This window comes from Malania oleifera, chromosome 1 (genome assembly GCF_029873635.1).
Source record: "Malania oleifera isolate guangnan ecotype guangnan chromosome 1, ASM2987363v1, whole genome shotgun sequence".
NCBI classification, from domain to species: Eukaryota; Viridiplantae; Streptophyta; class Magnoliopsida; order Santalales; family Ximeniaceae; genus Malania; species Malania oleifera.
In genome coordinates this window covers 127,876,640-127,984,666 of record NC_080417.1, presented here as the reverse complement: position 1 = coordinate 127,984,666, position 108,027 = coordinate 127,876,640, and the positions used below count along the sequence as shown (strand labels likewise).

At 36.9% G+C, this 108,027-nt stretch overlaps 2 protein-coding genes and 1 pseudogene across 7 annotated transcripts; 1 reads left to right on the top strand and 2 right to left on the bottom strand.

The window, feature by feature from the left end:
- Positions 1-1,013: 1,013 nt before the first annotated feature.
- Positions 1,014-58,667, bottom strand: LOC131151142 (gamma-glutamyl hydrolase 2-like). Of its 5 annotated transcripts, XM_058102388.1 has the most exons (10): positions 58,078-58,666; positions 51,097-51,183; positions 43,630-43,719; positions 42,731-42,825; positions 33,986-34,046; positions 33,090-33,179; positions 32,926-32,988; positions 15,168-15,256; positions 1,427-1,519; positions 1,014-1,339 (listed from the first exon to the last, which is right to left on the bottom strand). In XM_058102388.1, the coding sequence occupies exons 1-10, from the start codon at positions 58,546-58,548 to the stop codon at positions 1,306-1,308; spliced, it is 1,173 nt and encodes a 390-aa protein (XP_057958371.1). In that variant the 5' UTR covers positions 58,549-58,666; the 3' UTR covers positions 1,014-1,305. The 5 variants fall into 5 exon arrangements, with proteins under 5 accessions (XP_057958371.1, XP_057958400.1, XP_057958387.1 ...); XM_058102404.1 differs by lacking the exons at positions 1,014-1,339; positions 1,427-1,519 and adding an exon at positions 6,044-6,444; XM_058102417.1 differs by lacking the exons at positions 1,014-1,339; positions 15,168-15,256 and having other exon boundaries at positions 58,078-58,665.
- LOC131151125 (uncharacterized) lies at positions 20,379-24,309 on the bottom strand (annotated as a pseudogene).
- Positions 58,668-66,882: 8,215 nt separating the features above from the next.
- LOC131151124 (uncharacterized) lies at positions 66,883-73,580 on the top strand. 2 transcript variants are annotated; one of them, XM_058102344.1, is made up of 4 exons: positions 66,883-67,796; positions 72,553-72,670; positions 72,812-73,064; positions 73,175-73,580. In XM_058102344.1, exons 1-3 carry the CDS (start codon positions 67,054-67,056, stop codon positions 73,028-73,030), a joined length of 1,080 nt encoding a protein of 359 aa, XP_057958327.1. In that variant the 5' UTR covers positions 66,883-67,053; the 3' UTR covers positions 73,031-73,064; positions 73,175-73,580. The 2 variants fall into 2 exon arrangements, with proteins under 2 accessions (XP_057958327.1, XP_057958338.1); XM_058102355.1 differs by lacking the exon at positions 72,553-72,670 and having other exon boundaries at positions 66,895-67,796; positions 72,820-73,064.
- Positions 73,581-108,027: the final 34,447 nt, after the last annotated feature.

Below are 108,027 nucleotides of genomic sequence, written 5' to 3'. Positions count from 1 at the left end.
TCAGTGCCCAATGGAGGTGCCAGGGATAATATATGTTAGTCATTGAGAAAGAATAAGCTAGAGATAAAAAATTCTTAATCAAAGTGTATCCTTAATATTCATACCATAAAGAAAATTACTCTTTGCAGATTTTTCCTTGTTGGTATGGGCTGCAAATTGAAATGCTCTATAGAAAAGTCTCTTGTTGAACAAAAAATTAGGTTCTATGGAACACTTTTCGAACATTTGTATAATTGACATCACATACATCATCTAATTTACATTTGTTTTATTTGGAATTATACTTATTGAGTTCTCTCTCATTCACATGAAGTACTAAGAGTCCTTGAGAATTCTTAGAAGAGGGGGAGTCCCTTACTTTAGAGCCCTTTAAATAGGAGACTTGGTTGTTTCTTGGTACGGGTATTTAAAAAAAAAAGGCATTCACAATCAACATATCACAAGATGGATCAACCCCAAGACTGAAATAGCATACACGTTTACATTAATGCATTCAGATTTCATACTTCAAAATATATCGTATTTTGTGTAATGTGCAACTGTCTAGGGAAAATTTTTGCAAACATCATGCCTATTTTTGCAACTTGAACAGACTGCATGATATACTGAAATACTTTCTAATTGTATTTGGAAGCATAAATTTCAACTCTTGGATTTGAATTTATGTAGATTTGGATGAAACTTAATATAATTTTATATTGCATTTTATTCAACTCCACAAAAATGCAGATCTAAAATCAGAATTCCAAGCACTCAAACATGGGGTCAGAGAGGTTTTAACAGCAACAATACTAGTGATATGAAATACCGGTTGAAAACAAGATAGAGGGGCTGCTTAGATGGTTTGGACATTTTAAATGCAGGCCTAATAGAGCACCTGTGAAGAGTGAGTTAGTTATTGTTTCTAACATGAAAAGGGGTAGAAATGGACCTCAAATAACTTGAAATGAGGTAGTGAGAAAGGATTTAATAGTCCTTCATCTAATAGAGAAAAACACTCTGGATCGGGTGAATTGGCGGGAAAAGATTCATGTAGTCAGCCCCACCTAATAGGACGTAAGACTTTTTATTATTATTGTTCTTGTACAGATAGCAGTGATATGCAAATATATCAATTACATTGAAATATGGAACAAGCACAGCCAGTTTAGAATCCTGTGGAACAGGACCCAATATATGAGCATTTGTATCAAGTTAACAATAACAGTTGTTGCATTTCCAAAGTTTTACATTAACAGATTGGAGTTGCTAGGGCAACGCGTGTTTTACAAATAGGAAACCCTAACGAAGATTCAAGGTATAGGTTTATGAAAAGATATAAACTTCATCATATCCCCTCCTGCAGTTGGACAAAATATGAAACCAAGTCAGCAAAATCCACCAGCTAAAGTAGTAATAGTCAATGAAGTCTGGCCTTAGTCCTTACCCAGCCTTTCCGCAGTAAGTGGGACTGTAATTGTAAATGAGATTTTCAAGCACATCCTGAGCAGGTGGCCTGTTTAAGGACTTCCTAGCCTCACTGCACCACAAAGATTGGGAAAAAAAAGGCCCAAAAACAAGGGAAGTCGGTATAAGTTTGCTCAAAGTCTTCAAACTTGATAGGGCTGGAGAAAGAAAAAATAGAGACCTGGGTACTATCAAACATACAGATGAATGAGGACAAAAGTGTTTTACTTAAAGAAAGAAGAAATAAAATAAAGATGGCAAGCATATTTTCATAAAAGAAGGCCTACACTTGTAACTGGAAAATGAGAAAGTGCCAAATTTGTGAGATATATCCACAAAATTGGAGTCAATGAAGTTAAAAATGCACCAAAAAGATGAACTATTGAAAAGCTGTAGGTTTAGATGGCATCCCTATCAAAGTGCAGAAATGCTTAAGAGATACTAGAGTGATATGGTTAACAAGTTTATTTAACAAAATTTTAAGGAGCATAGCTGTCAAATTGATATTCGAATTGTGAATCGAGATTCCGAATTTGGGAATTGAGAATCAATTCAAACTGTAAGATTCAATACTCTTAAGGATTGATATACATTGTTGGTCCACAATCTAATAGCTAAAGCATTTGGGTAAAGTGATTAACTTGGTATTAGAGTTGGTTACCAGGAGGTCCTGGGTTCTTGCCTTGCTGCCCATGTTCAATGTGTGGGGTTAAAAAAAAATTATATTCCTTTGATGGGAGTTTTTGTCATGTGTTTATCTCCCCACATGCCATTGGGTTGCATATGCAGAGGAGTGTTAAGGCTTGATATACATTGTTGGTGCGCAATCTAATAGCTTAAGCTTTTAGGTAAAGTGATTGTCTAACAAATACAAGTTTCCAAAATCAATTCTAAGTGACATGCATATATTGAAATATGGAACGAGCAAAAAAGTAAAACACACTCAAATTCTAACCAAAAAAAAAAAAATCATTTTCGTGTGTATGCTTTCCCTAGACAAATGGAAAGTATGTGAATGAGTCAAGAAATATTCATAAAAAAAATGAGCGTTATGTTGCTTAAGGGAAGGAGTCGAGAAAAAATAATAATAAAAAAACTGAAATTTTGGTGTTTATCAACAATTAGAAAAGATATTTCATGCATATTCCTTCTCGAACTAAAAGAAAAAATAACCTAAAAAATTATAATAATTAAACAAACTAATAATAAAACCAACTCTTTGAATCTTAAAAACACAATGAAACATGAGTACCACATGAGAGTTCTGCCCCGAACACTACATTCCTCCAAGAGTGAAGAATGGTTTTACAAGGCAACATAGACATAAAGTTCTAGTTTCTCCTCTTTTTTATTGCAAAACTGACGTAGACCAGGAATGAAAGTTAATTGGGTAAAAAAAAAAGCACAAAAGAAAAAAGAATGGGTTTAATATTGCTTGTTTCCAAGATTGTTGGGAGGTTGTTAAGGGTTTACTGAAAATTTATACAGAATTCTTTGGTAATGGGATTTTGAGCAAGAGCATTAACCCTTTTATAGCCTTGGTGGCTAAAAAGTCTAGATCTATAAAGATTGAGGATTTTAGATCTGTTAGCCTCATCTCTAGTGTGCATAAAATTATCACTAAAGTTTAGCTTATAGGATGAGTGCGGTGCTAGTTGATACTATTTTTGGTGCCCGGAGGGCCTTTCTTTTGAGGTTGGGGGTGGGGGGTTAATTAGGGGCTGCTTGTCTAATGTGTGGTTCTCAGTGATTGTTAATGATGAGCCAAAATCTTGGTTTAGCGCTTCTAGGGGCACTAGACAAAAGTGATCCTTTATCCCCCTTTTTACTTTGTTCTTGCACTTGATGTATTGAGCAGGATGGTGGATAGGGCTGTGGAGAGGGGCTTGGTTAAAGGTCTAGAAGTAGGGAGAGAGGGAGTGGTGATTTCCCATCTTCAGTTTGCTGATGATACCTGTTAAGATTTGATTATGAAAGACCTAACTTGAATATCGGTCTCGCCCTCTATTTATAATACAAATTTAAATATATTCTAATGACAATAATACCCATACTGACTCTCACTAATTAACATACTAATACACTTAATAATAATAATAATAATACAAAAAGACATATATAACCTCTAACACTCCCTCTCAAGCTGGAGCATAAATGTCATAAGCTTCTAGCTTGTTACAAATGAATCTAACATGAGCACCCCACAACGCTTTGGTAAACAAATCAACAAGCTGCATGTCCGACTTCACATAAGTGGTTGTAATGAGTTTCTACACAAGTTTCTCCAAAACAAAGTGGCAATCAACTTCAATGTGCTTCGTCTGCTCATGAAAGACCGAGTTGGAAGCAATATGAAGAGCATCTTGATTATCACACATCAACTTCATAGGCTAAGAATGTGGAAAACCCAATTCTGCCAACATGTTCTTCAACAAGACAAGTTCACAAGTAGTGTGAGTCATAGCTCTATATTCTGATTTAGCACTTTACCTTGCCACCACAGTTTGTTTCTTACTTTTCCAAAAAACCAAATTACCATCAACCAAGATACAGTAGCCGGTGGTAGATCTTTGATCAGAAGGCGATCTAGCCCAATTTGCATCTATATACCTATGTATATAAGTGTGACCCTGATCACGATATAAAAGACCTCTCCTAGGTGCACCTTTGAGATATCTCAAGATGTGAATTATTGGGTCCCAATGATTTGTCCTCAAAAAATCTAGAAATTAACTCACAACACTTGTTGCAAAAGATAAATCCAGCTGAGTAACTGTGAGATAATTCAAATTTCCAACAAGTCTACGGTATTGTCAAGGATTAGGTAGCAGATAACCCATATCAGACATTAACTTGCTGTTAGGATCCATGGGTGTATCAACAGGTTTAGATCCCAACAAGCCAATTTCATCTAACAGATCAAGAACATACCTCATTTGTGACACAATAGTTCTGACACAAGATCTCGATACTTCTATACCCAAAAAGTATTTCAATGATCCCGAATCTTTGGTTTGAAACTTAGTCTGTAGAAAAAGTTTGAGACAATGAATGCCTTTATTATCATCACCTGTAATACAATATCATCCACATAAATACCAAGAAGGATCCTACTCGATGAAGTATGACAATAAAACATGGAATGATCCATAACACACCGTTGAAGACCAAACTCAAGTACTAAAACACTGAAATGATCAAACCATGCTTTGGGAGACTGTTTTAAACCATATAAAGAATTCTTGAGCCGACACACTAAGCCTGACTCCCCCTGAGTAACAAACCCAAGTAGTTGCTCCATATAAACCTCCTCCTCAAGGTCACCATGCAAGAAGGCATTTTTTACATCTAACTTATGCAAAGGCCAGTGACAAGTAGTAGCCAAGGAGATGAACAAACATACTGATAAAAGTTTGGCAACTAGAGAAAAAGTATCAGAATAATCCAAACCATACACCTGAGTGTATCCCTTAGCAACAAGACAAGCCTTTATACGAACCACAAAACCATCAAGGTTGACTTTCACAGTGTAAACCCAACGACAACCAACAACAAACTTGTCAGGAGGAAGAGGTACCATTGTCATGTAAAGCATTAATCTCTTCAACCATAGCATCCCTCCACCCTGAATGGGCTAAGGCTTCTGAAACAAATGTAGGAAGGGTAGTAGATGATAGAGTAGTGACAAAACAATAATAGGAGGGGTGATAAGGAGTCATAAGAAACATAGATGGAAATGGGGTGTTGAGTACATGTGTGTTTACCTTTCTGAACAGCAATAAAAGGATCAACATCACGGAAAGTATGATCATTAGACGAGGAAACCATAGGCGTGGTAGTAGAAACTAGAGTGGACTCTTTTCCTTGGAACCGCCGTCGTGAATACACTTACAAATTAGGATGATCAAGGAGATGAGGACTCAAACTACATGGAGACTCAAGTGGTTGGTTGGGCAAGGACATCAACGTAGAATCTAGAAGATTAGGTAAAGGAAGAGACTCATTGAGCTCAGAAGCGCTTAGTGACTAGGTGTAGTAAGGTGTAAACTCAAATAACTTGTAAACTCAAAGAAGGTAACATTAGCAGAAACAAAGAAGCGATGCAGCACAATACTATAACAACGATATCCCTTGAGTATATGAGTAGCCCAGAAAGACACATTATATATATATAGCACGGGGATCCACCCCAAGAGTTAGTTGATGAACAAAGCACACACACCCAAATATATGAGGAGGAAGAGAAAATAAAGGTGAATTAGGAAAGAGAATGGAGTAGGAAATTTTTCCACTAAGAATAGAGGATGGCATTCTGTTGATCAGATAATAAGCAGTAAGTACAACATCACTCCAAAACACTTTTAAGTACATGCATTTGATAAAGTAAAGTGAGAGTAATTTCAAGATGTCTATTTTTCTGTTTTGCAACCTCATTTTGCTGAGGAGTGTGGGCATAGGATGATTGATAAACAATACCAAACAGAGTCATATAAGTAGTGAATTGTGCACTGAAAAACTCTTCAGCATTATTAGTTCAAAGTATTCGAATTGGCAAACCAATTGAGTCTTTGTTTCAAAACAGAAGGCACAAAATACATTAAATAACTTAGAACGATCTTTTATTAAATATAACCAAGTCATTCTTGAATAATCATCCACAAAGGTTACAAAGTACCGGAAACCCAACTTGGACATGACCCTACTAGGACCCCATACATTTGAATGAACTAACATAAAAGGGCTTGCAGCCCATTTATTGAACTGAGAAGTGTAAGAAACATGATGGTGCTTTCCTAACTGACAAGATTCACAATTGAGACTAGACACATAAACTAGGAACAAGACTTTTTAACTTTTCCAATGAAGGATGAGCCAAGCAACAACGAATTTGGAAAGGTGTGCAGCAGTAGTGCAGGCGAAAGAAGGAGATAGCAGCTCAAAGTGATAGAGTCCACCAGCTTCACGCCCTCCGCCAATCGTCTTCCTCGTCTTCAAATCCTAAATAACCACAGAATCAGAGAAGAATGCCACTGAACAATTCATGGATTTAGTAATTTTGCTAACGGACATAAGATTGAAAGAAAATTTGGGAATATATAAAACTGAAGGAAAAGGAATAGAAGAAGTGGGATTTATAGTTCCAATTCCCTTAATTGCAGTAGTGGATTCATCGGCAAGACTAACACAAGGTAAATTTGCAGGATATTGAAGAGTAGATAAAAATCTAGGTATACTTGTGATATGATCAGTGGCAGTTGAATCTGTGACCCAAGGACTAGGACCATACTGTGTGCTTACCTGATTGGGCAAGAGATGCAATGGGAAGAGACGTTTGCTGTGACGCTTGATACTGCTAAAACTTGGACTCTTCCTCTGACATAGAGACAATACATTGCCCCCTACTCAACCCCAAAGGTGAGGAGTCGGTGGTGGCTGCATTGGCTGCCCCCAAAGGTGTGAAGTTAGTGGTGGCTGCATTGGCAACATGTGAAGGTCCGCCGTAAAGATTTCAACACTGCTCAATACTATGATTATCCCGTCCACAATGAGTGCACTTGCGAGCAGTGCCTTTGCCTCATTCGTCTCTACCATTACGACTACTAGAACCACCGTGATTAATTTGTTGTTGTTTGGTAGAGAACTAGAATCACTCTATGTAGCAAAGGCTGTCCTCTCAGAGCCAGATGCAAGAATAGGAGAATGCGTGCTAAAGGAAGCACAAAGGACACGAGAATAAGCATCAGCAAATGATGGCAGCTTGGCACTACTGACTAAGTATCTAGGACCGAGCTGCCTCAAACTCAGGTCTCAAGCTAGCTAGAACATGAAGAACTATCATCTACTACCTCTAATTCTGCATCTCACAAACGTAAGCAGATATAGGTTACACGACATTAAGCTCCCCATAAATACGCTTCATCTTTCCAAAATAATCTGCAATGCTCCTAAGTCCAATCTCCTTCTTGTAAGTTGTAACTGAAAGTACTCCTGAAGATAAATCATACATATGTGTAATGTTACTGAAGTAAAGAAGTTTGACATAATCCCAAATCTCCTTGCACTTATCCAAATGCATACACATTCGTGCAATCTGTGGCTCCATCAAATTCCATAAAAGGGAAATAATCAAGGCATCTTCCAAAACCCACACATCTTTTCTTTTCTCATCAGAAGACTCAGATTGGAGCAAGTGGTTAGATTTCCCTAATTCTACTAAATAAATTTGAACAACTTTAGACCATCGAATATAATTCTTTCCATCCAACTTTTGAGTTGTTATTAGCGACAGTGATGTAGGAAACAAATTTTTGGGATTCGTTGATTCCATCTCAACACTCACAAATCAGCAATCACACCAAAAACAAGAACAACAACTATGTGAAGCACCGACACAACAACAGACGAGGTGAACAACTCACTGATGGATATAGCGCTGCCACAGCACTCACAAACAGCAACCACACCAAAAACAAGAACAATCAATAATTAGAACAATCACAAACCATGTGAAGCACTAACACAACCATGGACAAGGTGAACAACTCACAGACGGATATAGCATTGCCAGAGCATCACAACTGAACATACGAACGCTGCCACGGTTCCAACAAACTCACAAGGAAGCCTTCACAAACCCTGAACAGAAATTAACGAAAAAGGTTGAATTTTTTAGAAAAAAACTGGACTAACAGCTTGATAATATAGTCTAAAGAAGGAATCGGAGCATGGCAAAAGAGGAAAAAAAAGAAGAAGCCACAACTGCTATCACAAGCCGGCACATGGGGGGCCCTCCAGATATGGGATTTTGTGGGGTGGGTCATTGTGGGGTCTGATTATGGGAATATGATTGGTTTTGTGATTTAGTATGGGATGGAGGTGATTTAGGGAAGAACAGCGGCGAGAATGGTGTTTTCCAGCAACAACGAAGGGAAATAGGGTTTAGATAGGATCATACTTAGATGCCATGTTAAAATTTAATTAAAAATGAATAACCTAACTTGAAGATAAGTCTCTCCCTCTATTTATAATACAAATTTAAATACATTCTAATGACAATAATACCATTACTAACTTTCACTAATTAACATACTACCACACTAAATAATAATATACAACAACAACAAAACCAAGCCTTAGTCCCACTAGGTGGGGTCGGCTATATGAATCTTTTTCCGCCAATTTATGCGATCATGGACCATTTCTTTTGATAGATTCAAGGATATTAAATCCTTACTCACTATCTCCTCTCAAGTTATTTTAGGTCTACCCCTACCCCTTTTATTGCCCCCCACGGTAACTAAGTCACTCTTCCTCACAGGTGCACTATGTGGTTATGTTGCAAGTGTCTATACCATCTGAGTCGTCCCTCCCTTATCTTATCTTCTATAGGAGCTACACCTAACTTATCACGAATATGTTCATTCTTTAATTTATCTTTCAATGTTATAACACTCATCCATCTAAGCATTCTCATCTCGGCAACTTTTACTTTTTGGATATTATATTTCTTCATCGCCCAACATTCCGATCCATATAGCATTGTTGGTCTTATAGCTGTCCTATAAAATTTTCCTTTCAATTTTAAGGGTATGCTACGATCACAAAGCACACTTGAAGCACTTCTCCATTTTACCCAACCTGCTTTAACTCTATGCATTACATCATCTTCAATTTCTCCTTCAGCATGCATAATAGATCGGAGGTATCGAAATCTACAAGTGCTATTTATTTCTTCAACATCAAGTTTAACTTTGTCCCCAATATTCCTCCTATCATTACTAAAATTACATTTCATATATTTTGTCTTATTTTTACTTATCCTAAAGCCTCTAGATTCCGAAACTTCCCTCCATAATTCTAACTCAACCTCTACTTCGTCCCTAGTTTCATCAATTAATACAATATCATCTGCAAACAACATACATCATGGAACCTCTTTTTGAATACTCTCAGTCAATTGGCCCATCACTAAAGCAAAAAATAAGAACTCAAAGCAGATCCTTGATGCACACCTATGGTGATTGAAAATTCTCTAGTTTCTCCATCTATAGTCCTTACACTAGTCATTATTCTATCGTACATATCCTTAATGACATTAGTATACCTACTACATATACCTTTTTTTTCTAAAACCCACCATAAAACTTTCCTAGGTATCCTATCATATGCTTTCTCAATGTCAACAAAAATCATATGCAAGTCTCTCTTATTTTCCCTAAACTTTTCCATTAATCTTCTTAAAAAATAAATAGCTTCTGTGGTAGATCTCCCAGGCATAAAACCAAATTGATTTTCCGAGACCTTCGTTTCTAACCTTAATCTTCATTCAACTACCCTTTCCCATTGTTTCATCGTATGACTCATAAGTTTAATTCTATGATAGTTATTACAATTTTGAATATCTCCTTTATTTTTGTATATAGGTATTAAAGTGCTTTTCCTCCCTTCATATGACATTTTCTTAATTTTTACAATTGTATTAAATAAATTAGTTAACCATATAATTCCATTATCACCTAAGCATTTCCAAACTTCAATTGGGATGTTATCTGGTCCCATAGCTTTCTCATTTTTCATCTTTTTTAGTACGAACTTAACTTCGTTAACTCTAATTTTGCGAATAAATCTCATATTTTTAGTTTTTTTCTTATTTGACAATTTTAAGTTTAAGCCTTCTATTTTATTTTCATTAAACAATTTATTAAAGTAACTTCGCCATCTTTCTTTAATATCTTCGTCCTTATCCAAGACAATATCATTCTCACTTTTTATACATTTTACATTTCCTAAGTCCTTACTCTTCCTTTCTCTAACTTTAGCAAGTTTAAATATATCTTTTTCCCCTTCTTTTGTACCTAATAGATCATACAAACTATTAAATGATCTATATTTAGCTTCACTAACGGCCTTTTTTGCATTTATCTTGCCTCCTTTTATTTTTCAAAGTTATCTCTGTTCCTACATTTTTGTCATGTTTTATACCAAATTCTTTTTGTCTTTATGATTTTTTGTACATCTTTATCCCACCACCAACTCTCTTTGCTATTCGAGAATCTTCCCTTTGATTCACCTAAAATATCTTTTGCTATCTTTTTAATAGAGCTAGCTAATCTATTCCAAAGAGTATTTGTATATATCCCATCCTCTATGGTCCAATCCCCATCTTTAATCATTTTATCTTTAAATTTTATTATATTTTCTCCTTTTAGGTTCCACCATCTAGTTCTCTTACATTGGTTTATTTTATCCTTCTTTTTCTGTTTTTTAATACATATATCTAATACTAAGACTCTATGTTGTGTGGTTAGACTTTCACCTGGAATAACTTTACAATCCTTGCATGATAAATGATCTACCCTCCTAGTTAAAAAAAAATCTATTTGACTTCTATTTTGTCCACTTTTAAAAGTTATTAAGTGTTTTTCTCTCTTCTTAAAGCAAGTATTCATTATACTAAAATCATATGACATAGTGAAGTCTAAGATCATCTCCCCAGACTCATTTTTGTCTCCATATCCATATCCTCTATGTATTCTCTCATAATTTTTATTATCTCTTCCAATGTGTCCATTTAGATCTCCTCCTATAAATATTTTCTCAGTCCTCGGTATGCCTTGTATAATACTATCCATATCTTCCCAAAATTGTCTCTTAAGATTTTCTGCTAAGCCGACTTGAGGAGCATAAGCACTAATAATATTTATTATCTCTTGTCCTAATACCATCTTGATTTTTATAATTCTATCCCCAACTCTAGTTACATCCACAACGCTATCTTTTAAGTTTTTGTCTATAATAATGCCTACTCCATTCTTATGTTTTTCTTTTCCAGTGTACCAAAGTTTAAATCCTGATTTATCAATTTCTCTAGCTTTTTCCCCCACCCACTTAGTTTCTTGAAGGCAAATTATATTAATTCTTCTTCTGATCATTGTATCCACAATTTCCATGCTTTAACCCGTAAGCATCCCTATATTCCAAATTGCTAATCTAATCCTAGTTTCTTGAACTAACGTCTTTACCTGCCCACGTCCAGAATGATGCAAGAACCCTCGCATATTTGACACCGTACCCGGGCGCCTACACGACGTGTCGCTTCATGGTGACGACCTAGCCCACCCTTGCACACTTTTCACTACACCTGGGTGGTTCAAGTGCAACGCATCACTCGTAGGGGACGCCCTAGCAAATATTCGGTAAGGATTCATATCATAGTGATCTGACAAATTTTACGCTGGCTGTCAGCTACCTAACGCAACCCTCCTCCTTTACCCGGGCTTGGGACCGGCTATGTGTGAAAAAATTAGGACATTAAGTGCATCACAGGCGGAGTTACACTAAATAATAATATACTAAAAGAAATATATAACCTCTAACAATACCATTTTCTCCTTGATGATCATAGCCCTTTCTTTAGGAGAATTTTGGGTATTCTTCAAATTTTCAAGAGGGTGTCTGGCTATAAAATTAATATGGGAAGAGTGGCTTAGCATCTTTGAATGTGCCTATGGACCGTGTTAGGGAAAGGGCTACTGAAGTGGGGTGTGGCATTCTAGATTGGCCTATGGACTTACTAAGGGGTTCCTTTGGGGGGAAATCCTAAAGCAATGAATTTTTGGAATCTGATATTGGAAAGGTGAAAAAAAGGTTAGACGTTTGGAAGGTGGCTTTTTTCTTTAGGATGAAGAATAACCCTGATTTAGGCTTTTCTTTTTAGCACTCCATTATTTTCCTGTTTTTAAGATTCAGATAAAGATTGCCAGCAAGCTTGAGAGGATTATGAGAGATTCTTTGTGATCTGGTCTTCTTTTGGGGTTGGGGAGAGGGGAGGAGGTGAGATTTGTAGGTCAAAAAGGGAGGGAGGGTTAGGTCTAGGGAAGTTGGTGTCTAAAAACACAGCTCTTTCAGCTAAATGGGTATGACATTTCCTTCTAGAAGAATCGTCCCTTTGGCATAGGTTAATAGGAAGCAAGTTTGGGTTGGATGAGAATTGGTGGTATACAAATGTTAATTTAAGATGTTCTCTAGGGAATCCGTGGAGTTCCATATCAGATTTATCCTTCTTTCAACCCTCACACTAAACTTGAGGTGGGGAGGGGTTCTCATATCCATTTTTGGAAAGACACCCTTGGCTGGGTAATGCATCCTTATCCACTTCTTTCCCCTGCCTCTTGCGATTAAGCTCTAAGCAAAATGGAGTCATATGACTCATATCATTCTTTGTTGGGGATTTGAGTAGCCCCATTGATTTCTTCGAATCTCCATTTTAGGAGACCTCTCGGATAGGGATTTGGTGGAGTTGTCTTCTTTGTTATCTCTATTGAATGGGAGCAATCTTTTTCAAGGAGGGATCTTCGGTCTTGGTCTTTGGATTAGTCAGGAGTGTGTTCTTGTATTGAAATCTTGATTCGCTTCCATTCTTCTTTATCACTCTATCGTATCATCTAGAAGGCCAAGGCTCACCCCCCCCCCCCCCCCCCCCCGGGGGAAAAAAGAAGTAAAGCTTTCACTTGGTTCATTGAGCTCAATAAAATTAAAAATAACAACTTGCTGCAAATCAAGAGACCTTTGAAGGCTCTCTCTCCCGCTGTATGTGTGCTCTATTACAAAAAGTCCAAGACAGTTTCTCATCTTCTATAACACTCTGATTTTTCTTGGAGGATTTAGAAGAAGCTTTTTGGTATTTTAGGAGAGAGCTAGGTATGCCCTTCTTCGGCGGGAGAATTGTTAGCTATTTCTTTCGCAGGCTTTGTTAGAAGGAAAAGGCAGTTCTATACTTCTATGGAAGTGTGGAGTACAGCAGTTTTATGGGGGCTATGGTTGGAGCGTAATGCAAGGATATTTCACTGGGAAGAAATTAAATTGGGTGCTGGTTTGGGATAAAATTCAGTACTTGGCCTCACTACAGTGTGCAGGTTTGGAATTTTTCAGAGGAATTAGTTTCCACAAGTTACATAGAGATTGGAGGAATCTATTATCTTGTTGATCACTTGATCTTCTCTATTTTGGTATTTATTAGTTGTCTTTTGTGGAATGTTCCAGGCCTTCTTCGGAGATGTCCCATTCTCCCTCATGTATTTATCTTCCTATTAATGAAAATTTCTTTTTCTATAAAAAATAAATAAATTTCTGTTTTTTGGGTTTTAAACAAGTCCAAAATTGTTTATGATGGGTCCAAAATTGTGTGAAATTGACTTGTTGCATTCACAAGTAAATCGACAGATTTGGCAATAATTCAGTTGTTTTTTGATTCACTAGTAAGTTTCCAATCGAAATGTGTAGAATTGATATGAATTGCCAATCATAAGATTCTGAAAATATGATAAGGAGTAGGAAAAAGCCAAATGAATAGAGGAAAAATGCACTTTAATATCTATATTGTTATATAAAAGAAGATATTCAAAATTATAGTAACTACATAGAATTTTATTTATAAGTCATATAATGAAACTATGAGAAGAGTAGAATAAAGGCTAATAATATAAAAGAGGGTGATCAACCATGGAGGTTATATATTTATTAAAAAGAATTAGGGAAAAAAATAAAGATTTGCATATGAAGCATATGGCAGGGTACATATTGGGGGTTTAGAAAAGAAGGGAGTAAATAGCGCATATATAGATGCCAATAAGGATATGTTCGATGAGGTGATGACTAGGATTAGAATCATACAAGAGAGTCTAGGGAGTTTCCAATCAGAATAAATGCACATCCTACTTTTAAGTCCTTATCTTTTTGCATTAGACATGGATGAACTTACTATACATCTAAAAAATGAGGTTCCATGGTCTATGTGCAACAGTGCAAGTGACATTATCCTGAGACTAGAGGTGGAGTACAGTCTTAACTGGGATTAGAAGTTTTTGAATCTACAGGTCTCAAGATAAGTAGAAGCAAAAAATAAAATGCAATTTTAGTCATTCTAGGAGGAATAATGAAGAAAATATGAAACTGAATCACAAAATTCCTAAAACTAGTACATGTCCATGCTCTATCTATGATGCAAGTAGATGAAGAAGTTGAAGATGTGATATATGGAGTTAAAACATATTAGATGAAGTACACAAGTGATTTGAGCATGTTGTGATTGTAGAACACATTCAAACTTAAAAATAAAATTGATAGGATAATTCTAAGACTAGCTATACCATAAGGATCAGAACTTCTGCAGAAATGAGAATGTTAAAAACCCTAAATATAATTCTAGAACCCTATTTAATCAATCTCAGCCATCATCGAACTAGTTTTCAGCATTCCTAGCCCCACTATGATAAATTGTTGGATCTTGACTGGAGCTCATCCTATCAAACTTTATTGGACTGTAATTCCTCTTATTTTCATATTTTTTTATTCCTGGTTTTTTGCTTGTTTCTATCATCCCCCCTCCCCAAAAAAAAAACATAAATAACACCAAAACTTTGCTTCAGCCCCTTATACTCCTTCGACATATTTTTACTAGAAAGTTGATAAGAAGGGAATTTTGCATTAAATTAAACAAGAGCGCTGCAACTCTTTCCTCCTCATTGTGCAATAAGAATGGAGCATATCCTGATCATGATATTTATAAAGGTTTGCAATAACTATTAACTACACAAGCATGTGAACCACAGTGCATGTGTCAACAGTCAATACTCGGTAATCTAAAAACACTATTTCTCAATGTCTTGAACAAATCTGCATCAAAAACTAATTAAGAAAATTTCAAATTAGCCAAACTTTACCTGATAAAAAAGTTTGCAACTTGTTGAGTCACTTGAACTGCATCTTCTGAGTGTGGAATCATTGATAAACCCCATTCGAAAGCATTTTTCTGCAGCATATTTAGTTGGTTTTTCAAATCTGGAACAGCAACAGTGGTATACCACAAATCTGGTAATTCAACAACAAGAATTAAGTCCCACTAGGTGGGGTAGGCTACATGAATCCTTCTCCGCCAATTCACCCGATCCAAAGCATTTTCCTCTATTAGATTAAGGGCTATTAAATCCTTCCTTATTACTTCATTCCAAGTTATTTTAGGCCTACCCCCTACCCTTTTTGATGTTAAAAACCATAACTAACTCACGCCTTCTCACAAGTGCTCTACTAGGCCTATGTTTCAAATGCCCAAACCATTTAAGTGGCCCCTCCCTTATCTTGTTTTCAACCAGTGCTATGCCAAAATTATTGCGTGTATGTTTGTTTCTTACTTTATCTTTTAATGTTAACCACTCATCCACCTTAACATACACATCTCAACAACTTTCATTTTTTGTACATGTTGTTTCTTAGTTGCTCAACATTCTAAACCATTAAGCATAGCTGGTCTTACAGGCGTCTATAAAACTTTTCTTTTAATTTTAAGGGTATTTTATGATCACACAGCACACCTAACACACTCCTCCTTGTTACCCAACCTGTCTTAATTCTATGTACTACATCTTCTTCAATTTCCCCTTCATCTTGCATAATAGATCCAAGATATCTAAATCTATCAGTGCTATTAATCTCTTGATTACCTAGTTTAATCTTCTCTCTATTGTTAACCCCGACCTTACTAAAATTATATTTCAAACATTGTGTCTTATTCCTACTTATCCTAAACCCTTTAGACTCTAGTGTGACTCTCCAAAGTTCCAGTTTAGACTCCACTCCGCTCCTACTATCATCAATTAAAATAATATCATCTGCGAACAACATACACCAAGGGATATCATTTTGGATATTCCTAATAATTTCATCAATTACTAAAGTAAAAAGATTAAGAACTCAAAGTAGAACCTTGATGTATACCTATTGTGATTGGAAACTGTCTAGAATCTCCTCCTACAGTCCTAACGCTAGTCACTACTCTATCACACATATCCTTAATAACCTCAATATATCTACTGCAAAATCCCTTCTTTTCTAATACCCACAAAAGTACTTCCCTAGGTACGCTATCATAAGCTTTCTCTAGATCAATAAAAAAATAAAAAAAAGTGCTAGTCCTTCTTCTTTTCCCTAAAATTTTCCATTAAACTTCTTAAAAGATAAAAAACTTCTATCGTTGTCAATAATAAGTAGACCTAAAACCATAAAAGGAACATACGAGTGAGCCTAAATCAAGAGAATAAGTTTGCATATAAATTGCAATCCATCAGACCTCAGAAACGACACTAAAAAAGAACTGAAATTTTTTAAACATCTAATTTAAATACTAATGGTCAATAACGTAAACATGAATCTCATGTTAGGAATGACAGTATTGTAAACAGCAGTACTGATTTTAAGGGAAAACTAATATGGAACTGAGTTGCCCGCACAGGAAGAAGAAGAGGTGCATGAAGTCTTTGACATAGAAGTCAATGCAATTTTATCCAGGGACAAAATATGTTGGGCTTCAAAAAGGACAAATATTCAATACGCTCATCATAATTCGCAACTGCCATAAGACAAATTAGGACACACAAACAAATTTTCAACTATAATGAACTGGCATCAAGAATCAAAATTGGTTCCTTCTCTTTCCATATTAGTGACACAGAACATGTTGCCATGCAAAGGACAGTTTGGAATTATTTGATATATTCTTTTGCATTGGAATAGTTAAAATCCACAGGTACCTTAGCTTAAATCAAATATTCCGGAATAGTTACAGCAGCAATTTGTTGTCAATGCACCAAGTTAATTTTCACATACTGTAGCATGGTTCTGTTCAAATCATTGTAGCAGTGAATTAGTAATGGCTTTTTAAACTTTTTGTATTTTCTTAATAATTAAGTTTCAATTTGACAGCTGAGATTAAGTTTTAAGGGCTAAATTTAGTTATTATTAGGGTAAATATTACATTGGTCCTACATATATAATTGTAATAACTCAATTGGAAAGGAAGATAATTTTGGAACCAATGAATTTTATTTTAATGCTAGAGCAATTTTCATTTATTTATTTTGATAAGCCAAAAAAGTGTGGTTAAGTTTATTGTTTTTAGGCTTGCCCATCAATTTTGATATTCGAAGATATGAGGATTTGAAATTAAGTAGAGTTGAGAAGAAACTGACCAACCAAAAGAGGCACTACATGTCTAACAACCAAAGGAGGATACTTTCATCAAGAGCACCTTGTCAAACTTTCCTGTCCCCTTTACGCCATAGAATGACAAGAGATTGGAAGGCATGCAAAAGAGTTCCAATAGTGGTCCACATGCATACTCACCAAAGCATCTTTGTTGAAGGCAAGATTGAAAATTGCAGGAAATTGAGGACTGGGTGGAGATGAGCCTCACATTTATTTTACTAATTTTTACTCACGGACCAGCTTACATTGTCAGTATGTGCACGTGTAGTTGATGGGAAATAGAGATTAGGAAGGATTTTGTTTACTTTTAGTTTATTTACTAGTGAAATTATCATCAATTTGTTGTACGCCAAATGTAAAAAAGCATTTTTCAGCATAGCACTGGAACACTGCTGAAACTGTGGGACAGGAAATCTGGGCTTGCAAGGGTGTTTCTACGAAGCCCTGTCCATGATCCCACTCACTATCTTCTGGATTGTGCGGAGAGAGAGAGAGATGCTAGAGCTTTTGAAGGAACAACTATTTCTCCCACAATCATCAAGGATAGATGGCTTACTACCCTTTCAAGCTGGTTTTGGGAGGCAACACATGCTGGGCATGTTTAATTTGTTATATTTTGGATACACTCACAGTGTGGATCTATCTTTTTTGTTTCTCTCCCTATTCATTGTTTGTACATGGTGACACTCCCTTGGTGCCCTATTTATGATATCTCTTTTTACTGATTTTTTTCCCCTTAAAAAAAAAGCAAAATAAATGAGCTTTCGTCTGTTAAACATTTAAGAAAAGCTTTTGCAAATTCAAATTTGACCCACACAATATCAATTTGAGTGGGTACAAATTTAATTATTTGTCAAACTTATATGTAATATATGAAATAATATTTTAAAATATTTTATCATTTTTTTGGGGCAATTTCCCCCAATCTTCAAGATGATATTGTTCACCTAAGCCATCTTGTAAGAATCTGGATGCGGCCTCACCTTTAAATTCAATTCATTCACAGCATCTTTAAAAACTACTTTTGAAAAACTGCCATGATTAATAACTGCAGTGCAAAGCTGCTTCTGACAAATCATATAAGTTTGAAATATACAGGTTCTCCCCCAATGTAAATTCCTTTAACCTCATGAGAAGATAGTACAAGTTGAAGTATTAGTGTCTTTTTCAGCCACAGTCCATCTTCATCCAAGTACCTTGGGAGTTGAGGCTTCCATCTTTGCTACAATCAACTGACTTTCTTCATCCGCTTCTTTTTCTGCAAAGATCATAACTTGATTAGGATAATATTGAGCATGATGTCAAAACCGTGGCACATGAAACACTTAACAGCTGGCTTAGAAGTTGACCCAGCATGGTCTACCTTCCTTGGAAGCCTGAACATCTTCCCCAAACTGCTAAACACTGCCAGTAGTCTTCTCAATCCGAAGGGTCAATACAACACAGGATGATTACAATATATATCTTCCTCTATCCGAGTGCCAAATTTGAAGTGCATCTATATTTGTAAAAAGACAACATGCAGCAAGTTTGGATGCAATAATTGGCTTCAAACTTTTCCCAGACCAATTATCACTTCCTCTTTCCATTCCATATCAAATAGCCAACTAACAAATTGACTAGCATAATTGGCCATAAAAAGTTTCTTGCTCCATTTCAACCCATGTTCTAATCTCTCCATACCCTCCAATCCCAAAGATCACTGTTGTTTAACACACCAAACCCAAGCAGTTGCCTTCAATTTCGATTCAGCTAGACACAACTTTCTCATTCATATCATACCACAGAAAATTCTTCTCCAAAGAATAATACCAATTCCGAAACTCATCAGGACGTCCCTAAAATCTGCAACATCCAATATAATTTCCTAATTTAAATGATCATTATGGTTTTCTTTCAATCAAATGCGTGGGGAACGCCACTTGTACAGTTGTACCACTTTCCTATTTGGTAGGAGATTCAAGCAGTTTCTTGCCCAAGTTTGCAACTTCAATTGTCAGCTTATGCTGTTATCCAAAGTATTAGTTATCCTTTCAAAAACATTCACGAAGTTTTATAGCATGTAGAATAACAATTTTAACCCTAATCAATTACTGTGTCTTTTTTTTCCCTTTAAAATAGTACTACTACATGCACACTCACATAAAAACCCTAAAATACACCCATTTTACAAACTATTCATAATACAACTCTAGCTAATTAAACAATCAAACACATTTGGGATTCAAACTCAGCAAGCCCTAGACCCCATTCTTCAAAGTCAACATCAGAAGAGGATCAAATTGCCATTTTCAAGATTCTCATCCTACAGCAAAAGGAGGATGGTTGGCAGGCCATTACCTCCAAGAAAGTCTGATGCAGGGTGATGCTCTTGCTTCAGCCAGAACCTCAATCTGGTGTTTCCTAGCCAAAAAATCCATACAATCTCACTCTTAACAATGAAAGGATCATGCTCCCATCATGATAAAACCTCACTACCAATCATTTTGGTAGACTGTAGGCTCAAAGGTTCTTATCTATGGACTAAATAGAGATGGAATTACAGTGTAATTTGCATCTTCTCGGACACTGTTAGCTGGAAATACATTTAATGCAATTGTTTGAGTCGGATGTGTTCAGATTTTTTTTTTTAAACAAATATATGTTAGTTTGCATTTCAATCTTATGTTTTGTTGCTAGAATTTTATGTAATTTGCAGTCTTCCTAGATGCTCCTAAGTCCTAACTCTTCTGCATCTCACCCACTGCTCCTCCTTCACAAAAGCATGTGGATATCCCATAGTAGTCAGAGGCGCGAGGCGAGCCGAGGCGCAAAGGGTCTTTGAAGCCAAGGCGAAGGCGCGCGCCTCACGAAGGTGAGGGGCACAATTATTAAAATGGTGTAAAATATCTATTTGGGGTAATTTATATATGAACATATGAATATCTAGTCATATTAGAATTTAAAATGTCAAAACATTCAATAAAAAAATTGGAAATTTAATAAAATTGCCAAGACAAAGCCCAAAAGCCTCAACAATTCAACATAGTTCAACATCAAAAGAAAAGAGTACAATAAAAGATTTCAAAATATAAAATCTAAAAATCCTCCTCAATCATCACTCATCACTCATCATCAACTAGGTCGGTGAAGATATCATCATCTTCCTCTTCATCATTAGAACTGTTTTCTCCAACATCTTTTTCCTCTTCCGTCTCCTCTGCACTATCCACTTGGATTTCATCCTCATCTACAAGTTCCAACATTGTGGTCTGACCCCTAGCAGTGGTTGCACTACTAGATGAAGCCCTTCCTCTTCCTTTAGACGATGATGGCATATTTGTACTTATTCTTGATCTAGTGTGATGCAGGGGGTTATTTAGTCCAGCGGCTCTAGCAACAGAATCCCAAGTCAAATTATCATCTTCAAACACAAGTTCATCATCCTCATCAGAATCACCATCCATCCTACCAATCAACCACTCATTACTATCATCAATGTCCTTCAGGAGGATGGGATCAATGGTGTCACGTTTGTCGTATCGACGCCTCAGAGTTCGATTATATTTCACAAATACCAAATCATTCAAGCGTTGCTGGGATAGCCTATTTCTCCTTTTGCTATGAAGCTGCAAAAAGTTTAAAGTAATATGGTTAATAATGATTCTAAAAAGCAGTAGATTGGTAGTTCTTGTTCTTTAATAATTAATCCATGATATACTAATGACTTACATGTTGGAATATGCTCCAATTTCTTTCGCAGCCGGTAGCACTACATGTGAGGCTAAGAATTTTCACAGCAAACTTTTGCAAGTTTGGAGTTGTTGATCCATATGCCATCCACCATTGCGCTGTTATAAAATAAATTTTAAATGAATACCTACTAGGTAAATAGCAAAAATAATTTTCAAAAATGAAGAGGTAGTACAAATGCCACTTTACCTGGTGCTTTTGTCTTCCTTTGTCTCACTGCCAAACTAATTCCAAAGACGCCACTAGCGGCATTGTATTTTTCCAACTCATTTGAAACTTTATCTTGCATTTCAATAGTTGGTAGTAACCTTCCAACACATTTGTACAAACCCGTCATAATTTATTCATCTTGCAAAATGTTGGGGTTTGAATAGAAAAATTCTGGATTCAAGTAGTGTGCAGCTGCATGCAACGGTTGATGGAGTTGGCATCCCCACCTCGTATCAATAATTTCAAATGCCTCCTTGAATTTATCCTCTCTCTCACCAAACGCCTTAGCTATGGCTTCCTTAGCCCTATCCATTGCTTCATAAATATATCCAATTGCAGGCTTCTTTTCCCCATCAACCAAACGGAGTACACGAACAAGTGGACCTGTTAACTTAAGAGCATAGACGTTGGTACTCCAAAAAGTAGGCATCAAAACAATAGTAGCTGCTCTTTTGCCAGCCGCCTCCTTTGCCCATTTAGTAGTATTCCAATCTTCAGAAGTAAACATCTTCCTCAAGTTATTCTTTTGAAGATGGATTGAACGAAGAGTGATGAAGGCAGTTGCAAATCTTGTAACTGCAGGTCTTAGCAACTCCTTTCCTCCAGTGAATTGTCTCATCAAGTTGACAACGCCAACACGATTATAGATATAGCCATTCAAAAAAATTGCCCTTTTCAAAGTTGCATGAATTGAAGGCATCTTCCCAATATCCTCCAAAATTAAATCAATGCAATGAGCAGCACACGGTGTCCAATATAAATGTGGCCTCTTTGCTTCCAACAATCTCCCTGTTGAAAAATCAAGGAATGAAGCCATTAAAATATTAAAATAAACAATATATACACTATAGAAAGTAGTTCTAAAAATAAGTTCTTACCTGCTGCAACATAGTTTGACGCATTGTCAGTTACCACTTGAATCACATTTGATTCTCCAATTTCTTCGACCATCTCATCAAGTAATCTATACATTCTATCTGCATTCTTGACAATATTAGAAGCATCAATAGACTTGATGAATACTGATCCCCTTGGAGAGTTCACTAAAAAGTTGATTATGTCCTTATTAGCAACTGAATCTCTCCAACCATCAGACATAATTGAGCAGCCATATTTTGTCCATTCCTCCTTATGGACCTTCAACAACTCTTTCATTCGACTGACTTCCTCCTTTAGGTAAGGAACTCTCACTTCATGATAGCTAAGTGGCTTTATTCCAGGACCATATTGTCCAATCGATTCAAGTGCCACTGCAAAGCTGCTCAAACGTACAGCATTAAATGGTATCCCAGCATCATACATCCACCTAGCAAAATCTCCCATTGCCTTTTTTCTAAGTTCTTTTTTGCACGCTTCATTTATTGATGTTTGCTTCATCTTCCCTTCTTTCCTAGCTTGAATCGCTTTCTTTGGATCGGGAGTAAAAAACAAGTCTATAGGCCCCTTCTGTTTTGGTTTCTTCAAGTTGGATTGGTATGATCTTTTACTTCCATCACTAGTAAACACTCTCTTGCCACGAATGTCAATTTCTTGAACTTCATCTTCTTCATCTTCACCGTAATGATCTATATCATCAAAGTCGGGCAATAACTCATTTTCCTCCTTTTCCATATCTTTCTTCAACATATACTCTTTAATCTCCTCACGTACATGAGTAGGGCACTTAGAGCATTCTTTCACATTTCGAAATCCTCCGACAATGTGTTGTTTTGCTCGAAATATTCCTCCCCTTGTGACTTTAGCACAAAAATTGCAAGTCAAATTATTTCTATTTTTTTGATCCTCCAAATGTGCATACTTCCATGCGGGATCTTTCTTTGACGAGGCCTCACATCCAGAACTAGAATCCATTTAAGATTTTAGACTTGGTATCCCGTATCCTAACTGAAAAAACAATGCATCATATATTTATAATTTAAGACTTACATAATGCATTTCCAAACAAATTAAAAAACAGTACCTAAATTTCAATAAAAAGAATAAATATTATGTATTAGTTATAATTTATAAACTTACATTAATTAAACTAAATATTATAAATTAAAAAACAGTAGCTAAATTTCTGTAAAAAAAATAAATATTATGTATTAGTTATAATTTGTAAGCTTACATTAATTAAACTTAATATTATAAATTAAAAAACAGTAGCTAAATTTCAGTAAAAAATATACATATTATGTATTAGTTATAAATTGTAAGCTTACATTAATTGAACTTAATATTATAAATTAAAAAACAGTAGCTAAATTTCTGTGAAAAAAATAAATATTATGTTATTAGTTATAATTTATAAGCTTACATTAATTAAACTAAATATTATAAATTAAAAAACAGTAAGCTTACATATAAAGAAGAAGAAGAAGAAGAAAAAAAGCAGGCAGCAGTCAGCAGTCAGCAGTCAGCAGCACGCAGCAAGCATGCAGCAGGAAGAAGAAGAAGAAGAAGAAGAAGAAGAAGAGAAGCAGCAGCAGAAGAAGAAGAAGAAGAAGAAGAGAAGAGAAGCAGCAGGCAGCGGGACGCAAGCAGCAGCAGCAGCAGAAGAAGAGGAAGAAGAAGAAGAAGAAGACTTACAAAGGTTCGAAGTGTTGAAGGCGACGTGACGAACTCACGTCGTGCTCGAAGGCAGTCAGACGAACTCACGACTGCTTCGAAGGCAGGCAGACGAACTCGCGAGGGCTCCGGCTGGTTCGAAACGAAGTTGCGCAGGTCGTGCTTCTTCAAAATGTCGAAGATGAACTCACGATCCTGGTCGAAGCTCGAAGACGAAGTCGCGAAGGCTTCCGGCTGGTTCAAAGGCTCGCAAACGAATCACGAAGGGCTTCGAAGGGTCGAAAGGGGCTAGGGCTCTGTTCGTTTGAGTCGAATAAGGGATATGAGTCTGGCTTGGGCTATTTGTCTCCTTTAAATGGCTTAAAAATACACAAGGCGCGCCTCACTGCGCCTCGCGCTTCACTGCGCCTCGTCTCGCCTGGGGTCGCCTCTTGCAGGTCGCCTCGCCCCACCTAGTATGAGGCGGCGGACTCATCGCCTCACTGCGCCTTGCGCCTAGGCGCGCCTCAGGCGCGCTTTTAACTACTATGGGATATCCCCATTTCTTTATAGGCTGATTCCAAGATAAAAACCAATGCAACCACTTTTGTCAATCGTAGGCCCACACTAAGCCAAGCATACACAACAGGAGGTAGCTCATCTCTCATTCCATACCCCTTCCTACCCCTCTAAGATTTGAACCTGAAACCTCCAAAATGGAAATCCCAAGCCTTAATTGAGGCGTCTCCTAGAAGATAATGTCGCCGCATTAGGAAGCTAAGAGCTTTCCACTCCCCAAATCCGATCAACTAAACACCACTAAGGCAAAGCTATAACCAAACAAAGTATATACAAGCAAACAAGCATTTACCATCATAGGACTAATTGACTAAACTTTAGAAGCCTCAAGTTAGAGCTCTCAGGCTCATTCGCAGGAAATGCCATCCCAAAATTTATGATGAGGGTGTGAGTGAGATACATGTACAAATTCAGGATAATGTTTAGAGAATCCTTTATGAGTCATGACTCAGGCATAGTCGATCTTTTCTGTCATATTATTATATAAGGAATCATATAAAATACAAAAACAATATTTCAAGAAACTAAGAATAAACTCTCCATCTCCCACTATCAGTTTTCCATTCTGTGTTCTCATTCTTTGTTTGCCTCTCTTCTCATGGTAATTGGAAATCAATATTTCAGAAAATTTTAGTGCTGTTTGGTATCACTTCTACTTCCTGCCTTTTTATTTCATTTTGTACAGTGAAGAAACATGAGGCAACAATGTGTTTGCTTGTATTACAAAATTTTCAGTTTCTGTCGCTCATTTTGTGCTATTGTGGCAACTAAAAAAACAAATTTGTTTAGGGGTTGTTTAGTTTCACTTCCGTTTTCAGTTTTTCGCTGCAATGCAATGAAGAAATCAGTGATATCAAAACATTCATTGCAATACAATGAAGAAACAGTTGATGTTGAGTCATGTTAGAGAGAGAAACTCTCCCTTCTCTCTAGAAGGCACATGACACTGGGTAGAGTTCTTGGGGCTGATTTCCTCGCTCAGCTTGTGATTTTCATACAATCCGCTGGGATTGGTGTTGGATCTAAAGGTCTTTGATATAATTGAAGGCTATAGACTGATTTTCAGCTTATCGTTGTTATCTGGAGTCATGGGAGTTGATTATCCGTGGGTGTTTGGTGTTGGTTCACTCCTGGATTTTCCGATTTCCCAATTTCTGCTGTGGTTGTAGCTGGATCTGATAAGTTTGAGATAAACGAAGAATGTTAAGACTGATTGTAAGTTGATTATCTACTCCTCTTATGTGACTCGTAAGCCGGTGGTTCAAGTTTTCATTTTCCCGCTCATGCGGGTAGTTTGAATTCTTGAATTTTCATCATAAAAATGGGGCACCAGAAAGCTTCGAGGGTTGCTGGGCGGTCCAATCGAGAGTCAGAAATGAACGAGGAGAGAGAGTATGTGCTGAAGTTCATTGAAATCAAAGGAGGTTCACTGAATGATTGGGTGAACATGAAAAACTCTGAAATCATGGCAGAGTTTAAAAAATTAGCTAGAATGGCAAGTCAAAGATGCTGTAAAGATAGGGAAGGTCTGAAGACATCTTCGGACTTACTAGAGGACCTTCGTGTGCAGAGTGGCATGCAAGGTATTCAGGGGTCTGGGAACGTGATGAAGGCAGTAGATGATAAGCAAGAGGAGGTGGGTGTTAATAAAGGCCTTGCTTTGGCCACCTTGAGGGAAGGGGACAAATGCAGCAACCAAGTAGGGGTGATGCTAAAGAATCCCCCTCAGCCCCCGAATGGCAGGTCGGATGTGGGTGAGGAGCTACATGATGACAGATTGCAACTCATGGATGAGGAACACAAAGGAAGTATGGAAGAAGAGTTCCATGGGAGTATTGAGGGAAGAAGAAGCTCATGTGGTGAGGAGATGCCTTCAGATTCTGATAGACACTCTAATAATTCAAGGGGTATTGTCGCTACAGTTCGGGAAGAAGCTAAGGGACGAATGGAGGAGAAGGAGGACCCTGTAGAGAGTTTACCTGCTCAGAATGAAAATGGTCAAGAGAGAACTATCTTAAGAAATAACAAAAGAGTGGCTTGGTCTTAGCTCTTTGATAAGAACAGAGACCCTTCTAACTGTGGACCATTGCCTGCATTCAAAGCTAATGGTGATAAAGCAAGAATTTCAGCTTCTGAAATATATAGTTCAGAGGGGATCTTTAACAAGCACTTGGTGGGCTACTTTACAGGGAAATTCCCTGGTAAGGTGGCATTCAACAATATACTCAAATCGTGGAGAGTCCCAGTGCAGTCAATAAAGCATGAAAAGGGATGGCTGGTGTTCAAGTTTTAGAAGGAGGAAGACTTACTCAATATATGGTAGAACATTAATACTTAAGAGAATGCCCAAGTACTTTCAGTTCGGGCTTGAGCAAAGGACCGTTGTTCCTGTTTGGATCCAGATGAAGGATCTCCCATTCGAATTATGGCATCCTATGGCAATTGGGAGAATATGCTCCGAAATTGGGAGACCATTGTGCATGGACAAATTAAACACCAACAAGACTCCAATATCGTAAGCTAGAGTAATGGTGGAGGTCGCTATAGCAAAAGAAATAAAATACAGTGTGAATGTATTGCTACCAGATGATGTTGAAATAGTGCAAGAGGTGGTCTATGAAGGATTGCCGAGATTTTGTAAAAAATGTAAGGCAATCGGTCACTCAGAGGCTTTTTGCATGCCAAGGGGTGAAGTTAAAAGGCCTGGTGGAGTTCAGTATCGTCCTAAAGCCCCTGTACAATCATCATTACCATTGAAGGATGTGGGTGATAACAGAATGACAGAGGCATATAAGGCTACTGAGAACAGAGACAATATGCAGATACAGGGTGAAGGAGCTACATCAGACAATGCAGAGATTAAAGCAGGGACTGATTCTGTCTTCTTTGAGTACACAGACCCTTCAGAAGATTTTGCAGAGGAAGGTGACAGGTCTCCTTCTTCCCAGTTACAGGGGGAACATATCTGCAGCTGGGAGGAGACTCAGGGTAACTTGGAAAAATCAGATGATGGCACTACTGACTGTGATGCACTCGCCCGTCCATTGAATGCTGGTCCTGGTAGTAATGGTGTCTTTAGTAAAGCTATGGAGACAACTGAAAATGATCAGATACCTGAAATGAATGACAACCAAGCTGGTTTGTTGGTTGAAGCTGAGAGATTGGGAGAGGGGCAGGGCAAAGAAGGGGTTAGGGAAAAGGATGCTGGGGATGCAGTGGCCAATAACAGAAATCCCCAAGAGGGAACTTTGAAACTGAAAGATAAAGGAAAGGAGAAGTTGCAGGAGTTCATTCCATTAAAGAAGAAGAAGAAAGGGAAGGCACCACATTTCAATCCTCTTGTGTTTGGAAATGGGTTAAACCCCCCTTCTAAATTAAAATGAAGGTTGCCAGCTGGAATATTAGGGGCTTTAACAAGCCCCTAAAGCAAAATGGGGTGGTTAGCCTCATTAAAAAGGAAAATTTAGATGTTTTGGGAATATTGGAAACAAAGCTGTCACTTAATAAGCTGGAGGAACTAATGAAGAAGAAATTTACTAACTGGAATCAAATTAACAACTTCAGGGACCACGCTGCTGGAAGAATTGTTGTGTTTTGGAATCCTCAGAAGGTCAGACTGGAGATGATATACAGTAACCCACAAGTCATTCACTGCTCTTTCAGTTGTCTTATATCTTCAAAATGCTTTTATATAAGCTTTGTATATGGATTGCACACAATAGTTGCGAGAAGACCTCTCTGGCACTCTATATGTGAGTTTACTAAAACTAACCCAGGCCCCTGGATTTTGCTTGGTGACTTTAACAATGTACTTACCCCGAATGAGAAGAGAAACGGGAATGTTGTCACTCTATATGACACAAATGACATAAAGGAATGTTTTATTGAATGTGGGCTTACTAATCTGAATTCTGCTGGTAGCATTCTCACTTGGTCAAATGGTAGGACATGGAGTAAACTGGACAGGGCTATGGCAAATAAGGAATGGTGTATGGCTGGTATAGGTGCTCAAGCTTTTTTTCAACTTCCAAGTATTTATTCAGATCATGCATCCTGTATAATCACTCTGATGGAAGATGGTGACCTGGGAAGAAGACCATTCAAATACTTCAATATGTGGGGTCAACACTGTAACTTTCAGGAAGTTTTGGGGTTCAGATTGTTCAGGCTTGCAATGAAATTAAGAGCTCTCAAAGGCCCTCTGAAAGAACTTAACCTTCTACACTTCTCTCATATCTTGAGTAGGTCTGATAAAGCAGCTAGTGACCTCTTGTCTGCGCAGCAACGACTCCATGAGGATCCCGAGAATGATGGTTTGCAGAAGGGAAGTGGGGAATTTGAGGGAGATTGCTGGGAGGCTTGAAGCAAATAGAAGCTTTCTTACTCCGCAAATTAAAACCAGGTATCTGAATAACAGCAATAGGAGCTCCAAGTTCTTCTATGCTTTATTGAAAAAAAACATAGCCAGGAATCATATTTCAAAATTGAAAAGGGATGATGGTGAGTTTACGGTTTCCTTATCTCAGGTGGCTGCTGAATTTCTTTCTTTCTGACTGTTGGGTTCTGAATTAGAGTGTGCTCAAGTTGATCCTGTTGTGATTGGCCGTGGCCCTATCTTGAGCAATGACCAAGCTTTGCATATAATTAGAGATATATCTAATGAGGAAGTAAAACAAGCCTTGTTTGATATTGGAGATGATAAATCTCCAGGACCTGATGGATATACCTCCAACTTCTTCAAGGTAGCCTGGGGAATCGTTGGTAGGGATTTCTCTGAAGCAATCAAGGAGTTTTTTGAGAAGGGGAAGCTGCTCAAGCAATTGAATCATACGGCTATTGTGGTTGTTCCCATGCAAATACAGTACATGACTTTAGACCTATATCATGCTGTAATGTGGTTTACAATGTCATCTCTAAGATCATTGCAAACAGAATTTGCCCTGAACTGCATAAGATTGTGAACCCTGCTCAATCAGCTTTTGTGAGACAAAGGTGTACGGTGGAAAATATATACTTGGTTCAGGAGCTTGTAAGAAGGTATGCTAGAAAGAGAATATCACCAAGATCCATGTTGAAGATTGATTTGAAGAAAGCCTATGATTCCATCTCATGGAAATTTGTGAAAGAGATGCTGACTAATCTGAATTTCCCTGTCAAAATGGTGGATTGGATTATGGAGTGTGTGACTACAACCACTTACTATCTCTGAATGGCAGTCTGATGGGTTTTTTTCAAGGGAAATAGGGTCTGAGACAAGGAGATCCATTGTCCCTTCTTCTGTTTGTTATATGTTTAGACTATTTATCGAGGCTGCTGAAGTCACTGGAGGAGGAACCAGATTTCAACTTCCATCCCAGATGTAAGGAGTTAAAAATTACCCACTTGGCATTTGCAGACGACCTAGTTCTTTTCTCCAGGGGTGACTACAATTCAGTTAAAATGCTGATGGATGCTTTAGAATATTTCTCCAAGTGTTCAGGTCTGAGATCAAATCCCTCGAAGTCTAACCTATTGTCTGCAGGGCTGAGTGATTATGAAGCTGAAAGCATTAGAAATATAACTAGGTACCAGCAAGGGTCATTCCCATTCAGATACTTGGGCATTCCTCTAGCTTCCACAAGGCTGAATGCATCCCACTATGTACCACTGATTGCTACAATTGAAAAATCCATTGGATCGTGGCCAGGGAAAGCATTGTCCTATGCAGGTAGAATGGAGCTGATTAATACTGTTATTCAGGGGATAGAATGCTTTTGGCTGTTCATATTACCCATTCCAGTGGCTGTGATGAAGTACATAATCAAACTCTGCAGAGTTTTCTTATGGGGAGGCAGAGTTAAACCCTTGGTGGCATGGAAGGATGTATGTCTTCCTAAAAATGAGGGTGGTTTGGGAGGTTTCAATTTGAAAATCTGGAATCGGGCTTTGCTGACAAGGACATTGTGGAACATGCATAAAAAGAAAGATTCATTGTCGTCAAAATGGATACATCAGATTTACCTCAAACATGGCAGTAACTGGGAGGCCACAGCAAAACATGATGACTCTCCCTTGTTCAAAAAGACTCTGGAGATAAAAAAATCTGTTGGTACAACAATGCAGTGGCAGGGATAATGCAGTGCAGCAGCTGGAACTATGGGTCTCTCGGGATGAGATGAGGTGTTCGAAAGCCTATGACTGCTGGAGGAACAAAGGTGCTAAATTGCCTTAGTATCCACTGATATGGAGGAGTGGGTGTACACCAAAATACTCTTTCATATTATGGCTAAAAGCTAAAAATAAATTGTTGACTAATGACAAACTATCAGATGAGGAAAAGAAGATGCCCTGTGCTCTATGTATGGCAGAAAGTGAGTCTGTAAATCACTTATTTTTCAAATGCAAAGTGGTTATGGAGGTGTGGAACTACCTTAGAGATTGGCTTGGATGGACTAGGAGAATGACAACTCTAAATGCAGCCTTAAAATGGATGAAAAAAGAAGCTAAAGGGTCGGGTTCAGCACCTGTGGCCAGGCAAGCTTGTGTGGTTACAACTGTGTACTGGATATGGCACTTCAGAAATAAGAAGAAATTTGGGGGTATATAGACACCGGCTGAAGCCATCATCAAATGCATTCAGATGCACGTGTATAGAGCTCTGTATGAAAAATTCCCATCTCTTTTGCAGCATGGAACTGGAGGTCCAGGTTAGACTACATTGTAAATGTACTTTCTGTTGTTCTTACATTTACTTTTGATGCTCTGATAGTGGATGAAATGAGCCCGTCTGGTAGGAAGGCCTTAAAGGCTTGCCTTTTTTATTGTATTGCAATGCAACTGTGATGGGGGTTTTGTATGCTCCTCAAGCCTGGGTACGCCCAGAGTATGTTGTATATACACACTCGATCAATATATTTACCTTTACTGACCAAAAAAAAAAAGAAACAGTTGATGTTGTTAATATGTTCGTCTCTGTTGCTAATTTTCATTTCTATTGCCAGTTTTCAATTGTGGATTAAATCATTATGCACACAATTTTTTAATAGAAAACTTGAAATAAAATTTTAATGTGGACTTAAAATAAATTTAAAATAAAAATATACCTAAATTTTCTGAATTTTTTTTAAAAATATTTTCAACATTATTCAAATTTCATATACACCAGGATTGTTCTTGGAGTGCTAAAAGTGAAATTAAAAATATAATAATTAAGTAAAATAAATTTTGATATAAAAAGGAAGATATATTAAGAGAGGAAGAGAATTATGCAAAATCCTCAAACAAAAATAATAAAATAAAATAATATTAAAAAAAAAAAACTAAGATTAACCAAGAAAACCCCTCTTTAAGCCCTTCTCATCATAATTCACTAAACAATTCAAATTTGTTAATTCCCTCTAACCCTTCTTCACCATAGATTTACCACCACCATCAAGCCAAACTTTATTTCCTCCACAATCAAACAATCCAAGGCACAATTTATTATTTATCCAACAAAATATGACCTTGAAGGCCCTTCTCAGCAATCTATTTAACTGGGGTGGCAATATTTCCTCACTGCCCATTTCCTCTTTAACCTTACCAGCCTCTTTAGAAGTAAAAATTCCCTCAATCCTTCTGTTGGAGGCAGCGGCACATAAGTTAAATACCCAAGACAATCAAAATAAGAGTTAGAAATATAGCCATATTGATCCCAAATCTCGTCCAATAGTAAACCACTACAGCACTACATTTAAAATAACTAATGGCTTCACTATCATCACCCTAGACATCCCCCTACTTCTTTTTATCTGGAAGATGCTAGCCCTCTCACCAATTGGCTCCTCCACTATTACTTAAAAACACCTGTTGAATTTCTCTTAAGAAATTTTTTTTTTTTTTTTTTTGTTCTCTCACCAAAAGATTTAATTTTCTTCAAAATGTTTCCCCATATTGAAACTCATTTGCACTTCCTTTGGGCTCCTAAAATTATCTACGTTTGGAAAATTCCTATCCTCCTTTCTTTGTAAGGATGAAGGATCTCTTCTATAAATTAATGAATTTTTTTCTTCTATCAAAGAAAAAGGAAAAAAAAAAACTGATCCAGAGGATGCCCCAATCCATGCCTTTGACCTCCCATAAAAAGCTTCCAGCTGATTCCCAACAAGATTTGTTTTTACAAGACAGACCATGCAACCGGATCCAGAAACAGGACAGGAAACCAGCTTGTATATGGCATAGAATTAGGTATGCGCACAAAGACGAGTGCTCCATGAGCCCCAATTTAAATGATTAGAAAAAAGTCAATGACAATGACCTAAACTCTCATATTAGCAAGCGGCAAGACAACAATTTCTTACAGCCAATGAAGAAAACACTGTCACATTAGCAAGTCATAAATACAAACTGATGTCAAGCACATAATGGGAATACCTCAGGATGCCACTGGACGGCAGTCACAGGATATTGGTGTGCTTGCACTGTTGAGACATAAACCTGATACAGATGGATGTTCAAATAATCTAGCAGACGGAAAAATCAATATGGACTTAATCTAGTCACATTTCATGCAAAAAAATGTTATGTTCATTCAATACCTTGTTATCTTTATCTGTGCTGGTTGTCAAGATCTTAAAGAAACTACAAAGATCCAGGTTCTCTTGAAGCCTTTCTGGCGATATGCCGAACTGTTGCATTGATAAATCAGATAGATTTCAGATAACCAGCTCATCTTTAAAAACTAAAAATATTTGCAGCATTTAAGATAGCATTCCAAAAGTAATAACCAATAATGTAACATCCAAATAAGGCTACATAATTTGACCTTTATCTTGAACATGGATGCACATACACCACAATAGTATCATCTTAAGGGCAACTTATCCTTCAAATGTATTTTAAATCATGCTTGAGTATAAACTGTTGGATTTGAAGTTTGGTTTTACATTGCAGTATATGAAGGGTATATGCATGAACTTTTAAAAGTTCTATTATCTTACCATGCATAATACTTCATCATAAATTTACATTCACAAAATATCAATGTAAAAATAAATCCAAAGAAATGGTAGTATAGCACTTAATTTAAAAATGTTACTCATTCTTGATTTCTTGGTTACTCTTGCAGCAGTATAATAAATAAGACATTCAATAGTATCTAACAGAGACAACAAAGAAAGATAAATAGTTAAACTGTTGATTATTTATTTTTCGGTAGAAAAAGAGTTGGAACTGTAGATTATTTCAAAACCAAAGAAAAGTAAACATATTTCAACACCAAGAGAGGGTACTCAAACACAGCATTTGTCCAAACTATAAATTTTACATACCATAATACCAAAGAAGCTACCACATTCTGCCAAACTATCAAAAGATTACAAGAAGTTCCAAAACAACTACAAATTTTGAATGAAAACATTAACATTGTGCGTACAAAAGTTAAATATTTTCCATACAATGATATCAAAGAAGCCAACAGTAGTTTAGAACTCACACGATGGTTTTGCATGACAAGACAATCAGTACTCAACTTTTTAAGCAAATCAGGAGGAAATCTGCAGGCAAATATAAATATGTTAACTTGCAAATTAATATCCAGAGTAATTAATGGCAAATCGTGCCAGAAAAAATCATAAAAAATAATCCAAGATAAATGTCTATTTACTTCAGTAAAAGATTATGTTATGGCATAGTATTTCTCTACTCTATTTCGTCCTATTCAGTGAGCATGAATCAACCCATAAACACACACACAAGAAAGAAAGAAAAAAGAACCACACATACTCTCTCGCTCTCCGTCTCTTTCTGTTTCTCTGTCTCTGAGTAGCTGACACCCAACCAATTAAGAAGAAACTAAAATAAGAAATATGAAAAATAAAAGGAAAAGAAACATGGAATTAGGGTTTCTCAATTGTCAATATAGGTGCCTAAGAACAAGAATACTCTATCAGCTCTTTCAGTCAGCAAATATTATTTTTCTTACCTCTATAGACATTCTCCTTTTCAAATTTCAGAGCACCAACATCATAGATACAAAGGTAACCCGTCAAACATGGTACATATTTTGGTAAAAGAATGCACAATGTGTTGCAATTGCCCATTTAAATGGACACTGAACAAAATCCATAAATTGGCAGCAGTATTGGCTATCCAGGCAACTCTATAAGTCTAGGGGTGTGGATGGGACCTAATCTTCAACTATATAGCTCCTTGGACTCCACATTCATCGAATTATCTCCATGCCTCACAAGCTTGCAAAACCACATTTGACACAAGCCTGAAAGATGCAGGGATGCTTCCATCCCTCAGTGTATTCCTGCAGTCAAAACATCTCATGACATTGCTAGGACTCGAAGAGTCCTCCTCAAAACTATTCGCTTGGGTCAAGCAGTCCAAAGGGTGTAACTATTTGGTCAAACCTCCACCGTGATGTTCCTCACCCTTGTGTAATATGGATAAGGGTGGAGAATGTGAAGGTGTGTAACTTCTAATTATGAAAATGGAAATGCTCTTTGTAAGAACTCCTCCAAGGAGTTCAGCAAGAACCAACACTCTATTCTGTTGACTAAAAATATAATTGGCACTCTGACAAGAGTTGTAGCTTTCTAGAAAAGCTGTCATCACAGACTAACTAGGGTTAAAAGCAAGGACTTAAATTTCGGTCGAAATGTCGAAATTTCGACCGAAATTTCGAATTTCGAGGGGTCCCGAAAGGAAATTGAGAGACAAATTTGATTTTGAAAAAATTCGACCGAAATTTCGAGCTTTCGGAAAATTTCGTTCGAAATTTCGAAAATTTCGGCTGTTCTTCCGAAATTTCCTGGAATTCATGTGGAAGAAAAAAAAAATAAATTGGAGGGAGGATTTTCAGCACTATTCTGAGTATTCTCAGATTTTTTTTTGCCTTTTCCCACGTGATTGTACACGTTGTGAAACCCGTGAGCTTATACAGTGAAAAAAAAAATCTCGCAGAGATACTCTGCACTCTGCAGATCCATTATTCAAACAAATAATTCCATCGACCACTACACAAATTATTTCTATAAATTAACATGCATTCGGATACATACCTCAAGCTCAAACTCTCAAAAGCCTTCTTCTTCTTCTTCCATCTTCAAACTTCAAAAAAAAAAACCCCAGATTCCAAATTTCTGCTGCCTCCTACCTCCATCTTTGAAGTTCGAACTCCGAAAAGCCCTAGCCTTCGAATCCCCTCCTGCCAGCCCTTCGAGCCTCTGCCTCTAGCCTTCGGCTTCACCCTCCACCTCCATCGTTGTCGGCGTCACACACAGTCGCAGCCAGCCGCAAGAACTCCAGCCTGCACTCTTCCTTTCTGCCGAGGCCCTCGCTGAGCTGCGAGCAAGAAACCGAGAGAAGAGAAACGAGGGACGAGAGTTGGAGCCTCTGTCGCCCCTCCCTCCACGAGCAGCAGCAGCCAGCAGCTCCACAAAATAAAAAAGGCTGCCTTTTCAGGCTGGTTTATATTTTAAATTAGATGTCTTAACACTTAAGTTTTTACATTTACTCAAAATCTCCCTTTCCCCCAATATATTTACAGCAATGCCCTCCTCTCTCATTTACTATTTACCCCTTAGTTAGTGTTACTAACTTACTAGTTACTAACTTACTACTTACTACTTTACTAGTATACTAAATAATAAGTTAGTATAAATGAATAATAAATAATTAGTTAATAACTAGTAAATTTAATAATTAAATAAAATTAGAATAATTTACTATTATTGTCTTATTATAGTATAAATTAAAAAATTATTTCATTTATTTAAATATATTCATTTTAAAAATTTATTACTTAATAATAATTTTCTAAAAATTATCATTAATTTTGTAATTTTAATTTAATAATTTAATATTTCTCTTAGTAATTAATTTATCTTTATTTAGCATCGAAATATTTTTATTTTAAAATTATAGAGTAACATCCAAATATTTTTTTTTTTTTTTACAAATTTAGAGTAATTTAACATCTAATCAATATAGTCTAGTAATTAAATAAATTAAAGTACTTATTAGCTTAATATAGTTTAAATTATTTCATTTATTTGACTAATTTAATTTCCATAATTTATTGGTAATTTTGTACATTATCATTAAATTTTGTAAATTTAATTTAATATTTTAATGTTTGTCTTATTTATTGAGATTATATTGATAATAAAACATCTCAAATAATTTTCTTTTAAAATTGTTGACTAATTTAACACCTAATTTTTGATTCATTGTTACCTTGTAGGAAAGTAAAATTATCTACAAAAATGTCTGAAGGAAGAAAACAAGATCCAGCATGGGAACATGGATACCCGATGCCCAATGTCAAGAATGGATTTATTTGCAAATACTGCGGAATACAAATGAAAAGTGGTGGTGCAACAAGATTAAAAATGCACCTAGCAAATTACGACCCGCAGCATAATATAAAATTCTGCGACAAAGTACCTCCAGAAGTTAAGCAGGAAATGAGAATTGTTTTAGAAAGAAAAACAACAGCTAAGGCCAAAAAAATAGAAAGAATGGATCAAATAAAAAATGAATTGCGTGGGAACTTGATGCAATCACAACAAATTGATGAAGTTGATGATGTTGACGATATTGCATACCCGCCTGACATTTCTTCCTATGAAAGGTCTGCATATCGTCAAGCATTCTATGCTTCAAAACAGACGGAATGGGAAAGAGACCAATCTCGTAGGTTTGCAGGTAGGCAACAAGGAGGCAGTTCAGGGGCTGGTAGTAGTGCAGGGCAACCTCAGATGAGGCGATCTCAAAGTGTGAGAGAGCCAGAAATAGAGCCATATATTTCAAAGCCTTCACAACATTACAAGTCAGATGCAGCAAAACAAAGAAACTTGAAAAATTTATTCAAAGGAGGTAAAATAAAAGAAGAAATGAATAGGTTGATTTCGAAGTTTTTTATATATGATAATGTTCCACCTGAGAAGGCAAAATCACCTCATTTTAAAAACATGGTATGGGGTTGCCAATCAGCTGGAACGGGAGTCGATCCACCGACACCCTATGAAATCAGAACAAAATACCTTGATTTAGAGGTAAAAGAAATGGAAGACCACGTACAAGAAGTGAAGAAAAAGTGGGCCACGTATGGCTGCACTATAATGTGTGATGGATGGACAGGCCCTACAAAATTATCCATCATAAATTTCATGGTTTACTCGAAAGGAAGCACAATTTTTCTAAAGTCGGTAGATGCTTCTGACAAAATAAAAGACCATGAATACATATATTCCTTATTAAAACATGTTGTGCAAGAGGTAGGAAAGCAACATGTTGTCCAAGTGGTGACCGATAATGGTAGTGCCTACAAGAAAGCGGGTCTAAAATTAATGAAAAAATTCAACTTGTATTGGACTCCTTGCGCCGCTCATTGTATTGATCTCATTTTTGAAGAGATCGGAAAAAGAGAGGCAATAAGCATAGTGATCTTGCAGGGGAGACATATCACTAATTTTATATATAATCATGGATGGTTGCTTGCTAAAATGAGGGAGCACTGTCAAGGGGATATTGTGCGTCCAGGGGCCACACGATTTGCTACAAACTACATTGCACTTGATAGCCTACAAAAAAAAGAGTAGGTTTAAAATCTCTATTCACATCTGATGAATGGGCTGAGCATGCTCTTAGTCGAACAAAAATGGGTAGAGAAATTGAAAGTACAGTTCTTAACCATCAATTTTGGGATAAAGTGGCAAAAGTTTGTAACATTTATGAGCCTATATATCGAGTATTGCGTATAGTTGACAGTGAAGTGTGGCCAACATTAGGAGTTGTGTTTGAAGCAATAAGGGTGATGAAAGAGGCCATTGAAATAGGTGCAAGAAGTGCAAGATGGGTTCTCAAAGTCATCAATGACCGTTGGGAAAGAACCCTTGAACATCCTCTTCATGCAGCAGGTATAAAATATTTATAAATTTCAAGAAATTCATATATCAAAATACTTATTACATATTTATATTTTACTTTATTTAATTGGCAGCTTATTTCTTAAATCCAAAATGTCAATACAAAGAAGGTGTTGGGGAAGATCCTTATTTTCTTGATGCAGTTCACAAAGTTTTTAACACCCTTGAGCCACATTCCTCGGGCCTGGATCAAATTGGAAATGAGGTATATTTTTAAATAAAATAAGTCTTAATCCATGTTTAATTATTCAATAACAATATTTTTTTTTAGATTATTATATTTAGAGATGCTAAAAGAAGCTTTGGAGAAGCAGCTGCTAAAGCAGCTAGGGCAACCATGGCACCTGGTAAGTATTTTTATATAAATGTACAATACAAAGTAACAAACTTCAAGTATAATCTACTAAGTAGTAAATACTAACTTGTGTTCTTAAAACATCTTGCACAGCTGATTGGTGGATGATGTATGGATCAAGTGCTCCAATCCTAAGAAAGCTAGCATTGCGCATTTTGTCACAAACGGCATCTTCATCAGCTTGTGAACGAAATTGGAGCACATTTGCACTCATTCACACAAAGCAAAGAAATAGACTAGCTTACAGCAGACTTCAGCAGCTTGTTTTTTGTTATTACAACATGAAGCTTCGAATAAGAGATATGGAGGCCGAAATGGACAAAGTGGCTGAACAAGATCCCCTGGACCTTCTTGACATATCAGTTGAATTGGGTGATGAGGATGAGTATCCACTTTTTCAATGGATTAGGCCATCTCATCTTGATGAACGAGACGGAAGTCCCCATCCACAAATGGCCAAGCATGCACAAGATGACTTTGGCATCGATGTTAATCAGGTAATGGTAGAAGAAGTAATATCTAGTAGTGATGATTCTCAAATGAATCTTGGATCTAGATATGGAACTTCATCTATGCCCTCTGGTGGTGATGATGATAATGACGACGATGATGCTGGTGGTGACGGATCTAACCCCGGCGATAGCAGTGAGCAAGGTGGTGATGGTGGGGACTATGGAGGAAATGAAGGATGGCAAGATTATAGACCAGAAGTGGAATATACACGTCCTTCCCAACTAGAAGATGAGGGTCCACAAAGAGAAACACGTCCAGTTGATAGGCAGTACAGTCGTAGAAAAGGAAAAGGGAAGATGCATCAAATAGAAGAGGATACCTTTTCCCTTAGTATGGAATCTATGAGTATAGGAACAGAGCACGACTCTAATAGTTATGGTGGTTATGAATCTACACAGAACAGCTCCTCGCAATCTACATATGGCCAACCGTTTTCACATGCAAATGAGCAGGCACAACAATATGGAAATTGGCAACCACATGTCTATGGGTATGGACAAACACGTCAAGAATATGGGTATGAGTATGACCAGTATGTAAATGCAAAACAATCCTATGGACATACACAACAAGTAGAACATGCAAGAAGAAATCCTAGCACACGAAGATCTTCTGACCGAGTAGAAACTGCCATGAACCAGATGACTACGGAGGAGTATGAACAACACATGTACACCTATACTCAATATTTTGGAAATTATATGACATGGAGTGATTATTGTAAACAATATATGTCATCTCGAAATCCTAATGATAGGGATAAGAGAGATGACTTTGAGCCACCAAGAAAGTCCATGTGGTATTAGATCATTAAAAGTATAATTTTTATTGAAAATGTAGTTGTTTAAATGATAATTTGTTGCCTTAAATCTTATAGGAATAGCTTCAAAACTTTATAATCATTTGAATGTTCTTCAGTTCATAATTTGTTTCGCGATATGCAGTTTAATATCCTACACACTAGAAACTTGTCATATATGCATTTTTTTAATGTATTTTGATACCATATTAAGCATAATCATCTATTCTAATATTTCCTAAAGTTTTATTGTAAATTTCCATCATTTACTATAAATTTCCGTAATTTCTTTAAATCGAAATCGAAATCGAAATCGAAATCGAAATCGAAATCGAAATTTCCGTAAATTGAGACCATCGAAATCGAAATTTAAGTCCTTGGTTAAAAGCACCCAGGGATGTGAGTTCTAACCATGCAACACTCTCTACCCATCCAAGGACATATTTTCTAGATTGAAATGGTTCCCTGGCTTGAGTAACTCTGGATAAGCTGTGGAACATCCCTATCCTCCAGGCAACGTTATAAGCTTTGTTGGGATTCCCACAAGTGTTATAATTCTCACATCAGTTAGAAATGAGAAAACTAAATGCCTTGCATACAAAAGTGCTGATGCATGAACCTGTATCATAGCTCACAGAGATCAGCATGCTTGGAATAGGCCTTCAAACAGTGAATTTACAAAAGAAAAACCAGTTGAAATATGCTCCAAACAACAGCCTTGCCAAGTCAGCAGGGGTTATAGAGTCAAAACAAGAGTGGTTTTGAGTCTCAGGCATACCAAGAGCACGGTAATTTCCTCACATTTATAATCATAGTAGTGTGTTTCTGAATAAGGACCTTAGGCCCAGAGCATATCTGGCGCATCGGCTGCAAAGTTTGTTCCATGTAAATAATGCACAATCAGCATTTAGGCCTTGCCAGTTAACAGAATTTAACTGTGCATTGATATCTTTGGTTACAGAGGTGTAGTTGATCCCGTTTGGCCTTTCCTCAGAAGGTTTACTGCTCTGCTTAAGTCATCATTGAGTTGTGAACTTGTCCAATATTTTTGCTCTTCTTGTGTTCTGTCTGATTCCACTGATCTGCATTAACATTGTCCTCACTAACTGCCCTCACACAGTTTCTGACCTTAAGAGGTTGGGAATGAAATAACCAGGCAAAATTCTGTGTTGTATGCTATAAGTGTATGAGCTCTTGATGTAATAGGATGCTTGCTTCAATACAACGAACAAACACAAGACATATTTTGTGGCGTCCTTGAATATCATGTGGCAATTACCCATGCATGGGCTATGTGTTACCTGGTCAGGTTCTCTGACCATTCAAACATGATCTGTTTGTACTAATTCAATCTTGGTTGTAGCACCTTCCCTGCTCTGAATTTGATGCATTCTCAGACCCAGTTGCAATTAAACCTTTCTCCTCAATCATCTAGGTGCACTTGTCTTTTCTCTTCCTTTTCTCTTGATTATTAAGGTGTACTCTTCGATTTTCCTCTTTTTCTCCAATCATTGATGTTGTCATCATTTTCTTTCCTTTCTTCCTTGTCATGATCACCATAGGAAGCAAGTCATGCCTTTTGACATTGGCAATGATACTTGTTTCTTCTACTGAGCATGTTAACACTAATGAGCCAGTGCCTCAAGGTATAGCTCGGCCAGTGTTGACATTGGAAGGTGCTAAAACAAAGCTTTCTAGCATAATCTAGATTGACACCTCTGTTGCTTAGGCCAGTCTTCAAGAACACAAATTGGGACATTGTGGAATGATGTTAAATCCACTTCGCCCTTGAATACAAGTGCCCTTTGTGTCGGGCTGATGCGGATGAGATCTGGGAAACCACTTCATTCTCTACTAACCTTCCTTCGCCCACTGACCAGGCTTGTAGTTCTTGCCTAGACACAATTTGTATGAAGCCTGTCTTTGAAACAGGCTTCAGATTTCCTTTCCCCTCTTTTGTGAGTAATGTGCCACACTACTATGACTTAGCCCTCATCAACTGGCCTCTAGTGGTTGGTGTGTTCTACTTCGTTTTGTTTGACTTTACAATGAGGTTGGTGCTGATCAGAAGGTTGGCATCTTTTTGGACTGAAGGCCCAACCCTATGGTAGGGGCTGATTATACTAAATGTGCTAGAATAGAAAGCACATGAGCTTCCTACGAAAGACTACAGACTCCTCAACAGATGGAAAACAAGTTCTTCCCCTTTAGCAGGAACATGGAGTAGAGTGTTGGCATTGAGTAGTGGCAAGTTGGCACCCAAGAAGCCCATTCAATAACCAACTAACTTCAATTGGGGATAAGGCCATCCATTGTAACAAGCTGTGCTAGCTCCCAAGTGTGCACTTCCCCTAAATGCAAACAAGCTTCCTCAGAGGAGCCATAAGAATATTAGACTTTTTCATGCTCCATCCAGCATTTAAAGTTGATCATTGAGGTAGGTGATTAATAAGTGCACTCCAATTTTTTAAACTTAAAAAAAGTTTAACCTCACTCATATGTCGTATCAAATCTCATTTTTATAAAACAAATAATTTTTTAAAAATATTCTTTGAAATCATTTATATGATCATGATAAATTAAATCACGTCATGACAATTTGGGTAAATAAAAAGGTTAATAATTATATACCTTTGAAATACAGTTCCTTCAATATTTGTGTTTTCCATAAATTGAAGAGTAGATGCCTGATGTGTCGCATTAAATCCTTCAAGAATATTTTTGTCCTATAACCAACAAAAAGACAACCACGTGCATAAAATAATACTAGAGAAAGCGAGAATCCTATTATAGAGAGAGCCGCCCGCTAAAATCATATTTAAAAAATAATAATAATAAGAGACAAGAAAGATTTACAAAAATTTTTTAAATTTTAAAATTAAAAACAACAATTGAATCAAATTGAAATGGCTAGGCAGGCTAGCACAATAGGATTAAAAGAGACTACAAAAATTGTTGAAACAATTAAAAATACTCAATCAAGAAAAGGGAGCAATATAAATCCATATATACATTATTATGAATATGAACTAAAATTTAACATGCTCACAAGAGGATTTTTGTATATTAGTTTGAAGTTGTACAGAAAAAAAAAATAATATCAGAACAGAATCCTTACTAAAAACATCTTCACTAACATGAGCTGTCAAAGACAAGTAGACAACATATGAACATCACTCAATCTAACCATGAGGTTAACATGTAATCATATGCATAGGCACTCCTAAATTTGCGCAGTAGAAGACACCCTTGAATCTAAACCACCTCCCCTCACCCGGGGTGCCACTCCCTAACAAGAAGGGGGAAAAGCATTTAAGCCGCAGAAATACCAAGAGGAGCAATATTAACTATCTTGATGAGGAAATGCAGCTTGGGTATGTTCAAAGCAGGACACAATCTCTTAAAAGGGGAATAAGGGAAAGAGTGTTCCTCCAAAGAGAAGGGGAAGCAAAGACCAGAAACTATTTATGCAGCTGAACCATGCATGCACAGCACACACACAAGCAGAAAAATTGTTAAGGATAACATACCTTGCTAATGATCATTGTTAAGAGTTCAAAACCCAAGCAGGTGGCAAGTAAAGGGAAATGCTCACCAGCATCATTCTTCTCCAAAATTTTCTGCAAGAAACAAATTTGAAGAGAAAATATTTGTTATCAGAATGGAAAAAGGGCAAACCAATAAAGAACAAAATTCTGTGCCATGAAATACAATACTAAAACTTCATAAGATTATTCATTTTGCTTTCTTAACTGTCTCGAATCTAAAAGGCATAAATCAGAAAATTTACTTTAGGAAATAAAAAATCTTAAGCAAACTTTTGTCCACTGCTCAGTTCCATTAAATATGGCATGTATTAGTTCAATGAAGGCCGGAAGAACCCATCAGCTAAAATCAGTGTTTTAAAAGGATCAATCAAGGCTTGCGTCAAGGCAAGGAATTTCTAAAATGCCTGAGGCTCAATTTAAAAAATTAAACCCCAAAAAAAGCTAATGCATCACGCACTGAGGCTTACACATTTGTACAAAAGGCATGCCTTTTGCGCCTCTTTCATTGAGGCTTACATATTTTGGGTATGTAATTCCGGAGTTGGACTTGCTTAGAAAAAATTTTAACTCCATACTTTACATAAAAGGAATATCATAATATGAGTTAATTTGCAAAACTCTAGAACCTCAATCTTTCCAAAAATAATTGAGAATTGCATCTTAAAATTTAAATCTGCAAAATAATTTGAACTTCACAATGTTATAGCTATTTTTGAATGGCCAACAAGCAGTCTGAAAATTATATTCAATTTGTTTTTACAATATATTTGTAATTTTCTTAATTTTTTCTTTACTTTTAACATATATGTAATTTATTTACATATTTTTATCTAAAAATTAAAGTCTCAGAAGGCTTATGCCTCAACTCCTTAAGGCTTAAGCCTCACCTCTTAAGGGTTAAAATGCCTTGCCTAGTCGCCTTACGCCTTCTCCTTTTAGAGCATTGGCTAAAATACATAGGCGATCCACTCTCACTCTCTCTTTTTTTGGTTTGTGCTTGAAGTGCATTCTTTGAACACATTGAAACAGGGTCATAGATAGAGGTTTAGTAGAGGCTTTTGTTTAGGGAAGTGGTAGGGTTGCTGTTTCTCATTCCAGTTCGCAGATTATAATGTCTTTTCTTGAATGATCTTAAGGAATCTTTCTTGAATATTCTCACTATTTTACAGATTTTTTGAGAAGTTTCTTGTCTGATTTTCTTATATAGAAAAAGAAGATTCCAATAACAGGAAAATAATTTACAAAAAGGAGAATAAGATATCTCTCAAGAAAATTCCAGAAAACCAGAGGAAAAAACTAAAAACAACAAAGAAAAAACAAACATCAAGCCAGCATATCCCAAATCACTTGGGGTGGTCCAGTTGCAGCTAAAGTATTTAAGCATCCTGAAGAGTAGAAGCGTGCGTTGTCTTCTCTAGGCATTACCTTCATTCAAGAATATCTTGCTATTATTCCTTTATTTTTGGTCTCTGTTTAGGATCCTAGGTGGACTAGTGGGTATGATAGAAACATCACATGGGTTAAGTTTGGTCAGGAGTGGCCGAGAAGAGGGGGATCATTTGGTTGGTTGGTTACTTGGGATGTTGTTGAATAAGGAAATTAGAGAAAATTTCACATAAACCCACAAAAAAACCAAAAAAATAAAGAAAAACTAAGAAAATCACCAAAAAAAATTTGGGAAGCCCAATAAAAATAAAAAAGCCTTGAAAACCCCTTTTGAATTGAGAAAACCCCCCACCAGTATCCCAATTAGGCTTTATTATGTGCCCTTTTATCTTCATGTTGCTTTTTGCTCTATTATTCATGTGAGGTTGCTTCCAAAAGCGTTGTCTCAAGGGATGATGGGATGGTCGGAAGATCTTAATAGGTGATGTTTTCTTTGCCCCTAGACCCTATCCCTGGGCAACGCTGGAGTTTTCTCTTCCTGAAGACACCAAGACAGCATAGTCAAGAGGAGTTGATTCTAGGTTGAATGAAGTAGGCCTTGTAGTTTGTTACATACGTTTCTGTGTTAGCTGCTTTTTCCCCCCTATCTATTGCACAATTCTCATAACCAAAAGTCTCATCTCGGCCAACAATGGGATAGGGGATTTTACCAATGTATCTTCTTCCCTATATCCCTAGGCAAGGTGAGAATTTCTCTTTCCAAAGAGACTGGATAGTTGAGGGTATAGATGCTCCAATCAATAAGGTTAGGCTAAAAGAAGCAATAACTTTGGGTCTGTGTCCACTTATAAGGAGACTGTCTTATGCTGGTTTATTTAGGTTTTTTGGAACAGTCTAGTAAACTTCCAATCAAATGTTTCAAGGCTTGCTTTTTTAGATAGGCGATCAATGAAACCTTAGATTTCAACTCCAAACTTCATTTCTCTTAATCAAGTTTTCTTCAAATCAGTATGTGAATTCAATCAATTTCTGAGTTCACCTTTTGAATCAAAAGTGTTTCCTCATTTTCTGTCTTTTAAAATTTCAAACGCTAGGGTTCTTGAAGCCAACTACCCTTTTTAAAGAGTAAAATCGAGGTCCTTGAATTCCTAGAGCAATGCTTGTGCACTTTTGGACAGTAAGAATTTTATCAAACCTAAGGAGTCAATTCTCTGTCACCTTTCTTTCTACCCTATTCTAGGTATACACAAACTTAACAGAGAGTGAGTGACAACACAAGTGATGGTTAACCAATTACCTTTAAGAAGGCCTGTCAGCTACCTTCTCTACACAAAATATACTCCCAAACCCATTCTCCATTAGAACTCATCAAGTTTTTTCTTTGTTTTCCCCTTTCAAAAATAAATAGATAAATAAATAAGGTGGCGACTCCACTTTTTGTTTTGTTTTGTTTCATCCTTTCTCTAATTTTTTTTGTTTGGGAGCACCTCGCAACGTCATTGGACCCCCACACAAAATCCGATGACAACAATTTGGTTTACAAGGCTGTAGAAAAAGGGTTCGTAAGAGGAATTGCAGTGGGGAGTGAGGGGTTGAGGTTACTCATCTTCAATTTGCGGATGATACTATTTTCTTTTTGGAAGATCATAGGGAGTTTCTTGTAAATGCACTTACTATTTTGCAATTCTATAGGAGAGCCTCTGACTTAAAATTAATTTGGGGATGGGTGGGATAGCTTGTGTTAGGATATATCTAGATATTAGGACTTGTCCTCTTTGGTTAAGTGAGATATTCTTGAATGGCCTCTAACTTATTTAGGTGTGCCTCTAGGGGTAATCCAAGGATGGATGGGTTCCGGAATCTGGTGGTGGAGAAGGTGTCTAAAAGGTTGGATGACTTGAAGGGTGCTTTATTTTCTCTAGGTGGGCTTATTTTACCCTCATTCAAGTTTGCCTTGCAAGTATTCCTTTTTATTTCTTGTCTATTTAGAATTCCTATGACAGCGATGAGTAATATTGAGAAAATCACAAGAGATCTTCTTTGGTCTTGGAAGGGGGGAAAAAGGATCATATGGATAGTTGGAAGGTTGTTTGTAGGTCCATAAACGAGGGGGGTTTGGATCTTGGTAACTTAGTGTCTAATAACATTGCTTTAATGGGTAAATAGTTGTGGCGTTTCCCTTAAAGTAGTCTTCTAAGGAGTGTATTCAAGTTGAGCCAAGTCAAGACAGTGAGATACTCGAACTCAACTTGACTGGAAAATGTTAAGCTCGAAATTTGACCGACCTAAAATTGTTAAACTCAAACTTGACTCAGGTTTAAGTTCTTAAAACTAGATAAATTTATATTAAATACACATATAATATATATATATATAATGTATAAATAATATTAAATATATGTATAAATATATTTTGTATGACTTATATCATATAAAAATAATAAAATCAAAAAGCTTGATGGAGCTCACGGGTAGTATTATGGAGCTCAAACTTGACTCGTTAAGATACTCAAGTAGCATGAATTCAACTAGAACTTGAGTAGAGTTGAGTCAAGTCCAAGTAGCTTGCAAGTAGGCTTGATTCATTTGACACCACTCTTTCCCTTTGGCACAAAGTTATTCAAAAGTAAATTAGCTTGCAGGGCAATGGGTGGGATGCAAACTGAGGTTGAGATGTTCTTTTCAAAGTTCTAGGAAGGGTATTTCACAGGTATATCCTTATTTCATTCCTTATACTAATTTTATTCTGGAAAACGGGCTCCGTATTCAGTTTTGGGAAGACATTTCGGTGGGGGGTTCTTCACTTTGCACATCATTTCATCTCTTCACTTTGCACATCTTTTCATCATTTGTATAGGCCGTCCTCTTTGCACGATGAATTTATTTCTTCATTTTTATTTCAAATGGGAAGCGATTCTCTTGGTACTTCCATTTTCATAGGGCTATTAATGACTGGGGCCGTTGGAGATCACCTCCTTATTAAGTTTGTTGGAGAGGCTAGTCTTCTTACCTATAGAAGGGGCAACCATTTGTGGATTCTTGGTTCTTCAGGCGAGTAGTCTTTTATGACTTCTTCTAAGCATTTAACCAATAATAACATGTCCTTCCCACATCATAAGAACATGTCCTTCCCTCTTCATACTTCAATTTGGAAGGCTAAAGTCTCCTTAAAGATTAAGGCTTTCATTTGTTTGGTTGTTCTTAATAGAGCTTAAACGAACTATGCAGAGTAGAAGGCCTTTTAAGGTTTTATCTCCAGATGTTAGTTCTCTTTGTTTTGAAAGTTCAGAATATTTTCCTCACATGTTTCTTCATTGCTCCTTTTCCTAGAGGGGGTGGAATAATCTTTTTTGGTCTTTGGAGAGAGATGAGTGTTCAGAGTTAATGGCGAATTTTTTGGATGTATCATTTTCAGGTTTTGGGAGGGACAAAGATGGTTTGGCGCTGTAGATTTGTGTGGTTTTTGCAGTTTTGTGGGGGGTTTAGTTGGAGCGGAATGTTGATTATTTATTTATTTATTTACAGGAAAAAGGAAGTCTTTTGTGATAGGATTCAATATCTGGCCTCCTAATGGGCTTCTGCAGCAGGATGTTTCAGAGGAGGCCTTTTCAGATATACAGACAGCATTAGCTGGTTGTGCTGTTTTGATTTTTAAGATATTTATTTTTTTTGTTTTTTATTCTTTTTTCTTCTGAGGATTTCTTATGCTCCTTGTTGTACTTCTTGTTCTCCTTAATAAAATCTCTTCTTTTAATATCCAAAAAAAAAAAAAGATGAAGAATAATGGACATTAGAGTTAAGATGTAGTAGGGGAGGTATTCGATTATGCTTTGTGATAAGATTCAGTATCTGGCCTCCTCATGGGCTTCTGCAGCAGGATGTTTCAGAGGAGGTCTTTTCAGATTTACAGATGACATTAGCTGGCTGTGCTGTTTTGATTTTTAAGATATTTTTTATTTTTTTGTTCTTTATTCTTTTTCTTCGAAGGAGGATTTCTTATGCTCCTTGTTGTACTTCTTGTTCTCCTTAAAATATCTTCTTTTCCTATCCAAAAAAAAATGAAGAATAATGGATATTAGATTTAAGGTGTAGTAGGGAAGAGGACAAGAGAAAATGATATCGATATCATATTCAAGGTGTTTCCCTCTCTCTAGACCTAGAAGTCTCACTCCTTGATTTAGGCTTGTGGAGTATCTGCACAAGGAAAGCATGTCATCATATTCACACCACTTCCTAGAGAAACAAAAATGCCGTAGGGTGGTCAGATGGTTCTACGGGGACATGCAAGGGGCTTTTCATTTCTTCTTTCCCTTTTCACCCATACTCTCTCAAGGAGTAATTCCCATCGACAATGCAACACATTATTTCACTTAGATAATAAATAACATTAATTTCAAATTTAAAATTTCCAAAAATTGTCACATACGCTTCCAAATAATTTCTGGAAGAAGAATTTGCTTCAAGCATTTGCTCACTTTAAATTTTGAAGACAAAACTTCATTTGTCATTTGTAGAATAAAATGCTCCTAAATTCGAGGGCTGATCAGTTCATTCTTAACAATGACTTCTATTTCTTTCTTCCTTGGGAAAAGCTGTCTTGTGCTTCTTTATCACTGCAGTTTTGGTGATCTTCACTAGAAAAAATGCAATTTTCCATAAAATATTGTAGAATTTCATGCATTTGTTGCAGATTAGTGTTAAAACCTGCTATACATGGTTTTCCTACTACTTAATAGCTTAAGCTTTTAGGTAAAGTCGTAATCTAACTTGGTATCAGAGCAACGGCTGCCAGGAGGTCCTGAATTCTATCCATGTTGCCTGTGTCTATCATCAATTTGTTAGAATTATCTTATCTTCCCATAATATCACTGTCAAAAATTAGAGCAACAAAAAACATAAACGAAAACCAAAAACTAGAAACAGAAACTAAAAACTAAAAACTAAAAACCAGCAACCTGTTTGGTTAACGTTTATAAAACTAACACAAATTAAAAACTTAATTAAAAAATGCTCATTTTCATATTTAAATCAAATAATATTATAAATTATGACTAACATAATAAAATTACAAATAATATACATTAAAAAATTACTATAATAAAAATAAATTTTATTATAATTATTTTACTCAATTGTCCTACGTTCAAAATTTAATTTACGATAAAATTCTATTGAACATGACAATTGAAAAATAGTAAAGGCATTTTGTAGTTGGCTTTATTATTATTTTTTGAAATTTAGGCATATTTCTCTTTAATTATATTTAAATTCATACGATCACTTAATTTTGATTTTAATTTAAAAGTGTATAAAATGAATAATTTAATCCAAAAAACTATTTCTGGATGTTAAAATAAGGCAACAGGTTGCCAAAACAACTAAAAACCATAAAATCTTATTTCCAATTTTTTAGCAAACAGTTGAAAACCAGCAATAGAAACAAAAAACTTACAACATAAACAAACACATTTTTATAATTTGTTTCTTCACTGTGGAGAAACAGAAACAGAAAACAGAAAACAGCAATAATACCAAACAGGCCCCTAAGCTTTTAGGTATAGTGGCAATCTAACAATTAGTATTTTCAATAACCAGGATAACCAGCCGAGTTTATTTGATATTCACAAAACAGTATCACAACTATTTCTAAAATATGGTATATGCTACAGCAAAATTTCATATCATACACCAGCAGGCCTCACAATTTTATGCCCTCAGCAACATCAGCATTTAGGCTATCCCATTTCTAATTCTTGCTTACCCTTGACACATCCTCAAACTCAAACTCAAATTAAACATGAAGAAAGTCTTCACTGAAGACACTAACAAGGACCTTGCTGGACCATTGATGCCATTCAATTTATCCATGAAATAAGCAGCATCTCAAGAGAATTAGAGCACAAGTCCCGCTAATAATACGAAATGTGTATTATCCAGTATATGTGAGCAAAGCGTGCAAGCCACATTCAACAATAACTATTATTTTACATAAAGAGCTATAGAATAAAAAATTCAAAACTTGAATGGCCATCCAATTGGTAGTTGCAGAAGACAGTTGAGTACCTTAAAAATTGCCTCAACAACCTCATAGTACAGACCTATTTTAGCCCGTCCTCCAGTAAAGAGCACCCCATTGACCAGACTGAGCTTCTGCAATATAACTGCATATAATTATCACAGCTACAGATAATAAAGGAAAGACAACATCAAGGGGAATCCTGATGCCAACAGTTTAAATTATATATTAGACATGTCACAAAGAAAATTTGAGATATTGACTAATTTCATAGATACTGGATTCTCAATGTTAATATTGATTTATTTTTTTTAATATGACAATGTTGATACGTTTATAATATTCATAGATTATGGAGATATTGATTGAAAAAACACACACACACATATTTCGAGAGATATAAATTTGATGGATAATATGAGTATCAAAATAAAACACAGCTACAGAAATAGTTTACAGGGAGTAACAAACCCACAGCAATATTCAAGCAAAAATGATGCACAGAAATACCCTATAGGCAGAGAGACCTTCGATTCTACAAATATGATGAATGAAAATTGAATAAAGACCAGCTATCTTAAACAAACAACAATCATGCTCCAATTTAATACATGGTATAGATTAAGGGGAAATGCACCCTTCTTTCACAGGCAAGGTCTTAAATTTCGATTTCGACTCAAATTTCGAAGCTCCAATAGAACAGAAATTTCGATTTCGATGTCAATTTCGATTTCAATTTAAAAAATAACAGAAATTAGTAGTAAAGCATGGAATTCTTTGTGAAACTTTATAAATGGTTAACAAACATAATAATATAAGTTTTAGGACTAATATATTACAAATTAAATACATCTATGTTTTTTATGAGGTGGAAAAGTTTTAAAATAGTAGTATATGCATCAAACATATTTGTAAGATAATGTATATTAAACATATTCGGTTAATACAAATGAAATTCATAAATCATTTAAATATTATTTATTATATAAATAATGATAGTTTAGACATGAATGGTTAAATAATATGTTACTGTAAGTTTATTTTTTCATATAATTTCAAAATCACTTGTAATAATCTTTTTTTTTGATAAAATAAAGTAAAGAGAGAAATTTCACTTCACTCCTAAATCTCTTATTTGAATTCTGACGAAATTTCATTGTATAGCTAAAATTTCGACAAGTTTCGCTAAAATTTTGAGATTTTGATAAATTTTGGATGATTCGTTGAGATTTCGACATAAATTATGCAAGACGGAGATCAATTGCCATTTCGATTTCGAGGGTGACGGAAATTGGAAATTTTAACAATTTCATGGAAATTTAAGACCATGTTCACGGGTAGTATGGTAAATTGCAATTGCTTCCAACTAATAGCATTGACTTCCCCTGAGATTTAAATTTTTTATCACTTACTTCCCCTCCCATCAGTTTGACTGAGAGATATTATAGCAACAGAAGGTGATAGTCTTAGCAATATTATGATTTAGAATGAAAACTTTGCAAAATTAACCCACTCCAATGCAATTTAGCAGCTTTTCCCAAAACAAATAGAGGATCACAGTTGTCTTGCTCGGTTACAATTAGACACAAAATTATATTTTTAAACAACAAAAGGTTGGAATAGATCTTCTATTCCTACGAGTTTTGACGTAGGCAATGGGAATCTACGGGAATCTTTCCTTTTTCTCCTTAGCTAATTGGTGTGGTAAATCCCAGTAAAATGCCAATATCACAATAGGTTTCTCACTTTTCAGTTGGCTAGACAGATGTTCTTGATTAGTTCCTGTTTGACAGTTTTAAATGAAGGGTATGCATTGTATGTGTCCTATGAGAGAAATTCTCAAGACTGGAAGTTGGAGATTTTCTCCAAATTATCAGACTGTCTGTATGGCATGGCATTGATATTGCAGAGGGAGGATGTGATGAGGAAATCCAGAGGATGTTGTTTGTTTGGGTTCAGGTCCTTTTTTGGACTATTATGCAAGGGATTCATGGAGGAAGATAGACAGATCTTTCCCCGGAAGGCTCTTTGGAAGAGTTGTGCCCCAAAAAATGTTGCTCTTTGGCTTCGGCATCTTCTTAGAAAGAATATTGACTATAGACAGCCTTCAAAGAAGAGGGATGATTTTGTAAACAGAAGCTTTCTTGAAAAAAGAGTGGCCAACAGTTCATTCCTTGCTAATTAGTTGTGCATGGACCATAAATTTTGGGAGCTTATTTTGTCAATGCCTCAATGGTAGGTGTCTCAAGGGCAGCCACAAGATCAACCGTTGGAAAGCTGTGGACTAGGACAAATGTTCACACTCAGGGATAAAGAGAATCTGCTTTGATTCCTGTAGCATTTTTTTATTGGGTTAGAATGGAGGGAAAGAATAGAAGAGCCTTTGATGCAAAGGAAACTTCACTTTCAAATGTGTGAGATAGGAAGCTTGGGATTTTGAATACTTGTTTCAGAGGACAGCATGCTGTGGATGTTCAGGCTTTCATGGATTTTGTTGGTTTTCTTTCCTCATAAATCCCTACATTTCTATAGTTAGTCACACCCCTTTGGTGCCCTCAGCTTTTTTCCCTTTTATGTATCAAAAAAAATATTTTTTTTTTTAAAAAAGTGGCCCAGTGACCGAAGATAGCAGGTCTAATGGAAGCTATATAGCCATACAATTACAAACTTTAATAGCTGGCTTAAGTGAACAAATTTATCTAGTTCAAATGTATTAACTCCAAAACCCAATTTCATAGCTTAAAATTTTGGGTCATAGTTTAACATGGTAGGAAAGGCTATGTTTGTGAGGAGGTCGAGAGTTCAATTGTTGTTGCTCACATTTGTCTTCTGTATATTAAATTATCCTAAAATTCAATATTGTTTTTACCCTAATGGGTGTTGCTCAATGTTCATCTACCTCCACATGCAACTGACAGCATGTGCAATGGCTTGATCTTCCACAACCAAGAATTTTGAAAAGAATCAGTAAAACAATCTAGTTCAAATGTTGGTTTCTACAACTTTTGAATCAATACAGTTCAAGTAGAGAGAAAAAAAAAAAACTTTTGATGCTTTCAAGTACGCCACAGAACTGTAGCAGGCTGCAGAAGCCTCTACAGACAGATAGCAGCTTCAATGCATATAAATTTATATTCACAGTTTTAATGGCCAATAGGGGGAGCAAAAGCCATCTCTATAAGAGTTTTATTATTTGCCATTCTCATGAAAATATAAATTTATGTCTATTATAAAAATGTGGGGAAAATTCCAATGTCAATAGTAATGTGAGATTAATGGCCTGAACATATTTTTTGTTATATCAATACATAGTTACACGCCTAATGCAAAACTGATGTTCACGACAACTAGGCTATCTTTGCGAATATACCACCTACTGGAAGTGAAATAAAATTTCCAAAAATGCCCATTTTCCAATATTTCCCAACATGTGGAATCCTATTAAGTTATGGAGGTCAACATAGTTCACGATAAATTAAAATGGCTATGCTAAGATCAGAGCATCAAGGGAGAAATACAATAGTAGAAGTCTAGAACCCAAAATTTTGCGCCATTTTTTAACTAGATAGTTGCAATGGGGACCAAGTGCCCGGCCCAGATGGTTTCCCTTCGTCTTTTTTTCAGTCAAACTGGGGAGTTCTCAAGCAAGGCAGTATCAACATATTTGCGGAATTCTTTAGATCAGGTAGATTTGTGAGCAACATTAATGCCACCTTTTTAACCTTGATTCCAAAGAAAATGGGGGCCGTCAACATTAAGGATTTTCATCCAATAAGCTTGGTTGGAAGCATTTATGAGATACTTGCCAGAATTCTCACTACGAGGATCAAAAGTGTCATTCTGGAAGTCATTGGGCAATAACAGCATGCCATTACAGCTGGAAGACAGATCATGGACACTGCCCTTATGACTAATGAAGTTGTGGATTTCTATCGGAAGAAAGGAAAAAGTGGTGCAGTTTGCAAGCTTAACATGGAGAAAGCCTTTGACCACGTCAACTGGAACATTCTTTTGTACCTCCTAAGAAAAATGGGCTTTGGGGGAGTGTTGGTGCAGTTATATTGCTTGATATATCAATACTCCAAGCCTCTTAGTGCTCATAAATGGCTGTCCATATAATTTCTATCACTCTTCTAGAGGTTTGAGACAAGGGGAGCCCTTGTCTTCCTTCCTTCTTGTTCATCATGGTGATGAAGGAGTTCAGCCTCATGCTGAAGAAAGCAGCTGAAGGAGGGCCTCAGAGTGGGCAAGAATGTAAGGTCCATGGAAGTGTCGCATCTTTTGTTCATGGATGATACCATCAATTTTTGTGAAGGTGACCCCCTCCAAATTCTTAATCTGCAATACATTTTGGCAAGGCTTGACGTCTTCTTCGGCTTGAAAGTAAATCTAGGAAAGAGTGAGCTTATTCCACGGCGACAGCACAAGAGGGCCTTCCTTGCTGGCCTTCTAGAATGCAAGATGGAAACTTTTCCCATCAATTATCTTGGGCTCTCTCTTGGAACCAAATTCAAAGATTGAGGAGTGTGGGAGAAGTTCGAAAAAAGATTGGCAAGATGGAATAGGAACTTCTTGTCTAAAGGTGGCAGACTCACTCTTATTATAAGCATCTTGACAAACATTCCCATCTATTTCATGTCTCTCCTTCCTCCACAGGCTTCAATTGCTAAGAGACTTAAAGGAAATCAAAGGACGTTTCAATGGGATCATGGGCGCGGAATTCAAATTCTCAAGAGGCTTGAACAAATTCAAAGGAGGTTTCTATGGGATCATGGGCGCGGATTTCAAATTCCACCTTGTCATATCGGTAATGGTTAAACAACCTATCTTTTTTTTAGGTTTGGGGCTAAAGTCCATACTTTCAGTAAAGCCTTCTTTGGAAATGATTGTGGAGGTTCATAAAAGAAAGACCACCTTTGGCAAGGAATCATTGCTTCTGAATTTGGGTGATAGTACAATAAATGGACCACTTAGCCTGGTAAAGGACCATATAGCATAGGGATGAGGAAATTCATCAAGAAAACTGGGATGACTTCTTCCTTTATAATAGATTTCAAGTGGGGAATGGGGATAACATTTACTTTTGGTATGATGTGTGGTGTGGGCGAGAGGCTCTAATTGTTTTATTTCATGCCATCTACAACTTGGCCTGCAATAAGGAAGCACTCATTAGTCATCACCTTCAAATATCAAAGTAGGGGATATTCTAGAACATTCCCTTTTTTAGAAACATAGCAGATTGGGAACTCCACCATCTCGGTGACTTTTACAATAATCTCTACAACTTCCGACACCAAAACATTACCAATCAACCAAAGTAGACCTCAGAAAAAACGGGGTCTTGACAATCAGATTCTTCTACAAGAAACTCTCACCACCAGAATCAAACCACCCCCATGGACTCACATTTGGAAGATAGCAGCCCCTACAAAGGTTGCTTTTTGTGCCCGGGAGGCAACACATGGAAAGATATTAACCCTATACAACCTGCTAAAAAGGGGGCTAACCCCATGGTCAACACGTGTTTTCTATGCATGGCTGAATCAGCTGAGCATATCCTTCACTGCCCCAGGACCAAGAACCTTTTTAATATAGCTCTGACCTTGATCAAACAGAGGTAGGACACTACCAGCTCTGAGGGAAGGGGAACTTCTAGGCTTGGAAAGGGATTCGGGCAACCAAGGAGAAGAGGCAGGCATTGTCTCTCAACTCTCTTGCAATTTTATGTGTGCTTGGAAAGAAAGGAATGGGAGAGTGCTTAAAATCTCAATTACACTGCTTCAGATTAGTAAAGAGCGGTGAATTACTACGGTTTTCAGCTGGCACAGTGGGATTATACACAATGTAATTTTAGATTTCCATGACATCCTAAAGGGCAGTTGAATTTGTGTTCTCTAGGTTGGCATCCCCTTGATGCCCTTCTAATAAATTTCTTTAAAATCTTCCTTTACTGATTTTATATATATATATATATATATATATATGTATAATCAATCCAAGCCACTACCTAATCAATTCAGTTTTAGCAACCACCGCCATGGATATGCATTACCAACACCATATCTCCCTTGTTAGATATTGAGACAGAGAAATCCAAAACCCTGAATGAAAAGAGGTGGCATAATATCCCAGAGAGGGGAGGGAGGGGAGGGGGGAAAGAGATACTATTTGACAGATAAATTGAAATGTTTCATGACCTTTTTTACCTAACCAGCAAAAAGAAAGTTACGTAGTTGCCTGCACACACCATGACACATACAGGCTAAAGCAAAAGATGCAAGCTAATCTGGTGCTAAATTCAAATGATACAAGGCAGCAGTTTTGAAAACGTGAAATGAAAGTAGGAAACAGAGCAACCAAAAGACATAAGAATAAAAGTATCCTCTGAGCCCTCCGGCACAAGCTCAGGTGGTAAGGATCAGATGCCAGATAGCCTTGAAAGAGAGGTACATCTGGGGATCGAACCCTGCCAGTTGAGTGCATATCCTCGATTTATAACCTACGCCAATGGAGAGCACTGTCGGCATAGGCAGGGTTTGGTGCCGCACCAGGGGGGTCCAAGTGGGCTCGTCGGTGGCAGGAGTCCCTCGTTACCAAAAATTTTCAAAAAAAAAAAAGAAGTCTCCTCTGAAAAATGATGCCTACGCAAGTAACTTCAGGAAAATCACACTAAGGGATGACCCTTAAATTGTTAATTGCATCGCGTTAATTTAATTATACCATTTAATAGGTCATTTCATTATGTTATGCTGATCCAAGAAAGTAAGAGTCAGTGTCCTGGAATTCGTTTCTGGTATATGTAGCGAAAGAAATCAGTAGAAATCTACGACTCACATAAATCATAAATTTTCAAAAATTACTATGACATATAAACAAATGTCGGATTTAAAGTTCTCTTTCTTTTCCCTATCACACTCCGGAAATCAAGCAAACAAAATACATTGTTAAGTAAACAAAAAGCAAAAGTAAAAGGCGCGCATTTTGGCTAAATTTTATGGGAAGAGAAAAGAAGAGAAAAAACCGTATACGTTATTGATAATCTCCATAGGCTCGTTATAAATAAGTGGAATGACACGAGCACCAGCCGACTCCACAAACTTCACATACGATGCAGCGATATACGAAGCGTTCGACGCATTGTTCAACCTCCCGGAGGCGCCGTCGCCGGGGTGGCTCACTATTCCAATAACCGGCCGATAATTCAGATTGGGGTCCAGTGCTGGGCAGCTCCGCGATTGCGGACGCTCGGTCACGCTCGGCAAAAGAATCGTCGTCTGAGCCTTCGCCGAATTGAGCTCCTTGGACAGCGAAATCAACAGCGGAATCCATAGGTAGTTCAAGATTTCCAAGAAGCGAGACGAATCGGTAGCAACAGCGGCCATCCCGGCGGAGGTGGAAGCGGTGGCGGCGGTGCCGGTCGTGGCAGCGGCGGAGGCAGAGGCGGAGGCGGCGGCGGCGGCGGCGGCGGAGGTGGAACTAGAGAGCAGACGGGAATGCATTCAGGAGAATTGAGGATTGAGAGGAGGAAGGGCTAGGGTTTGGCCAGAGAGATAGACAGCGAGGAAGCACGCTAGTGAGAAGCATGGAAGATGTCACCAGCTAAGTGTCACGGACCCCAAAATGGGACTCAAGTAAGGGCCGTGTGGCACTCGTTGAGAGCTCTCCCTCGACAAGTCAGCCAACTCTCACACGTTCAAGCCTGCAAGCACGAGCACCAGGTGAGTCTCAATACTCAAGGAAAACAAGGAACAATAGGATTTCACATGAACAATATATTCTTATACACCGAATAAGACTATAACAATCAGAGACATCATAATCCAAGGCAACAGAACACCACAATGAAAAGAACTACTTGTATTATTCATCCACAAGAGAATCACCATACAAGCGATAACACAGATATTCATATATTCATTCTAAATCCCTGAAGAATACAATTATAGCAATATCTCACTCCCCCATTTTCCCTATTACATTGTCACACCCTAACATCCTCCCCCACTCAATTTATCGACGTCCTCGTCGATGTGTTGTAGACGGCTTTCTCACTCTTCTGATGTCGATGTAGATGTCGTTGACTACGAATTTCTGAAATCTTCAATCTTCTGTATAGCATGCTGAAGGTTGTCTGTTGTTTCCCAACTATTCTCTTCTTCCCCCAGTCCTAACCACTGAACCAGAAATTGTTGTTGTTGACGACCGTCTAGATTGACGACTCTGTCTACAATGATCTCCTGGACTTCTTTGGTGACAGGATGCCTTCTGGAAATTGTTGATCTCCTTAATTTTTGTCGGTGCGGATCTGCTTCATCTGTGTGGAATGGCTTTAAATTGCTTACATGAAACACGGGATGAACTGGACGTCTGTGGCTTTTCATCCACTCGGGTTGCTCAAGCCGATAAGATGCATGTCCCACCTTTTCGATTACTCTGATTGGACCTTCGTAACGACGTAACAGCCTTTTATCCTTGCCACGAAGAAAGCGAAATGTCTCCGGCAGCACTTTTACAAGAACCAGATCTCCCGCTTCAAATTGTTGTGGTCGTCTCCCTTTGTCAGCCCATTTCTTCATGCGCTTGGATGCTTTTCTAGCTGAGCTCGGGTGACTTCGATGTTTTGCAACCAATTTTTCGTGAATTGGTAGGCTTTTGGGCAATTTCCTTTGTATGGACCATCCAGAGTGTGTGGAAGAGTCGGTTGTTGACCTGTCACAATCTCAAAAGGGCTTTTATTAGTTGCAGAAGATTTCATAGAGTTAAAACAGAATTGTGCCGTGTCTAGTAAAGTAACCCAATTCTTCTGATTGGAGTGACAAAATGTCACAAGTATTCTTCCAGCATCCCATTAAAACGTTCAGTTTGACCATCTGTCTGTGGGTGATAGCTGGTGGAAAGATTAAGGTTTGAACCCATCAAGCGAAAGAGTTCACCCCGAAATCCCCCAGTGAATCTAACATCCCTATCACTAATTAAGCTTTCTGGAACACCCCAATATTTCACCACATGCTTGAAGAATAACTGAGCTGTCTTCTCTGCTAAACACGGCTTCGAGACTGGTACGAAAGTTGCATACTTTGAGAACCGGTCAATCACCACCAAAATTGTGTCAAACTCCTCTACTTTTGGTAACGAGGAAATGAAATCCAAAGAGACACTCTCCCATGGCCTAGCAGGAACTAGCAATGGCTCCAATAAACCTGAGGTCTTCTTTCTTTCTACCTTGTCTTGTTAACAGATCAAGCACGTTTTAGTATAACTCATCACATCATCTTGCATATTTGGCCAATAGTACCGCTGTGTAATCAAAGCATGAGTTCTTCGCCATCCCGGATGACCAGCCCACAACGTATCATGACACTCTTTCAGTAAGGTTTTCCTCAAGTTTCCAGCCTTAGGCACATAGACTCTCCTGCCTTTAGTCATTATCAGTCCATCTTCTACCCAGAATTGTCGTGTCTTCCCTTCGTCTATTAGTTTGCTTAGTGACTGCGCCTGCTGGTCTGTACTTAAATGTTCCTTGATAAGATTCTTCAAAGGTAGCGCCACCCTACTAGTTGATAGATGACTGATGATTTTCAATGCTGCCAATTCAGTTTTTCTACTTAAAGCGTCAGCCACTTCATTCGTCTTCCCCACTTTATATTCAAAAGCAAAATCAAATTCAGCTAGCTTCTCCTGCCAACGGGCTTGTTTTGACGTTAGTCCAGGTTGTGACAAAAAATGAGTAACTGCTACATTATCGGTTTTTACCACAAATTTGGACCCCAAGAGATAGTGCCTCCACACCCGAAGACAGTGTACCACTGCGAGAAGCTCCTTTTCTTGTGCTGTGTAGTTCCATTCGGCACCCGACAATTTTCTACTTTCAAAAGCAACTGGATGCCCTTCCTGCAAGAGAACTCCCCCTAATGCAAAGTCTGAGGCATCTACTTGTACTTCAAACGGTTTTGTCACATCAGGAAAGATTAGCACAGGATCTCCTACAATCTTTTCCTTTAATTCAACAAATGCTGATTGGCACTCTTCTGACCACTCCCATGGTACCCCCTTCCTCAATAAATTCGTTAACAATACAACTCTTCTAGAGTACCCCTCTATAAACTTTCGGTAGTAGTTGGCTAGACCCAAGAAAGATCGCAGTTCTCTAACGGATGTAGGTGCTCGCCACTCCTTGATAGTTTTTACTTTAGCTGAATCCATCCGAATCTGGCCCTCCTCAATGATATGCCCCAAGAATTTAATACGCTTTTGAGCGAAAGCACACTTCTCCCCTTTTACATATAACTGATTTTCTTTGAGTTTTTGAAAAACCTTTCGAAGATGATCTTTATGTTCTTCTAAGGATGCGCTGAAAACCAGTATGTCATCAAGGTAAACAACCACAAATTGATCAAGGTAGTCCCAAAAAACCTGATTCATTAGAGAACAAAAGGTAGCGGGTGCATTTGTTAGCCCAAAAGGCATGACAAGGAATTCAAATGCTCCATACCGTGTGACACAAGTGGTCTTCGGTTCATCTCCCTCAACAATGCGCACTTGATGATATCCCGACCTCAAGTCCAGTTTCGTAAAATATCTAGCTGTACTTAACTGGTCAAAAATATCAGCAATCAGTGGAATAGGATACTTGTTGCGCACGGTCACCTTATTAAGAGCCCGATAATCTATACACAAGCGCAAACTACCATCTTGTTTCTTCTGAAATAACACTGGGGCCCCAAAAGGTGCTTTTGAAGGCCGGATGAACCCTGCTGCAATAAGATCATTCAGTTACCTTCTAAGTTCAGCTAACTCAGGCGGCGCCATTCGATAAGGGGCACGTGCTGGCGGCTTTACTCCTGGCAAAAGTTCAATTTCGTGGTCAATCTGTCGTCGAGGTGGTAAAACCCTGGGTAGTTGTTCCGGGATCACCTCCTTGAACTCTTCTAAAACTTCCTTAATCTCAAGTGGATATTCCCCTACTTCTGCATCTTCTGAGACTATTGGTAGAACCACGAAAGAAGATTCTCCCCTTTTTACTCCCTTTTTGAATTGGAGGGCTGAAAGCAACTTCCTCTCATCGAAACTGTTGTAAACTGCGGGGACCGCACAAGGTGCACTTCCCATTATCACAAGACAATCCGCAGTTGGGATCGGCATTGAGCGTGTCACTTTAAGAAAATCCATCCCCAATACCACATCAAAGTCGTCAAGGGGTGCCACAGTGAAATCAACTGTTCCAGACCATGATCCCATTTGGCATGCCACTTTAGGTACCACCCCCACCGTGGTTAATGCTGGAGAATTCACTGCTTTTATCTTGCCCACATCTTTATCTACTCGCAATTCTAACCGTTGAGCTTCAGAATCAGCAATGAAATTATGGGTGGCCCCTGTATCAATCATGGCCCTGATTTTCTTTCCATTCAAAAGTAAATCCACATACATTAGTCCCTTCTCCTGAGACTTGTTGTTAATTACTTGACGCTCTAATGCCCCCAAAAATCTCAAAGCTCCCACCATATTTGGTTGTTCTTCTGGAATTACTGTCGAGGTTTCGGTTTCCCCTCGAAGGGCCTTCATAGCATTCAAAGCCTTACGATCAGGGCACTTCGCCACTCGATGTGGTCCACTACAAAGAAAACAAGAGATCGGTCGACGCTCTCCACCCCCTGTTCGTCCGCCCCTCCACTCCCTATTCATGGGCGCTCTTTTATCTTTCCAAGAACTATTTGTCTCCTTATCCCTTCCCCCATTTGTGGGCTTGTACACTTTGTTGGGACGGGAATCATTATTGGCGGATGTAGGGAAATTTCGCTTCCCAGAAGTATCTGAAAAATCATCCAACCGTTCAGCAGCAGCGAGGGCAGAAGAGAGATCACCAGCACCTTGCCGACGTATTTCATTTCTTGGCCACGTCTTCAAACCCCGAAGAAAATGAATCAGTTTATCCGATTCAGTCATGTCTACAATGTCCAACATCAAGGCTTGGTATTCCCTTACATAACTCCTTAACGAGCCCGTTTGTTGCAATTCCATTACTTTGCACTTTGCTATATACTCCACATTTTCTGGATAGAATTGGGCCTTCAACGCCTGTTTCAACCCCTCCCATGTATTAATGACACATCTATTGTGCTGAATATCATTCCATTTAGTTCTCCACCACAATTTTGCATCCCCAACCAGGTATACCGTTGCCATATTGACACGGTCCACTTCTAAATCCACTCGGGAGCATGTGAAGTAGTGTTCCATATCAAAGAAGAAATTGTCTAGCTCCTTTGCATCTCGTGTACCCCCAAAACTTTTAGGTTCCGGTACCTTCCATATAGAACTCTCATTTGGATGTGCAACTGGCCATCGGGCTAACTGTCCCACTGCATTCACTTTCGCAGTGATCTCTTGTAAATCCCTCTGGACTTGGACCACCGCACTTTGGACATTGCCCATCTCCTTCAAATCTCCCTTCAAAGCAGTAATGGACACTTTAACATCTTCTGTAAGGAAATCAAGATTATCCGTTAGCTCCCATAAGGAGGCCTCAAGCTCTATTGGCTCTCCCCGTTGGGACGAAAGAGATGGCAATATGCCCTCAATATGTTGTAGCCTACTCTCAAAGGCTTCCAACTGCTCGATACTCTTCTGGAAGGCCTCAAGCTCTCTTGGCCGTTTCTCCAGGGATTTCACACTTGGAATGAATTTTTCAAGTTCCTCAAGTCTCTCTACGACTTTTGATACCCCATAGAGATTTTCTCTAGGGTTTTCTTCGGCGGCCTCAAGCTCTGTTGACCCGCCTTTCTCTTTTATCAATGTTGCCACCAACCCTTGGAGGTCACCGCACGTTGTCTCCAGGGTTGCAAGTTTTGTCTTAAGCGCCTCAATGCGCTTCACTCTTCCTGACTTATTTCTCCTAATCCCACGCATGGTGCTCGCACACACTGTGCTCTGATACCAACTGTCACGGACCCCCAAAATGGGACTCAAGTAAGGGCCGTGTGGCACTCGTTGAGAGCTCTCCCTCGACAAGTCAGCCAACTCTCACACGTTCAAGCCTGCAAGCACGAGCACCAGGTGAGTCTCAATACTCAAGGAAAACAAGGAACAATAGGATTTCACATGAACAATATATTCTTATACACCGAATAAGACTATAACAATCAGAGACATCATAATCCAAGGCAACAGAACACCACAATGAAAAGAACTATTTGTATTATTCATCCACAAGAGAATCACCATACAAGCGATAACACAGATATTCATATATTCATTCTAAATCCCTGAAGAATACAATTATAGCAATATCTCACTCCCCCATTTTCCCCATTACATTGTCACACCCTAACACTAAGCTTATTCAGACATTATGTTTGCCTACCGCTTATCTCGTGTGCTGTGCTTATGATAGGTTTGTCGTGTAAATACACTTATTTTCTACTAATAGAGTCTTTGTAAGTCACACAAGGCAGTATAACTCCTCGATTACTTTGATGTTTCCAAGTGTAATAATGATAATTACATAAAAACATCTTTAGGGGAAGGTGAGTGTTCATCAATCATTGTAAAACTCATTAGCAATTGTCAACATGCTTAGCCTACTTGCCTCCCTCGCTAAGTACACCATGTCAGCGGAGGATTTGTTGATGAATTACATTTGCTTCAATATTTACTGCTTACTTGTCACGGCTTTCATTAATTGATTATTATTTCGGCTACTATCTGAATGAATGTTAATGGAAGTACTGCATGGATGAATGTTGGTAAACGATAGACTGGCTAGTTAAGCAAAAGTGTTTTAGCTAGCGCCGCACGGCCCTCAGAACGATATGAAAATAGTCGGACCATGATAGAAGGCGTTGAAGGAGAGCTAGAACGGTGGTTCTCTCTCTCTCTCTCTCTGTTTCAGTTACCGGAGCTTGAGCATGATCTTGATAAGGAATGAACAATGAGGATTCTTTCCCATTGTTACAACTGTTGCAATCTTAGTCGTCGAAAGGAGGGCTTGCTGATGTCGTTTGGATTCTTTTTGTTCTTGATAAAAGAATCTGGGTGATGTTCGGGCGGATCCTTATCCCATCAACCTGTGAATCAGGAGCTTGTTGGTTGTAAATTTTTAATTAATTATTTTTTTAATAATATATATTAATGAGAATTTTTATTTTGATATTTCAAATATAAATGAATAATTTATATATATTGGCATGCGATAATCCAAAAATAAACTATTGCCCTAACATTAAAAATGAAAATTTAGAGTTCCATTTGAAACTTAAAAAACATTAGAGAAAGGGAAATAACATATTAATAAATTTATTTTTTCAGGTTTGGTTATACGGGGAAGCGATAAAAATATATCTATGCCAAATAAATGAATAAAATTTTTTATTTTACAAATTGAAGCATATTAAAATTATTATTTTTATTTTAATAGTATTCGATATAGAAATAAAATATAATGGAAACTAAATTTACTTCTTAATTTCCTTTTATTTTCTTTTCTCAAACAAAATATTTAATTCAAATGGACTTGAGGACTTACTTAGAACTTGAAAACATAAAAGAGTTTAATTTTGCATCGAAGAGTAATTCTTCAAACCTACTTTGATTTTTCTATCTTCACAACTTGACATCTATCCTCTCCTCTTCCCTCCTTTTGTTCTTTCTATTCTAATTAAGCGATAAAATTTACACATTCATTAGAACGGGATGCATCTAAAATAGTTATCTTCGAACAAACGCTTGCGTGTATGTGGAGTTCGAAAATCAAAACATTAAGACTAAATGGTAATTTGCAAAATAAACTCATGTCTTTATTTATGAAGTTATTTGAATAGCATTTGATTCTTTGTTTTTCGGACTAACTCAAAGAATTGTACTTATATCAACGTTATTCTACCATTAAATTTTTTGAAACAAATTGAGTCTATGAAATAACTAGGGTTCGCTAGTTGATATCATGTTATTTTTGCATTACAAAAGTCCCTTTATTTATTTTTAATTTGATTAACTTTGGACACTGTGCATTGTTGTAGTCCATTAATTTCAATTAAGATGGTTACAAAAGTTATTATATTGATATTGAATACAAAGATTGGTGGTATTTTGATGCAATGAAATATAAATTGATTTAAAAATAAGAGTGGAGCGTCCCTTTAAAATCAAGGGTTTAATCAAAGAAGATAACACGAAAGCAAACTTTACAATTTTATAGTAACACTTTGGAGATTATTATTATTATTATTATTATTATTATTATAGAAGTTAAAATTGATTGTGATTTGAGGCTACATACCATGAGCTTCACAAAAGTGTCTAATAGGTAAATTACGTAGTTCGTCCCTTAAGTTTTATTAAATTGCATATTACTCATTCGAATTTTAAATTTTTGCTAACTTTACAAACTTTGAAATATATATATACACAACAATACCAGACTAAACTCTCATATAAATCAAACTTTCATTATGTCACCTCATTAACACATAATTATATTTTGTAGAATGATGCTTTGCATCGGATTTCAAATTAATAGTTTATTTTTAATAGGATGAGAAATGAATTTCATTTTATGAGTTATGACCGACTCATAATGGAGCTTGTTTTTGCAATTATAAATTTCAAAATATTATTTTATAAAATATAATTAATTTAAAATGAGCAAGAATGACTTATCATAACATATTTACGTATTTAAATAAGAAATAATGATTTTGATTAAAATTTTAAAAAAATATATATTTAAAAGTATGAATTTTAGAATTTAAATATAAATATATATAAATTTATAAAAAAATATAATATAAATTTAAATCCTTTTGTTTATATAAATCTAAATTCAAACTTGTGTTATTTTTTATAATTTGTTGGGCTCGTTCTAACGCCCAAAGCCCAGCTCCCCGGTGACCCCAACACAGCAGCGGCAGCGTTTCCAAGTTTCTCTCCGGTCGTGCCCTCCGGTCTTTCTCGTCTCTCTAGCGTCGCTTGTCCCCTGCAAACCCAAAACCCATTTATTCCCAGAAATGCATCTCTTCAGAGTTCTCTCTTCTATCCGTTTCCACTCTCTTAAACCCCAAAACTCTGCACAAGTACGTAAAGCCCTCCTCTGCTACTCTCCTTCCATAACCCTTCTGAGCCCTTCACATTCTCACAATTCTTCATCATTTTCCGCTACCCTTCTGCATCGAACCATCCCAATTTCTCCACAATTTGACCATGAAAGCGAACCCGAATCGACTAATTTGGAAAACGTTGAAGAAAAAACCAAGAAGAAGGAGAAGGAGAAGAAGCCTCTGGATCTATTTTTCAAAGAGGCTGTAGGATTGTCGGAGAAAATGGAAGAAAGCGAAAGCGAAATGGAAGAGGGCGAACGTGGGAAATTGAAAGGGAAATTGAGGAAGTTGGAGAGGGAGGTGCGGAAGTTGAAGGAGAATTCGAAGGGCAAAGAGATTTTAAAGAAGAAGGATGCGAAGATGGCGAGGAAGCCATCGAAGAGTTTATACGCATTGTTTACGAACAAGTGGGTTTGTGATAAAAGTCCCGAGGAATTGGAAGCTTTGAAAGGGGAGGATAGAATGAACGTGAAAGAGCTTTCTGTGGATATGGTTTTGCTTGTGAGGCATTTGTACAATGGAGGTTACTTCAAGGATGCAAACTTTTTGCCGCAGGGTAGGTTTGATGTTGGTTTTTTCGAGAATAGTTATGGCAGAGAGTTTATCAAGTTTGCAGCTGAGAGGTTTGGGAAGGACAACCAAGAAATTGCAAAGTGAGAACATTTTTTTCCCTCGCTTCTATCTTCCACACAAGCACACACACACTTTCTCTGTATTTGTATTCAAAGAGCTAATTGTTAATCTATCGGGCACTTGAGTTTTGTTTATTTGGTGTCAAGGCTTTTGATGTTTTGTTCTGTTCTGCTCCAAGTCTAGTATTTGACTAAGAAATGTAGTATTTAATAAGAGCTCTTTTGGTTGGAAACCTCCCCCCCCCCCCCCCCCCCCCACAATACTATTTTTTGAAAATTGTTTAAGGGTGTTAGTTTCGTTGAGTAGTTCCTCTCCAAGAGCTAAGAACTCCCTCTGACATCTATTCATTTGCAAAGGATTCTTGATGTGAAAACACAGAAAACAAAGGGCTGATCTTTGACTACGAAAAAGAGTGGATGTTTAGGGTCTCAAATGAATTGATTTAAATCAAATGAATTGATTTATTTAAAAAGCCTTGTTCTTTGAAGGATCGTTGTTATTTCGAAGATCTATCTTGTGCACAGTACTGCATGGTTCCACTCTGCTAGAGTCTTAATCATTCTCTTGAAGCTCATCCTTTTTACCTTTTGTTTCCTTTCCGCATATCTCCACTTATTTTTTTATTCTCTTGATTTTATACCAAATAAGAGAAGTGGAGAGAATAGACCCATTTTCCTCCTCTTATATTCATAATTCACTACCCTCCAACCTAACTGATTGTTAAAATAAAAGTCAATGAAGTAGTGTGAGCTCAGATTTGTCAATTTGAATCGAGATTGACATTTGGATAGAGTATTAGAATTTTGAGTAAGCTGATTTTGATTCCTGGATGAGTCACTATGCCTTTGTTTGTGTGTGTTCCCCCCCCTCCCCCCCCTTTCCCCTCTTAAACTGCCTGCTTTGAAGGTTTTTTATTCAAAGGGGGTCAACCTTGGAATTTAGATTTTTTTTTGTCAAATAACTTGTCACTTGTCTTTTATCCTTAAAAGTATAAAACTAAATGTTTGAGAAGGTGCAAATTGAGGCGCACCTTGATATGAGGCATGAGCTGCATGACTGAACTTCATTCAGGCCTAATCTAAAATACCAAACTTTTGACAAGCACATGCCTTATATGTTGAGGCACTCGTATTTGTTTGGAGAACATTCTTTTTTTTTAAATCCGCGTGCATTTTGAATATTGGTTAGTAAAGAAGTAGAAGAAGGAGAGAAAAGAAGAAGAAGTAGGAGAGAAGCTTGCTTTTGTCATCATCACCACTGGTAGTCTTTGCCATCATTATTGGTGGTAGTTGTTGCTGTTGCTGCATGACTCTCTCTCTCTCCCTCTCTCCCTTAAAGTGTAACAAATTATTAGGGCTTCTGAAGAAAATATTTCATATATATTAAAATCTACATGTTTTAATCTTTCTGTTATAGGTTAAACTGTCATATGCTTCATCAAATATGCTTTTAATATTTGTTACTTGTTAGTGTGTTACTTTTTGTATTTATTTGTTTTTTCTTGGTTCCAGCATACATTAAAATTGTCTACAAACCATGTACAAAATCATTTGCAAGATTAAAAAAAATCAATGAAGCCTACAACTCTCTGCATATTATACAAAAATAGTATATCGAACCAAAAGAGAGGCTACCAACTTTAACTCATGATGTTTGTTCTATATGTTCTGAAAGTTCAGAATCAGCTTCTCACCTGTTTCTTCATTGTTCAATTTTTTGGAGGGTCTGGGACAAATTATTTGGAATATTGGAAGAGAGTTGGGTCTATCCAGAACTGGTGAAGGGCTTGTTAACTTTTTCTTTTAAAGATTTTAGGAGGAGTAGAGATGGTTCTGCACTGTGGAGGTGCGTGTTTTTTGCTATCTTGTAGGGTATTTGGTTGGAGAAAAAATTCTTGTGTTTTCTTGGGGAAGAGGATGCCTTGTTCCATGCTTTGGGGTAGAATTCACTATTTGACATTGTTGTGGGCATTCACAGCTGTTTATCTTTAAGGGTTGTCTTTTTATGATCTTCGGTGTGATTGGTTGGCTGTACTGTTTTGACGTTCTTTCTTTCTTTTTGTTTTATTCCTCTTCTAAGGAGGGTTTTTGAAGATCTTTGCTCTATTTTCTCTTCTATTTAATAAAGTTTCTTCTTTTTCTATCCAAAAAAAAAAGCAACTTATTTTCGAGGCATTGAACCCTCAGATGTCCTGTTTCTTTCCATCCATTGAACCAAAAAAATGTGGTTGATGACAAAAGACTTGCAGCTTCTTTTGGTAGGCTCCCATCTAGCACAATCCTCTCTCTGCAACTCAACTGCCCTGCCAAAAGCTACCTTCCAGGCCACCCTTTCATTTGCTTAAAGGATGCATGAACTTCCCGAGCATAGTTATCATTAAAAAAAAAAAAAAAATCTGATATTGTTCTTTCATATGTAATTCCCCATGGCGCTTATCATACCTTGAAAAGGTAGAATCACCTGAACCCCAGCCCAGCAAGCAAAAATGATCCTGTACCTCTCCGAGTCTGGTGTGGCAAATTTTATTTTGTTAATCCATAGGACACTAGGATTTTAAAAGCATAAAGTATATAATTTAAGGTTTTGATTTCCATTAGATTACAGTATGGGGGTAGCAGCATTTTACCACTCTACATCAGCTAGGAACCGACATACTAACTATTCTGCTTCAGTTGTGTATGAAATCTGAACTTCATTTAGATATGGTTTTTCCAAAATTTATTGCTGAAAGCCGAAAATTATAATTGTGAACATAATTTCCAACATCATTTTTCCCTGGACAGTCACAACAACATAACTCTCTTGCTGCTTTGATTTTTCTTTACCCATCTCTATGTTCATTTCTTCTTCCTTTTCTTGTATTCCTTCAAGTTGGTCAATACAAAGTTAATAAATTATTGTGTCAGCACAAATTTATTTGAGGGAGATTTGTGGAAATATTTTCCTGAAACTGCTAATTAATTAGGCAGTTGAGATTTGTATTGGTAGTCAAGTGCAAGCGGTGATGCTTTTCTGATGAATTATGACCTTGGGATAATGCACAATTAAAAGCAAACTCAAATTTGTAGCTGAGATAAATCATAAATGACAATAGTAGGAAAAAATAGCAGTGTCATTATAAGAGATCTCCAAGAGTAGCCCCAGTAATACAGAAGAAGGGAGAATCACTGCTATTGTGTGCACAAAGGATGAGGTTTAGTTGTAACAGTTAGAAGGAACAATCTGTTGCAGGTGGTAGGTTTTATTAGGACATTAAAACAACTGAAAGTAGTTGAGCTCCATGCAGATAAGCTGAGCTACTGTGGTGGAGTTCCAGGAAGGATGTTTGTGATTTTGAAGTGTTTATGTTGCTTATTTCCAGCATCTCATATGACCAAATTGAGAGTATGGATGTTCAGCCACCAAATGGTAATAAATAACTTATAGGACATATAGAAATTTCAGACTGATATATATTGCTTGACAAAGATCATTGGTTGAATATATTTCATTAGTTTGATTTATTCCATGCAGCAATAGATTTGAATCACACTTACTTTCTTTTATTTTTTTTTTCAGAAATTGAGTAACATCATTGTAAAGAACAATATAGTCAGATATCTGGTAATTATATGTCCTGTAATTGTCAAAAGCTTCTTGCATATGAATCTTGGAAGATTGTTATGGCCTGAACTGGTAGTAGGCATGTAGGTAGAATTTAATAACTCCATCCAGACAAGCTGAGGTGCAGTTCCAGAAAGGAAGTTTGTAATTCTGACCTGTTTTAATGTGTTGTTTATTTCAGTTGTCTCATATGATCGAATTGAAAATATAGAATTATTGAAGTTCAGCCAGAAAACATAAAAAAGCTTATAGAATGTATAAAATGCAGGATTAATATGTTGCTTGATAAAGTACATTGCTCGAGTATTTCATTTAATCGATTTGTTCCCTTGCAGCGATGCATTTGAAGCACACTTTATTTTTATTTTAAAATTGTTCCTCTTAAGTAATTATCATTGTAGAAAACATTAGAGTTAGATAACTGGTTTTCATATGATCTGTAATTGTCAAAATCCTTTTTGCCTATGCATCTTGGAAGATTGTTGTCCTAAACCTGCAGAGGGAAGTGGGCATGTATGTTGATTTAACATGTTGACCAGGTGTTAGATTTTTCAAGTTTGAAAAGGAAGAAAAAAAGCAATATAGAAACTAGGTTTGGTGAACATTGAAGTATATTTATTTGTTAGTTTAGAAGGAATCAAAGTCACATATTATATGAGGATGGACTTTGATTAGTAGGATTGCACAATTTGGATTGGAGTCATGCTTCCATTTGTGAAAATAGCCTTTTGGCAAACAACGGTGAGGCAATGTACACTTGCAGCCTCATGGACTATGATGCCATTTTATTTAGTGTAGTTAATGCAAGTGGCATCATATGCTTACCAGGTCACGACCTTCCTGATTTGGTCCTGTTCAATTGACAATCGTACATAATTATAAATATAGTTTTTGCAGTATGGTGTGTCTCATGCAGTATTTGCAGATAATGAAAATGGCTTTTGGAGTAACTTACCTAAACAGTGTTGTTCAGTTTACCAACATTCAGCATCTCGGACTCTGCATTTATGATTGCGCGTATGACTAGTCACTAGATAGGCACATTTTTGTATGAAGATGAAAGTTCTCTTGTTTGGTTTTACATGTTGGTGCCGTTTCCCGTTGCTTTCTTTTTTTTATATTTCAGTTTTCTGGTGGCCTTTGGACATTGTAAACTTAATTATAGATTCACAGATGGTTGTCAGGAAGCGATTTGAAAAAGATAGCCCTCTTTGGTTGCCCTTCTTTGGATAAGAAGAGGGTTTTCTCTGCTAAGAGATTGCGTAATTTTTTCAGGATTCAGGAAGACACTGTAAGCCAAGTTTCTTGTTGAAATTGTTCCTTGTTTTTCTCATGGAAGTGTTCCTTTTTCCTTGCGCGCTCTTTGTCATTGAAGCTAAAGAAGAAGAATATTTATTTTTATATTTTGTGTGTGACATGTGCTCACCTCTAGGTCTGTAGAAAATGCGTGTTGAAGGAGTCATGCAAGTATGTGAATCAGAGCGTATGGAAAGGCGACACCAATAATTTGAATTTGGCTGTTGTAATGAGGGTAATCACTCCATACGCTTTGGAATCAACACCTTCACAGCTAATAGTGCCTGACGAGATAAAGGCTTCTGTCAGTCAAATACTGAAGGAGGCTGTAAAGCTAAGTCGAACTACATCATGATGCTGCTTCACAATCCTAAATGGTGTTGTTTCAGGTACTTCAGCCTTATTTTTATGTTGAGATTGGTTTGCTCTTGCTAATGTGATGGTTTCTTGTTTTTTCTTTTTGTCGATCTCATCTTGTATTGCTTCTTTGCCAAAAAAGAACACAAAACCCCATGCCAGTAGAGCTTTTTTGGGACCAGAGATTTATAGATCATGACGGCAAAGGCGCTTATTTTGGCTAATCTCGGAGCTTAAGGATCGAGACAACAACGTATGCTAATTGTTCATCGTGATTTGAGATGGGGAGAGTCCCAAGTTACTCCCCATTAACTGATGCAAGCAAGCTGGTGCTATTTTGGACAGGCATGTTTTTTGAATGCAGAGTGGTTGTAGATCATAGGTAGATCAATGAACCGTAAAGTCTGTAGAGTATTTATACATCTTATGTAAATTTCCTTTGCTGCTCTCATCACATTTTGTCAACAGTGAGCAGAACGCAGCACCCACCTCCCCTCACATTTTAAATTTCCAATTATGTGAACCGTTTTTTTTTTTTTTTTTGAAAATTTTGGTTGAATATGGGCTAATTCTTCATTTGGGTCCAGTCCCAATAGCAAGGTCCACTAAGAGTTGAAATCACCCCAATGGCTTCAAACTAAAGCTCATCATCCATATTAATTTTTATCACAGAGGCTCCAACAGTACATTGACATATTACCTGACATAGCATAATTGGCACTACAGAGAGTAGATTTTTTTAGAACATGACTGCTCTGTGGCTCTCAGCATTCCCTTTGACCTGAAAATCTAATGATCAAGCCCATTGCTCCTTGCCCGTCCAATTTCATGATGAAATTTTCATCATCACTTCTCAGTAATTCTGACAGTGCATTATAGGTTCAATCATCAGTGCCAACTTGGATAACCACTCTCTCTCTCTACAATTTTCTTAAAATTTTGGTCCATCTGATCATCTGCAGCAGTGTTGATGAGGTTAAACGTTGAAGAACCCAAAGACCCCTTTGCATTCCAAATTATGAGCATGTGCATGTGAATATTGTGCATGCATGGGTAGCAGTTCCTTGCATGCTTCTCTTTTTTGAAACCCTAGCTTTTTCTTTACTTTAAAATTGAAAATGGAAAAGAAAAGTGGGGGATTGTCGATGGCATGCGTCTTGGGTGGCGAGCATATCATGAGATCCGATTGCTTAAAAGGTGTATTATTTTAAAATCCACCCACCCTTCAAGGGGTTAATTTCACTTTCCCCCCTAAAAATTAGAGTTATTTTCAATGTACCCCCTAATTTGCAAAAATCAAGCAGTATGCACCTCAAGCGCAGAATTATTTTTAGCGTGTCCTTGTACATTTTTTTTAATTGAACTCTACCCAACTCACCTGGTTGACAATAAAATATTCAAACTCAATTTGACTTGAAAATTTAAGTGCGATGTTCAACTCGAACTCGAACTCGAACTTGATTGATCTCATAATTGTTAAACTCAAATGTAGAATTATTTTTAGCGTGTCCTTGTACCTTTTTTTTTAATTGAACTCTACCCAACTCACCTGGTTGACAATAAAATATTCGAACTTAATTTGACTTGAAAATTTTAAATGTGAAGTTCAACTCAAATTCGAATTTGATTGATCTTATAATTGTTAAACTCAAACTCAACTCAATTACGAGTGTATACAATTTGAGCTCGATTCGGTTATAAATTAATATTAAATACATATCTAAATATATATATTTAACATACACATAATATATATATATATATATATTATATGGCATATATAATATAAAATAATAGAATTAAAAAGTCGATTAGACTCGAAATTCGATTCGAGTACTATTATTGAACTTGAACTCGACTCATTAAAATATTCGAGTAATTCGAATTCAACTTGAACTTGAGTAGAGTTGAGTTAGAGAACCGAGTAAACATGACTCACTCACCCCCCTAATTATAAATATAATAACAATAAGAGACACATAAATCAACTTAAAAGGGCATCTTCTAATCAATCAATAAGCTGGCAGGTAGTACAAATTTTCATGTATAAAATTAAAGAGTGCTTAGAAATACAAACCAACCGAAAAGAAGCCGCAAAGCAAAGAGGGCAAGTGGTCTTGGGTCTGCGACCAAATATGTATTACAATTTACACTTTACAGTTTGCAATTGCAAGCCATGGTTGACTGCCTCTGCCTAGCCCTACATTTATTTAAAGCTCTTTCATTTTTTTTCCTCTTCTTCTTCTTTTTCAATACAGCTAATTTTGCCTTTAGGGATAGGGTTAGGCAAGGCTGCTACCATTATATTTAAGTAATATTTATGGTAGTACATGTGTGTGCATGTTTTATTTCGAAACATTTGGTGGTATTATTTATGTACACACAAAAAAATATGGGCACAATGATTCGGTATGGCACAAAGATTTAATACTTTACTAAAGATATATGTTTGTGTACGTGTGTACTCAAGTTAATTCTAGTTTGCTCTATTATTATTTTTTTAAGTTTAATTTACGTGCGCGGCGGTGGTACATGTGCGTATATAGCTAGTTATTTAATAAATTTAAATATTTTTATTTTGGATAAAAGGTAAATGTATGAAAGATAATAAAATGGTGAATTGAGGTCATTCAAGGGAGGAGCACTTGGAACTCACAAGTGAGGAGGAGATTGTTGAAAATTCTACATGTGAGTTTGTCCCATATTGGAAAAAGTGAGCGAATGATAGATGCTTATATGCCTGGTTGGGTCCAAAACCTAATAGGCTAAAGCTTTTGGGTCAAGTTGGTGCTCACACATGTGTATCAAGCAGACCCATGGACTCCTCGGGTGCTAACAAATAGGGTACTGTATGATATAAGATATACGTCATAAAGGTAAGAAACAAGTAGAAAGGAATATACTGTAAAATAGTAAAAATTATATGTAGGAACTATTTGGACTCAAGAGAGAGAGAGAGACAAAGATGAGAAGTTAGTCACATTTGTGCTACTGAATGTACATATGTTACTTGACTGTGTATAGATAGTTTAGTTAGTCATTACCCTCTATTTAGAAGGTATAGTGGTCCTATTCTCTTTTCTTATCAATTAAAATTCCAATCTAAATTCAACCAACTTATAGTGCTTGAAGGCATGACCAGACCATTAAATATCACCAAATGTCTCAAAGGTACAACAAATGCCCTCATGAGGACTAGAATCTCCATCTCTACAAAGGAGAATGGGGAGATAAAGTATTGGACCAAAGGTTTGGATCACCCAAATAATTGAACCTTGATGATTTCATCGTTCTTACAAATTTAATTCCCAACATACATAAGTTGACTTATAAACTCACAATGAACTCCTACTTCATCTCTATTGCTACACTTCAACTTGATTATGATATTTCAAGATCCTTGTATTTTTCACTGCAAGATTCAATGCAATGTTTATGACCACATCTCTTGTTGATTCTGATTAATGTGAGACTCATTCTTATTGGGTGATTCCACTTTTTTTAAAAAAATTTTTAATAAATTTGCAATCAAGAATATATAAGTAAAGAAAATTTTCAAATTAAATTTTAATATAAAAACGCATATTCTTTTTCTACTCTTATATTCAGAAGCTTGTATTTCAGATTTTGGATTTATATTTATACGGATTTGGATAAAATATAATACAAAATTACATTGAATTTCTATGAATTTTGTACGAATAATTTTTAAAATTTTCATCACATTCTTCTTATTTTGCGTATTGCATTTACCTTATTCCTGACAATAATTAGGAGGAGGAGCCATGTGTGACAATTTTATAGTATTGAATAGGGAGGTCTTGGCTTTGTAAAGATGAAATAGCCTTCAACCTAGAGAAATGCTTTTACGTAGCAAAATTATAGTGAGATAATTCTTCATAGTTAAGTTGAATTATTATAGTTCGAGAAAAAACATTCAAGATTAGATGGGAGGGCTTGCCTACATGTTTCGATTATGAGTTAAAATATACAATACATTAATAGAGCCGAGAGATATGGTTACACCATGCAAAGTCTTCTTGTGTATATTGATTGTTACAAAAGGAAGAAACATGCAGACAGAGATATAGCCATCAATACAAATATCCATGCATGGCCGAAAATGAAAATTGTTGAATTTGGCCGACAAAAGTCACTAATAATTAGAAGGATGATCTTCAGCCTTAACACTTCACACGATATGAAATGTTGTGCAACACTAGCTGTAACACATAATCTTAATTATTCAATTGAAAGTAAACAACAAATGCATCAAATGAACGAGTTCACAAGTGTCAAGTATAAAATATGTGGTAAACGATTAGTAAGTATGGAGTAAACCCCATGGTCTTTTCTTGGATATGGAAGAAAATATTGAAGGCTAAAACTTTTGCTCATCCTCCCATTAAATGCAATATTGGTGATGATAAAAATGTAAATCTTCTTTATAAGAAGCATAAGCACAAGCCTTTTATTGATTACTATAGTTCATTTTGTTGTAGAATTTAATATAAATGACAAATCCTATGCGGATGCTACTATAAATGGAAACATATCTTTTTCACCCTGAAGATTGTATGACTATTAAAGTTTTAGATTTTAACTCTTTTATTAACTTTTTTTGTTTTTTTTTATGACCTAGGGACTCTAACCATCATCACGCCACTTTGAAGACAATGGGGCGGTACCAAACTCAGGAGGGTAAAAGCTGTTCGATCATTGATGCACCCCTAGTAATTTACTAGGATAAACTCTAAAGGGGTAATTAAACCCGTGACCTTAGTGTCACTAAAGTTACAAGTCGCTCTTACTAAAACTTAACATCGAATAGTTCTATTTGGTTTCACTTAGCTCGGGATAATATTAGAGAAAAGAAAAATATTTTGTTTGGGTTGATGCTATTTCATTGTATAGTGGTACTCTAAAGCATACTTATATGGTTACCTATTTTAAATAGGTTGAAAACTAGAGACCGGATCGTGGCTTTGAGAATCATTTAGTAGAACAAAATTTTAAGATAAAAAATATTAAAAAAAAAAAGAAGATGTTTCTTTTTAAGTTTTGCCAAACAAAATCCTTGATCAGTCACTTGGCGTTGAGGTAAGGGGTGATGGCACGTGTGCCGAACAGCCCACATGTGCGTGGTCGCCCGCCTGCCTGTCATAGTGGGTGTAATATAATTGTAGTGGTGAAATAGAGAGAGAGACCGTTAGAAAGCAAGCCTCTCATTGTCACCACGTGGCAGTAAGCGCCACGGTCACAGTCGTCACGGTTCATGCGTTCCTCACCCCAACCCAGTCAAGGTTGCACTGTAGCTGGGTCCCACCAGATCATGCCACTTGTACAGTTTTACAACTTTATTATTCTCTTTTTTGGTTCTATAAATGTGAAATGTCTAATATGCCCTTTATTATTATTATTATTATTATTATTATTATTTTATTTTTTTTTATTTTCGACCTTTTAGGTTTGGACGACATTATTTGATAACAATAAATAAATAAGTAAAAAAAATAGATATTACTAAATCAAATAAATATTTTATAAAATATGTATTTAAAGTATTAATTTAAATTTATTACATTTGATTGGTTAAGTTACTAGAATTCGAAATAAAATTTATATATAGTTTTATTGCCTTTTAAAATTGTCACACAATACACTTGTGCTAATATTTTTATGTTCATTTGATCAATTTGAGTGGTCTACAATGAGTTTAAGTCAGACGAGTAGATTTAAATTAGTAATTTTCTTCTTATTTAATTAAATTATATTGAAATTTGTCAGCATTCACTCAAATTCAAATCCAAGTTTCGAAATTCATGCTTCCAAATTCAGCATCGATAAATTAAAAAAACATAAGTCAAGTGTATTTAAATCTCAATGGATGTATTTTTTCTATAACATAGATCATAAATTCATAAATAAATTTTATTTTCTTTTTATGGTACCCTTATAGTATTGTGACATGATGTTATAATATATTTTGGGCATATTTAAAGACAATTTGAGTGAGTTTACATGAATAAATCAAATTATATATATATATATGTATTAATTTAAATCAGTTTATCTAATAGCTATTGTAATACACATACCAAATGTTGTAGCTGGAGTTAGGAGACGTAACTGGAGCCAAGAGCTGGAGATGCAAGGCTAGAGATGCGTGCAAGCTGTAAAATCGCGGCCTTTTAATCCTGATTTAATTTTGATGAATGAAATTTCTCAATTTGGATTTATTGTAATTCATTGTAATTGATTCCAAGCTCCCTATAAATAGAGGATCTGTGAAGAGTTGAAAGATGCACAGAGAAGACACGGAGAAGAAAAGAGAGGAAGAAGAGAGTGTGAGGAAGAGAGAAGTTGAGAGAGTTGTATTTTTTCTGGCAATTTTTTAGTGAATTGTGATATGTTTCGTGGACGTAAGTCGATCTTGACTAAACCACGTAAATTTCTGGTGTCCTAAATTTTTTGGTTGCTCATAGGGTCTCAACAAATGATATCAGAGTCCGGTTGGAGTAGAAAGACCAGATTGGATCTGTTCACTAAAATCAGAGTTCTGTCCAATAACTTGAAATTATTTTTTGAGGCTACCATCACCTTCACTATGCTGAGACAAAGCCAACGGTACAAACCGGAGCTCAAAAGGAGCTCAGCCGGAGGCACCAAATCCATATTATATAAATGGGGGAGAATAGAATATGCTATTCATCCATTTCACATTCCTAGATCTAATAATAATAATAATTTCTTTCTCTCTCTCTCTTAGATAATGTTTGCTAAATGGTGGGAGTGGACAGAATGATGAATGATGATGTCAAGCCACTACATGTGACATGTGGCATACTGAATGCCCACAGCGGTGGTCTTAGATTTATAATTCCATGACCGGAGTGTCCATAGCATGATTTTGAATTTGAATATGTGCAGGTTTAAGTCAAATTTAATATAATTTTTATTTTTTGCTTAAATTTATATAAACTTAAATTTAAAAGCTGAAATTTATATATATATATATATATATGTATGTATATGATGATGATGATGATGATGAGGATGTGTGCATAAAGACTTGCTTAAAAAATATAAAAGATTTTTTTATATGTATAACAATATAAGGATGTATTTAAGGTCGTATTTGGAATTTAGAAAATATTTCGTGAAAGGAAAAAAAAATATCATGGAATTTATAATTTTATGTCTGACTATCAAGAAAATTGAAAAAAATAAAAATATATCAAAATTATGAACAAAATTTTGATTTTACATATCATTAATATTTAATTTTTTCTAATTTTTAGTCATATTAAAATAAATTTTTTTTATAGTATTTAATAGAGAACGAAAATATAAGAAAAAATGAGTTTCCTATTGATTTTCCTTTTCCCGAACAAAATTCTTGATATTTTCTTTCCTTTTTTAAGTACTTTTTGAATTTCAAATGGGACCCTAAAGTTTTTTTTGGATCAAGAATTTTAGTTGAAGAAAGAAAAAAGAGGAAAGTAAAAAAGAAAAAAGTATCTCATTGTATTTTTTTATATATCAAATAATATGAAATAATTGTTCTATTACTACAATCAAATGCTAAAAAAATTATATATTAATTGTGCATAAAATTAAAATTTTATTTATTGAATTTTAGTAGGAATAAGATCATATATTAATCAACCTAGGAAAGACATTAAATCATATGAAAAAAAAAATCAAATAAGAGCAATGTAAAAATATAATTAGAATTTTGTTTTCTTATTTGTTATCTGCTCCAACAATTTCCTGTTTTGTTTTTGTTTTTTTTGTTATTTTTCATTCAGTTATTCAATTCAGTTATTCAGTTTTTTTGTTATTCAGTATCCCTCTAGGTGCATCGGGCTGAATAAGAAAATGGGAAGCATTCACTTATCTCTCTGTTTTCATCATTTACTCTACAATCTTTCTGCATTTGTGAAATAGTATCTGTAAGAACCTGAACCGTGATATATAGGTTTAAATAATTAAGAGAGGGGTAAATTGGTAATCGAGCAGGCTTCGTCGACGAAGTCAGAGTTCGACGACAAAATCCATGTGCTGCTCATTGACAAAATTCAGAGGCTCGTTGACGAGGAGAAGCCATGGGGTTTCAAAAAACAGGTAATATGAGGTTCATCGATGAGGCCATCGTCTCGTCGACGAGCTGTCTATATGGTCTCGTCGACGAGGATGTTATTCATCGACAAGAAGTGGCCAAGTCAAAAGGCTATAAATAGATATTTAAGTTGCTTCTCAGCTAAGAAAACTTAAATTCTCTCTCTATCTCTCTAGAAACTTAACCTACTCTCTATCTCTTTAGATTTCTTCGCCTTACGTCACTGGAATCAACGATCCAACATTACCACGAGGATTAGGGAAGGATTCTCTACAAGTTCTATGGATTGGGTTTTTGTTTTGGGCATTCTTGGTTTTTGGCCCAAAATAGAGGTAAGGTTTGGTTTTCAGTTCTGATTTGGTAGTCTTATAGGCAACAGAGTTGTGAGCTAGTTTTTTACTGTGGGTTGTAGGTTTTGGAACTCGATTTGCGGTTTAGGGGCCTTGGAGTTCGGGATTTGTCATTCGGGAAAAGGTAAGGGGATTCAGTTGAGTCAGTTATTTTTGAAATCGGACTCGGTTGAACTGTGGTTTGCGGTGCTGTGTGCGTTTTGATTACTCATTTGGAAGGATCTGATAGGTAAAATTTTGTGTTTTTCATGTTACAGTTTGGGAAAAAATGGGTATTGGGTTACATTCCTGGTTTTGCTGGAAAACCGTATGTATATGGTGATTTATACTGTGTAATAGGGATAGTTGTGCCTTGACTTTATTTAAACTGTATATGTTTGGAAAATCATAATTTTTGGATTACCAAATGGGTGTGGTTTATCTGGTTATATGAGCATGCATGGTTATGTTTTGGTGGAATGCAATTGGAACTGGGTTCTGAGAGTGTCCGGCTCTATATCCGAGGGCGTATGAAATTGCTGGCCATGTTTGGCAAGTGTGTCTGGCTCTATATCTGATGGCGTGAGCCTTATCGGCTGATCACCGAAGGGTGTGGATCCACCAATTAGTACAGGTACGATACCATGGGAGCCTGGGGTTCGCCATATGCCAGGGATGCCGTGTAATGCGGGCCGGCTGTCCGAAGGGTGTGAAGACATCGAGTTGATCATGTGTGTGTGTGCGCGTGTATGCACTGTTTTAAAACTAGTATTGAAATTGCATTTAACTATATATGTTTTGCTGTCATGATAATACTCAAATGTCACACACCGATATAACCTGTATCTGCCTTACTGAGAGGTGTCTCACCCCTGCTGTACGTACATATTTTTTAGGTCCTTCGGGTAATCGAAGCTAGCTTCCTAGTGTAGGAGCGTAGTGGTCGGTGTACTGCGGGAGTACCTGGGTAAGTCCTAAGCCTGTGCTGGGTGGTATTTTAGGAGTTTTGGCTACCACCTGGGTTTGTGCTGTATTTTGTGGGTTTGACTCCTTTGTATAGGCTTTAGAATGGTACAAAATGTGTATAAAAGATTTGTTTTCCGCTGTATATTGGTGATCTGTATGGATGTGTTTAGGGTGCTTGGAATCCCCACGGGGTCGGACCCTTATCCATTGTACTGTATCTTGGTATTGTATGATATAGGGACTAGTTAGGTTACTTTTTCACCCTTGGGTCCCATTGTTGGATTTGAGGCGGGACAGTTTGGTATCAAAGTTAACTAGGTTATCAGGTCTTGTAGACTTGGTTAGGCATAGTTATGAGTACATACCAGAGTATAGGAGGTGGAAATTGGTAGAGTTGGTTTAGGGATGTTTTGTTGCTAAGCTGAGACTCGTCGGCGGTATTCTGTGTTTTTCCTGGAATGACGATTTCAGTAAAATCATGGCAAACCATTGGTGACTTTCGTGTCAGTGCGATAGGACAGATCTGAACCTGATAGGTAGTGGTTAACATGATTATGGTTAGATAATTGTGTTAACTCTACGTGTTGTAGGAGTCTTGATAGAAATCTATTGTGTTTTCAAAATGTAACCCAAGGATAACGACCTGGGAAGTGGCTTCGAGGAGACGGCGAGTGATGAGTTTCCTACTATGCCTTGAGGTTTGACGAGGTAGGTCTTGCGGGAGATCGGGCAGAATGTGAGGAGACGCAAATGTTCTCCTACGCCTGTGGGGTGCACTATTGAGAGGTTCACATGCATGCATCCTCCAACGTTCTCAAGGGGACATGACCTGATGATAGAAGAGGAGTGGTTTGAGAAGTTTGAGAGGATTTTGGAGGTCCTACACTGCATGGACAGGCAGAGAATCCTCTATGCTACCTTCTAGTTGTCAGGGGAGGCAGGGCGTTGGTGGACTGTAGTGAATCTGCTAGAAAAGTAGAGGGCCGGTCCTGTGGAGATGTTTTGGAGCCGTTTTAAGGAGGTGTTCTTTGACAGATACTTGTCGGCTTCTGTATTTGATGCTAAGGTGGATGAGTTTTCTACGCTCACTCAGGGAAGTATGACGGTGTAGGGGTATGTTGTTTGGTATATAGAGCTATCCAGGTTTGTGCGGTGTTTGATCTCGAACGAGTACGAGAAGACTCGGAGTTTCGAGAAGGGCCTGAGGAAGGACATCCGCAGATTAGTGGGTATGCTTCATATTCGCGAATTCTCTGTTTTGGTGGATAAAGCCACTATGATTGAGACCAGTATCCGAGAGGATGAGGTGGACCAAAAGCAAAAGAAGAGGCCAGTATCTTCTGGTTCTCAGTCTGGATCTCGTCAAGGATCGTGGAAGAAGAGGAACAGGGGCTCGGGTTATTGATAGAATACTGAGCATCAGGGTTCTTAGATGAGCCAAGTGGGTGATCCTTGTACCGAGTGCCGTAAATGGCATAATGGTGAGTGCCAGCCTTTTGGGGGTAACTGCTACAACTGTGGCCAGTCAGGTTACATGGCTCGGGATTGTCACGCACTGAGGAGGGAATCGGAGAAGTAATCAGATATCCCAGGGAACCCACCAGATGAACATAGCTCCAGCGAGGGTGTACTCGCTTACTCCAGTGGATGCTGAGCATGAGGGGAATGTGGTGACAGGTACTGTGATATTGCTTTTAAATAGAGGTGTGGTTTTATTTAATTTGGGTGTGACCCACTCCTTTATATATGTTAATTTTGTGAAACTGTGTGGGGTGGAGACCCAAGTCATGGAAGAGGAATTGTCTATAGCCACACCATTTGGGAGTATATCATTCTCTAGGAGGATGTTGGAAGACTGCCTAGTGGTAATCCAGGGGAAGTTGCTACTAGCAAACCTTGTAGAGTACGACATGTCAAGGTTTGATGTCATATTGGGAATGGATTGGTTATTCTCTAGTTATGTCGTGATTGACTGTCGTAGGAAGGTGGTAGTGTTCAGACCTAATGGGGAACAGGAGTACGAGTTTGTAGGATCGTATGTGGGTTCGACACCACAAATTCTATTGGCATTGCAGGCAAAGAGATTACTCTTGGACAAATGCCAAGGGTACTTAGCTTGTGTGAAGGAACCACAGCAGGATGAGTTGAGACTTGAGGATATTCAGGTAGTCAGTGAGTTCCCGGATGTGTTTCTAGATGATTTACCCAGTTTACCTCTGAATCGTGAGGTGGAGTATGCGATAGAGCTGCTGCCTGGCAAGGCACCAATCTCTAAAGCTCCGTACCGGATGACTCCACCAGAACTTCGGGAGTTGAAGGAGTATTTTCCAGAATTACTGGATAGGGGTTTCATTCGACCTAGTGTTTCACCCTGGGGAGCTCCAGTACTATTTGTGAAAAAGAGGGACGGGTAGATGCGCATGTGCATTGATTATCGTGAGATTAATAAGGTGACAGTGAAGAATTGTTACCCTTTGCCTCTTATCGATGATCTCTTTAACCAGCTGCAAGGGATGTGGGTCTTTTCAAAGATCGACCTACGGTCTGGGTATCATCAGGTGAGGGTTCAATAAGATGATGTGGCGAAGATTGCTTTCCGAACTAGATATGGCCACTACGAGTTCTTAGTCATGCTTTTTGGGTTGACGAATGCTCCGGCGATATTCATGGATCTTATGAACAGGGTTTTCCATGAGTACCTAGACCGGTTTGTAGTGGTGTTTATAGATGATATTTTGGTACGCTCGAGGAGTTCAGAAGATCACGAGAATCATCTGAGGTTAGTATTTCAGATTCTGTAAGAATATAAGTTGTATGCTAAATTAAAGAAGTGTGACTTCTGGTTGAATCAGGTGGCATTCTTAGGCCATGTGGTTACTGGAGATGGCATATCAGTTGATCCTAGTAAGATCGAAGCTGTGTTCGATTGGGTGAGGCTAAAGAATGTGTAGGAGGTTCGGAGTTTTTTAGGGCTGGCGGGTTATTATCGTTGCTTCGTGGAAGGGTTCTTTAAGTTTTCTAGGCCTCTGAATCGATTGACCAAGAAGGGAGTGAAGTTTGAGTGGACCAGTAATTGCTGGTAGTATTTTCAGGAGTTGAAGCACCGGCTGGTTACTGCTCTGGTTTTGACCATTCCTTCAGGGGATGGCGGTTTTGTAATCTATAGCAATGCGTCTCTAAAGGGTTTGCGATGTGTGCTTATGCAATAGGGTAAGGTGGTAGTGTATGCTTCTCGGCAACTAAAGGAATACAAGAAGAATTACCCTACGCATGATCTAAAGTTAGCTGCTGTTGTATATGCACTAAAGATCTGGCGACACTATCTATATGGTGTTTAATGCAAGATTTTCACTGATCATAAAAGTCTTAGGTACTTTTTCACGCAGAAGGAGTTGAATATGAGGTAAATATAGTGGCTTGAGTTGATCAAGGACTAAGATTGCACTATTAGCTATCACACAAGGAAGGCCAATGTGGTGGTTAATGCACTGAGTCAGAAGTTAGAGCATGCGGCAATATTTGCAGTTGTGGCTCAGCATCATATCAGACGGGATCTGGAGAGCTTGGCTATAGAGTTGGTGTCTGGTGATCATCAGGCTTTCATTGCTAGTTTGGTGATCTAGCCAACTTTGTTTGAGCGTATTAAAGTGTCGCAGGCTAGTGATGCAGGGTTAGCTGAGATTGTGGAGAATATACAATAGGGGTTGGCTGTGGAATTTAACATCTCTAAAAGAGGTGTGTTGAGGTTTGGGAGCAAATTATGTGTTCCGAACGACAACAAGATCAGATGGGTGATTCTGGAGGAAGCGCATCGTTCCTTGTATATAGTACATCCGGGTAGTACGAAGATGTATCGGGATTTGCGCGAGACCTTTTGGTGGAGTGGTATGAAAAGGTAGATTGCTCAGTTCGTAGAGTAGTTTCTGATGTGTCAACATGTGAAAGCTGAACATCAGAGGTTGGTAGAGCCTTTACAACCCTTAGCTATTTCAGAATGGAAATGAGAGCATATTTCCATGGATTTTGTGACCAGATTATCACCAGCACTTCTCGAGCAGAATGCTATCTGGGTGATTGTGGACAGGTTGACGAAATCTACTCACTTTTTACCGATGAAGGTTAGCTATTCATTGAGTAGGCTAGCAAATTTATATGTGCATGAGATTGTGAGAATGCACGAAGTACCGGTGTCCATTGTATCAGATCGAGACCCGAGGTTTACTTCTTGATTCTAGATGAGCTTGTAGGGCATTGGGGATGAAACTTACTTTCAGTACAGTGTTCCACCCCCAGACTGATGGACAGTCGGAGAGGATGATACAGATCTTGGAGGATATGTTGCAGGCTTGTGTGTTAGATTTCAGTGATAGCTGGATACTGTTTATGCCACTAGTAGAGTTCTCTTATAACAAAAAATTTTAGGCTAGTATCTGGATGGCACCGTTGGAGGCTCTGTATGGTCAGAGGTGTCGATCTCCTCTGTATTAGAGTGAGGTTGGTGAACGTCAGGTGTTAGGACCTGAACTTGTGCAGTAGGCATCTTAGAAGGTAGGTTTGATCCAAGAAAGGATTAAATCAGTTTAGAGTCGGCAGAAGAACTATGCAGATGTTCGCCGCTGTGAGTTAGAGTTCGACGTGGGGGTAAGGTATTTCTGAGGATCGCTTTGATGAAAGGGGTGATGAGGTTTGAGAAGAAGTGCAAGTTGAGCCCGAGGTACATTGGACCATTCGAGATTCTTGAGCAAGTGGGTTCTGTAGCATACAAGATTGCACTACCCCCAACACTCTCAAGGTTCCATGATGTGTTTCACGTATCTATATTGAAGAGGTACGTGTTGGATCCTTCACATGTTATTAGATACGAGAATGTGGAGATTGAGGATACTTTAGCGTATGAGGAGATACCTGTTCAGATTCTGAACCATAAAGTTCAGAAGCTATGTACCAAGGACATACCTTTGGTGAAGGTATTGTGGCAGAATCACGAGGTTGAGGAAGCTTCTTAGGAACTGGAAGCAGAAATATGCCGGAAGTATCCATAGTTGTTTTGAGTCATGTACATTACCTTACTTTGTATTGGAATAGGTGGTTGGTCTTGAGGAGTGTGTGTATTTGTGAACTTCTGAGATGGTTTATGTTTGTTGCCATGGTATTCCTCCCCTATAAGCAAGGGTATGTATATGTTTTGATGGGACTGCGTAATAGTAGTCGCCGGTTTTCTTCCTAAGTCGAGTGTACAATTGATTTTATGAATGAGTTTGTGAATGAGCGATAGCAAATTTCGAGGACAAAATTTTTGTAAGGAGGGGAGGTTGTAAGAACCCAAACCGTGATATATGGGTTTAAATAATTAAGAGAGGGGTAAATTGGTAATCGAGTAGGCTTCGTCGACAAAGTCAGAGTTCGTCGACGAAATCCATGTGCTGCTCGTCGATGAAATTCAGAGGCTCGTCGACGAGGAGAAGTCGAGGGGTTTCGAAAAATCGGTAATATAAGGTTCGTCGATGAGGCCATCATCTCATCGACGAGCTGTCTATATGGTCTCCTCGACAAGGACGTTATTCGTCGACAAGAAGTAACCGAGTCAAAGGGCTATAAATAGATATTTAAGTTACTTCTCAGCTAAGAAAACTCAAATTCTCTCTCTATCTCTTTAGAAACTCAACCTACTCTCTATCTCTCTAGATTTCTTCGTCGTACGTCGCTCAAACCAACGATCTAACATTACCACAAGCATCAGGGAAGGATTCTCTACAAGTTCTACGGATTGGATTTTCGTTTCGGGCATTCTCGAGTTTTGGCCCAAAATAGAGGTAAGGCTCGGTTTTCAGTTATGATTCGGTAGTCTTGTAGGTAATAGAGTTGTGAGCGAGTTTTGTACTGTTAGTTGTAGGTTTTGGAACTCGGTTCGCGGTTTAGGGGCCTTGGGGTTCAGGATTTGTCATTCAGGAAAAGGTAAGGGGATTCAGTTTATGTCGGTTTTTTTTTTTAAATCGGACTCGGTAGAATTGTGGTTCGAGATCCTGTGTGCATTTTGATTACTCATTTGGGGGGATCTGACGGGTAAAATTATGGGTTTTTCATGTTACAGTTTTGAGAAAAAAGGGGTATTGGGTTACATTCTTGGTTTTGTCGGAAAACTGTATGTATATGGTGATTTATACTGTGTAATAGAGGTGGTCATGCCTTGACTTTATTTAAACTGCATATGTTTGGAAAATCATGATTTTTGGATTACCAAATGGGTGTGGTTTGTTTGGTTATATGAGCATGCATGGTTGTGTTTTGGTGGAATGCAATCAGAACTGGTTTCTGAGTTGTTCCAGGTATTGAGAGTGTCCGAATCTATATCCGAGGGCGTATGAAATCGCTGGCCATGTTTGACAAGAGTTTCTGACTCTATATCCAAGGGCGTGTGCCTTACCGGCTGATCACCGAAGGGTGTGGATTCACTAGTGAGTGCTGGTATGACACCATGGGAGCCTAGGGTTTGCCATGTGCTGGGGACGCCATGTAATGCGGGCCGGCTACGGGCCGAAGGGTGTGACGACACCGAGTTGATCGTGTGTATGTGTGCGTGTATGCACTGTTTTGAAACTTGTACTGGAACTGCATTTAACTGTGTTTGTTTTGCTGTTATGATAACACTCAAATGTCACACATCGATATAACTTGTATCTGCCTTACTAAGAGGTGTCTCACCCCTGCTGTACGTACATATTTTTCAAGTCATTCGGGTAACCGGAGCTAGCTTCTTGGTGTAGGAGCGTAGTGGTCAGTGTACTGCGAGAAGTACCTGGGTAAGTCCTAAGCTTGTGCTGGGTGGTCTTTTGGGAGTTTTGGATGCCACCTGGGTTTGTGCTTTATTTTGTGGGTTTGACTCCTTTGTATAGACTATGGTATGGTACATAATGTGTATAAAAGATTTGTCTTCCGCTGTATATTGGTGATATGTATGGATGTGTTTAGGGTGCTTGGAAACCCCACAGGGTCGGACCCTTATCCATTGTACTGTATCTTGGTATTGTACGATATAGGGACAGGTTAGGTTACTTTTTCACCCTTGGGTCCCATTGTCGGGTTTGGGGCGTGACAGTATTAGAGCCAGCAGATTATAAATTGTGAAATCTTGTGTTTTTCTTTCTTGAAGAAAACACATTTAGCTTTTTAATTTTCTTCCTTTCTTGTGTTTCCTTTTATCATGTCTTGCTCTACTTCATCCTTTGAAATTGATTCATCTAATCATTATTTTATGCATTATGGTGAAAATCCTGGTTCACTTCTAGTTTCTCAGCAATTGATTGGTTCTGATGATTATCCTAGCTAGAGGCATGCCATAATATTGGCTTTATCAGCTAAAAACAAATATAGTTTTATAAATGGTATGATAAGTAAGCCTAAGGATGAAGATCCTTTGTCTATAGCTTGGTCAAAATGTAATATAATAATTCTTTCATGGCTTCTGAGTGCTGTTTTCAGAGAAATTGCATCACATGTACTTTACCAAGACTATTTTGAACGCTAAGGTTCGGGTGCCTGGGTTGGTGAAAAGTAACCTGACATAGGTTCTGTCGATCGAGGAAGATGTGTACAATATGGTTTGGCCTGCCAAACACAGGTCAACATGTTAACCCGTCCCCGGTTTGGTTGCTTGAAGTGTTTTGAACACCATGGGTTTGGTTGCTCGACCTCTCACAGATTTGTCATTTATGTTCATTTTTACTTCAATTAATTCCCCTGATATGTTAACTGATTTTGGGGACATCTTATGTGCTAGTGCTGGGACCTAAGGTCTTTTGAGGACACCGAAAAAATCCGGCATTGGTTGACCAAAGGGTGTATGGTCATTTGACTTCCCTACTGTCAATCTATGGTCTTGTTTGAGCATTTAATTCATATCATGCAGATGCATGCATTATTACAGACCAAAGTAATAAAAACTTAAATGCATTACAAATAAAACACAAATGTCTTCTTCTTTCTTCTTTTCTCTTTAACTCCATGGAATACGCCAAATATAAGCTTTAAGACCTGCCTTGGCTTCCATATTCCCCTGATCTTATGTGTGACCTGAATTATACCTGTTCAGCACTAAACACACACATAAGAGACACTTGTGTTTGTCAGCATCAAAACAGAGATCGGACTCAAAAAGCCAGCATATCCTTCTTGTAACGACCCGAATTTAGAATGGTATTTAAAGAGAAGGAAATGGAGACCGGAAACAGAAGGAGGCCGTCGACTTCGTCGACGAAGGCTTCAGAGAATTCGTCGATGAACATAGGGGCTCGTCGACGAGAAAGTATCGATAGGGGTTTTTGAGCCGACTGAATTTCGTCGATGAGGGGTGGATTTCGTCGACGAAATTTGTGAAGGACTCGTCGACTAAGGACGGGCTAGTCGATGAAATTCCCTGTTCTATAAATATGGGAAAATCCGGATTTTTAAAGCTTCATTAAGAAGCTTACTCACACTCTCTCTCTCTCTCCTCTTCGGTGCTCTCTCTCTCTCTCTCTCATCATTTTTGGGTCATATTTACGCCGGATCGAGAATCTGAAGTCACCACAACGCTCCTGGGGAAGTTCTCTCCATATCTACTGGAGCGGATCGTTGGTGAAAGCAAGTTGGAAACCATCCCAAATCTAGGTTAAGGCCTTTTACTCAATGTTTGGATTTGTGATAGTTGAGAAAAGTGTTATACGCTTAGAAATACTGAACTTTAATTCTGGGCAATGTTGTTTCTAGGGGTGTTGAATTGGGAATGTAGGGAATCATCCCTAAGTTGAGGTAAGGCTTTTAAACCGAATTTGACTTAGTGGTAGTTGTAGAAAATGTTGTACGTACGAAATACTTAACTTTAATACTAGGAGTTTTTATTTTCAGGGTGTTGAGTTAGGAACCCTATGGGTGCTAGACAGTTTTATTAGGGGCTTTTTAGGAATCAAGTAAGAGGATAAACTAAACTAGTTTTATTTTGAGAAAATACATGTAAATATATATCTAGCATCTGGTTTCAGGAAAAATAAATATATTTATATATATATATGATTTATGTTTGGAAAATATTGTTTAAATGATGATATGTTGAATATGTGGAAAATATGTTTAGTGTGGCATAAGTGTAAAATGTAATGGAATACTGTTTTCTGGGAATGTGAATGATACTGATTTTATGATGGAAAACCGGCGTACGGGTCGAGATATTTTTATATATATATGTGATTTGTCGGCGTATGAGCCGTGCTATGTGGATATGTTTGCTGGCATACGGGCCGTGCTATGTGGATGAGATTTGCTAGCGTACAGGCTATGCTATGTGATTTGCCAGTGTACGGGCTGTGCTATGTGATTTGCCGGCGTACAGGCCGAGCTATGTGATTTGCCAGCATACGGTTTGTGCTATGTGTTGCCGGCATACGGGCCGAGCTTTGATAAAATATGTAATACCGGCGTACGGGCCGATGATTTTCATGATACACGTATATATATATATATATGCAATTGATATGATTGATGTGAAAATGAATGATATGAGATATCTATGTATCACGGTTTTAGTATATGTATATGATATCAAAACCTGGTTGGCTTGGTCTAAGCTAGCACTTGCATGGTACCGTTAGGGGTGAGCATAATTAGGGGAAACCCGAATTAACCGATTTAACCGACCGAAATTGGTTGGTTCGGTTCGGGTAAAAAATTTAGTTCGGTCGGTTCAGTTGGAGTTTATTTAATTTTGGTTAATCGGTTTTTGGTTTGGTGACTAGGAAATATAAATTCGGTTAACCGATTAACTGATTTAATAATTACTTAAATTTCAAGCATAAATTAAATAGGGTTCTGTTTAGTGGTCTGCTCTGCACTCTGCAGCTGCTATCCTCGACTCCTCTCCACTCTCGAGTCTCGACTTCTCCTTCGGCCCTTCACTCCTTCTCGAGTTCTTGGCTCCTCCATCTCCACTTCTTAGTTCAGGTGTTCAATAGTTCTCCAGCAGTCCAGTTCTCCTCTTCAGTTCAGCTCGCCTAAGGTCTCCATTCCCTTCGACTCGCCTAGTCCTAGGGTTGCTGCTGCTGCTACTTCCGTAACAAGAACTCTTGGGGGAATATTGTGAATCATGGAGGACAATTATTTGCAATGGATGTTGTTGCTGTAACAAAAACTCTTGGGGGTATATTGTGAATCATCGAGGACAATTATTTGCAATCCATTGGTCATGCTGAGATATTTGGTGGAGATTTTTTTTTTTTTGTTTTTTTTTTCAATGACATGCCCCCCCCCCCTCTCTCTTGCTCACCACCAGTGAGAAATGCAGAGGCAAGAGTCTGCCTGTGTCCTGCATCAGGTGATACGAAGGCTGTTGAACAAAATTCACACCTGGGCATCCCTACTGAGATTCGTTGTCCTCAGCTAAGTCATCTACCTACATACATGCATTTTGGCTGGGATTCTGTTTAAACAGAAAGTATTCATTGTCGGGATATTGTTTTCTATCTTGCGGGAATGTTTTAGAGTTTTTTCAGGATGCAAACTGGTAGTTGGTACCTTTACATGCCAAATTCATATGGATCAAATCTAGACATTCTTCCCCACTGTCAACAAAGCTAAAATCTAGACTACACTTGAACAGCCCCTTGAAAGCTTGAACAACCCCTTGTCGTGTTTGTTAAAGTGTCTCAATGAATAGCCCCTTGTCTGTTTGATGCATCTGCTGTGATGTGTTTGTTAAAATGAATAGATGCAAAATATCCTTTTTTTTTAAAATAAAATTAATAAATGAACTGGAGAGTAAAAAAATTATAATTATATTTTATATTTAATAATTAAGTTTAAATAATTTCGGTTAAATTCGGTTAATCGAATTACCCGAACAGTTAATTCGGTCGATCGAGGTTCGGTTAATATTTCTTATTCGGTCGGTTCGGTTAATGTAAATGGTTAGCCAAAATTTTTGGTTAATTCGGTTAATTAACCGAATTTCATCGAACCGACCGTTTGCTCACCCCTAGGTACCGTTGCTATGTGTCCATGGTCTTCGTGATCATGATATCTGTGTTAACGCCGCTGTACAGAGTGGTGTGAGATTGGATGGTCAATGTGGTTATTTTTAAGAAGTGTGCTGTTATCGCCCCTGGTGTACGGACCAAGTCTGGTAGACCCATCGGACCTACAGAGTACACTATTGACTTGGTAGTGGTCGGCCAACCATTGTTAGGTCTCGCCTTCGGGCCACACAACCCAGTCATGTGGGGGTAATACATGACAACAGTAGGCTAACCTACTAGGAATGTTTTATGTTATTAAAATTATATGAGATGAAATATGATTATGAAAATGCAATATGTTCTGCCATGTTTTGATAATATATGTATGTTTTCCCAGATTTGATAAACAGTACTGAATATGATATGTATAGTATATGTAGAACACGGTATACTCATGTTGTCACACACTAGTATTAGTTTATTTCTTTTACTGAGAGATGTCTCACCCCTAAATTTTATTAACTTTTTAGGAGCCCCCGATAAGAGAGCGGGAAAAGCCCGCTGATTTAAAGCAGTTGTTGCCCTTTTTGAAGGGTGAGTTTTTGGTAGGGACAGTTAGGTTTTCTTGGGGATTGTTCTTAGATTACATTTTTGAGATGTATATAAAAGATACAGTGATTATAGTAACTCTGGTGTTGTAATGCATGTTATGATGAGATGTATATATGATTTTATGCTTATACTGCTTAGGCTTCTGTTATATATATACTCTGATATATCCCTGGTATCCACGGGTCTAGGTGGATGGTGACCTGCTGAGATGGAATGTATGACGTTGATATTGTTATAAAAAAAAATGTGTAAAAAATTAGCAGGTCGTGACACTTCTGACAGGGTAGTACAATTATCCACTCTATTTCCGAGCCTGATCTGCTCGTCTAGCTGGATCACCTAAAATGTATTAAATTACTAGGATAAGACAACTCTCAGTAAGATGAAATATGTTATTACCGGTGTGTGGTAGCTGAGTTCACATGAATAATATGTTGTTAAACAACTAAAACTGAGATAGCATGTAAAATAATATACAGTATAACTCACACCTATATGGCTTAAAATACAATTGTTTCTGAACTTTCTATTTAATCATACTTTTAGTAATTATAAATATATCTGCTATTTTTCTGTAAATCTCTATATATATATATATATATATACATAACTGTGAAAACTTCCTTGGATGGTAGTATGTCATGATTTAACCCCTCATGACAAGGTTGTGTGGCCCGTAGGCGGGACTTAACACTCGTTTGCCTACCAGGATAAGTCAACTGAATCCTCTATCGTCAGATAGGGTGCTTAACCCGGACTGCTGGGGAATCTGCAAGCTTTCCCAAGGCATGATCGACTACTCATAAAATCCACGCACTATCAGAGATATGTGGTTGCACTCTGAACTGAAATAGCTATGGTATCGTGCTCTGTAATCTGATATGTTCCATCAGGGTCTGATACTATATAATACTATTATATATCTTTCTGATTTACTATGATTCTGTATAAATGTAATAACCATAATGCTATAAAACTGATATGTATAAGCTGTAATATCTATATGTTATGGTTCTATATTCTGTATATCATGGTACTGTGAAAACTGTATATTTGAGTAAGACTGTTAATTTGCATATAGTTGTATATTTGAATAAACTATAATATCTGTATAAACTATAATAAACCATAATTTTGTAAACACTGAATAGCTGTAGCTCTGTAAATAAAACTATATATTCTGTGTAACATAATTCTATAAACTATATAAACGTAATTCTGTAAAAACTGTGTAGAATACTGTACTATTCCAATATTTCTCATGCCACATAAGTAAATATTACTTATTAATTGTAATATGTAAAATTGTACAATTTCTTACTCTAGAAGCCCATAAACAAATACTATATTTTTCTGGTAAAAAAATCTGATTTACTAGTATAGCATATTTCCCTTACCTAACTAATTGGGAGGCCTAACCTCAATTTTATCCTCACGTCGTGGCGTACCAAATTCAAAATCTTGGAATATAAATGTATATTTCCAAATTCAATCAATCCAAACTCAGAATAATAACTATACTCGCTTTTTCCCAGACTCACGTATTTCTTTTATCCATAAAATTCTAAACCACTAATTAATCATCAATATTACCTGAGTTCCTGAGAAAACACACGTTGGAATCCTCAACCTATGTCTATGGTGTTTGGAAACCCAAACCCTGAAATCACAACACCCTAGTTTATTCAACTCAAACTTCAGTATATTTCCATCTAAAACAAGATCTAGGTTCAGTAAAACTTGATAACTATAAAAACCCTAAAATCACCTACTTACCCTGATTTTGGGATGGTGCCTGAACTTCTAAAACCAAAATTTTGCTCCGGCTAAGTTGTAAAGAATCTCTCCAGGATCATCATGGTAACTTCTGATCATTGAATCAGGGAAAAACAGAGCTGAAATCTTAGAGAGAAGGGTAGAGAACGAATTTTTAAAGAGAGAAAGTGAAGAAAGCTGATTTTCTCACCAAAATATGATTTTTCGCATATTTATAGATGACTGGCCACGTGGCTTCGTCAATGAGACACGTGGACTCGTCGATGAATCGAAGAAGGGAATTCGTCGATGAGGATGATGAGTTCGTCGATGAACCAAAGGGTCTGAATGTCTCCCTCTTGGTATCTCTTCGTCGACGAGGCACTAAAGCTCATCCATGAACCATATATGGGCATTTGTTGACGAAAACAGGGGGTTCTTCGACGAACCCTGCTTTTATTCCTTTTGAATTTTCCTTTTATTTTTCGGGTCTCTACAGCTTGAATTTGGAGATACCTTATCATATGAAGAGGTGTCGGTTCGGATCCTAGACCAGAAAGAGCAGGAGCTATGCACCAAGAAAATCCCATTGGTGAAAGTACTCTAGCATAATCATGCAGTTGAGTAAGTGTCATGGGAACTAGAGGAGGAAATACGCCAGAGGTACCCACACCTTTTCAGCGAGAACCAGAATTAATCAAATAATTGTGACAGTTCAAGTGAATATTTAGTTAGTGTAGGTTGTATAGTTAATTTGTTCAGTTGTAACCTTTCTGTTTTGGTTTTCAAATCTTAAGTGGTTTTGGGAGTGTTTTGATTTGACTATTTGTAATCTCCTAGAATCTGTATATGTAACCACGGTATTCCTCCACCATAAGTGAGGGTTATTAATAAAATTATGATGGGACCACTATGTGGGTGGCCGCCGGCTCTTCCTAGAGTCGGATAAACATTTCAGTGATTCTTAGAGAAGGTTGTGATAAGTGTGAGTTAGTAAATTTCGAGGATGAAATTTTTATAAGGAGGGAAGGATGTAGTGATCCAAAATTTTTTTAAAAAAAAATATTAAAAATAAATAAATAAATAAATAATAAAAATTAATTAAATAATATAATATAATATAATGATATAATATATGTATATATATTTATTTATTTATACATATATATATAATCTTACGTAAGCTTCAAGAATCAAAAATTCCTAGGAGAACCCCACAATGCCATCTCTCCTCTCTCTCTCTCTCTCTCTCTCTCTCTCTCTATAGAAACCTAAACCTGAAAAAATAAAGATGAAATAAGAAAAGAAGAAAGGAAATTTAAAAAGGGGCAAACAGCAGGACTCATTAATGAATCCCCTGCTTTCGTTGACGGATATCCTTCTATGGTTCATCGACGATATTCAGGCGTCTTCGACGAAGAGATACCGAGAGGTATTTCAGCCATACGATTTGTCAACTAACCTCTTTCTTCGTCAATGAACGTCCTTCTACGATTCGTCGACGAAAGTCCTATTTTGTCGACAAATTGTGTTGGGTCAAAGGGTTATAAATAGATTTTTAGGTTGCTTCTTCATTAAGAAATTTAATTTTTTCTCTCCCTTTAACTCACGAGCCCTCACCCCTTCTCTCTTCAATTTCTCGCTGTTCGTCGCCTGATTCGACAATCGGAAGTCGTCGTGAGGATCTAGGGGCGTTTCTCTACAAATCTAGCGAAGCGAATTTTCGATCTGGGTTTTCCAAGCACCACTCCAAAACTGGGGTAAGTAGGGTATTTTGGAGTTTTATTATTAATTTGGAGTATATGAGGCCTGGGAAATGCTAAATGAGGAATATGCTGTGAGTTGAGTTGATTAATTTGGGAAAAAAAAATGTAATTTTAGGGTTTTGATCTTCGAACGCCGCAGGGCATGGATTTAGGGTTCACAGTAAGCTAGGTAAGGAGATTTATGTCAGTTAATTTTGAAAGGTGGACCGATTAAATTGCATATATGATTTTCTGAATGAATCGGGTATATAAGAAAAGGATGGTTTTGACTGTTATATGTTTGGGAAAAATTAATATGTGAAAAGTAAAGTGTAGTCCCAAGAGGGGAGGGGGGGTGAATTGGATTTTTAAAAATTTATTTTAATTCCTTTGAAGACTTCTTTTTATTTCTTTTAACCAATTCTTGACTTGTTTGTTTAATTTACCAATCACACAAGAGCTTACTTCTTTTAATCCACAATACTACCGCTTCACCAAACAAGTAATCAATCAATCAACCAAACTAATTAACCAATCAAGCACAATATTCAAACCAAGATATAGAAGATAGAAAATTTTAGCTTTGTTTGTTTGCAGCCCTGTTTGTTAATACAATCCCTTTGATAATGAATTAGCTTTCTCAATTAACACAACATTCACACTCTTTCCAATATTCAGAATTCAAATAAACTCTCAGTTAATTTATCTTTGGGTGTTTAACCAAGTAACATACTCCCTTATGGTTTCCTCAAAATATGGTTTAACCAACGTACTTCCTTTCGGTTTCCACAACCCAAATCAAAATTAGAATTTAAGTTTATTTGATTTCCAAATATACATAGTAGATATGATTTCCAATTAAACCATCAACGCAATTTAAATATGCTGAAAATAAAGAGTAAGGGAAAGAGAGAGTGAGACCGGGATTTTTACGAGGTTCGGCTTATACCTAGCCTACGTCCTTGCCTTTGGCAAACCACCAAAGGATTCACTAAAACAGTTCCTTTACTGAGCGGAACAACACCTTTACACACTCCTTCAGTAGGTTACAGCCCACCTCTCCAAACGATGTACCCTCGTTCGGTCACTCCTTCAAATAGGCTAGAGTCCGCCTCTTTAAGCGATATCCCCTCGCTTACCCAATGTTCCAAACAATCCTTGGAATCATCAAACTACAAGATAAAAATCAAATAGATGTACAAAAAAATTGCTCCTCAAAGAGCTAATTAGTATAGATCAAAAACTATATACTTCAATAAAATTCACAATATGAAATTCAGATTGAAGCTCTAGAAATTTTGCACTGTATGATTCTTTCAATGGATGAAAGAATTGATAGTTGCAGCACAATATCAGTGAGAAAATCAACAAGACTTCAGTAAACTTCGTGGAAGTTATGAGCAATAAAGAGCTTTGAAAATTTCAGAATGCTGGAGAGAGATTTTGATTGCTGAATATAATTCGTGGTATTGAATCAATGTATCTTGGGTGTATTTATAGATGTAGAAGTGTATCTAACTTGTTCCCCAAGTTTACTTGGAGTAGGGTCCAAGTTTTAAATAAATTTGAGCCCCAAGCAATTTTAAAATTTCAAAATATGACCGTTGGTTTTTCAATTTTACCATGTGACAGACGACTGTGAGAACTCTGGCAGTCGGCTGACAATGTATTTCACGTTTAAAATGCACAACCAGAGAGGTGGTAGTCGCCTATCAACAAGCAGTCAAGCTCCCGTCATTGAACAACTTGGTTTTTTTAAAACACTCAAAAGGATGATAGACGACTGGCAAAACACACACAGTCGTCTCAATTTACATTGACAGTCACTTGTCAACACTAGACAGTTGACTGTCATGCTTTTGTCTTCTTTCTTAAAGCTCTTTAATATGGCAGTTGACTGTCCATTGACAGTCAGTCGCCTGTCAACCAGTTGTTTCTTATTTTTGATCTCTCTCTTCTTTGCTTATTTAATCTTGGAATATTAATTTATTTTACTTTGAAAAATATGTTCCAAGACTTAAAACTAAGGTCTCTAAGTCTCCTTACCTAATGAGCTTTAAAATGAAAAATCATACTTGAATCATATTTGAAGTACTTACAAAGCTTGTCCTAAAAACTGATTTGACTCCTCTTTGCTTTAAGTTCACTTTGTCGCAAATGTTTGATCTTTCAAACTTCTTTGATGCTTTCATTATGGATCATTTTCTTTTATGTAAGGCCTTCCATGTTCCTTGATCCTTGTGAGCTTTCAAGATATGTCATTTGAAGTCTAAGTTGAATTAGCATCACTTGGAAGCAAATTAAATTGCCTTTCTTTGTTATCATCAAAATCAAGAGTCGTAAGCCTAACTAGGCCAACAACGTGATTGGTTTGAAATCTCTTATTTTTTATAAAATAAATAGTTTAAGTTAAATAAAACCCTGGAGATGCTCAGATCCTATTTTCAACAACTTTTGTCTTTCCCCATCAGTTATTTTATTCATGATATATTAGAAAAAAATTGTGTGTCATGAGAATAGTATTTAAATGGTATATATGAATTGAATGATTTTACTGATATTATACAGTATAATATGACGGTCGGGGGCCGAGATTTAATATGACGGTCGGGGTCAAGATTTAATATGACGGTCGGGGGCCGAGATTTGATATAACGGTTGGGGGCCGAGATTTGATATAACGGTCGGGGGCTGAGAGTTATTAAATGATAGGTTTTACATGAAATGAGATATAATACAATTTTATTATGTAAATTGTCATATATGATTCTAGAATCCTGTGGATATGAAATGTGATGTTATGAGCACGTTACCGTAGCTATATGTTGGTAGGGAGTGCAATCACACTAGGATGATAGTGTGATGATGGATAGACGATTTTGTGACTTAAGCCATAGTACTACTCCGAGGTTTTTGTCGGGGGCCCCATTCGAGGCAGTTTCCGAATGGCCATAGGTAGGCGTAATCGTACTTACTACCTTTACTGACTCAACTATGGTCAGCCGACCATATGTTAAGTCTAGCCTTCGGGTAGCCCAACTCGTCATGGGGGGAAGCATGTCATATGAGTTTAAGATAGCGTGACGATGCTAATACAACGGTCCAGGTTGTATCTTTTATGCATATATGGGCAAATTTACTATAAAAGGGTTCTATTGAGCCGAAAGTTTATTATTTATAAATTATGTATTTTCAGATATACAGTGTAGTACAGTTTTAAATGTCATTTCATATACAGTTAAATAATGGAAGTTTTATATTCACACGAGAATTCATGCTAGCCACACACTGATAATAATATGATCCATCTTACTGAGAAGTGTTTCACCCCATCATACAAATTATTTTTCAGGTCCTTTAGGGAACCGTACCTAGCTTACCTCGAGACTGGGATTAGACTTCTAAGAGTGGTTATCAGAACTAGTGAGATACCAAATGTCTTATTTTGTTATTTTGAGATTGTAATATGTAGACAGATGGTAGTATGTATGTATTTGAGAACAGATAAAATCTGGTAAAGTGTCTGGATGTTTTAAAAATATTTCATTGTATGGTTTAATTTCAGTAATGGTACATGCACTCGGGATTCCTTGGTTAGGGTGAGTTGCATTTATATATGTTATAGGTGGTATCAAAGAGTATTTATGTATTATACTAGCACCTCGGGCCATGTGGCGGGTCGGGCCACTACACACTCTCTCTCTCTCTTTCTCTCTCTTCGATTTTATCGACGAAACTTGCGCCGATTGAAAAACGGGAAATATCCATAGGTCCCAATCTCAGTCACCAACGTTTTAATCGGGAAGATTTCGGGGTTTGAACGTCGTAGGCACCACTCTTCGGATAAGGTAAGTAGAATAGATTATGTTAGTTATTTTCAGAAAATTTAACCGATTAAATTGTAGTATTTAATTATTAAATTGTAGTATTTGATTATATTAGATTTTTGGAAATATTCTAGAATTATATTAAACTACAGAGATGTAACGACCTGAAAAATAATGGTATTCAAATAATAAAAAGAAAGGGAAATCAGAAACAGAAGGAGGCAGTCGACTTCGTCGACAAACGCTTCACGTTCGTCGACAACATTGCACTTTGGAAGGAATAGCCAAAGGAAATTATCAGGGCCTCGTCGATGAACACAGGGGATTCGTCCACGAGGGTATAAGAGGACCTCCTCAACGAAAGCAAGATTCCTCGACGAGGAAATATCGAGAGAGGTTTTGGGCAGTCTGAATTTAGTCGACAAGGAGTGGGTTTCGTCGATGAAATTATTAAAGGACTTGTCGACGAGATTACGTGGCTCGTCGACGAATCCAGCCCTATAAATAGTGAAAAACTTAGATTTTTTTGATGGAAATCTTGCGCAGAAACCCTCTCTCTCTCTCTCTCTCTCTCTCTCTCTCTCTCTCTCTCTCATCCTTCAGTTCTTCCCCCTTCTCTCTTCGATTTCAGGTTGGATTTCCTTCGATTTGAGGATCTGAAGCCACCACGACACTCTTGGGAAAGTTCCCTGCAAGTCTGTCAGAGCGGATCGTCGGTGGGACTGAGGTGGAAACCATCCCAAATCCAGGGTAAGGCTTTCTACTTAGTATTTGGTTAATTGACAGTTGTAAGAATTGTTATACACGTAGAAATACTAAACTTTAGTTCTAGGGAATGTTGTTTCCAGGGTGTTGAGTTGGGAACCCTGCGGGTGTGGGATAGATTTTCTTAGGGGCTTTTCCACAATCAAGTAAGGGGATAAACTAAGTTAGCTCTTTTTAAGAAAATGTATGCATATATAACATTTGATTTCAAGAAAGTAAATATTCATATATATGATTTATATTTGAGAAAACACTGTTGAAAATGATGGTATGTTGAATATATGAAAAACCTGTTCAGTGTGGCATGAGTAGAAATTGTTATGAAATACTTTTTTCTGGAAATGTGATTATGATACGGGTTTTTATAATGAAAAACCGGCGTACGGGCCGAAATTTTTATATATGTTTGTAGGCGTACGGGTCGAGCTATGTGTATGATTTGCCGGCGTACGGGCCGAACTATGTGTATGATTTGCCAGCGTACGGGCTGTGCCATGGATATGATTTTCCAGCGTACGGGCTGTGCTATGTGTATGAATTGCCAGCGTACGGACTGAGCTATGGAAATGATTTGCCAGTGTATGGGCTGTGCTATGATTTGCCGGCGTACGAGTCGAGCTATGGTAAAATATGAAATACCGGCGTACGGGCCGATGATTTTTCATGCTATACGTATATATGCAAAATGATATGATTGATTTGATAATTAATGATATGAGATATCCATGTATCACAATTTCAGTATATATTATATGATATCAGAACCTGGTTGGCTTGGTCTAGGCTAACACTTGCACTGTATCGTTGTTATTTGTCCATGGTCATTATGATCATGATATTTGTGTTAACGCCACTGTACGGAGTGGTGTGAGATTGGATGGTCGATGTGGTTTATAAGAAGTTTGTGAGCTTCCCTGGTGTACGGACCAGGTCTGGCAGACCCATCAGACTTATAGATTGTATTTTTGACTTGGCAGTGGTCGGTCAACCATTGTTAGGTCTCGCCTTCGGGCCACACAACCCAGTAATGTGGGGGTAATACATGACAATAGCCAGCTAACCTACTAGGAATGTTTTTGTATTATATTTCATTAGATGAAATATGTTTATGAAAATGCAGTATGTTCTGCCATGTTTTGATGATATATATGTTTTCCCAGATTTGACAAAACAATTACTGAATATGTTCTGTATGGTATATGTATAACATAGAATACTCATGTTGCCACACACTGATATTAGTTTATTTCCCTTACTAAGAAGTGTCTTACCCTAAAATTTTATAAACTTTTCAGGAGCCCCAGATAAGAGAGCGAGAAAAGCCCCACTGATCTAGTGCTATTTTTCTGCCCTTTTTGAAGGGTAAGTTTTAGTAGGGACAGTCGGACTTTGTGGGAAATGTCCCTAGATTCTGTTTTTGGGATGTATATACTGAAATATAGTTGATATAGTGACTCTGGTATTTATGGTAATGTGATGGATGTTTTCGTATTTATAATGTTGTGATTGTATGTTTCCTGCTGCTTAGGCTTCCGTTATGTATTCTAATGTATCCCTGGTATCCACGGGTCCAAGTGGATTATGATCTACTGAACTGGGATTTGTGATATTGATTTTTTTATATAAAAAAAATGTGAAAATTAAGCAGGTCGTCACAAGAGATTCGAGTATATCATATTTTTTGGAATATTTTAGAATTACGTTAAACTACAGGGATTTGATTATATTAGATTTTTAGGAATATTCTAGAATTATATTAAACTGCAGGAATTTGAGTATATCATATTTTTTGGAGTATTTTGGAGTTATATTAAATTGCTAGGATTTGATTATATTAGATTTTTGAGAATATTTTGGAATTATATTAAACTGCAGGAATTTGAGTATATTAGATTTTTGAGAATATTTTGGAATTAAATTAAATAGGCGAATAAAATATGTTTTTCCCAAGCAGATTATTATATTATGAAATATTTACTCAGATTGTGTGGCATGAGTAATGAAATTATTATTGCATAAATAAACTTGTTAGTATATTTTATGAAGATATACAATAAAGTATAGATTTATATAGATCATGATAAGATAGATTTATACAGAATTATGATGTGACAGTTTAGACGACTTTATGCCAAGTACAATTCAGACGACTAAATGTCGAATACAGTTCAAATGGCTATATGCCGAGTACAGCTTAGACGGTTTATGCCAATTCAAACAAATTTTATGAAATGAAATCACATATCAGAATCGTTATGTATATAGACAGTATTATATAGTATAAGAACCCCGATGGACCAGATATGTTCAGGAAGTTCGGTATTGCAGCTATTATGTTATGTCAGTGTAACCACATTTCTCAGATAGAGTGTTGGTGTTGGATAGTCGATTGTACCCAGAGAAGAGTAGAGTACCCCCCTTGGCAGTTTGGACCAGGTTGGGTAAGCCAGTCATACTTACAGACTATTACGTTTGACTTAATGTGGTAGGCCAGTCATTACTAAGTCCAGCCTATGGGCCGCACAACCCGATCATGTGGGGTTATTACATGATGTTATATGAATGTCCATCTAGTAAGGGGAAAATCCTTTATGTATAGATATAATAGATGATTTGCTTACACAGATGAATCTATTATGATAAAGTATGTTTAAGTAGAAAGGCATGCATATTTCTATATATATATATGTGTGTGTGTGTGTGTGTGTGTGTGTGTGTGTCTACAAATTTATATGATTTACCACTTAAAGTTAATTATTAAAGGTTATATGGTATACTACACTAGAACTCATGTTGCCACACATTGACAATAATCTATTCTGTCTTATTGAGAAGTGTCTCATTCCAATAAATTCTAAAATTTTAGGAAATCTAGGGAGCCGAACTTAGGAAGCTTCGGGGCAGAACTAGTCTGGTTTTTGATTTATAGTTAGTAGTGGTGAGACACTGATGTGTATATGTTTTATGGTTTGTATTACCTTGGGAGATATTTGTGTAAGTATGAAGGTTTAGAACTCTGGTATTGTGTCTGGGAATTTTGTATATTTATGTTTCCGCTGTGTCGTTAGTATGAGTTATGGACAGGTGTACCCGATTTCCCCACCCTGGATTCGGGTTATTATGATTATGGTATTAGAGGTATACATAGGCAGAATAGCACTCCGGACCCCACTGGGTTCGGGGCACTACAACTTATATATAAGCAAAACTTTTTGTGAAGAAAGGGGCACGACCAGGGGCCGGAGACTTGAAGGTTTTCTCTAGAATCTATTTGTTTTTCATCTTAGTATGGAGAACTAAATTCTCAAGTAAGGCTAAGGATGAACTTGCACACTAGATGGTATTTTCAATCTATTTTTAATTTATGTATTTGATTTTCAATTACTAAACTCCTTTGTTTTAACATTCTCAATTCATTGTTGATGTTTTCTTCTCTGAATAATTATAAAATTTTTTCTATTTATAGATTCAGTCATGCTTTTTCTATTGAATGAATTAGTTCTTTGATTATGTTTGGATCAAATATTTATCTATATTGATTTACTTCTTTGCTGCAATGTCGCTTCCTGAGTATATTGTCGTCGTCGGATTTTCTCAATAGGGATAATGGTTTATGTATTCTAAAAGTGGTGAATGATTTTTCAAAGGATTACATTTGGTTTAATTTTGGTTTATAAACTTATACCTTCCGATTGGGAATTTTGGGAATTGAGTTCTCAATTGAGTTATTCAATGAATTAAAAATAATTAAAATACCGAATTTGTGCAAGGGATTCTCGACGCTTTACTGTTCGTCAAATTTGGGTACTTTTTCCGTTAGTTACTTTGTTTCACTTTAATTGCATTTAAAATTAATCTTTGTTCACCATTAATCATTTCATATTTTTCTTTAGTTTCTTTGTTAATTCTACTATTCTTTTACTTTGTCTCTTTGTGGAATCGACACCCCAAAGTTGTGCTACAGCTACCGTGTTATTCTTTGGGTGTAATCACTAATCATTCCTAATTTTTCAAGAATAAAGAATAGTATATAGTTAGGGTGGACATGATTCGGGTTTAACGAATCGTGACCTTCAAATTATTAAACGAACTAAATTTTAAATTCACTAAAAATCGCGAACCAAGGCTAAATGGTTTCAAATGGTTAACCGAATTTTGGTTAACCAAATTTTGTACCAATATCCAATAGTTGATCGAACCAAACGTTAGATACAATTAAAATTTTAAACTCGCATAAATTGATATTTTTCTTCTATTTTGATTTTATGTAAATTAAAATTTTCAAACATTAAAATTCAAACTTAAAATAAAAAGGGTACAAATTTGTAAATTTCAAATTAACATCCAATCCATGAACCGAAGATACACAAAACTCACAACTTCTAAATTGTAAAAAAAAAAATCACATAAAACATTCATAATAAATTCAAATATCAATAATTTAAACATTATTGATATGGTTAACCGATTTTTTGGTTTGATTCTGCTATTTGGTTTGATTTTTTGGCATTCGTTGCCCGCTCCTACATATAGCATACCAAAAGAGTTTTTATTTTTCTTTAGTATTATTTCCCAAACTAGAAATATGAAGGTTCATTTGGATTAGAGATTTTGGTGAAGAAAGGAAAGCATAGGAAATGGAGAGAATTTGGTGGAGAAAGGGAAGCAAAGGAAAATGAGAAGGAATTTTACTTTCCATTATGTTTTTTCCTCTATATCAAATACAACTGAAAATAAAAGTTCATTCTAACATAGTTAAAAATAAATTTTGTTTAATTTGATATATTTTAATTTTTTTCATTTTTCTTGACAATTAAGCGTAAGAAATCAAATTCTTTTATATATATATATATATATATATTTCATTTCTTTCACATTTTTCAAGTTCCAAACGGTACCTAAGTGAAACTATCATTTTCCGCCCAAGAGGAGTTATATTCAAATTCAATAAATTTGTCATATAAGCCTTTCTCAATCTCCGAGAGCCAAATAACAAATGATGTTTGATTTTAAAGTACAAACCATAAATTTTACATATATAGTTAATATTCCCTTCACTTGCATTTTAAATATTAGACATAATAGTAAATTAGTTCTAAATTAATCGCACATTGGTTCCACAGATTTTGATGGCAATGACATATAATATTAATTAAACTAGTGTTTAGGAACACGCACTGCAAGATTATATTTGAATTTTTAAAAAAAGTTAATATAAATTTACCTTGCCTTATATTCAAATTCATATAAATCTAAACTTAACGTCTGAATTAATTTGATATTTCCAAACGTGCAATAAAACGAGGGGAAGGAAAAGATCTTATTTTTTAATAAAACAAATGTAGTTTTATAATTTTAATGTTTTAATTTAGTAATTGCCAATAATCAAGCCTCGGAAGTTACATTATATTTCTTTCTTAAAATGAATTATCTCGAGTATCGAATGGAAGCATAGCATTACCCAAAATTGAAATAAGTATTTTTAATAATGAATTTGGAGCATTATTGGTTTTTTAAGACACCCAATCTTTAATTCAACTGATTTGAAGATTTAGATGGCTAAATATACATCCCTTATTGATGGCTTTATCTTATATATTTTCATTGAAGCCTATTCTAATTTTGTTTTTACCATTCATTTTTTTATTTTTATGTAAGATAATTATTTTTCTAAAAGTGGTTTTTTTTTTTTTTCGATCGGAAAAACCTAGGTTGCCCTTGGTTCTTGAGTTAGTGGTAAAATTTTAAACAAATTTTTTATTTTTTTAAATTGTAAGAAATATTCGTTAAGAAGATGTGTATTTTTAAAAATTTAACGGATGCACATTCAGCGCATGTTGGATTATTATTGGCTAGCATATAACATAAAAGAATTCGGGGTTAAAAGGAGTA

Bases quoted from the DNA above. Each gene is read 5' to 3' on its own strand.
- LOC131151142 (XM_058102388.1), bottom strand. From the start codon at position 58,548: ATGCATTCCCGTCTGCTCTCTAGTTCCACCTCCGCCGCCGCCGCCGCC. The intron at 42,826-43,629 runs GTATGTTATCCT...TGTTGGTTATAG, and splicing joins TAACAATGATCATTAGCAAG to GACAAAAATATTCTTGAAGG. The intron at 15,257-32,925 runs GTATTCCCATTA...AATATGCTGCAG, and splicing joins CCGTCCAGTGGCATCCTGAG to AAAAATGCTTTCGAATGGGG.
- LOC131151124 (XM_058102344.1), top strand. From the start codon at position 67,054: ATGCATCTCTTCAGAGTTCTCTCTTCTATCCGTTTCCACTCTCTTAAA. The intron at 67,797-72,552 runs GTGAGAACATTT...ATAGATTCACAG, and splicing joins GACAACCAAGAAATTGCAAA to ATGGTTGTCAGGAAGCGATT. The intron at 72,671-72,811 runs GTAAGCCAAGTT...GCTCACCTCTAG, and splicing joins TCAGGATTCAGGAAGACACT to GTCTGTAGAAAATGCGTGTT.